Here is a 144,179-nt window from a genome sequence, read left to right on the forward strand (position 1 = left end):
AGCTGGATATTGCTGCCTCTAGATACCACTTTTTGAAAATAGCAAATCCTCTATACACCAACACAAGGGGGCACTAAGCCCCTAATCTAGACTGAAACTAAATAAAAGACAAAAGGGGTTTTAGCCTAAACTTTGGGGCCATGTAAATGCCACAGAATGGCCCACTGTCTAAGAGCTGTGGTGGCTATTGCTAGTTTAATGAAAAAACAAAAACAAAACAAAACAAAACAAAAAACCCAAAACTAACAAGTTAACTCTGGGCCAAGATCTTATAGTCACAGCATCCCAGGACATGCCTGAGGCCCTCTGAGGGTTACCAAAGGCTGGCTGCTAATGGCTGTGTGACACACTACCAGGCCCTATTCCTAGCCCACCCTCGAGGTCAATTTGAGAAACCCACTGCCATTAATTCAGCTACTCTCTTGCCTGGTGACACAGGTGCTCAACTATGACTGTCAGGGGATGAAACCAGGTGTAGCTCGAATAATAAAAACCCAAAGACAGATACTGGGATTAAAGCTAAAGATCAGAGAAGCAAAGCAGCTAGCCACTAGCTTACTTCTAACTCAGATGGAAATCCTGTGTCCACCAATCCTGATTGAATCTGACTGCACCTATCTCCTCCCGCCTTATATTTATGTTCTGGTACTGGGATTAAAGTCGTGTCATCCCAAGTCCTGGAATCAAAGGTATGAGCTCTGTTTCTCTTTTAGACAGATTTATTCTCATGTAGCCCAGGGTGGCCTTGAACTCACAGAGATCCATCTGCCTCTGTCTCCCGAGTGCTGGGATTAAAGGCGTGCATCACCAGCACCCAGCATAAAGTTATTTTTAAGATCATATTCTTCTGCCTCATCGGTGTTGGGAGGTGGGGGGAGGCTGCTGCAAGGTCTCTGGGGCTTCTGTGGGTGGGGGTGGGGCTTGAGGTGTGTCACTTGGGGCTAGGGCCATCCAGTCTGGAGCAAGTAGACAGAGAAACAGATTTAAACAATACCTACCCATCAATCCTTCCCTAAAGAAAGTACTAGAAAGAAAACAAGGAAGGTAGCTACACCCACAAAAACACAGGCAATAGATAATCCCACACCAGCAAAACCCAAAGAAGGGAAACACACACACACACACACACACACACACTATCATCACCACCACCAACAAAAATAACAGTGAAAGATTTTAGTTTGCTGAGAGAAAAAGTTTTAAAAGATTTTAGTTCACAGAGAGAAAAAGCTTCCCACAGGCCTTGGCCCATTACAAGGGGGTTGGCCCCAACCCCGGGCACGTCCTATGGTTTAGACGGGGGCAATCGCCAAGACAACCCTCTTTGGGTCACACCTGGCTGGCCAACAGACAATCAAGGACCTTCCAGGGTACGTTCTATGGTTTTTCCTTTGTAGAAAAGCAGGTCACACCTGGGTGACCACTCTAACATGAGATCATACTTTGTAATCAATCACTTTGTGCCCATTGCCTGTATGCTGATCTGCGGTTTTTTCCTATATAAGGAGCCTGTAACCCTTGCTGGGGTGTGCAGCTTTCCCGATATTGCTGACACCCGAATGTCAATTCGTTCAATAAACCTTCTTGCTTTTGCAGCTCTTGGTCTGGTTTCTGAGTCTCGGGGGCTCCTCGGGATCCCGAGGCCCTTAGGGGTCTGGGGGGTCTTTCAACAGGAACAAGCAATCACTGGTCATTAGTATCTCTTATTATCAATAGACTCAATTAACTTAAAAAGACACAGGCTAACAGATTGGACATGAAAACAGATCCATCCTTCTGCTGCATACAAGAAACACACCTCAACTTCAAAAAAAGACATTAACTCAGAGTAAAGGGTTAAGAAAAGATTTTCCAGTCAAATGTACCTAAGAAACAAGCAGGTATAGCTATCCTAATATCTAACAAAATAGACTTCAAACTAAAAGCAATCGAAAGAGATGAAGAAGGGCATTTCATACTTGTCCCTAGAAAAAAATCCATCAAGATAAAGTCTCAATTCTGAACATCTATGCCCCAAATACAAGGATACCTTCATTTGTAAAAGAAACATTACTAAAGCTTAAATCACACATAAAACCCCAAACACTAATAGTGGAAGACTTTAACACCCACTTTCATCACTGGACAGGTCTACCAGACAGAAACTTAAAAGGGAAATAAAGGAATTAACAGATGTTATGACTCAAATGGATTTAACAGACATCTATAGAACATTATACCCAAACAAAAGAATATACCTTCTTCTCAGCACCTCATGGAACCATGTCTAAAATCAAATACTGAGTATGTTGTACATACTCAGTAACAAAGCAAACCTCAACAGATACCAAAAAAATGGAATAACCCCCTGTATCTTATCTGATCACCATGGTTTAAAGTTGGAATTCAAGCTCACAAACTCATGAACATTGAACAATGCTCAACTTCACCACCACTAGGTCAAGGAAAAAATAAAGAAAGAAATTAAAGACTTCCTAGAATCCAGTGAAAATGAAGACACAACATACCCAAACTTATGTAACACTTTGAAAGCAGTGCTAAAAGTAAAGTTCATAGCACTAAGTACCTACATAAAGAACATGGAGAAACTTCACACTAGCAACAGCACATCTGAATGCTCTAAAACAAAAAAGAAGCAAACTCACACAGGATTAGTAGAGGAGATAAAATAATTAAAATTTGGGCTGAAATAAATAAGATAGAAACAAAGAAAACAATACAAAGAATAAATGACACAAAGAGTTGGTTCTTTGAGGAAATCAACAAGATAGACAAACCTTTCTCCAAACTAATCAAAAGGCAGTGAGAAAATATCCAAATTAACAAAATCAGAAATCAAAAGGGGGATATAACAACAAGCACTGGGGAAATCCAGAGAATCCTCAGGTCATACTTCAAAAACCTGTACTCCACAAAATTAAAAAATTAAAAGGAAATGGACAATTTTCTAGATAGGGACCACATACCAAAATTAAATCAAGACTAGATAAACTATTTAAATAGACCTACAACCCCTAAGGAAATAGAAACAGTCATCAAAAATCTCCCAACCAAAGATAAGGTCCTGGGACAGATGGTTTCAGGGCAGAATCCTATGAGAATTTAAAAGAAGAGTTAATATCAGTACTCCTCAAATTGTTTCACACAATAAAACTGTGGTGATATATATTTATTATTAAAGCTTGCCTGAGAATTCAAAAAGCAAAGTCAGCCACAAGCTATAGAGTTCAGTAGGTGGTGGCACATACCTTTAATCCCAGGATTCAAAAGATAAAGGCAGATGGATTTCTCTGAGTTCAAGTCCACCCAGGAGTACATTAGAGTGAATCAGTCTAAAAAAGAATTAGAGTTCACACATTTAATTCCAGGACTCATGAGAGGAATATAAGACAGGAGCAAGGTCTCAGTATCAGTCATTCATTCTCTAGCCACACTGAGGATAGGAAGACATTCAGTCTCAGGATTCTCCAGCCATGCTTCGGAAAGGCAGCAGGATCAGGCCTTTCAACCTGAGGTAATGGTAAGAGCTAGTGCCTGGCTACTTTGCTTTCCTAATCTTCAGTTTGAAGCTTGATTCCCAATATCTATCTCTGGGTCATTTATTTATTATGTTACAAGAAAAAGAAGGAACACTGCCAAACTGTTTTTCAAGACCACAATTACACTCATACCCAAACCACACACAGACACAACTAAGAAAGAAAATTATAGACCAATCTCCATCATGAATGTTGACGCAAAAATACTCAATAAAATACAGGCAAACTGCATACAAAAACATATCAGAAAAAGCATCCACCATGATCAAGTAGGCTTCATCCAAGAGATGCAGGGATGGTTCAACATATGAAAATTTGTCAGTGTAATCCACCATATAAACAAACTAAAAGAAAGAAACACACGATCATCTCATTAGATGCTGAAAAAGGCTTCCACAAATTTAACACCCCTTCATGATAAAGGTCTTGGAGAGATCAGGTATAACAGAAACATACCTAAATATAATAAAGGCAATATACAGCAAGCCAACGGTCAACATCAAAATAAATGGAGAATAAACTCAAAGGGATTCCACTAAAATTAGGAACAAGACAAGGCTGTCCACGCTCTCCATATCTATTTAATATAGTACTTGAAGTTCTAGGTAGAGCAATAAGACAACAAAAGGAGATCAAAGGGATCCAAATTGTAAAGAAATCATTCAAACTTTTGCTATTTACAAATGATATGATAGGTAGGATCAACATAGTAAAAATGGCAATCTTACCAAAAGCAATCTACAGATTCAATGCAATTCGCATCAAAATCCCAGCACAATTCTTCATAGACCTTGAGAGAACAATACTTAACATTATATGGAAGAACACAAAACCCAGCCAAAACAACACTGTGCAATAAAGGAACTTGCAGAGGCATCACCATCCCTGACTCCAGACTTTATTATAGAGCTATAGTCCTGAATACAGCTTGTTATTGGCACAAAAATAGACACGTAGACCAATGGGATCAGACTGAAAACCCTGAAATTAATTCACACACCTATGAACACCTGATGTTTTTACAAAGAAGCTACAATTATACAATGGAGAAAAGAAAGCATCTTCAACAAATGGTGCTGGCATAACAGGATGTTGACATGTAGAAGATTGCAGATAGATCCATATCTATTGCCATGCACAAAACTTAAGTCCAAATGGATCAAAGACCTCATAAATTCAGTCACACTGAATCTCTTAGAAAAGTGGGAAGTAGCCGTCAATGAATTGACACAGGAGATCGCTTCCTGAACATAATATCAGTAGCACAGACACTGAGATCAACAATTAATAAATGGGACCTCTTGAAACTGAGAAGCTTCTGTAAGGCAAAGGACACAGTCAACAAGACAAAACAGCAGCCTAAAGAATGGGAAAAGATCTTCACCAACCCCACATCTGACAGAGGGCTGATCTCCAAAATATACAAACTCAAGAACCTAGTCTCCAAAACACCAAGTAATCCAATTAAAATATGGGGTACAGAACTAAATAGACAATTCTCAATAGAGGGGTCTAAAGTGGCTGAAAGACACATAAGAAAGTGTTCAACACCCTTAGCCATCAGGGAAATGCAAATCAAAACAACATTGAGATACCATCTTACTCCTGTCAGAATGGCTAGAATTAAAAACAAAAACAAAAACAAAAACAAAAAAAACACCATCGACAGTTTATGCTGGAGAGGATGCGGAGAAAGGGGAAACCTGCACTGCTGGTGGGAGTGTAAACTTGTATAGTCACTTTGGAAATCAGTATGGTAGTTTCTCAGGAAAATGGGAATCAGTCTACCTCAAGTTCCAGCAATTCCATTCTTGCTCATATACCCAAAAGATGCACATTCATACCACAAGGACAGCTTATAACTATGTTCATATCGGCACTATTTGTAATAGCCAGACCCTGGAAGTGACCTAGATGCTCCTCAACTGAAGAATGGATGGAATCCAGTTGCAGAGAGAGAAAGAGGAGTGATGAGCAAAGGGGTCAAGACTAGACTGGAGAAACCCACAGAAAAAGCTGGCCTGAACAAGCGGGAGCTCATGGACCTCAGACCGATAGCTGGGAAACCAGCATAGAACTGATCCAGACCCCCTGAATGAGGATGTCAGTTTGGAGGTCTGGACAATCTATGGGGTCACTGGTAGTGGATCAGTATTTACGACTAGTACACAAATGGACTTTCGGAGCCCTCTCCACATAGAGGGATACTTTCTCAGCCTAGACACAATGTGGAGAGCCTAGGCTCTGCTCCAAATGACGACAGACTTTGAAGATCCCCCATGGAAGGCCTCACCCTCCCTGGGGAGCAGAAAGGGGATGAGGTAGGGGGTTAATAGGGATGGGGAGGAGGGGAGGGAAACTGAGATTGACATGTAAAAGAAGCTTGTTTCTAATTTAAATTTTTAAAAAAGGGAAAAAAGAAAATGTGGTACATTTGTACAATGGAGTACTACTACTCAGCAGAAAAAAAAATGTAATCTTGAAATTTGCAGGCAAATGGATGGAACTAGAAGAAACCATCCTGAGTGAGGTAACCCAGTCACAAAAAGACAAGCATGGTATGTTCTCACTCATATATGGATTTTAGACATAGATCAAAGGATTACCAGCCTACAACCCACACCACCAGAGAAAGTGGGAAACAAGGAGGACTCTAAGAGAGACATATGTGGTCCCCAGAGAAGGTTAAAGGGACAAGATCTCCTGAGCAAATTGGGAGCACGGCAGGAGGGGGGAAGGAGGTAGGAGAAAGAGGAGGAGGAGGAGGGGGGATCAGGAAGGTTGAGTTGAGGGAAGAACAGAGAAGGAGAGCAAAAAAAAAAAAGATACCTTAATAGAGGGAGCTGTTATGGGCTTAACAAGAAATCTGGCACTATGGAAATCTCCAGGGATCCATAACGATGACCCCAACTAAAAAACTAAGCAATAGTGGAGAGGCTACCTTAAATGTCCTTCCTTCCCCTATAATGAGACTGATGACTACCTAAAATGCCATCCTAGAGCCTTCATCCAGTAGCTGATGGAAGCAGAAGCAGAGATCCACAGCTAAGCACTGAGCTGAACTCCTGGAATCCAGATGCAGAGGGGGAGGAGTGATGAGCAAAAGGGCCAAGACCATGCAGGGGAAACCCACAGAAACAGGTGACCTGGACAAAGGGGAACTCATGGATCTCAGTCTGACAGTTGGGGAACCCACATAGGACCGAATCAGGCCCCCTGAATGTGTGTGTCAGTTGTGGGGCTTTGGCACCTAAGGCCTAGGGAGCATTTGGAAAGGGGGATGGAAAGATTCTAAGAGCCAGAGGATCAGGGAGTTTGCTGTGAGATTGTGTCTCCTAGAAATGTCAGAAGCTACACCCATAAAGCCCCCCCCCCCCCCCCGACAGGTTTGTCTCTGTAGCTTTGAATCCTGTCCTAGAACTAGCTGTGTAGCCCAGGCTGTCCTCATACTCACAGAGATCCGCCTGCCTCTGCCTCCTGAGTGCTGGGACTAAAGGTGTGCACCACCACGGCTTAGTTCACCCATGAAGTCTTACCAACATGACTATCCAAATATAAGCCAAACAAGGATATTGCCAATAGACATGCCAATGTAGATGGGGGAAAGCCACGAGGCCTCAACCCTACACAAGAACTACAGGCAACCAAGGAATGCTGAGAGGGGTTACCCAAGACCAAGTAGTAATCCTTAAAACACACATACAAGTAACATTGTACAGACTAAGCCTGTTATATTTAGAAATACATGCATGCATGTAACAATAATTAGTGAAACAAAGAGGCCATGAATTTGAAAGAGAGCAAGGAAGGGTTTCAAAATATATATTGGTTGGATTATTCCAGCAGCGTTTGCAATCAAATGTCTGTTAGCAGCTGGGCTATTTCCTCAGCAGTCAATTCAAAGACAACACAATAACATACAGTATCCAGGCTTTCTGTATATTTTCTATCTTTATGTGGCTTTTTTATTATTCTATTTCTTTTTCTTTTTTTCTTTCTTTTTTTTTTTTTTGCTTTTTGAGACAGGGTTTCTCTGTGTATTTTTTGTCTGTCCTGGAACTCACTCTGTAGACCAGGCTAGCCTTGAAATCACAGAGATCTGTCTGATTCTCCCTCCTGAGTGCAGGGATTAAAGGCGTGCACCACCACCTTCCAGCTATTCTATTTCTTTTCTAAGTACTATATCTTTTTTTTTCTCTCCCAAGCATACATATATTTTTAAATACACTGTAAACCCTTGAGAGGTTTTTCTTCAACTGAATCAGTCTTTAACATATATCTCTATCTTTTCCTGACCACCTGAGTCTTATCTGCTAAACAGCATGGCCAAAATTAAAGTATCGGCTTACCCTAACCTATTCCTTGGCTTTCTGAGAGTAGCTTCATGGTGGAGTACCAGTGGGAGCCATGCTTATTGTCACAATTCTGTAGAATTTCTAGGTCCCTGTCACCACTAAGAAGCATGCTGCCGGCTGCTTATAAACACCATTTAATTGTTTGGTGCTTTTTGCTGTTAACGTTGAGTCAGGAAGCCTCTCTTAAAGGAGCTGAGCCTCTGCTTGCCTCTAGCATACAGAGTCCACACAGGAAAATGCTGCTACTAAGAAGCTGTGCTTGTCTGTGTTCTTCTGTTTAGAATCACTTTCTAAGCTTTTTCGTCAGGTTGTATAGATTCCAGGAGTTCAGTTCAGTGTTTAGCTGTGGGTGTCTGCCTCTGCTTCCATTAGCTACTGGATGAAGGCTCTAGGATGGCATGTAAGTTAGTCATCAATTTCATTATTGGGGAAGGGCATTTAAGGTAACCTCTCACTATTGCTTAGATTCTTAGTTGGGGTCATCCTTGTAGATTTTTGGACATTTCCCTGTGCCAGATTTCTCTTTAAACCTATAATGTCTCCCTCTATTATGGTATCTCTTATCTTGCTCTCCTCTATTCTTCCCCCAACTCAACCTTCCTGCCCCCTCATGTCTTCCCCTGACCTCCTCTTCTCCCCTTTTCTTTCTCCCAGCTTCCTCTCCACTCCCCCCATTCTCCCAATTTGCTAAGGAGATCTTGTCCCTTTGCCCTTCTCCAGGGGGCCATGTATGTCTCTCTTAGGGTCCTCGTTTCCTAGCTTCTTTGGCAGTGTGTATTGTAGGCTGGTAATCCTTTGTTCTATATCTAAAATCCATATATGAGTGAGTACATACCATGTTTGTCTTTTAGTGACTGGGTTACCTCACTCAGGATGGTTTCTTCTAGTTCCATCCATTTGCCTGAGAATTTCAAGATGTCATTGCTTTTTTTTTCTGCTGAGTAGTACTCCATTGTGTAAATGTACCACAATGTACCATTTTCTCTATCCATTCTTCAGTTGAGGAGCATCTAGTTTGCTTCCAGGTTCTGGCTATTACAAATAATGCTGTTATGAACATAGTTGAACAGATGTCCTTGTTGTATGAATGTGCATCTTTTGGGTATATACCCAAGAGTTGAATTGCTGGATCAGAAGGTAGACTGGTTCCCAATTTCCTGAGGAATCGCCATACTGATTTCCAAAGTGGCTGTATGAGTTGGCACTCCCACAAGCAGTTGAGGAGTGTTCCCCTTTCTCCACATCCTCTCCAGTACAAACTGTCATTGGTGTTTTTTATTTTAGCCATTCTGACAGGAGTAAGATATGTCTGAGTTGTTTTGATTTGCACTTCCATGATGGCTAAGGATGTTGAGCACTTTCTTAAGTGTCTGTCAGCCACTTTAGACTCCTCTATTGAGAATTCTCTATTTAGTTCTGTACCCCACTTTTTAATTAGATTGTTTGGTGTTTTGGTGACTAGATTCTTGAGTTCACTGTAAATCTTGGAGATCAGCCCTCTGTCAGATGTTGGGTTGGTGAATATCTTTTCCCATTCCATGAGCTAACGTTTTGTCTTGTTGACTGTTCTTTGCCTTACAGAACCTTCTCAGTTTCAGGATATCCCATTTATTAATTGTTGATCTCAGTGTCTGTGTTACTGGTGCTATGTTCAGGAAGCCATCTCCTGTACCAATTCGTTTGAGAATACCTCCCACTTTCTCTTCTAATAGGTTCAGTGTGGCTGGATTTTTGTTGAGGTCTTTGATCCATTGGGACTTAAGTTTTGTGCATGGTGATAGATATGGATCTATCTGCAGTCTTTTACATGTCAGCATCTAGTTATGCTAGCACCATTTGCTGAAGATGCTTTCTTTATTCCATTGTATAACTTTAGCTTCTTTGTCAAAAATCAGGTGTTCGTAGGTGTGTGGGTTAATATCAGGTTTTTCAATTAGATTCCATTGGTCTATGTGTCTATTTTTGTGTCAATACCAAGCTGGTTTCAGGACTATAGCTCTATAATAGAGCCTGAAGTCAAGGATGAAAATTAAATGTTAAACATTCAATTGCATCTATTATTTTTTCTGTTTTGGATTAGCTATTTGGTAATTATTTTGACCTACTAAAGAACTACTACTACTAAAGAACTGAGCCAGGCAGTTCTTTCTTCATCCCTGGCCAGCTCTGGCTTCTGTTGCTTCCAGCAAAGGGCTCCATTTAGAGAGCCTTGGAGTTAATGCATGCATATGTTAAGACTGAGTTATTCTAGATCTATTAAGACAGGATCTGTGTTTGATTCAGTTTGTATTTCATTTTGGATGCTTTAGACTCATATCCTTGTGGGGAAAAGGAGAGAATAGCTACGAATGTAATACTACTTGATAGGAAAGGACTAATTGTAGGAGTAGGTTTTGTTTATATGAAAATCAGCAATAAACGGAAGAGTTTTGTCAAGATGGACAAAACTCATGTTGGCCAGAAGAGGAAGAAAGCATTCTAAACAGTAGTACATTTTAGAAAATCCCCTATCAAATGTGATTGTCAGGCCTTGGTCTTTTGTCATAGGTACATTAACAAGATTTATAAAAACCTGATATTAGGGCTAGTGAGATGGTTCCAAAAGACTGGGGTTCAATTTCCAGGACCTGGGTTCAGTTCCCAGCACCCATGTGGCAGCTCATGACTCTGTAACTCAAGTTCCAGGGAATCCAACTCTCCCACACAGACATACATGCATGCAAGTCAAATACCAACATACATAATAGATAAATAAATATATAGATCCCTGATATTTGACCATATTCTACAGGCCTTGTTTATCCATAAATCCACAGGTGAAGATCTCACTTGCTGGGTGGCAGTGGCCCATGCCTTTAATACCAGGCAGAGGCAGGCAGATCTGTAAGTTTAATGCCAGCCTGGTCTACGGAGTGAGTTCCAGGGCAAGCTCCCAAGCTACACAGAGAAACCCTGCCTCGAACTCCACTCCCTAAAGAAAATGTAATGAGTCACTAAAAGGCAGCAGACAGGTTAATGAAAGCACAGCACTTATCTGATCTAGTGATAAGTGGGTTCCACCTGTGGCAGGACGAGGACCACGAGGCCAGCAGGGGACAGGCGGTAGATGCGGGGTTGAACTGCTCCCAAACTGTGCTCTCCCACCCCCGCCAGTGTCCACCTTTGCTCCCACTGCCCCTTCAACACCTCCAGACTCCTCCTACTCCCGCCCGAAGCCCTTCTGCTCACCCTCAGGTTCCAACCACCCCTCTATGGCTTCCTTTGCTTCCCTAATCCAGGGCTCCAGCCACAGTTCCTCAATCTGCTCGTTTGCCTCCTCAACTCCAGGAGCAGCGGGCTCCTTAGGTCCTCCCTTCCTTCCTTGACCTCCAGGCCCCGCCTCCTGCCCCTTAACCCTCCCGAGGCCCTGCCCCTCTCCCTAGCCCCCCCTCTTCCGCCCTTGCTTCCCCCCAGGCCCCGCCTCTTCTCTCTCAGCCTGCCCTGCCCACCCGTCCTCCTCCCAGGCCCCGCCCCCACAGCTTCAGCCCGCCCTCATCCCCAGGCCCCGCCCCCTCCTGGCCCGCCCCTCTGCCCTGGTCGCGCTTCCCCAGGCCCCGCCTCTGCCCCGTGCTGCGCCCGCCCTCGGCCGCGGCTCCCAGGGCGAACGGCGTGCTGCTGCGTCATCTCCAGTGGCCGGTTTGAATGAGGCTCGTCGCACCGGAGGAGCTGCCGCCACCACCACCACCACCACCACCACCATCGCGCTTCCTCCCCGCCGGCCCCACGAGCTGCTGCCTAGCTCTCTGCCGTCCTCGTCAGACCCAGCCTTCCGCGCCGGCCTCTCCCGCCTGCCCCGCCATGCCTCTCTACTCGGGTGAGCTCCGGCCTCTGTGTGGCCGCCCTGGCCGTGGGCGCTAGGCCTCCGCCTAGGCCCAGCCTGCAGGGGCCCGCGCAGGCCACCGCCGCGGAGGGCCACGGTGGGCAGTGCCGACTGGCGGGCGGCCCCGCGGGCCGAGCCCAGCCACGCGCGGGAGCTCGTCCGCCAGGCTCCGAGTGGGTGGGGTGCGAGCGGGAGTGGGGCCCGGGAGGATCCCAGGAGTCGTGACGCTGCACAACAGTTTGTGGCGCTGTCCTAGGGTGCCGGGAAAGGTGAGGGTGTGTCCCGGGAGTCAGGTGACGCGTCTGGTGGCGAGTGATTGCCGTGAGGTCCCAGACGGAGGTGGAACGAGCCTGGGAGGAAGTGCTGGGATGGAAGGGCTCGGTGATTGCTCACCCTTTGGGTTCTACCGCCCGCTTTGTGCCATTTTCAGGGCTGTCTGGAAGCCGACTGCAAATCATCTTTTTCATGCTTCCTCTTAACTTGTGCATACATTATTTTGGACTTCGAAGATGAAACACAGTGTTAGCTTCAAAGGGTAGATGAATACAAATACTGGCGAGTGCTTCTTTTTTCATTTTGGTATTTGGCAGGAGTCTCTTCTTGCTAGCGTTCCAAGGTATGACTGAGGATCACATTTTCCTTAATGGACTTCACTGTTCCTACTTTTGGTCAAAATGGCCTCCAAAAATGTGTACGGCAACTCCAAATGGCTGTGGATGTGATTTATTGACTCCCCACTTTGGCATACATAATCCTTTGTAAGAGAGTAATTGCGTTTAAAGAATGATATGAACCAGAATAATAGTTAATTTTAGGGTGGATTCTTTTATTCTTTTTTTTTTTTTTAATTTGGAAACAGGAGACAAGGTCTGCTGTGTAGGCCTAGCTGGCCTGGAACTCACTCTGTAGACCATGATGGCCTTGAACTCAGAGATCCACCTGCCTCTGTCTCCCAAGTGCTAGAATTAAAGGCATGAACCACCATATACTACCTTTCCCCCTTGACTCTTATAGATTCCAATTTCCTATGCTACTTTGTAATTCAGCTCTGAGGATTATTGCTATCTCAGAAGTCATGCTAAGTATTTTTCTTGTCTGTTTTAGGAATACTTCTATTCTCTGGCTAATACCTTTGTTTTGAGATTCAACTCAAGTTAGCAGTGATAATTCAAAAATTAATAGTTCCTTCAAAAAATCTTTTCTGGTTGTGTTATGGTGGTTTGTATCTCTAATCTGAACACCTGAAGCACTGACACAGAAGGATCACACATTTTGGTACAGTGTAGGCTACACAGGGAGACCCTGTCCCAAAAAGGAAGACCAAACAAAAAATAAATAAAAATACTTCCTTACTCAAAGACTCTTGTTTAGCTATGTGTGTGGTAGTATACACTTTTAATCCCAGCACTTGGCAGGCAGGGTCTTCTGTGAATTCAAGGCCAAGCTACTCTACACAGTGAGCCCATGTCTTAAAAAAAAAAAAAAAAGAAAAAGTTGTTGCTCTTTGAGCCTTTAGTCTTTATAATAAACGTCATTATAACTACCACATCCTCTTTATTAATTATATTAGACTCTCTAAATATGGGTAATATACTTATTAAATCGATGTTTATTTTTTGTATATGAGGCAGGTATGCATGGAGAATGTGTTGGTGGTCAGAGGAATTGGTTTCTTCCACCATGTGCGTGATTGAACCCAGGTTGTCAGGCTTAGCAACAAGAGCTGTTACCTGCTGAGCCATCTCTCTGGATCCATTAAATCAGTTTTTAGCATCCTCAGCAGACTGTTGATGGAGTTTCGATGTGGAGTCTGGAACTTTGTTTTGAAATTCCCATTTTTGAAAAGACACAGTTTTCAATGTATGTGCTTTAGTTTTATTATTTACATATTTCAAAAGTTAGCTATTTGAAGTTGAGCAAGGCTTTTTTTGTTTTTGTTTTTTGAGACAGAGCTTCTCTGTGTAGGCTGTCCTGGAACTCACATTGTATACCAAGCTGGCCTCTAACACAGAGATCCGTCTGCCTCTGCCTCCTGAGTGCTGGGATTAAAGGTGTGGACCACCACTGCGTGCCTTGAGCAAGGCTTTTTAATTGTGGTAAACTACCTTCGTGACCATTTTTGTTTTTCTCTTTTTCCTTTGGTGTGGCCTAGCTCTACATTCTGGGCACAAAGCATTCTTTTGCCTCTGTTTCTTGATTAGCTGAAATTACTGACACATGTTACATCTTAGATGTTTTTGCGTTAAGTTCTCTGTCACCTAAATTCTTTGACATTTTTGCACAACCGTCATTATTTCCAGAATCTATTCATTCTCAATGGCTAGAGACTCTAGCCATTAAAAACATCTCCCCATGTCTTCTTGCCCAATTAGCCCCTGCCAACCAGCATTCTCTTAAAGATTTTTTACTTCCTTGAGTACCTTGTATAAAATAGAATTGCATCAAATTTGCCCTTTTATGATTTGTTTGTCTCACCTCACATCCTGTCTCCACGATTCATGTGTTGTGATTTATGTAAGAATTTTTGTATTTAAAATGGAATATTTTAGAATGAGCTTTTCCCAGTATGTCCCCTTCCCTCTCTTATCCCCTCCCCTTTCCATTTTAATTCTTCTGCCCTTTGCTATAGAGATCAAACCTAGAGCCTTATACTTGATAGGCCAGTGCTCTGCTACTTCCCTGCCCCTTTCTCAAAATTTGTCTGAATGACGCTGCTCTGAAGTACACATGTAGCTGTTTTGAGTCCTTGTTTCTATATTTCTAGGAAGAGATTAATATGGTTATTATGTGCTTAAACTTTTTTTTTTTTTTTTTTTTTTTTTTTTTTTGAGACTGGGTTTTTCTGGTTTCCCTGCTGTCCTGGAATTTACTCTGTAGAGCAGGCTGTCCTCAAAGAGACCGCCTGCCACTGCCTTCTTAGTGCTGGTGTGTGCCACCACAGAACAGCTAGAAATTTTTTTCTTTTATGTACATTGGTGTTTTGCAACAGAACTGGAATTACAGATAGTTGTGAGCTGCCATGTGGGTGCTGGCAATGGAACCTAGGTCTTCTGGAAGAGCATTCAGTGCTCTTAACCACTGAGCCATCTCTCCAGCCCGGATTCTAGTTTTTCTACATCCTCACTACCCTTTATTATTTTCCGTTATAAGAAATATTTGGGGAGGGGGAGCAGCAAAGTAAAAGTGCTTGTTGTGTAATCTGAGTTCTGTCCCCAGTACCCACCCACATAGTGGAGGAAGGAGAGACAACTCAAGCAAGTTGTCCTCTGACCTCAGCATGCTTGCAATAGTATATGCACCCCCATACACATACATGTATATCCACTCAGTAATAACTAAAAAATGTAATAAAAAAGTAAAAGATACTTTTTATGCTGTGCTTGCAGGCATGTGCACTCAGAAAGCTGAGGCAGGAGAATTGCCAGTTTGAGCCCAGTCTCAGCTATATACTAAGACTAAATCTCAAAACCCCAAGTAATTGGGAAAGAAAAAGACCATAGCTGTTACATGTAGCCAACATACCTTTGGATTTTTGTATACTTGAGTATCTCTTTACTTGGGAAACAACCTTTCATTTCTTGTACACCTTTTTTATGATTTAGATTTCTAATACTTTCTCAAAAAATGGTGTCAGTGAGTGCACAAATGCCAGTTCATGCATGTTCAGGCACATGCTTGGAGGTCAGAAAACAGTTACTTTTGGGAGTTGGTTCTGTCTTTCCCCTCTGAGATTGGGGACTTGAATTCTGGTCATTAGGCTTGTAAGCCAAGCATCAAGCTTTTATTTACTGAACCGTCTCATGGGCCCCAAAACTGTTACCACTTTTTTTATCTTCCTTCCTTCCTTCCTTCCTTCCTTCCTTCCTTCCTTCCTTCCTTCCTACCTTCCTTCCTTCCTTCCTTCCTTCCATTCATCCATCCCCTATTGAGGCAGGTCTCCTGTAGTTCTTGCTGGCCTGAACTCTGTAGAGAGGCTGGCCATGAACTCAGGGTTTGACCTTCCTCTTCCTCCTGAGTGCTAGGATTGAAAGTGTGCAAGCACATACCCAGCCTGAATTATAGTAACTTAACCTGTTCTAAATGCTCTCTTATTCCTCAAGATTTTTCTTTTCTTATTTTTAAGAGAGGGTTTCTCTGCATACCCCTGGCTGTCGTGGAACTAGCTCTGGCAGGCCAGGCTGGCCTTGAACTCACAGAGATCCACCTGCCTCTGCCTCCCAAGTACTGGGATTAGAGGTCTGTACCACCACCACCCCACTGAGTTTTTTTTTTTTTTTTGTCATAAACTCTCTTTCTATCTCTCTGTTTCAACAGTATATATTGCTTTAAAAAGTGGTTCTCAACCTGTAAAACGTGTACATTATGATTCGTAACAGTAGCAAAATTACAGTTATGAAGTAGCAATGAAAATAATTTTATGGTTGGATGGGTCAAAACAACATGAGGAAATGTACTAAAAGGTCACAGCATTAGGGAGGCTGAGAACACTGCTTTAAGTGGTTCTTAGGCTAACCACATCATGAAGGCCAGGAACTGTATTCTGGGAAATAGTTCAGTGTGATCAGAGGTTCACCTTAATTTACAGAGATGGTTGGAGTATGGTTTAGAATACTTGGGTAGTATTTATTAACCAATTTTGTGACATTAATGGATCAGTCAGCTTCTCCAGTCTGTCTCTCCCTTCTCTGCTCCCTGTCCCATTTGCTCTTTTCCCCTTTTCCCTTTCCTTCCCTCCCCTCCTTTATCCTGCAGTGCTGGGAATTTAGCTCATGTTATCTGTATGCTAGGCAGATGCCTTACCACTGAGTTTATAATTAATAAAATGCTTGTATTTATATAATGAGAACCTGAATTAGATCCAGTAAAGTTTTGTTTTAGATTCATTGCATGTATATTACTTATTTGGGGAATAAAAAAATGAAGGACTTTCTTCTGTTTGGAGGGTGGAATTGAGATAGGATCTCTGTGTAGTCTTGGCTGGCCTGCAATTCACCGAGACAGTTATTTCAGCCTCGCAGTGGTAGGGCCTGGAATATTTTTATTCCCTAAGGGATTTTCTAAATTTGAGGTCAATCAGTTAAAAAAGTATGTAGGTGAAAAATAATTATGTTTTTGTTTACAGTTACAGTAAAATGGGGAAAGGAGAAATTTGAAGGTGTAGAATTGAATACTGATGAATCTCCAATGGTGTTCAAGGCCCAGCTTTTTGCACTGACTGGAGTCCAGCCAGCCAGACAAAAAGTTATGGTGAAAGGAGGTACACTGAAGGTAAAAGTGATCTAAAATTTCATTAATCCTGCTTATGTAATTATTGCTAGAAAATATGATTATTGCTAATGTAGATATTTTGGAGACACAGTCTTTTCGGGGAGGGCGGTTTTTGAGACAGGGTTTCTCTGTGGCTTTGGAGGCTGTCCTGGAACTAGCTCTTGTAGACCAGGCTGGTCTCGAACTCACAGAGATCTGCCTGCCTCCTGTTTAAACTGTTCTATTGATGTTGTGTGTGTGAAGAACATCATGTCTATTTCAAAAATGCAATATTACAAAGTGTCATTTACAATTTTATTCAGTAGATACCTCAAGTGATCAGGACTATATATAGCATCTTACAATTATCTGTAGTGTTAGATTTTTTTCTGTGATGTTAAGTTTATTTTCGTTTGGACTAGTACAAAATGGATTTGTATATCTTTAGTAATTTCATGTACAGGGATGGACAATTTTATCTGTTAAAAATATACAACCAGGGCTACAGAGGTGGAGCCATAGCTAGGAACATTTGTTACTCAGGTTCAATTCCCAGCACCCACCTGGAGGCCACAACTGTCTGTAATTAGAGTCCCAGGGGATCTGATGCCCTCTTCTGGTTTTCCAAGGTGCAAGGCATGCAAAACACTCATTATACACACAAACTATAGATTAATAAAAATGCAACAGTAGGGATAATTTGCATTTTAAAAACATTGTAATATATATTTTTGTAGTGTATTTGAATGTTGAAATTGAGTTTAACATCTTCATCAAATCCCTGGTTTTCAAATGATGGGACACTTTTATCCATTCCCCCACCCTTCTCAGTCTACATTTTAAAGAAGAATCTTTTTCTCTTAAGAGTAATTACTTTAATACCAGCACTCAGGAGGCAGAGACAGGTTAATCTCTGAGGTCAATTCCAGCCTGGTGTACAGAGTGAGTTTCAGGACAGCCATGGCTACACAGAGAAACCCTGTCTTAAACTTGCCCCCCCTCCCAAAAAAAGGGAATTAATTTCTGTCAGGCCTGGAGAGATGGCTCAGTGGTTAAGATTACTGGCTTTTCCCCCGGAGGACCGGGTTCAATTTTCAGCACCTACATGGCAGTTTACAATTGTAACTCCAGGGGTTCTGGTACCCCTCACACAGATGTAATGCAGGCAAAAACACTTATGCACATAAAAAAATTTAAAAAGTAATTGCTGTATAACTTCAATCTAGATATGGGAGGAAAAACATTAAAAGGAGATAAAAGCTATTTTCACCTTTAGTTCCTTTGGAATGGTCACACAGAACTTACTATAAAGTTCCAGCTTTTATTATGGCCTTTGTTAAAGGCCATAAAAATGATAGTTTCTGGGCTGGAGATGTGGCTCATTGGTTAAGAGCACTGACTGTACTTCCAGAGGTCATGAGTTCAGTTCCCAGCAACCACATGGTGGCTCACAACCACCTTGAATGAGATCTGGTGCCCTCTGCTGGCATGCGGGCAGAAGACATAATAAATAAATAAATAAATTTCTAAAAAAAAAAAAATGATAGTTTCCTCTCCCCCTTACTGTTTATAATACCACACAAGGCTAGCAGAAACATATTTTTGTCTGGTTGATGTGACATTCTGAAAGATATGTCCAGGCTGTTTGTTGGGTATAGATAGAGGAGTTGATGGAAACTTTTTTACTTCCCAAATTCTTTGAACCTTTGGCTTTCAGGGACTTGGATAACTAGTTTGTGCTGTGATGTGTCCTGTTAGTATACTTTGGATGATAGCAGAAAATACTAAAGAAAAATAAAACCTAATAATAATTAACATTTACTGCCTATATCTTCTATATTAGGCTATATTATATTAATGATTTTTCATTACTTTCCAACTGTAGTTTTATTTTAAAACTAAGGGAGCAGAGTGTGAGAGAGGTTTAAGTTTAATGGGCATCAAAGTATGATGTATACAACAAGTCTGGATTAAATTTCTAGTTTTGGGGCAGGCATGTAAATTTATTTTGAGGTAGTTTCAAAATTTAATAATTGTTCAGAGGTGGTTAAACATTTTTGTTTGTCTTTGAAATAGGATGATGACTGGGGAAACATCAAAATGAAAAATGTAAGTATTAAGAACACTCATTACAAAGAAATGATCCAATTATTTCACCAAAATAAATCCCAAGAGTTCCTTTTAAATGTGTATTTCCAGTTATTCATCACCATTTATTTATAATTCTTTTCCCCCACCAACTTGTTTTAGTCTTTCTTGAAAATCGGCTACATGTCTATCCGTGAGCTCTTGTCTCATTGATCTAGTTGATTAAAGTTATACTAGTATCATGTGATCTTGATAACCAAAGCAGATAACTATGAAATAAGATACTGTGGGTTCTCTATACTTTTGCTCTTTTCAAAAATGTTTTTTAATTCAGTATTAATTTTAGAAGTCAAGAACCTACATTCGAGTATGGCATGTTTCCGATTTTGTTTAGGTCTTTATTTGTCATAGCAGAGTGGTGTTTTAGTATAGAGATTTGCCTGGCTTTTTTTTTTAGATTCTTAGAATTTCTTAAATGATTTATTTTATGTACCTTGGTGTTTTGTTTGAATGTATGTCTGTGTGAGGGTGTTGGACCCCATGGAACCAGAGTTACTGACAGTTGTGAGCTGCCATGTGGGTGCTGGGAATTGAACCTGGGTCCTCTGAAAGAGCAGTCAAGTATTCTTAACTGCTAAGCCATCTCTCCAGCCCCAGATTCTAAGAATCTAATGTTCTGTTGCTGTCGACAACAATAGTTTTAAAAATTGTTTCATAATGTTCTTGGCTAGCATTTAAAAATACAATTGATTTTTTTCTATGTTTATGTTTATTCTGTGATCTTAATTCACTTAATTGTTCTGGTAATGTTCTTAGAGATTGCTTTGAGGTCTTTACATACACAGGGATAGTATCTGCAAATAATATTTACTCTTCCCCTTTTTGTTATCATGACTTTTTTTGAGTTGTAATTAATAAACAAATGACTTCTGGTTTTTTGTTTTGTTCTTTGTTTTCCCCTAAATTCTTGTTGGAATTTATAGTATACTGTTAAGTAGAAAATAGTGAGAGTGGACATTTTAATGCACTAAGATTTAAATTTATAAATGACTGTTAAATGTGTTAAGTCCTTTTTCTTTTTGTTAAAACGATCATCTGACTTTCTTTTTATGGTTTGTTCAATTTCACTGTTGCCTGTCATCCATCCTCTGTCCTTGGTTCTTGGGATGGAGCCTTGGGTCTAGTGCATGCTAGGCAAGCTTTTTACCATTGAGGGTCACGCCATTTGTACCCACCCCCACCTCCCAATATTTCTAAATGTTCTCCCAGGGTGATTCTGAACTCCTGAGCTCTGGCAGTCTTGCTTCAGCCTCAAAAAAGGAATTAATATTGTGTGTGTGTGTGTGTGTGCAGGGTATAGTATACATCCTTTAATCCCAGCACTCTGGAGGCAGATATAGATAGATCTCTGCAAAGTCCAGGTCAGCCAGGGCTATTGTGTCAAAGATAAAAAACGTGCAGTTAACCCTAAAGGGTTGTTGTGGACTTTATTCATTGATATTTACCATATTGAGATACTAAAATTGAAATATTCAAAGGTATTATTCTTGTAACAATAATTGCAAAGGGAGTTGGCAGTTGGCTCTGCAAGTAATGGTGCTTGCAGCCAAACCTGGGGACCTTAGTTCAATCCCTGGAACCTATATGGTAGAAGGAGAGAAGTGACTTCTGCAAATTGTCCTCTGGCCTTCACATGTGGTACACACAGACATACAAACTCACACATTCTCACTCATTCATACAAATACAAATAATTGAAAATCATAAGTAAAAGTTTGAGAAAAGTGTCTAACCCAGATTCTGACTGAGCATTTGCAGGAGTGATTGTCTTCAGAACTGGCATCCTCAGTGGATTGTAACAATTAGCTCTTCTCATTATAATGCAGTGTATCAGGCATATTCAGAGGTGCAGATTTAAGAAAGCAGCTTACTGTATAGTCCTGGCTGGCCTGGAATTCTCTTTGTAGACCTTGAACTCACAGATTTGTCTTCTGGGCTTGTAGGCATGTGACACCAGGCCTGGCTGTGAAAATATTTGTGAGTTGATAATTTTGAAAGAATCACAGGGACCAGTGAAGATTGATGGACAGCACCTAAAATACTGTGACTGTTTGAGAGAACATATTTACCTCCTTAATGTATTGTGGGTTCTATTTCTTAATTAGGATGCTAGCATGTGTGATTGTGAGGCATGTTAGCCTTCATTTTATATTGATTTATTTACTTGAGACAGTGTCAAATAGCTCAGGTTGGCCTTGAACTCTTTATTCTTTTTGTTTGTTTGTTTTTCGAGACAGGGTTTCTCTGTGTAGCTTTGGAGCCTATCCTGGAACTTTATAGACCAGGCTGGCCTTGAACTCCTCACAGAGATCCTCCTGCCTCTGCCTCCCGAGTGCTGGGATCAAAGGCGTGTGCCACCATACCTGGCTAGTCTATATTTTTATTTTACTATGTATTTCATTTTATTGTCAATTATGCTTAACTCATTAAGAGAGTTGGAGAAATATTTCTCCCTTCTGAATGAGTTAAAGATTATATGTTTTTTACATATATGAAATAATTTGCCAATGAGCTTTTTTGGACTAGGAAAACCTTGTGGGAATTTGTGTGGTTGATTTTAATTTCTTTAACAGACTTATATTGGTTTTTGCTTTTTTTAAACATTAGTTTCGGTGAGGATATTTTCATGGGGTAGGGAAAACATTGAACATCAGTCCTTGCCTTCCACTGTGTTTGAGCCTGGGTCTCTTTGTTTGCTACTGTATATGCCAGGCTAGTTTGTCCCTTTAGCTTCTGGAAATTTTCCGGTGTCTCTCTCCCTTCTTGCCTAGGAACACTGGGATTAAAAATGTGTGCTACTGTGTATGGTTTTACATGGGCTCTGGTGATTCGATCTTGGGTCCACTTGCTTGCATGGCAAGTGCTTTGCCTTTGAGTTACTTATCTTCCCAGTCCTAGAGGATAACTTTTTGGTTTTTTGAGACATGGTTTCTCTGTGGCTTTGGAGGCTGTCCTGGAACTAGCTCTTGCAGACTAGGCTGGTCTGGAATTCACAGAGATCCACCTGCCTCTGCCTCCCGAATGCTGGGAATAAAGGCGTGCACCACCAACGCCCGCCAGAGGATAACTTTTAAAGACCTCCTATGCCATAGATTTGCAGATTATCCTGCTTCTGTCTCCCAAGTTCTAGGGTTAGAACCTATAGGTGTGTGCCATCATGCCTAGCTTAATACTCTTTCCTGTTTTCTTACTGATTATTAATGGTGTATTTAAATATTTGCTTGCTTAGACAGCTTTGAAAAAAATTTCATTAGTGATGGTTTAGTATTGCTTTACTATTATAAAAAGTCTATGGAGATCCCCCAGAGCCACTCTTCCTTTTCCCTACAGAAAAGAGCAGGCCTCAGAGATATCAACCAAACACACCATAGGAAGTTACAATAAGATTAGGCACATACCCTCATACAGAGATTGGATGAGGCAACCCAGTAGGAGGAAAAGGGTTCAAGAGCAGGCAAAAGAGTCAGAGACAACCACACCAAGCTACACAAACATAACATATATGCAGAGGACCTAGCTTAGACCCATACAGGCTGGCTGATTGTTGCTTCAGTCTCTATGAGCCCCGCTTTGATTCTGTGGGCTGTGTTCTTGTGGTGTCCTTGACCTTTCTGGCTCTTACAATTCTTTCTTGGGGTTACCTGAGGCCCACTTAAAAGTTTGGCTGTGGGTCTTTGTATCTGCTCCCATCAGTTGCTGGATGAAGCCTCTGTTGACACTTGGGCTAGGTAGTGATCGTGATCTATGAGTATAGCAGAATATCATTAGGAATTATTTCATTGACTTTTTTCATGTTTGGTTCTATCCTGGATCTCTGGGCTATCTATCTTGCCTCTGGTTCCTGGCCATCCAGGAAGTGTCAGGTGTGGGCTCCCTCTCATGGTGTGGGTCTCAAGTTGGACCAGTCATTGGTTTTTGTTGTTTTGAGACAGGACATAGCTGTCCTGGAACTTGCTATGGAGACCAAACTGGACTAGATGTCAGCACTTGGCCTCCTTTAAGGTTATAATGCTGCTCTTCTTACTAAAGAAACAGAGGCCCATTTAAAGTCACTCTCTCCAGCTACCACCAGGGCTAGAATGCCATGAATCTATTCTGTGTAGATTTCCCTTTTTTTTGGCTACTAGAACCATGCTGTAGTATGAGTTCTTTTGAATTTCCCTTTATTGAACATAACATTGTCAACTTTTAAGTATTTTCATGAACTTATTTCTTTTGTAACAGGGAATGACTATACTAATGATGGGGTCAGCAGATGCTCTTCCAGAAGAACCCTCAGCTAAAACTGTCTTCGTAGAAGACATGACAGAAGAACAGTTAGCAACGGCTGTAAGATTTTATGTTGGGTCACTGCTTTTTGAAGGACAGTTACTAAGATGTCTTCCAGAAAGTAGTATCTAAAGGGCTTGATTTAATTATTAACATTGATATATGTTAGCAATGAGCAGAATTTTAATATTTTTGAAACTAGCTTTAATTTGTCCCATGACAGGTCATCATAAAACTCAGGAGTTCTGTGATATTGTATACTTTGATTTTATAGTTTTTCTTTATTTACAAATGGTTTTAACTTGAGCTTATTTATATTTAGCATTAAATATAATATTCCTAATTCAGAGCTTATGCTTTTACACCTCAAAGCTATGAGATATTAAAGACTATTTTACAGATGAAGATATTATATAATGCACACATAAATGTATAAATATGAATTGATATACAGTATTTATTGCGAAGATAATTCTATTGAAACAGTTGCTACTTATGAGAAAACAGGATCAAAGAGAAGTTTAAATGGTAGGATATTTAAATTATTAAAACTTCCTGAGTTAAATACAGTTTATCCTTTTTTTTTTTTAATGGTACTGAGGATCAAACTAAAGCAAATACTCTCCCACCCAGCTATGGCCCAGCTCCTATTCCAAAAGTAAATGCAAAATCAATATAGAAGATGGTCAAGACTTGTCAAATTAAAATAAATACACATCTAGTACTATATACATTTTTTGGAAGTGAAGGGATCTTTGAGACTGAGACTCACTATGATACCCAGACAATCTTGAATTCATGATGTGCCTTTCTTCGGACTATTGAGATTGCGGGCATGCACTATCAAGCCCAGTTCATTTGTATGTTTGTTTTTGTATATTTGTTCTGAAGTCTATCTATTGCATGTTTTCCTACCTGTTTTCTTGCCAAGCCTGTCAAAGATGTAGAGCTGACAGGCTTGTGCTCCTATTTTCTAGAAGAGAGTTAAAACAGAGTTGTTGCCAGCATGATGCAAGTAAACTTTTCTGTTAGGGGAAATGAAAGAATACTGTTTTAGTGTGAAGTTAGAATATTAGTTGTCAGGACTGACTGGTAAATGATTCTTCTGTGATTTGTGTTTATGTATGCCATGTCTTTTTATAAATGTGTTAATCCTACTCCATCCCCTTTTATCAGATGGAGTTACCATGTGGATTGACAAACCTTGGTAACACTTGTTACATGAATGCTACAGTTCAATGTATTCGTTCTGTGCCTGAACTCAAAGATGCCCTTAAAAGGTAAGACTGAAAAGCTGTTTAAGTCTCTGGGTAAAGGAAGTTCTCTTCTGGACCAGTGGCATTACTTTCTTTCATAGCATCTTCATTGCTCTTAATGCATTCAATGGTTTTTATTCACAGAATTGTACGACTGCTACCGTGCTAAGTTTTGAAAACCTCCCCTCTCTTAAGAAAGCAAATGTGGCCAGCGTGGTAGTGCACACCTTTAATTCCAGCACTAAGGAGGAAGAGGCAGGTGGAACTCTGGGTTCAAGACTAGCCTGGTTGACATCTGAGTTCTGGGCCAGCCAGAGCTACATAGTGAGACCCTGTCTCAGAGAGAGAGAGAGAGAGAGAGAGAGAGAGAGAGAGAGAGAGAGAGAGAGACAGACAGACAGACAGACAGACAGACAGACAGACAGGTATACACACACACACACACAGAGAGAGAGAGAGAGAGAGAGAGAGAGAGAGAGAGAGAGAGAGAGCCAGAGAGACACACAGAGAGAAAGGACATGCGTATGACTGTGGTAACATTTTTCTACCCACCTTGAGCAATTAATTTGCTTTCTACTTTATAAATTTGCTTGCTTGGGGGCATTTCATATACATATAACCTTATACTATGTGGTTTTCCGTAGGCTTTATTCATTTTGCATAATAGTTTCAAAGGTTCATTCATGCAGAACATGTATTACTCTGTTACTGCTTCATGGTATAAAATTTTATTTATTCATTCTTTTGATAGGCATTTGGATTGTGTCCACTGTTATGAGTAATGCTGGCATGGACATTGTGTTCCCCAATGCTGTGATACGATACCATGACTAAACTAGCATCTTAAGGAAGAGAAAGAAAGGGTTTATATGTAGGAGGCACAGCTTACAGAAAACATTGAGGAACCAGATTTGTTAAACACACAGACCTATTTTCTTCAAAGGAAGAAAATGCTTTGAGTGGATGTTGTCTAACAACCTGGTGATCTTTTTGCTATTCTATGAGCCAGCCTTCAGAGTCTCCCAATACTCTGAGCATTGTTTAGACCCTAATCCTGAGCTTAGTCTCTCAGTGAAGGGAACCCATCTTTATGAAAGGTCCCATGTACTTTGCATCTTCCATCAATAGACTGGATCCTTTATGCTTATCACAAACCCTCCCTAGGCCCTTGAGCTCTGTTTATCAGCCAGTAGAACTTATTCTTACTGTAAAGGCCACAGGTGCTTTGCTACTTTGCAAGGAGTTTCTATGTAGCTATGCCTAAAGCTTTGTTGTGATAATTGTCGCTTGGAAATCTTTTCGAAAAGTTTTACTGTGCTTAACTGTGGCCAGACTCTGGATGTTCTGACCCAGTTCCTGCTAAAGTGCTGACCCTAAGTTTCATTCTTCTCTCATTTCCCTGCTGGCCATGAGCCCTGCAGTGTCCCCTCCATACTTATCTTGGCTTACAGTTCCAAAGGGTTGATACAGTTCCAAAGGGGTGGTAGTCATCCCATGGTGGTGTAATGGTGGGAGAGTGTGGCCGCAGGAGGTGTGGCTGCAGGAGCAGGAAGCTGGTTGATCACCTTTATTGTACACTAGAAGCAGAAGGGGAAACAGGAAGTGGTAAAGGGTATAAACTGGTGAAGTCCACCCCTAATGATGTACTTACACCAGCAAGTCCATAACTTCCCCAACAGCTCCATGAGCTGGGGACTCTTGTCTCCAAATAAATGAGCCTGTGGAAGATACTTCTCATTCAAACCACCTTGGGTGTTCATATACAAACATTTGGAAAGTTTGTTTCCATTTCTCTTGCTTATGTACCTAGGAATGTGTTGTTTAGTCATAGATTAACTGCTTAAGATTTTGTGAAACAGGAAATTTTCAAAAGAGGCTGCACCATTTTACATTTTACCAGCAGTGTTAAGTGCTTGTTACAGTTTGAACTTGATTGCGGTCATCCTGCAGGTGTGAAGTGGTGACTAACTGATACTATTATTTGTGTTTGTAATGTCTAATGAAGTTGAACATCTTTTCAGGTCTACATTGGACATTTGTATATGTTTTGAAAATGTCTATGTCCTTGGCCTGTTTTTGAGTTATTCGCCTTAAAAAAAATTCAGTTGTGGTTTTTAAAATATATTGTAAATTGACTTACCGAATAATTTGCAAGTACTTTTTTCTGTATTCTGAGTTGTTTAACTTTGTGGATAGTATGTGTATAGCACATTAAAAATATTTTAATGTAGGAGCTAGGGAGATAGATGGCTTAGTAGCTGAATAAGGTTGGTATGTAAGCCTGGTAACCTGAGTTTGGTCAGGTTGTAAATAGCCAGATACAGTGGCATGCATCTGTAATCCAGTCCTCATAGGCCAGATGGGAAGCAAGAGACAGGCAAAGTGCTTGGAAGCTTATAAGCTAGCTAGCTGGAGTATGCTGTAAGACTTTCTTAAGCAAAGGGAAGGAGAGGGGACTCCTCACATGTGCGTTGCAGCATGAGCATACACAGAGTAAGTTTAAAAACATTGTAATGGACTTTGTCGTTAGAAATTAACTCTGCGATAAACATTTATACTATGTTTTTGTTTGTGTTGTTTTGTTTTATTTAAGACTGGGTCTCTGGCTTTCCTGAATCTTACTATATAGATCAGTTTGGTCTTGAAACATAAAGAAATCCGCCTCTGCTGGGAGTAAAGGTGTGAGCTAAATGAATGCCTGGCCACATTACCTTTTTTAGGAGAGAGAAGTTTTTCATTGAGGAATATTTCCTGTTAAATTTTATGCATGGTAGGAGGTAGATGTCTGACTTCATCTTTTTTTTTTTTTTTTTGCATACAAATAACACAATTCTTCCAGCACTGTTTGTCAAACTTTTCTAACTCATTCACTTGTCTTACTCACTTTGTTAACACTAGTTTATATCTGGACTATTAATTTTGTTTCCTTAACCTGTAGGTTTAACTATGTTATTTGAATGGTAGTTTAAAAAAAATATGAAAACTTCGTTTTTATATGCCATCACAAATGAATAAAAGTCATACGTCTTGAGAACCTATGAATTAGTCTGTAAATCTCTTTTCAGTGAGTATAAATTAAAAAATTGTAGGAGCTAGAGAGATGGCTCAGCAATTAAGAGCACTTAACTGCTCTTGCAGATCTGCATTCATTTCCCAGCAACCTTAGGGCAACTCGTCACTGTATGTATGTAACTCCAGTTCTAGAAGGTCTGACACCCTCTTCTACTTCTGAAGGCACCAGACACACATGTGTGTGGTGTACATACATACATGAAGAAAAGTACTTCTGCCCATAAAATAAAATAAATGAATCCTTAAAAATATGCCATAGGGGGCTAGTGAGATTTCTCAGTTGGTAAAGATGCTTGCTTCGGGACCTGAGTTCAATACCTCAGATCCACATGTGGAAGGAGAAAATTGATGTCTGACAGTTATCCTTCCTCAGCTGTGATTGTGCACACACACACACACTGTAATAGTAATAATGAGTTGTTTATATGATGGCAATTGGAGTCTTTATTGCAAAATTTTAAGGAGAATACGAGCATTCTAATTATTCAGTTCTTGATACTGGTAGTTATTTTATTCTTTAGTACTTTTTTCACTTTGATTGTATCAGGCCATATTTCTAAGTAAAAATAATAGTAAGCATTTTGCAATTTTTCAAAATTTTTTAACCCATTTCTCTTGGTGTAGAAATCCTAGGTCAAAATTGTTTCTTTAGTGGTTAATAGTTATTTCTCAAAAGTTTCCTATGCCTCACTGGTCTGAGAGTGGTTGATATTGTATTTTTGTTTGTTTTTTTCTTTATTTTTGTCCTCCTAAATGTTCTTAGAATCTAAGTGTTCATAATTTTTAATCTGTGGTGCTCAATTAACCACTTTAAGTTTGAGTAAGTTAGAATTTTCAGGTCAGACATATGATTTTTAAAGTAATTTATGTGTGTGAGTGTTTTGCCTGCATGTATGCTTGCACCACAGGTGTTCCTGATTTCCTTGGAGGCCAGAAAAGCGCATTGGATCCCCTGAAACTAAGTTACGGTTTGAGCTGCCATGTGGATGCTGGGAACTGACCCTGGGTTCTGTGCAAAAGAACCTCTATACCTCTGAGCCATCTCTCTAGTCCAAAATGTTTAGATCAATTTTTTCAAACTTTGTAATGTTTTAATCTGCATTTTGCTTTGTAAAAAGTTATATGGTTAGCCGGGCGTTGGTGGCGCACGCCTTTAATCCCAGCACTCGGGAGGCAGAGACAGGCAGATCTCTGTGAGTTTGAGGCCAGCCTGGTCTCCAGAGCGAGTGCCAGCATAGGCTCCAAAGCTACACAGAGAAACCCTGTCTTGAAAACAAACAAACAAACAAAAAGTTATATGGTATAGTTTGGGACAGACTTCATTGTGCCACTAATCTGTCTGTCACTGTCTGGTTCACTGCTTGTTTATTATGGCCTTTCCAAACAATGCTCTACTCCCAAGTTATATATATTAGTCTTGTTTTGATTTCTTTGAGAATCTGAAGTAATCTGAAAGATGTTGCCTGCCCTCCACTTGTTTGAACCTGTAAATTAAAAAAAAAAAAAAAAAGTTTCACACCATAGTTAGAAACATGTGACAGTTCAAAGTTAGAAACAGATGATAGGAAAGCAAAGCCCTTGTGTTGGAGGTAATTTAATGTCTTTTCTGTGCCCTCTTTCATCCTGTGTATGTAATCACACACTTTGCATCTACGGGGGTACATAGCATACATTTGGTTTGATTTTTTATTCTTATGATTTGATTGGTTTTGACGGATGTTAATTCTCTGTAATCTGTTTTCCTGCCAAATTAGAGCATATTCCAGAAGTGTTAGCTTTTTCTCCAGTTAATCATGCTCACTCACTCTAAGTGTCTCCAGCAGCTTTGCAGTTCTGGAATGCAAACAGATCATACAGGCATTCCTTAGTTGTTTTTACTCAACCTGAAGTTGAGACTTGTCATGGTTGATTGTACTTGTAGTTCTGGTTGGTCTCTTATTAGTTACTCTAGTGGTGTGTAGTAGGAAAGCCATTGTACTATAGCGAATTTGTCATGAATGGAGATTGAGATTCTTCATAATGAGGTAATGTGTGAGCAATAACCATGGTTGGAATTTTCCCTTTATTATTCAGCATAATAAAGCTGGAAGAGAAAGCAGAAATTTTACTAGAGCCTTGACCTGCCAACGATTTAGTGCGTTAGATGAGTTAATGCTGAAAGGAGGTGTGCGGCTTCTACTCTAAGCAGTATTATATAGGAAGTTAGTGCAGAGTCTCGGTGTGTGGCTTTTACATTTAAATAGGCTTTTAAGGTCCATTGTGTTTATGTGAGACCAGAAGGGAACAATTACTTTGAGAAATTTGAATTTAAGAATATCATAATAATTTCTTTTAACTAATTTCTTCTCATTTTAATTTCAGAATGAATTAATTATGTTGTTATACTTAACGTTCCTAGGTATGCAGGTGCCTTGAGAGCTTCAGGGGAAATGGCTTCAGCACAGTATATCACTGCAGGTTAGTGTGTGTGCTGAGAGACTTGTCTTTCTCATTCAATAAATGTTACGTGTGTGTGTGTGTGTGTGTGTGTGTGTGCGCGCGCGCGCGCGCGCGCGCATGTGTGTGCGCGTGCGCGTGCACGTGCACAAGCCAGAAGGGCAACTTTTGTGAGTGGGGTCTCTCCATGGACCATGTGGATCCTGGGGTAATTGAACTTGGATTTGTTAGGCTTGGCAGTAGGCACCTTTACCACTGAACCATCTCTCCAGGTAAAGCCTTGCCACCTTTTTTATAAAAAATAAAAAATGGTGGTGGTGGTGGTGGTGAGTCTGGTGCCCCAAACCTTTAATCCCATCACTTAGGAGGCAGAGGCAGGTGTTCCATCCAGAACAGCCAGGGCTACATAAAGAGACCACGTCTCAAAATAAATGATCAAACAAATAGCAACAAATTTCGTTTTGGAGTGTTGCTTCATTCATATGGAATATCTTTACCCTTGCATAAAATAACTTGAAATGTATCCGGATTACAAACCAATGATTTTTTTTTTTTTTAAATAAACTTTTGAAGTGGAGCCTGAGGCCAGAAGATTATAAGGCCAAGGCTAAGGTGGAGTATAAGCAATAGAAAGACCCTGTCTTTAAAAGAAGTAAAATAACCCTTTGGGGTTTTTGTCTGTTTAGTGTATGTTCATGTAGGTGCATTTTTATGTATTGTGTGTATTTGTACATGTGGAGCCAGAGGTCAGCCTCAGGTGTTGTTCTTCAGCCTTGTTTGAGATGAGGCCTTTAATTGGCCTGGAGCTTGCCAGTTAGGCAAGTCTTGGTGGTCATCGGGCCCAGGGATCTTTGTGTTCCCATCTCTCTACTGTCTCCAGCTTTTTATTAGATTCTGGGAATTGAACTGAAGCTCCTGTGCTTTCATGATACACAGTATTGGCTGGGTCGTCTCCCCAGTCCAGACCTTTGGATTTTTTTGTGTTGTAATTTTGTTTGCAGGTTCTATTAGATAAATCTCTGGGAATGACATTAGGAGATGATAGAAATAAGTTTTAGTAGTTTGATGTGATTGTTGTAAAAAAAAAAAACTTAAGTTGATGATAATAAAGAAGTAATATTTATAAGAATAAATCGTAACTACTGTGTTTGTGGTGCTAAGGATTGAACCTAGGGCCTCATGCAAGCCAAGTGTGCTCCTTCCTGCTAAGCTATTTGACATTCTTTAAAGGACCAATATCATGAGCTGCGTCACTGTGCCAGAGGCATTTGACACTGTAGTTATTGCAGAGCCTCCGCTTTATTATTGAGAGAGGATGTCATGAAGTCCAGTATGGCCTTCAGCTCAAGATCTTATTGCCATTCCCTCTTGAGAAATGGGATTATAGGTGCATACCACCATGCCTGACTAGAAAAGAGTTATCTCTTCAGTAATTGGATTAGATAAGCTTTTGTTTTTTTGTTTTGTTTTTTGTTTTTTGTTTTTCGAGACAGGGTTTCTCTGTGGCTTTTGGAGGCTGTCCTGGAACTAACTCTTGTAGCCCAGACTGGTCTCAAACTCACAGAGATCCGCCTCCTGAGTGCTGGGATTAAAGGCATGCCCACCAACGCCCGATAATAAAAGCTTAGATAAGCTTTTATAGCAGGCTTTTCCTCAGAAGTTTTATTTAAATGTAAGTCACATATCATACAGGTCACCCATGAATTGTGTCTGTCATTGTTCATAGTGTTGTATAATGTTAGAACATTTTCATCACTACAGAACAACCATATATTAAATATGTTACTGTTTTTCTAAATCAGTATTTGTTTTCTTTTTAAGCCCTTAGAGATTTGTTTGATTCCATGGATAAAACTTCTTCTAGTATACCACCTATTATTCTACTGCAGTTTTTGCATATGGCTTTCCCACAGTTTGCGGAGAAGGGTGAACAAGGACAATATCTTCAGCAGGTAACCCGTGATAGGTTTCTCTCATTTTGTAAATGAAAAAACTTAGATTATCTTTTCCTGTTTGTATGTGTAATTGTGGGTGCACGATTGTCACACTGTGTGTGTGGTTGTCAGAGTACAACCCCTGGTGTTGGTCCTTGCCTTCTTTTCAACTTAAGACAGAGCCACTCTTGATTTTCTACTGTGTACTCCAGGCTAGCTAGCCTACAGGCTTCTGGGGATTCTCCTCTCTACTGGTAGAAGCACTAGGATTACAAATGCTCAAGCTACATGTCTGGCTTTGACATGGGTTCTAGGGATTGAAACTCAGGTCCTTATGCTTGGACAGTAAACACTTTCCCCACTTAGCCATCTCTTTAACCAAAACTTAGGTTTTTGTACTTATTATATAATTGGAATATAGTTAGAAACACAGGTATGTATCTGCTCTTGTTCACATCATTATCTCTTGCCTAGGGTGTGGCTATCATTTTAGCTGGTCATCTTGATGTTTTATCCCTGTATATTTTGTCGCACAGGCCCTGGTGTCCTTTTAAAAATTCAAATAAGGGGAGGGATAGGAGGAAATGATTAAGTACTGCCTTAGCATAATCAAAGCTCTGGGTTTGATTGCTAGCTCCCAAAATAGATAAATTAAAAATAAGTGGGGTTTGGGGCTGGAGAGATTACTCTCCTTGTATTTCATTTTTTTCATATTTTTTCATATATATATATTTTTTAATTATGAGCATTTGTTGCTTTTCCAGATCTAAATTCTGTTCCCAGCATCCATGTTGGGTAGCTCACAACTACTCTTGAAGTACAGTCTCAGGGGCGTATGCTCTTGTGTTCTTTCTCTCTGTGGTACTCCCCATATGTGGCATACATTCAAACATGCACACATACACAGTAAAAAAAAAAATGACTATTAAAAAATGGTACTGTATTAGTTTTTTGTTTGTTAACTTACAGTGGTTTTGTGCCCCAGTCTAAATCCCCTTGCTTCTCTGAATTTATCATGTTCTGATTTTATCATGTCCTTTTCATTGCTCACTTTTCTCCGGCCTTATGCTCTTTTCTCTTGCTAAAATACGAGTGCCTTCTTTGTTCATTTATGTGCATGGTTATGGCTGGTTCTTTTAGGCCTCAGCACTTTCTACTTCCTCCCCAAATCTTCTTCAGTTCTCACCTGGCTGTCTCTAGCTCCATCCCTACATGTATTCTTATAGATTCACTATTGGGACCTTTTCCATTTCTTCACTGAAAATTTGAAATATCTGCAGTAGTATAGCTCAACTAGGAGCACAAAATCTGCTGGATAAATTTTCTGAAATTTTTTACTTTTTGAAAGATCTTATACCAGTTTAGTTAAAGTAGTTATTTTTGCATGATTAAAAAAACAAGGGATTGAAGGTATAGTTCAGTGGTTAAGAGTGCTTGTTCTTCCAGAGGACCCAGGTTCAGTTCTCAGCAGTCAGATTAGGTGGCTCTCAATTGCCTATAATTCCAGTTCCAGGAATCTAACACGCTCTTTAAGGTGTTTGTGGGACCCACACACATGTGATGCACATATGTACTCAGGAACATGTACACAGATATATGAATACTTTAAACATTTTAGAAAAATTTAATTTCTAGTTATTTTGTATGAAGTGTGTGTATGCATTTGTGAGCTGGGATGTGTATGGCATAGTACATAGATGGAGGTAAAAGGATTATGTTCAGAGGTAATCTTACCTGTTGAGCTATCTTCCCAGCCTCTGTGTGTGTACATGGGTGGGGAGGGGGGTTGAGACAGTCTTGCTGTGTAACCCATGCAGGCCTCCAACTTAGATGTTTGTACCCTAACCTGGCCTCAAATTGGTGGCCATCTTCCTGCCTGTTTTTTTTCTGAGTGCTGAGAAGAAGATGTGCACTGCAGTGTCCAGGTAACAAGTTCTGTTTATTTTGAGACAGGATTTTGCTGTGTAACCCAGACTGGTCTGGAACTATGTGTAGATCAGGCAGCCTTCAATTTGTGGCAATTCTCTTACCTCTGCCTCCCAAGTGTGGGATTGTAGGTGTGCATCATCATGCCCAGCTCTGCATGAACATTTTTAAAAAGAAAATACTTTTCTTCCTTAAGGAAACTATTACTACTTTGGAAGAATTTTATAGCTTAAACAGTGTTACAACCAGGACAGACGTATTTCATTTTAAATCACAGGATGCTAACGAGTGCTGGGTACAAATGATGCGAGTGTTGCAACAGAAACTAGAAGCCATAGAGGATGACTCTGCGACAGAGGTGAGCGAGGTGTGTTTGTGTTCAGACACTCACAGGCTACTTTGTGTTTTATTTTCATTTTCTTTTTGTCTTTTTTTTTTTTTTTGGAATGGCTTTAATAAATACATCTTAATAGGTAGATATCTGCTGGAATACTTCCCATGCTCAGCCTGTACTTAGAATTGAAGGACTTGCATTTTGGTCTTATTTGTAAGCATAACCTATAGATATTTATTGAATATGTTTAGTCTTTTGGTAATGCTTTTGAATCATAGGTTGAAATACACAAAAGGCCTACATTTATGGATTAGTGAACTGGGTTGTGTTGAAATCTACAAAAAGTAAAACTAGAATTTTCTTTTTAATTTTCAGACAGATTCTTCTGCATCAGCAGTGACACCTTCTAAAAAGAAAAGCTTAATTGATCAGTTTTTTGGTGTTGAGTTTGAAACTACGTATCCTTATTGAGTCAAGATTTGTATAGACTGTATTCATAATTTATAGGAAGTAAATTGTCACTAAAGAGCATAGTTGGCTGATTGGCATTGGAGGGTAAAAAGATTCATCAGGGTTCCATGCCTAAAAAATCTGTAATTTGAATGGGGAATTAATAAAATAGTCATTCAGTAATTTTGAACTTGAGATAACCTTAGCAATATTATTTCTCTTTTTTTTTCCTTAAATATTTATGCGTATATGTGTGTTGGGGGGGATATGCAATGGGTGTAGGTGTTTAAGAAGTCCAGGGGCATCAGATTCCCTGAAGCTAGAGTTACAGGTAGTTGTGAGCACCTGACATGGGTGCTGGGAATCAAATTCAGGTCCTCTGGAAGACCTCGGGGCTGGAGAGATGGCTCAGAGGTTAAGAGCACTGGCTACTCTTCTAGAGGTCCCAAGTTCAATTCCCAGCAACCACATGGTGCCTCACAACCATCTATTATGAGATCTGGTGCCCCTTTCTAGCCTGCAAGCGCATATGCAGGCAGAACACTGTGTACATAGTAAATAGATAAACCGTTAAAAAAAACACCTTTATCAGTGTGTCTCATTAATTCACTAGTATGGGATTTCTCCAGCTTCTTTAGGCATTTAGTGCTATGAACTTTCTTCTTAGCACTGCTTTCATTGTGTCCTATAAGTTTAGGTAGGTTGTGTGGTCATTGTCATTGAATTTTAGAAAGTCTTTAATTTTTTTCTTTATTTCTTCTTTGACCCAGTGGTGATTTAGTTGAGCATTGTTCAATTTCTGTGAGTTTGTGGGCTTTCTGCAATTAGTGTTGTTATTGAATTCTAAATTTAAGTCATGGTGATCCCATAAGATACAGGGGGGTTATCCCTTTTTTTTTTTTTTTTTTTTTTGTTATTTGTTGAGTTTTGCTTTGTTACCGAGTATATGATCTACTTTAGAGAAGATTCCGTGGGTGGTGAGAAGAAGGTATATTTTTTGGTGTTTGGGTGGAATGTTCTGTAGATGTCTATTAAGCTCATTTGAGTCATAACATATGTTAGTTCCTTTATTTCTCTCTTAAATTTCTGTCTGGTAGACCTGTCTAGTGATGAGAGTGGAGTGTTGAAGTCTCCCCACTATTAGTGTGTGGGCTTGATGTGTGATTTAAACTTTAGTAGTGTTTCTTTTACAAATGAGAGTGTCCTTATATTTGGGGCATAGATGTTCAGAATCAAGACTTGTTGGATTTTTCCTGCAATGAATATGAAATATCCTTCATTTCTTTTGATTACTTTTAGTTTGACGTCTATTTTGTTAGATATTAGGATAGCTATATCTGCTTGTTTCTTAGGTCCATTGATTGGAAAATCTTTCCCCAGCCCTTTACTCTGAGTTATTGTCTGTCTTTGAAGTTGAGGTTTGTTTTGGATTCTGTCTTCATATCCATTCTGTAAGCCTGTGTCTTTTTATAGGTGAATTGAGTTCATTGATATTAAGGGATATTAATGTCCAGTGATTGCTAGTTCCTGTTAGTTTTGTTTTTATTGTTGATGGTATTGTGTGTGCATTTCCCTTCTTTGGGTTTTGCTGCTGTGAGACTTATCTATTGCCTATGTTTTTTTGGTTGTAGCTAACTTCCTTGGGTTGGAGTTTTCCTTCTAGTACTTTCTGTAGGACTGGATTTGTGGATAGGTATTGTTTAAGTCTGGTTTTGTCATGGAATATTGTTTTCTCTGTCTATGGTGATTGAAAGCTTTGCTTGGATTAGTAGTCTGGGCTGGCACTGTCTGCATAATGCCTGTCTAGGATGTTCTGGCTTTCATGTTTCCATTGAGAAGTCAGATATAAATCTGATAGGTCTGCCTTTGTATGTATGTTACTTGGCCTTTTTCCTTTGCAGCTCTTAATATTCTTTCTTTATTCTGTATGTTTAGTATTTGATTATTATGAGGTGAGGGGACTTTTTTTCTTTTCTTTTTGGTCCAATCCATTTGGTGTTTTGTATTTTCATAGGCATGTCCTTCTTTAGGTTGGGAAGGTTTTCTTCTGTGATTTTGTTAAATACATTTTCTGTGCCTTTGAGCTGGTATTCTCCTTTCTGTATCCCTATTAGAGATATGATCTGAGGACCAAAAGGAAATAAACTGGCTCACACATGTGTTCCTCTCATAGCTCTTTATTTTTCAAGAATGAAGGCTTTTTATTCTTTTTATTCTTCTAAAAATATTCTTGCCAAAAGCTCTCTTTAAGATTTCTCTCTAAAAATTCTGTCCTCAAAAGTTCTTTCTCTAAAAGCTTGCTTAAAGTTCTTTTAAGATTTAAAAGTTGCTTCTAAAAATTCTTCCTATTTCACAAGGCTTCTAGTTTTTATATCCATAGGTATATGTAACAACTCTGACAGTAGGACATGCATATCTCTCAGAGCCAGGAAGTCCAGTAAGATTATGAGAAATGTGGGCGCCTCGGGGAGACATGACTTGCAATACATGCTGTCAGCTGATTAAAGGGGGTTTCTCAGCACTGTATCAGAGGGAAAAACTAAGGCTATGTAGTGAGAGATCCTGAGGTTGCAGCTTTTACTGTTGACTGCCTGGTGAGGAGGAATTCCTTTCTCTGGGGCCTATTTGAGAATACGAAGCACCCAATATGTATTCTACATACAGCCAAATTCATAGAAACAAATCTTCTGGAGCTGATAACCTAGAATGTTAATTGCTACTTCTGTAATAAATGATAAAGGCTTCTAGCATATTTTCTGTTAAGAATTTGTTGGCTTTAACATTCTCTTTGACCAATGTATCTGTTTCCTCTAGTGTATCTTCAGTACCTGAGATTCTGTCTTCCATCTCTTGTATTCTGTTGTTTATGCTTGCATCATTAGTTCCTGAAAATTTACTCAGATTTTTCCCTTTCCAGAATTTCCTTGGTTTGTGTTTTATTATTATATTTATTATTATTATTATTATTATTATTATTATTATTATTATTATTTGCCTCTATTTCAATTTTAAGTCTTGAACCGTTTCTTTCACCTGTTTGATTGGTTTCCTTTAAGGAATTTGTTGATTTCTTCCAATTTTTTGTCTTTTCCTCCATCTCTTTAAGGGAATTTTTCATTTCCTCTTTAAGTGTCTCAGTCATCTTGATAAACTTATTTTTTAGTTTTCTTCTGCTTCATCTGCTTTGGCATGTTCAGGTCTTGTTGCTGTAGAGCCACTAGTTTCTCATGGTGCCATATTGCTCTTTGTGTTGTTGAGTGTATTCTTATACTGTTGTCTACCCCTCCCTTCCTCCAGTCCGTACAGTTGGTGCCTGTGCTTCAGGGGTTCTCTCTCCCTCCAATTGGTGTTGTTGGGGAGTGTGGCCCTGTTGATTGATTCTCCAAGTGTTGGGAGGACTAAGGCTCCTCCAGATGCAGGTGAGGCCATAACTCCAATGGTCACTGCAGCTGCAGGTGGGACCACTGCTCTGGAGATCACTCCTCTACGTGCAGGCAGGTCTGAGGCTCTTTTGGTCACTAATGTGGCTGGGTATCTCACACAGAGGATTTTACTGGATCCTGGCTGGAACACAGGTGCTTTTTCCCAGAGGTACTTATTAAGATAATTTCTGGAAGCTGCTGCTGTGATGCTTCCAGGCTGCTCAGCCACTGATGCTCTCTCCACAGTAATTTATCTCATAGAAAAGTTTCACTCACATGAAATTAGTGTATTAATAATGTAATGAATTCAAGGAACTGCTGTTTTCTGAGTTATGAGTAGAAATCTGAAGAGCATGGTTTCTCATCTTTTGATTGTTAAGATCTTACCAGAATGACAGCTTATCTTGTTGTGGTCTGATAATAGCTGCTGGTATGCAAATGAGTATTCTTAGAGCATTTTTCAGTGAATCTTTTTTTTCCTTGTTTTGTTATTAGTTCAAATTAGAAACAAGCTTGCTTCACATGTCAATCCCTTCTCCTCTCCCTCCCCTTCCCCCAGCCTCCCACCTGCCCCCCACCCTGTCCACCCTCACTCCCCAGGCAGGGTAGGGCCCTTGATGGGGGCTCCCCAAAGTGTCCACCACATCATCCTGGGCCGGGACTAGGCCATCCCCGCCCTGTGTCCAAGCCAAGAGTGCATCCCTTCACGTGGGATGGGCTCTCAAAGTCCCTTCTTACACCAGGGAAAAATACTAATCCACTACTAGGGCCCCCCTAGAGTGCAGAGGCCTCCTCGTTGACATCCATGTTCAGGGGTCTGGATCAGTCCTGTGATGGCCTCCCAGACAGCAGTCTGGGGTCCATGTGCTCCCCCTTGTTCAGGCCATTTGATTCTGTGGGTTTCACCAGCCTGGTACCGACCCCTTTTGTTCTTCATTCCTCCCTCTCTGCAACTGGGCTCCAGAGTTCAGGTCAGTGTGTATCTGTGGGTGTCTGCCTCTGCTTCCATCAGCCCCTGGATGAGGACTCTAGGATGCCATAAAAAGTAGTCATCAGTCTCATTATAGGGGAAGGGCATTTAGGTTATCTTCTCCACCATTGCCTAGATTGTCAGTTTGTGTCACCCTTGTAGATCTCTGGAAATCTCACTAGATCTCTCCTCAGACTTTTAATGGCTCCCTCTGATATGGTATCTCTCATCCTGCTCTCCTTTATTCTTCCCCCAACTCAACATTTCTGCTCCTCCATTTCCTCCTCTCCCCTCCTCTTTTCCTCCTCTCATTCTGGCAGCTCCCTCTCCCCTACCCTCATGCTCCCAATTAGCTTAGGGGTTCCTGCCCCTCCATGCATTTTTCCCTTAGAGTCTTTCTTGTTTCCTAGTTTCTTTGGTGAAGAAGATTGTAGGCTGGTAATCTTTTGCTCTATGTCTAAAATTCATATATGAGTGAGTACATACCATGTTTGTCTTTTTGTGACTGGGTTACCTCACTCAGGATGGTTTCTTCTAGTTCCATCCATTTGCCTGTGAATTTCAAGATTCCATTGCTTTTTCTGCTGAGTAGTACTCCATTGTATAAATGTACCATATTTTCTCTATCCATTCTTCAGTTGAGGGGCATCTATGTTGCTTCCAGGTTCTGGCTATTACAAACAATGCTGCTATGAACATGGTTGAACATGGTCCCTGTTGTATGGACATGCATTATTTGGGTATATGCCCAAGAGAGGAATTGCGGTATCTTGGGGTAGACTGATTCCCATTTTTCTGAGCAACGGCCATACTGATTTCCAGAGTGGTCTTACAAGTTTGCATTCCCACCAGCAATGGAGGAGTGTTCCTTTTTCTCCATATCCTCTCTAGCATAGATTGTCATTGGGGTTTTTGATTTTAACCATTTTGGTCAGTGTAAGATGGTATCTCAGAGTTGCATTTTTCAGTGAAACTTTATTGGAGACTATTGTTTAAAATAATTCAATGAATGGGTATTGGTAACTATAGGATAATTTATTCTTTTCAAGATTAATTAACAAATTGGATAGCTTGTTGCCATTCCTTAATTTGCAAAGCATGAAATGTACGGAATCTGAAGAAGAGGAGGTCACCAAAGGAAAGGAAAATCAACTTCAGCTTAGTTGTTTCATCAACCAAGAAGTTAAATATCTTTTCACAGGGCTTAAATTGGTAAGGAAACCATGGCTGAGCGTCATGTGGGTTCTGTATTTGTGAATATGCTTGTTGGTAAAAGTTTATTAACTCAAAGGTGCTCCTTGCTGTGCTTTGCTGGTTATTTGCAGAGGAGTTGTGCATGCACAGATTGTGGGGTTTTGTGGTATGTGTGAGGAGTTCAGAGGGCAATCTTGAGGTGTGTTCCTCTGAAGGTGGGGTTTAAGTGAGTCCACAAGACCCAAGATAACATGCATTAGGATTGATCTGAGTGTGAGTTAGGGTGCTATTGGTTATAAGTTAAGCACTGTAAGTGAAATAAGATGTCTTTAAATGGTTTCCACATAAGGTTATCTGTTAATGGAAAGGTGACTAGAAGTTTGCAAGAACCTACCCAGTGTTTCTCCTAATTCAGTGCTCATGGTGCCATCAATAAAACATAGCTAGTCTGAGTACCAAAAATTAACTGTGTAGTTGAAAGTCACATTTGAATTGGTCTTTTAACTAATAAAGCATTATTAACATAGTTTCATAGATTACTGAATACAAGTTATCATAAAAATGAAATGTGAATGTTAATTGGAGTTAGAATGGAATGCCCTGACAAGGGACTCTGCAGGTAGTTTTCTTAATTTTGTAAAACTTTAAGAAAACTATACTTCAGAGTCCTAGATGCAACTTGATAACATTGCATTATGTTACGTATAACTTGCTGGTGAATACTTCAACACAGATGTGTATGTACATGTGTATACACTGTGTAGTTGGGGAACACTGTCTACCAGCACACTGACTTCCAGCTATACTTTCTTGAAAAAAAAAATTGCTGAATTGGGTGGGCTTCTTCTTCTTTTTCTTTTATAATTTTAAAGATTGTGTTTGGAGTTTTTTGGTTTTTTTTTTTTTTTTGAGAAACAGTTTCTCTGTGTATCCCTTGAATTTTCTCTGAGGAGCAGGCTGGCCTTGAACTCAGAGATCCACCTGCTTCTGTTTCCTAATTGCTAGGAATAAAGACATGTGCCACCACCACTCAGCTATTTGTATGGGTTTTCTGAAGACATTTTACTTCATTTTTCACCTTTGCATGCTTTGTTTTAAAGCAGTGATTCATTTTATAATGTGATTGGTAATTTTTAAAAAATCAGAGTTACACAATTGTACGATACTGTAACTATAAGCCGTAAGTTCTTTTAGTTCATGTTTAGTTTTGCATATATATACATATATATTTATATATATGTGTGTGTATATATATATGCATGTAGATATATATTGGTAATAATAGAATATTTATTACATGTCGACTATATGCTAGACTGTGTCCCAAGTTTTAAGCCTGCCCTAACTTGTGTCATTTTTAAATTACTCTGAAATGGAGACTTTAACAAATGTGACCAGAGGAGATAAATTGTAGCTAAAGACTTCTTCTCATCCCTTTGACCAGTGGTTCTCAACCTTCCTAATGCTGTGACCCTTTAATACAGTTCTTCATGTTGTGGTGATCCCCAGCTAAAAATTAGTATTTGTAGCTACTCTGTAACTAATTTTGCTACTGTTTTGAATCATAGTGTAAATAGTGATGTGCAGGATATCTGATGTCTGATCTGTGTGAAAGGGTCAGTTGACATCCCCAAAGAGGTTGCAACCCACAGGTTGAGAACCACTGCCTCTGATTAACAAGTTTTCTTTGTTAATTCTTCTCAGATTTAAAATTAACCTAATTGATGTTGGCAGGCTTTTATATATAATGATGAAGAATAGGGGTTTTCCTACATTCTCTTTATTTCTAGTATGAGTATTCTGATTATTCAATGTTACAGGGTGACAGGAAGCTTTAGTATTAATAAAATAACAATAACAATATCCTTTCTTTGACTTTGAGCAACATTGTATCTGAGGCTTTTGTGTGTGTGTGTGTGTGTGTGTGTGTGTGTGTGTGTGTGTGTGTGTGTCTGTTTTAGTTTGTTGTTTTTCAAGACAGGGTTTCTCTGTTTAATAACTCTGGCTTGCCTTGAAGTCACAGAGATCTGCCTGCCTTTGCCTCCTGAGTTTTGGGATTAAAGTGTCGGTCACCACCACCTGGTAGGAAGAATTCTTAATAGTATATATGATTTCTTATAAATACTGAGTAAAGTCTTAAAAAAATACCTTTCCATGTCATGTTTATTCTGATTTTCACTGGGAGAAATTCACTGATATATTATTAATTAAATAGTGCTGCTTTTAAAAATTAGACTGTCATTTTGTTTTGCAGAAAATAGTTGTAAAATCTGATGTTTGGTTGTCTATAATGTCCCTTTTTAGCGACTTCAGGAAGAAATTACTAAACAGTCTCCAACATTGCAGAGAAATGCTTTGTACATCAAATCTGTAAGTTATATATTTCCTTTTGAAATTGAATTCCATTTTATTGAAAGGGTTTGGGGCAGGGAGGTGGCTCAGCAGGCAAACTGTTGTCAAAGCTGGGTAGGCATGGCTTCCTGCTTTTAATCCCAGGGTGCTGCAGGTGGAGCTGGCTCGTTGGACTAGTCAGAACAGTGAATTCTGAGTTCACACAAGATAGAAAAGGTGAGGAGTGATTGAGAAAGACACCTGCTGTCAATCTTAGCATGCACATTCACACATTTGCACTAGCACACATACATGTGCCCATGTGCCTACACACTTATAAACATGCATGAAAGTACACATGCAGATACTCATCCCCACTATGCACATGCAGAGAAGAGAAAGGGTTCCAGTTAACTTAAAAAAAAAAAAAAACTAAAAAACTTGTTTGACCTTAGATATAAAATATTTCTTCCCATTTCTCTTTTTAGTCTAAGATCAGCCGGCTACCTGCTTACTTAACTATTCAGATGGTTCGATTTTTTTATAAAGAGAAAGAATCTGTGAATGCCAAAGTTCTCAAGGTCAGTAATGAATTTTAATGTATGTATGTTAAATATAATCCTTTGAAGGCAATTCCTAATCTATCATAGATTTGTTATCCTACTAAGAATAGAGTTCAGCTGGCAGTGGTGGCACACACTTTTAATCCCTTTAAGCACTTAGGAGGCAAAGACAGGAAGGTCTCTGAGTTCATGGCTAGTCTGCTCTACAGAGTGAGTTCCAGAACAGTCAGAACTACACAGAGAAACCCTGTCTTGAAAAAACAACAACTAAAAACAAAGAATAGCTTTGAGATAGTTTGGGGTGAATAATATTAGACAGGTGATCCTTAGCCCACAGTGTTTATTGGAATTATGTATTATCCCTTTTGTTTTACACATGCCTGGCTTCTTCCTCCAGCCTCAAACATCTAAGTCTCAGAGTCAGCATTTTATATTTTTCAAAGGATTTTACAGATAATTGTATTATTTCTTGTATACCCCAGAAATACTGCCTTAAATTAGATCCTTCACTTCATAGATCAGATTTGAGGAGATTTGTTGGAAATGAGGACAGAGGTAGTAAGCACACTGCATTGCATTGAAGCACTGCAGAGCTTAAGTAGTGATCCCTTGAACTGTGTTGAATTGGGTGGTCTGTAGTATAGACTTCCCTTGGGAAGAGTTATATGAATGAATCTAGCCTCTGGAGCTGAAATTCATAATATTTTCTGATAGAGTTGTATGTGGAGTTTAAATGTAGCTTGGGTCTCTACTAGTTCTAACATGAATAATAAAAACTCAGGGGCCGATACTGGGGTTCAAGCTGAAGATCAGAGAAGCGAAGTAGCGGAGCCAGTACCTCTTACCTCTACCAAGCTGAAATGGCTATCCTGTCTCCTTCTGCCTTCTAGTCAGTCCTTTCTCACTCCAGCCATTTCACTCCTGTCTCTACCTCCCTAGTGCCTCAGACACCCCAACTTAAGATCGACTCTGCACTTAATGGTGTTGTCATTGTCCTGGAGAAATTGTCACTGTGAGGCCCATTCTCCATTAGGAAACTTCAAAGGTTACTCACTGTTAGGCGTGGTCATGGTTCAATGTAGAAAACTGGTAGAGACTCCAATCTGAAGATATGTAAGGAAGGTAGATAAAACCTTTTTCTAGAATTAGTACTCCATGTAGCCATTAACATCATGACAAAAACTTTAAAATAGTATATATAATAAATATTTAGATAATATTATAAAGCCAAAGAATTATGACATTAGTGGCAATAACATAGTCCTTCAATATTTATTTTTCTTCTGTTCCATATGAGGTGCTCTTCTGACATGAGACAGATTTTGAATTTTCCTTTAACAAGCATGCTTGGGTTTAGAGAAGGAGAGATTCACCCCCAACTCCAAAGCCAGCTTTAATCTTTAATAGGAGTGAGACTACAAAAGAACCATTGCACCATATGTCTATAGAGAAAAGCAGAAACAAACATGTGGGAGGATTTATGAAATTTTATCCTGTTGGAAATATGATAGACTAATAGACCAATTTACTACTTTTCTTGGGACAGTTTTTCTGGATTATTTGTCCCTTTTCTTCAGATGTCTCAATTGTCCAGTGGTCTCTGGATTCCTTAGCTTGATACCTTTATTCTCCTAAAAAGACAAAAATAAAACTCTTCCCCAGCCCTAATTTTGGGGAAGTTCTCCTTTGGCAAGATGTAGCTGATCAAATGAAAAATACTTGTAAGTTAGTTTTGATAAAACGGCCATGTTGCTCGATGAACTATCATCTCTTCTAATTAAGAGCTATCTTGTTCAAATACCATCAAATATTTATTAATTTTGATGGTATCCAGAGCTTCTCTTCACCCGTGGAAACAAAAGCAAAGGCTCTTCCCCAACATGACACATGTTTTGGCTTCCATTCAGAGATCAAGACATCTTTAAAGTATATAGACTAATTTAATTCCATAGTTCTTTCTATTCTGTGTCTCTCTTAGGCTGTTGTTCCTTTCTCATTAGCATTCAGAACATTCAAAGTTAATAAAGCACTATGCCATCTATTTCTGGGATTCTTTATCATCCCTTTCTGTTTATTTAGTATGTCCTTTCGAATTCAATTTGATCTTTCTATAACTGCCTGCCCTATAGGATTGTGTAGTATACCTGTAATATGCTTTATATTTTAATAAGCAGAAAACCATTTCCTTTTATTAAAGACATATGCTGGAGCATTGTCTGTCTTTATTTGTACAGGTATCCCCATGTTGGCCATAATGTCTAGCAAATATGTAATTACTGAATCAGCCTTTTCAGAACTCAAAGCAGTTGCCCATTGAAAATCCGAATATGTTTCAATGGTGTGGTGTACATATTTTGATTTTCCAAATTCTACACAATGGAACATATCCATCTGCCAGATTTCATTCCTTTGTGTACCCTTGTTCATGTAGGTAGTGGAGTTTGGTTGTACAAACAACAAATAGGACATTTCCTTATAATTTTCTTGGCTTGCTGCCATGCGATGGAAGAGTCTTTTTCAAACCTTTACTATTGAAATGGTGATTTTTATGAAATTCTGAGGCCTTTAGCACATTTCCTATCAATAGTTGGTCAATTTCATGACCTGGCAAACCTGTATGGGATCAGATGTGTGTTATATATGGGATGATTCCTGTCCCCAAGTATGTCTTTTAACTGAATAAACAATGAAGTCAATTCCATATCATTGCTATAAATTCAGTGGTTCTAATATATAAAACAACTCTTTCTGCATATTATAAATCACTATGTTGAGAGGTTCTTTGTGATCCATTAGCACCATGAGGATAACATATAATTCTGACTTTTGGACAGAACTATAGGGACTTAGATCCACTTTACTTAAATTTTCTGATTTGTATCCTGCCTTTCCTGATTTATTTGCATCAGTATATAGGGGCTCCAGTTACTGGTATTTGCCTTACAATTCGAGGAAGGATCCAGCTAGTTCTCTTTATAAGTTGAATTCTCTTGCTTTTGGAATAATTGTTGCTAATCTCTCCCCAAAATTACCACAAGCTCTTTGCCAGAGTTCACTTTCTATCCATAATTTGTCAATTTCATCATTAGTAAAAGGTACTATAATTTCTATTGGGTCTATTCCTGCTAATTGTTGAAGTCTCAATTTTCCTTTTAGAATCAACTCGGAGATCTTTTCCACATGAGTTTTAAATTTTTTACTCAGTTGATGTGGTAAAAATATCCATTCTATGATAATACCTTCCCCATGTATTAAAATCCTGTAAGGGAATGCTTACAGAGGGCGATATGAACAGAATGCAGTTAAGCTTTGGGGCCCTGTGACCCACATAGACAACCTGTATTTTCTGGTCCTCCAAAGCCAGCTCTCTCTCAGCTTCAGCTGTAAGTCCCTGGGACTATTTAAGTCCTTGGTACCAGCTAAGGTTTTTTTTTTTTTTTTTTTTTTTTTTTTTTTTGTGTGTGTGTGTGTGTGTGTGTGTGTGTGTGTTTTGTTTTGCTTTTATTAAATAATTGATCAGGTTTTTTAAATAAATTTTATTTAAATTAGAAACAATCTTATTTTACATATCAATCCCAGTTCCCTGTCCCTCCCATCCTCCCATGCCCCCCACCAACCCGCCATCCACTTCCCTGGGGGTGGGGTAGGGATGGGTGAGGCCTTCCATGAGGGATTATCAAAAATCTGTCATGTCATTTGGGGCAGGGCCTAGGCCCTCCCCCACTTATCTAGGCTAAGTATCCCTCCATGGGAAATGGGCCCCCCAAAGTCTGTTTGTACAGTTAGGGATACATTCTGGTTCCACTGCCAGAGGCCTAGTGTTCCTAGTTGACACCCACTAGCTGACACCCACGGTTAGGGGGCCTGCTTTGGTCCTATGTTGGTTCCCCAGCTGTTAGCCTGGGGTCCATGAGCTCCCACTTGGTCTGGTCACCTGTTTCTGCGGGTTTTCCCAACATGGTCTTGACCCCTTTGTTTGTCACTCCTCCCTCTCTGAAACTGGATTCCAGGAGTTTGGCTCAGTTCTTAGCTGTGGATCTCTGCTTCTGCTTCCATCAGTTACTGGATGAAGGTTCTAGAATGGCATTTAAGGTTGTTATCAATCTTATTATAGGGGAAGGCCACTTAAGGTAGCTTCTCTACTATTGCTTAGGGTTCTAGTTGGGGTCATTCCTGTGGATCTCTGTACAATTCCCTAGTGCCTGATTTCTCTTTAAACCTACAGTGGCTCCCTCTATTGCTGTCTCTTTTCTTGCAGCTCTCCTCTATTCCTCTCCCCACTCAATCTTCCTGATCCCTCATGTTCTCCTCTTCCTTCTCCTCCCCCCTTCCCCCGTGCTGTCTATGGGAGGGTCGACGGGCAAGTCAGGAATGGTGGCTGATGATGCTGGCTGCTTTGTTCTGCCTTCAGGTCGCTCTCTTGATCAGATTTTATCCCATTATTGTGCCATAGATAGGAAATCTTGACTAGTAATTTTTTAAAGTTATTAAGGGTCTGCAATTGATCTCTACTAATTTGTACCTTTGGGGGTTTAATTTTTTGTAAGCCTATTTTATAGCCTAAATAATGAATCGAATCCTCACTTTGTATTTTTTCAGGAGCAATTTTTAAACTCCATCAGGGCAAAACTTTCTTCAAAAATTCTTAAGTTATCTATATTTGAATTATGTCATCCATGTAATGGTATAGTATAAATTGAGGAAATTGATTATGTATTATTTCCAGTGGCTGCCATATGAAATACTGGCACAGGGTTGGGCACATTCCCTATGGGAGAACCTTCCATTGAAGGCTAAGATTATTATAAGTAGGCACTGTGAGTGCAAAGTTCTGTCTTTTCTCATGATGGTATACTAAAGAAATCTTTTAAATCAGTAGCTATGAGAAGTCATCCTTTAGGCAATAGAGAAAGCAAAGGAATTCCAGACTGTAAAGAACCCATTGGCTGTGTCACCTTATTATCAGCTCTTAAATCTGTTACCATTCTCCATTTTCCAGATTTCTTTTTAGTAACAAATACAAGAGAATGCCACGGGCTAGTTGATTCCTCAGTATGCTGAGCATTTAGTTGTTCCTGCACTGGTTCTTCTAAAACCTGCAGTTTCTCTGTTGTTAAGGCCATTGTGCAACCTCTACAGGTTTGTCTATCAGTCCTTTTAACAGTAGGGCTGTTGGTGTCTTGGAAGATTAGCAGTTGTTGTGTCCTGTTCTTGTACAACCTGATTCTTCTTTATAATGCCTTCTTATAAGTTTTCCTGAACCTTATGTTAACTTATGGTTTGTTTCTGAGATTTGGGGAATGTTTATCTGCGTTTTCTATTGCTGTAACAAATCATCCCCCCACAAATTCATTGCAATGTTAGCAACATATGGCTTTAATATTCCTCTCTATTCTTCTGGCCTTATACATTTGAGCCATCCACTCTCTGTTTTACCTGAAATAAATTTCCAGTTCCTAAAATGGTCAATTTGGTTGCCAAGTCTTGTGATATAAATGTTATGTCCACACCTCTGTCTACTAGACCTTCAATGATAACATAATTTATTCATACTTTTAATTTTGGTCTCTGCTTATTTATAGAAGTTTGCCAATATACTCGCTTTGTGATTTTTTCCTGACTTAATTTGTTCTCTGTTTTTAGCTCTATCATCTAGCACAGTATGATTTCTTACAGTAGCTATTAGGCTCTTTAATTGTTCTGGGAAGGAGTTTCCATGGTGACAAGAAAGGATTGAGTTGGGCCTGGTAAAGGGATCTGCCAGAGACCACTCAGAGAGTTTCCCAATGGCAAAAGATTGCCTTGATAATCTCTTGTTCACCTACATTGTTTTGTCCAGTGCCTGCCTTTGCCACACCTTCTGTTTAATCCAGCAGGGAAGATTTTCTGTTTGGATTATGTTCATAAAAAGTATTGTTTCTGTTTACAATCTCTTTGAAAGTGACCTTGTTTGACAATTTAAAACATTTGACATTTCAGTTTAAGCTGGGCGGTGGTGGCTCAGCACTCGGGAGGCAAAGGCAGGAGGATCTCTGTGAGTTTGAGACCACCTGGTCTATAGAGCGAGTTCTAGGACAGCCTCTAAAGCTACAGAGAAACCCTGTCTTGAAAAACAAAAAAAACAAAGAAAAAACAACAAATTTTTTTTTTCTTTAAAGCTCCTGAAATCATCTCTGCTCTGTATTTATCATGCTCATCAGCTTCACTATTAATGTATCTCGGATCCAAACCTCCAAAGGTGCTGTCATGTCAAAGGCCTAATTATCCTTTTGCATTGAGAACTAGCATTTTCAAAAGCCATAGGTTCGATTATTATTTTTCTAGCTTCTGTGTCTGATACTGAGGTCAGTCTTTGTAAGATATCTATGAAGGCTTCATTTGGGCCCTGTATATCTTTTGTAAATGACTCAGTTTTCTTTCCTACTTCTCCAATTCTGTCCCAAGCATTCAAAGCTGCTGCATGGCATAAACCCAAGAGTAATCATCATGTAGACATTGCCTTTCTAAAGTAGCATGATATACTTCCCCCAAGATTTGATTTAGGGAGATACCCATACTTCTTGCTTTAGCATTTTGTTCCATAGTCTTAGCCTCTTCTCTGAACCTGGAAGCCCATTGTAGTCCAGGCTCCAAAACATCTTTAGTCAAGTCTATTGAGTAGATAGGGATAACGCTATTACAAACTGACCACTTGTTTACCATCTGCTTCACCAATGGTGAATACATGCCATCTGAGACTGCACTTCCTTGAATTTCCCTAAATCTAACATTGTCACAGGCTTCCAAGTAGCTCTTATAGAACCTCTATCATTTAGTACTTCCTGTAAGGTTACTGGCTATATTAAGGTTGGTTCTTTTAAGACCTTAGTTTTCCCTTTAACCTCAAAATGCAATGTTGAATTTGATTCTCCATTAAATTCCTTTGTCTGCTTTAATAAGTTTCTAAGGCCTGCTTCTTGATACTCATATGAACCAGCTTTTTTACAGATAAACCAAGAATTATCAAACCAACAAGAAAGGTTATCAAAATCCCAGTTAAGTTGATTATCCCTTCATTTAATTTTTTCAGTTTTAAATCCTCCATTATGTAACCATACAGAGACTTAATTCTATCTATTGTAATTGTGTTTCTCATGTTTAATGTGGGAAAAACTATGGTTACCCTTCATATCGTATAAATCTTTTTTGCCTTTTACAAAAACTATCTTTTTAAAACTAATTTCATCCTTTTAAGAATTCCTAATAGACTTACCAAATCTGTCGACAATGTCAGTGAACTGTGTTGTTTAGCACATCTGATCCAAGAACTAGCATGAGGCTGTGAGCTGAGAGTAGCAGCCCTAGCAGAGGGGCTCTAGGAAAAGCCCGAAACCTGGGAAGGGTGGGGCAGGTTGTGGGCCTGGGCTGGTGGCCTCAAAGCTGTTTTTTTTTTTTTGTGAATTCATACCTTAATGTAGGGTACCAATTATGTAACACAAAAAAATAAAAGGCCCAGATATTGATCAGTTGGTAGAGCGTGAGACTCTTAATCTCAGGGTTGTGGGTTTGAGTCCCACATTGTGCAGGAGTGATATGGCTGGGCAGAGAAAGGAATATAAAGCAGGAGGGAGAGGAACTCAGAGTTATTGCCTCTGAGGAATCGTGGAGACAGTGTGACCATTTCACCTGGGTAGAGGTAAGACCTACTGGCTTGGCTGCTTTGCTTCTCTGATCCTCAGCTTGAAGCTTGAACCCCAATATCAGTCTCTGGGTTTTTATTGTTATTATTCGTAACAAATTGGCCCCCAATGTGGGGCACGAACCCCTGACCCTGAGATTAAGAGTCTTAATGCTCTACCGACTGACCAATCTTTATTTTTTGTGTTACAAGTAGTATTTGCTGTAACTATTTTAATATGCTCTTTAAATGTTTCTATATAAAATTGTTTCACAGCAAAGCACTGGCAGTTGAAACAGCACATTGAGATCCATTACTTTCACAGCATCTCACCTACTATTTCTGAATCATTACTCTGCTATACAACTGTGGCTTCTGTGGTCATGTGTATAGGCTTGATTAGAATCAGATCATTATTTTTAAGTGTTTGAGAATTTTGGATATACATATAATTTGTTTGATCATATCCACTCCTCATTCCTTTCCCTCCATTTCCCCACAACCCTAAACCACTATGCCTCCCAGTGTCGTGTGTTCATTTTGTAAACACGAAGCCTGTTAGTGCAGGTCAGCCTTGAGAATAAGTCTCAAGAGTTTTTTTCAGCTGCAGTCCTCCACTGTGATGCCACAGATTTCATTTTCAACTTTTATTTGAATTATGAATGTATTACTTTGAATGTGTTATGTAGTTTAATAATTGTCCTCTTGTACCTGTTTTCTTTTTATAGGATGTTAAATTTCCTCTTATGTTGGATGTGTATGAACTCTGCACACCAGAACTTCAAGAGAAAATGGTCTCTTTTCGGTCAAAATTCAAGGATCTAGAAGATAAAAAAGTGAATCAGCAACCAAATGCAGTAGGTTTCTTTTTGCTGTATTTTTACTGCAGCCATTTCAATCCTCATTTAGTTCCTAGCAGTAGCAGTTACTGTAATGAAAATGATCAGCCTGCGTTTCAGTTAGGAGGTGCATACATCTTGCATATTTTGATGCCAGGCTCCTTCTACCTGTAGATGAACTAATGTAGTGCAAGAAGGAAGTCTCTGCTGTGTAGGCCCTTGATCATCTTAGCCCTGGAGTCTACAGCATATATGCATTTAACATGATGTCTTCATTTTCCATGGGTAATGATTTTCCATGAGGTATTTTAATTCTCTTTATAATAGAATTGGATGAGTAGAATTACCATTTTAGTCTCATCCTCTGTGTTTCTGAGCCTTTGAAATTAATGAAAATGAACATAAATGAAATTTGTAGGCTCCCATTTGTAAAACATCAACTGTTTGAATTGATTCATCATTTATAATTAATTAGAAGTCATTCAGGTTGTGTATGTTAGTAGGTATGTTTTTACCACTGAATAGTATTTCCTTGTGTGGGTATTCTGTAGTTTAACTATTCCTCTATTAAAGGATATTTAATATTGTTTTCAGTTTTTGTCTATTATGAGTAAACCTGGTAAAAATGTTCATTTGCAGATATTAGTGTCAGCCAGAGTTTCATTTTCCTAGAATGAATGTCCAAAAGTATAATTGCTGTGTTGCATGGAGGTTGCATGCTCAGTTTTTCAAGAAAGTACCAAAAGCTTCTTTCTTTATATTCCTGACAGCAAAGCATGACTGGCCCTCTTTCTGATCAGTATTTGATGTTGTCACTAGTCTTCATTTGAGCTGATGGATAGGTTTGTCTTGTGTTTTCTTCTGCATTTCCCAAGTTTTAATGATGTTGACTACTTTTTATGCTTTGGTTGTTGTATGTATGTGTTCTGTTGAACTATGTTATTCTCTTGTAATTCTTAACTTTTCTCTAAGTCTGTAGTTTATCTTTTCATCTTCTTAATGCAGAGAAAAAGTTGAAAAGTGTTATAGTTTTTCTATTTTGATATTTGATTCATTCTAGTTTAACTTCTATGTGATAAGATTCATTCTTTTTGATATGACCCACTAGCATCTTAAGAAGAAAAAAAAAGTAAAAGTATTTGCCAATTGAATGATCCTGCCCTCTTTGTAGATAATGGGTTGACAATAGATAAGAATGTGTTTCTGGAGTCTTCAATTTTATTCCATTGGTTTGATTATCTGTTCTTTGGCCATAATACAGTGTTTGTTTTTGTTTTTGTTTTGCCATGGGGCTCAGGCTGGTCACAGATTTGCTAGATAGTTGAGGCTAGCCTTTAACTCCTAATCTTCCTGCTTCTAGACCTCCAAAGTGCTGGGATTACAGGCATTTGCCACAAAGTTACTAATGAATTTCCTGGATTTTGTGATCTCCCGCTTTGTTCTTTTTAATGCTTCTGCAAATGGTATTGCTTGCTTTGTTGAAACTTTGTATGTTTATTTTACATCCTGAAGTACTTTTTTGTTGTTTTTTGTTATTGTTCATACTGTATGGAATATTTTTGTAGTTGATGTAATTATGGAAATAACCAATGTCTGGATACTTCTTCAATTTTTCAAAGTTTTGACTCAGTTCCTTCAAACTTCAGGGTCAAGTCCAGGATTACTCAAGTGATGTACTTCATGTTATATTTGGTTTTGTTCTCACAGAATTGACTAATTTCATTTAGCAGGTCACATTTGTCTGTATAATTGATCATGGTGTTTTTATTAGCTCTTTCATGTCTATAGGGCAAACCTAGCCCATTTCTTTACTGATAATTGTAATTTGTCTCTTCTTGAAGGTTCTCAGTTTTATTGTCATTTCAAAGTCTGGCCCTGTTTTGTTGAGTTTCCTGTTTTCTGTTATTTTTATTTGAGGCCTATTTAATTTTTTCTTATTAGTAAGATGAGTTGAGGCAGTGAGTTCCCACTAAAATCTCTCGTCCATGTAGTTGATCATACTACTTCTAGTGTTGACCTTTGTTCATTTCAGCTAAAACGGAAGGGCATGGCTTTGATTGCAGAAACTTGACTCAGAAACTTGTTTTGTTTTTGAGGTAGCTCCTGCAGGTTCACGGACACAACATTAAATCCTTTGATATGTTAAAATTTTAGTTAGTGGCTTAACATTAGCAAAATATTCAGGGAGATTATGTACTGTGATAATATTGTGTATTATTAAAGAGTAGAGCCTTTGGCTTTGCGGTTTTTATGGTAAGTGTAGTTTATCATTAAAGTATTTTGCAAGGCACACTGTCATTTCAGTGATTTGTAGACTGTATAAATATTTATATAGTTAAATACTAGTAAGAATGTATTCATTTCCAATATCACAATTGAAAATTAAATCTTTTTTCCTCTTAGAATGACAAGAAGAGTAGTCCCCCAAAAGAGGTTAAGTATGAACCCTTTTCATTTGCTGATGGTAAGTGGATGTCTCATTTTTACTGTATACACATTTAAATCAGGTGGCATGTTCTGCCATTTATCTGTTTATTCAGATACCATGTTTTTTCTTTTAAAAACTTAAGATTTTGTTTTTGAGAAAGCCTCTCTCTGTAGTCCAGAATCACTTGGAATTCACCATGTAGCTAAGGGTGGTCCTCAAAGTTAGCTATTCACTTGTCTTAGCTTCCCAAGTATTAGCGTGGCATGAGCCTCCATTACCTGGCCTAAATTCAGGCTTCTTGAAAAGTAATTTTCCTTAATGTAACTTAAGTGGTGCATTTGGATATATAGTTATGGGTAATAAACTTAATTGTAGCTCTGCACAGCAATATTTATGGAGTCTAGTAGAACAGTATTTCTCCAATCCTAACTTGATGATTGTTACTCTGAGAGAGCACTTGTATGTTTGTTGCCTGTTTTAAATTCATTTCCCTTCTCTTTAAGATATTGGCTCCAATAATTGTGGATACTATGACTTACAAGCAGTGCTAACTCACCAGGGAAGATCTAGTTCTTCAGGTCATTATGTATCATGGGTGAAAAGGAAACAAGGTAAAGAGTATTGTTATAGTTAACTACTACTTTATTATTGCAAACTTCATAGCATTGTGGGTGCTTTTGTCTATGAATTTCTTCATGCCTTTTAAAAATTAAAATGAAAAATAATTGCCTATAGTTTGTGTGCCGGTTTGTTGGGTATTTGTGTATAGGCCAGAGGTCTATGTTGGGTGTCTTCTTTACCACTATCTGGACAGTTTCTCATTGAGCTAGAGCTAGATTCAGCTAGACTCAGCACTAGGGCTATAGAGAGGAGCTGCTATGCACAGCTCTTGCCTGGGGATCAAAACTCAGGCTCTAGTCTGCGTGTCATGTTCTTCAGAGTAAATCCCTTCCTTCTCTGTGTTCTCAAGCCCCCCTACCCCAGGCTTTACATATCTTTTATTTTCAAATTTATAACACCAGAAGATGTAGCTGAGAATGTTAGCTTAAAAACTATTGCCCAAGCAAAAATATCACAAGTATTTGGATTTACATTTACATTTTGTTTTCCTCTTGTCCAGATTGATATGGCTAGATTCTTGTTTTGATATTGGCATCAAACAACAAAGATACCTTGCATATGCTGAGCAAGTGCTCTGCTACAAGCTACAACCCTAGTCCCTTTCTTAGTCTGTTTGTGCTCAGAGTTGCATTGGCACATATTATATAGCTTTTGGAGAACTGCAGAGTGCACTGCAGAGTGGAGGCAATGAGGGTAGAAAGACAGCATGCATTAGAAGTAGTGTTTAAATAGCTGGGATGTCATTGGAACTCGTGACATCATCTTGAACCTGTGTAGTTCCTAGGCTACACTTGGAGAGCTGTTGGTAGTCGGGTAGAGTACTGCTGCACATCAAGTTAGTTTCTTTTGTACTAGAACTCTGAAAATAATTGTTTCCTATCCTCTTAATTTAGATGAATGGATCAAGTTTGATGATGATAAGGTCAGCATTGTAACACCAGAAGATATCTTGCGGCTGTCTGGTGGTGGAGACTGGCACATTGCTTATGTTTTACTTTATGGGCCTCGAAGAGTTGAAATAATGGAAGAAGAAAGTGAACAGTAATCTTCAATTTAGCTATTTATGCAGAGGTGTGAAATAAATGTTTTTTTGTTGTTATTGTTGATCATTTTTATAATCTTGAGCTCTAAGGGGAACAAAGGAGAACAGAACCAGGCCACTTGTGCATCAGCCTAAAGAAAATTACGTTTGGGTGCTACCCTGTATAAAGGTAGATGGAAGACATTCTTTAAAAGCTTATTTCTTGCATTAATTCTTACAAATTCCTAGCTGAAGTCCATTTATTCCCCTTGCCCTTCCAGCTCAAGATTTAGCAATGATGTTTATTGCACACCTACTTGTTGGTCTTGCATGGTTAACATCACCATTCAGTAGCTGCCCGTCCTTTACCTTATCTAACGAATATTTTTCTAGGAAGATGGAAAAGGAAGTGTTGCTCTCATCGTGTAACTCAGTGCTGCTGTCCACATCCCATCAACTGGGTACAATCAAGTATTTGTCCAGACTGACTGTTGCTGGCCTTTCATGACTTTACAATAAATTGTGATCAATAAGAATACATTTGATTATCCACTTATTATTGTGTCTCTGATATACTATACTTTGCATTGGTTTTGTAGTAATCATATGTCAACAAGCCCTGGTTGTTTATTTTTAGAAAATGAAGATATTTAATAATAAAAAAAGAAGGAAAAAGAGGGATTAACAAATTTTGACCTCCTGTCTTTAGTTTTAGAGGTTGGCTGACGAGTCCGATTAATCCAATACTATGCAATTTCTGCAGATTGCTGATAATCTTAAACTGTTAAGCATCCATTTAAAACACAGTGTTTCTTCTTAGCTTGAGTAATGTTATTTCAAAAGAAATACAAAGTTGTAACAGTGAATTCTGTGATCAGTTTTATTCCCTTACTCATTATTTCTGTTTTCTTTCCCAATGTCTGTATGTCCATCTCTAAATTTAGTATTTGTGGTTTTTAAAATTAAGGTATATATTATCAAGAGTATTTGAGTAAGATTGTTCTAATCTATTCTGATTAGTCAGTTACCTTGATTGATTGCTAAGGAAAGGATGAAGGATTGGATATTACCCAATTGATATGATTTTGAGTTGGGTATTGATTAATAAAGTTGGGGAATATCATGACATCTTAGACCATATGTTTTAATGCTCTGTAAAGTATGTTGCTACCTAAGATTCCTATAGATTAAAAAAATATGTAACACTGGGGGATAAGTCAGCATGTCAGGGATACTCCTGTAAATAGTTTGCTCATTTAAATGCTATTAGCAATCGAGACTCCACACAGTGGGGGAATGAAACATGGAATGAGGATTAATAACACCGCGGACTGGAATGGCTTGTGTCATGACCCCTGGGATGCAGAGGTCTTATTTGCTACAACAGTTGTAGAAGAAATGAATTTATCACCTAAGTTTTCCTTGTCAACCAAGTGAAGAAGGTTTAGAATAAATATGTAAAAAACTGTGTCATTATAAAAAGCTTGGTTATAGTTTATTTGCTCTAAATAGGCATCCCAAAGCAGAAATTGAATTTCTACTAGTGTCTTTAGCCTTGAATATAAGGCTAAAACAATCCCCTCCCTTCTAATTCCGGAATGGGCCTTGATTTGCTTAATGTACACAGAGGACCTTGGAAGCTAGAGCTGTGCTTGATCATTGCTTCTCTAGCTAGTGGAGTGAGTCCAAGCAAGAGTGCCCTTACCAGTTACCTAATCTTAGCACCTTAGCCAGTACTGCACATGCTCTGCTAGCTACGGGGCATTTTCACATACATTTCATTTCAACTAACAAGATTCCCTGGGTGTTTAAGGACTTGAGGGGTCAAGTGATTTTTGTAAAGCTAACGGAGTAGTTCATTTAAAGTTAGAGGCTGGCAAACATTTTCTGTATTGGCCATGGGTTGTCAGTTTGTACTCTTGGTACTGTAGTGTGAGCATGGCAGAGTGCCAACAAAACACTTCAACTGACTATTGTTTGCCGATCCTCTGCTTTATACTTGAGAACAGCCCTAAGGTTTCAGAAACTAATTTGGGATAGGAATGTAACATAATCATAAAGAATGCTTATTTAACTTCATTATAAACATACTTACAAAATGTGGTCTGTGATAGTCATTTTACTTGGGCCATTTTCCCACCTCACCTTCCTATACTCCAAACTAAGGTTTAGACAGTGCCTGTTTTGTAGTTCTTGAAGCACTAACCAACTGTGCAACAGCTGTTATAAAACTGTTTATTGTTTACCAAAACCACTGGACCTCTTATCAAATGCCGCTTGGTAACAAAATCTTATCACAGTTTAATAAAAAAGAAAGAAAAGAAAGCAAGCTAACTATTTGTCTCGGAGTCATTAGTTAGGCTTTCAGCAAGGTCACTTAATCCAGACTTGTTTAGTGCGCTGATCAGGTTATCTGTTGTTGCATGAGCTCCTTCTTGATCTTGCCAGGCAACAAGGAGCTGCTTGGCCCTCATCTTCACGTCTTCACTGTCACACTCAATCTGCCTAATTTCAGAGTCTTTAATTTCTAAGTACGGAGCCAAAATCTTCCATTGCTCACCAAGTTTGTTGGCAAATAACTCTATCTGTTCCCCTGTTACAGGTTTATCTCGCCGAACATCAGGGCCTAGAAGACAAGAGGATATAAATTATCTGAAAGACCTGCAAAGCTTAAAGAACAACAACAAAAAACTGGGTTACTAGTCACATTAAGCTTTACTTTAAAACTTAATTCTACATAGGTTACATACCTTCTTAGGAAAAAAAAAAATCACAATTCAGGCAATTATTTTTTATTTTTTGGTTTTTCGAGACAGGGTTTTTCTCTGTGTAGCTTTGGAGCCTATCCTGGCACTCGCTCTGAAGACCAGGCTGGCCTGGAACTCACAGAGATCCGCCTGCCTCTGCCTTCCGAGTACTGGGATTAAAGGCGTGCACCACCAACGCCCAGCTCAAAGCTATATTAATTAGGAAGATTTTCCCATAGAGATGTTCCTTCTAGCCCCAATTAAATTAGCAGAGTTCAAGGCTCTGCCTTAAAACACCCATCTTTTTTATCTTTAAAATTATTTCCAAATTTCCCTATATAAAATGTATTTTAAGTGACTAATGGCTTTAATCTCACTGTAAACTGAGATAAAATGGTAGAAGTTGAGAAGTAGACCAAATTATACAATGTACCTCTCAACAAAGAACCCTAATCTTTTTCAGTTTTGTGAAATAGCCAAAAAATTCAATTTCAATTCAAAAATTCAATTCTTACTTTCATTTTCCTTCAGTAAAGCATCATTATCTTCCTCATCTTCATCTTCACCTGTTTTTATTTCTTCAGAAGGAGGCTATAGTAAATGAGAAACAATGGTGTTTAAAAAAACACTAGTTTCTGAAGATAACAGGAAATAGTTTAGATAGGTAATTAATGGACCTCAGACCCTCTCAACCTGTAGGTCCTGTCATTTTGGGCAGAAGGAAGACAGAGAAGCATGAACAAGCAGGTTGGTAAACACCTAGGCTTTAGTCAGTATTGTCTAAGGGGCAATAGAGATTAACCATGTCTATGGTTACCGTACTATAAGAAAACACTGCCAGGTACCCTACTGCTACTCCTAGACCCTGCTCTTGACAAAATATAGTAAAATACATTTGGTAAGAGCAAAAACTGATCCAATTTACTGCAGGCAGTAGCTTTTTCCAACATGTTGATAAATTGGGTGTTGCACAGAAAATTATACCACTCTTGGTTCACATTTTCTCCCTAAGTGAATGTTCAACAACAACCTCTGCCTCAAGTTGTGTGTGTCCTCCCCCGCCCCCACTACTACTGTTGTGTGATACACTAAAATTTGAGTTCTGCTCAAATACTGATAGCAGTTTTAAAGCAGATAATGTCTACTAAAGGAAATGGGAAAAATGAAGTATGTCACTTACTGGTAGTTCCTTGGCTAGCTTTATTACCATGTTCTCCAGGTACTCTGGCAGACTCTTAAATTGCTGGTTGGTTGGCTGGAAGAAGTGAGGGCTTCTTCGTGCTAAGAGCCTGAGAGCTCTCCACCCATAATTTGAATTGTTCACAGCTCTGTAAGAGGAGTTGTTAGCCTTGGATTTATAATTATCCACTTCCATAGTTGTTTCCATGTCACATGACATTTTGTACCATCCTTTAGTTTGAAAGTTTATATATTTTGCTTATTTTAGCAAGTCAGTGGTCTATGTCTCAACCCCTGGCTACATAGAAACTATTCATCCAGTTATACAGAAGAAAAGGAAAGATAGGAAAAATGATATTTGGTGAGTTGGTTGGTATCTGTATCTGCATTGCTACCTACAGATATGTGAGTTTAGAGTATTTCATAAATTCGAGTTTATCATGTTAATGTAACTAATACAAGTTGGAGATCTCTAACCTAAAACCTTAAGTGTTTAACTTTTCTTAAAATGCTTACCTGCTAGGGTCTAAAATGTTCCAAATATGGGGGGGAAAATCTGAAAACACAGCCGCAAGTATTTTCAATAAGGGACCTGTATTTAGAGTTGTGTTTATGTAACAGCTAATCTTTAGTTCACTTAATTTCAATGTCAATGATTAAAAATGGCTCAAAATGTCAAAAGAGCAAATATCCAGTACCCACAGTAGTGACACACTGATGTCAAGAAAAGAATCAGAAGGTGAGGAAAAAGAACCTATGAGAAATCCTAAGGACTCCCGCCCCCAATAAACGGATTCTATCTTGGGCTTTGTTATGTTCTTTGTATTTAGCACAGATCTGCAATCTGGTTTATTTGGTGGCCTCTTATTAACTCTGATATACACTCTTCATTTTAAGCACGAGATGAGACTTGTGCGTATTTTACTAATAGGATCTTACTCTATAAGCCACACTAACCTCAAACTTAATCCTCCTGCTTTAGCCTCCAGAGTGCTGGGATTATAAGTATGTGCTCCCATGTCCACTCTTTCTGTGTGTGTGCTACTACCTTGCCTGCCCTTTGTGTCTGTCTGTCTGTATGTATGTATTTATTATTAGGCAAGGTCTTACCATGTAGACTTGTGGCCTCAAACTCAGAATCCACGTGCCTCTGTGTCTGAGTGCTGGGATGAAAGGTGTGTATAACCATGCCCAACATAATTTCTTGTATACTTTAGACTTTTATTATGTATATGGGTGTTTTGCCTGCATGATTATCTGTGTATGCCAAAGGCGGCCAGAAGATGTCATTTCAGACTCTGGAAAGAACAGCCAGCACCCTTAATCTCTGATACATTTTTCTTCCCTGTATATATTCAAAAGATCACTCTCTGGTGCATGGAGAATAGAACACACTGGTTAAGAGGTTGGAGCATGTAAAAACGTATCATGGGGTCAAAACTAGTCATTTATATCATGTGTCAGCAACATGCTGTATATGGATCAAAACGAACCATTTAATCTTCAGAATAACTCTGTGAAATGAGTGGCTATTATTTAGCAAATGAGAAAAGGCACAAGGATGGGAACTTACACATTCTGACGAGAGCCCCTGCCTTTAAATCACAACTCCAAAACACCTACCTAAAAATACTGTCACATGAAACTCTTTAGATAAAAGATGGTGAGTCTTAAAAGTTACCCCAGAAATCTAGGGTGGAGGGGACAGCAAAGCAAAAGGCAAACAGTGTGAGTGGTTCCATAGCTGCCATGACAGGTCTGTTTCCTGGCAGATGCTGTTAAGAGCTCAAGAGAAGAGTCCTGTGAGAACTACTAAGAGAAGAGCTACTTCAATGGAACAACAGGGAACACAGCCTCAAGTGGATGGGCTGCCAAGAATGGGAGGTGGGTGAGGAAGGAAGGACAAAAACTAAACTGGCTGGCAGCAGAGACTGCTGTGAATAAACACTAGAGATTATGGAGGTAGGTGTGGGATGAGACTTCTTCAGTTTGAAGCAAGTCATGTTAGAGAGTCATAAGGCTGTAACAGTCATGTGAATGTGTGCATGAACTAAAAGCACTATTCTGCTAACTTACAGAGGACTCCTAAGGAAACATGTTGAAAATTAACATCATTTCCTTAAAGCATGACTTACTTATATTCACTTTCAACCATGTTTTCAGGGTCTGCTTGTTCAATGGCTTCTTCAAAGAACTCCTCCAAGGTTGGCATGTATTCTCTGGTCATTAAAGAAGACAGTGAGGTTCATCTGTAATACTCTAAAATGGTGGCAATATGAACTTTAACAGTATCCATATGTGTTAATTACAGCTAGGACCAGGATGTAGGGCCTCTTTAAGGAGATAACGACTCAAAGCTAAATTCTAAAATGGAGCAATAAACAAGGTATAGGTCTGAAAACTATTCACTCCATACATTATGATAGACTACTTATTCTATTCATTGACACAAATATGCTGCCATATGAGGGTGAGCAAAAGTTGCACAGCATTTGAAATTCACCTATCTACTAGTATTATTTTTATTTATAGAACTAACTGAACCTAAACTAATAAGCCATGCCAGAATTCTTCTATGACCCTGCACTGGTCAAGTTCTCATTCTAAAATCTGTCAGAAGTTTTGAGATTGTTAGGAAATAAAGCTTAGGTAAATATGTGTTTCTGATGTATTTTTCCCTCTTATGTAATGACTGCATTTAAACAATACTTTCTTCTTTGAAGACTTTCTAAGCTCTGCCTATCACACCTTTGTTCTTCTAGTTTCAATATTCTCATCTTTGTTTTATAATGTAGATAAATTTTTAAAGTTCACCGTCAATCTGTTCATTTGAATTTACATTATATTGTGATTTTTAATACTTGATGCTTCTTTGCCTTTTTCTTCTGTAACTGTTTCTGTTTTTTCCCGTTTACCTTTGTATCCCTCATTTAGTTTAGACATTATATATATCTGTTATTCAACATACTTAATTCTGTCTCAGCTCTTTGAGGATGTCATTCCACTGTCTTCTGAATTTCTTTTGTTTTTCAAGTTTGCTGTTAGTTTAATTTTACTCTTTTGTAGGCTCCTTTTTCTTTTTACATGTTTCCTTTTTCACATCATATATTTGGTGCTAGAAATGTCAGCTGAATGAGAAAAGCCTGTTCTTGTTTCTCAGGAAATCCCTTTTGCATCCACAAATACCCTAGACAGCAGAAATAGACACTCTCTGGTTTCCAATGCCAAGGAATTATGTCCTGTTCTTGTCTCCCACCTGCTTCCCTTCCTTTGCAGGCAGTGTCTCTGCTTATGTCAGGGACATCATGCTCAGGCTCAGGTTATTTCTGCATTTCTGTGAGGACAAACACCCAGAGTTCCCTCGGGGCTCAGACCTCACTGCTTGCTGTTAGCTTGGAATACCAAATCAATCCAAAGTTAACTCTCTCCTCTCCTCTTCCTCCCTCCCCCTTCTCTGTGAAACTTTTCTTTTGAGTGCTAAAATTTTACCTGCATATTCTACTATGTCCAAGGTCAACCACAATAAACTTTTAAACTTTTCAGCTGCGATATCACACAGCTAAGAAAAGGTTCCATTTTACTTTACTGAACACTGAGAAAACTAACAAAAGTTTTTACACTTGCCTTGTTTCTGATTTACAGGCTTCCATATTATCAGGACAGAGATTCCAAAGCCTTGTTAGCTCCTCACTACAAAATAAGGCAGACATAATTTCATATGCATGACATTCACAGTATGTTGTAAAACTGCATATATAACATAAGTAGTAGATTTGGGGGTGGTGATAGTACTGAAAGATTAGTGTCCTCCCAGTAACTAGAAGTTGAGCTACACTGGCGTAAACAGTTGTACTGTACGTGACATGGAAAAGATGGCAGAGCCTCGAGCCAAGTGCTTTGGAAGTGGGAGACAAAAAGGACAGCCTAAGTGGTTGCATGAATTCACATGACAGTTTTGAGTAATGGGTATGGTTAGCTTTAGTCACCCATTTGAATACTAATTCATGATATCTGTACATGTGAAAAACTGGAGAGTTCTTGTCCTTTTGGTTGTGAGCCCATCCCACCTGGAGAGTCCTTATAGTATCAAAATATAAAAACAGCAAGAACATAGGAAGATGAATGAACATACTTTCCAATCAGGATTTTCTTGTTGGGCCCTTTGCCTAAGAAGTCTTCTGGGGCTGCTCTTTTCCGTACCACTCTTGTGGGCTTGGTGTCTGATGCTCTGTGAACAAAACACACACATTCTGGGACTATATGGAATATGTATCTGTTGTAAGCACTTGCACAAGCCCAGCAAAACAAATAAAATCTCAGAAAAACCAAGGGAGCTACTTACTGGTTTTGCCCTAAACTATGAAAGTTTCATAGTATGGCAGAACACTTACCAGACAGAAGACAAAAATATCACATTATAGAGTAATAGATGCCATATTCAATAATACCATCAAACTGTACTTTGAAATGTCCTTTTCATGTTTCTTGTGATGACTATCATTTACCTTTCTTTCACAAAACTTGGGCAGCCTTCATTTTTCCATGAGTTCCAATTTTCTTCAGTGTTTAATATATGCTAGGATAAACAAAAGACATTTCATCTGTATAAAAGAGTACTTTCAAATTATGTTTAGTATTAAGAAAATTAGTGATTAAATACATACCTCTACCATCTTTGAAAATCTTTCTCCATCGGGGGGGTTTTCAGATAGCAGCTGTGATTAGAAAGAATATACTAAGCTTTCAACAACTTTCTGCATCATAGGAGTGGTTTGTAGGCAGAGAACCAAGAAGTGTTTGTGTTCTTGTACCTGAGCTTAACTTTATCCTTATTTTCCTATTTGGGGCTGAAACAAAGAAAATTCTAAATTTCCATTTTTTCAATCATGGGTTTGTTGCATGTTGGACTTACTTGGTAGACTGATTTTGTAGTATCTTCAATCCAGAGTGATTGCTCATCAGTTAAAACATAGTTTGAACTAGGGAAAGAAAACAAAAGCGTGTGTGAGTTAAAAGTATTCATGCTGAGGGTTATTTATGGCACCAAAAACTAACCATATTTGTTAAAACTACCATAAAAGATCCATCACAAATGTGAGGATGCCAAGAAAATTCTTATACTTCGTCAAGTGTTAGAATTGAAATTATAAAGTATAGAATTGAAGTATAAAGGCACATAAAACATTCAATTAACTGATCTGACTATAGAGTAATATTTCATAAATTTAACAGGATAAAAATCTGAGAAAATATTAACATAATACTATATATGACACATATTCAGATAGGCATGCTATATTTCCTTTAAAACTCATTCAAAATACAAACCCTAGAAAAGGGTTATGCTCCAAAGCCATCAACAATACAACTAGATTGTCATCTGCCAGGTTCTGACCACAGGCTCAAAATCTGCAGAACCATTTCATGCACATATTAAAGAGAGTACAGTGACTTAATGGCTTTTCCAAAGCTCAAAGCTTGAATTCAAACCTAGGTTTGATTCCAAGCCCATCTTCCTATGTGGCATGACACCAAATAAACATTAATGACAATTCTGAAGGAACTGCAGTAGTTGCTGACACTGGAATATGGATTCGGCAGGCAAGAAAGCAATGTCCTTTATGTAACTCACTAATTTGTATACAAGCAACTGGGTTCTGGCTTTAGCTATGGACAGGATAAGAAGAAATGGTATGGCTTTTCGTGGAGGCTTTTTAGACACAATAGAGATCCTGATAAGGTTATATGAAAACCCAAAACAACAAGGTGTGTGAAGGGGTGTGGGGGTCAGAGGTGACCCCTGAGTGTTACTCCTCACCTTGCCATTCATCTTGTTTAGGGAGAAAGGGTATCTTACTTGCTGATTAGGCTTGGCACCTGGCCAAGAAGACTCAGGGATTTCCTGTCCATATCTGCATGGCTGGGGTTACACAGTGTGCCCCACACCTGGCTATTTATGTAGGTGCTGGAGAATGAACTTGAATTCTCATGCTTGCTCCATAATTACTTCACCAACTGAGCTATCTCCCTAGTGCCTGGAACTCACCCTTATTTCAAGATTTCTTTGCTTCTTTCAGTTCTAATATCCTAAATGACCTATACTATGTAAGAATATTATTTCTTTATCATTTAGCATGAGGCAGATGATTGGGTGAGGTCACAGAGACTACCATACACGGAACCCAATGCTCCTGGACAAGCCTGGTACTCTGGAGGAGACGAACACTAGCAGATGTATGTTTTGACACTTTTCCTAAAACAAATGTCCTACATCTAAAAGTTCCCAACTGGCTGGCTGGTTGCTGCAGTAAAAGTACTTAAGGCATGTAGCCCTTATTCTCAAAATGAGTCTAAGACCAGTGGGTTCCTGTACAATTCTGACAACTTGAATTCCATACCCAGATCCCATGGTGGAAAGAGAACTGATTTCTGAAAGCTGTCCTTTCACCTGCACAAATGTACCATGGCATATGCCCTAACCCACAATGATAATTTTTAATTAAAAACTAAATTATGTGTATTTTAAAGGTCTAAAACATGAAAAATTCTATGCAAAAATTCTATTTTTCCATTGTCACTTTTATGAATCACTACACATTAGCTTACCTTTTGAATTTAACCTGTCCCTTGAGATATTGAAATAAAATGAGATACTGCAACAGGATGTGTCGCCGAAAGTTACTGTCACTCAGCTGTAAATCCATCAACTACTCAAAATATAAGCACACACAAAAGAGCACATTAAAACCAAGTAAGACTAAAAGTACAAATTATACAATTATGAAATGGAAGATTCAGTTTCCAGTAAGACAAATATTTGCTGTGAGCTCACTCCCTGCACAAGCCCAAGAACAGAACATCAAACGTTTTATTTTGACGTCTTGGCCATTTTATGATGGTGAATAAAAATATATTCTCTTTGGTCCTGACACCAGGACAACACAAGGCAACAGTTTCCCAAATGCAAAGAACACTGGCTACAGGAATGCTCCACAGAAACAGTACAACAGCAAAGACACCACTCATTTTGTAACCCTGCAAAGTGCCTGCATCAGGGATGGTGCTGAATAATCTGCAGAAATGAGAAGAACACAACATAGAGCAGAATGGGCTTGAGGAACATGAATTGCTCTCCAGCAATCCTACCACTGGTGGCCAAAAGGAACATCATGTTGATAATGCCCCTACAGAGCTCAAGGGTAGTTGAAGACGTTCCACACACTTTTATCTGCCCTTTTGACCTAGAGGAACAGTGGGAAGTGTCTTCATCTAAATGAATGTTCAGCACAATATCAGAAAGTCCTACTGATTGGTTTCAAGTTCAAAGTCCCAAGTTCTACTGACTCAGCTTCATCGGATGTTTCTAAGATAGCCTGCCACAACTAGGCTGTTCTTACCAGCATCTTCTTTCACACTGATGGCTCATGCTTAAGCTATACATTGTGGTTTTAATATAACTTGGCTTGACCTCAGCTCTGGGGATGAATATTTGATGTTACTCTCCCACAGGAGAATGGCACATTAGTAGTCTTCCTCTCCTGTAGATCCCAACTGACTTGACTGGCATTACAAAGGCTCTCAGAAGCTTCTGGCCTTCAACTCCATTGACAGGCACACGCTCTCTCTACTTTGATGCTTGTTGCATGGTCACAAGTTAGGACTAGTAGTGACCACCCAGTCTCTTCAGCTCTGGAGTCTTCCTCTTACAGTCCTGTCCAGGAGGAGCAATGACAACCTCCTATTGTTTTCAGGGCTCACTATGAGCAGCTCCCAGTGTGCCCTGTCTTGGTCCCAGTCTTAGTCCCTTGAGCTCTTCATTCTCTGCTTATCTGTAAATCCCACCCTTTTTTATTATAATTAAATTATGGTTTAGTTGTCAGAAAGTTTTTCCTTAAGGCTTTGTAGGCCAAGAAGTACATTATGAGTATTGTGTAGTTCTTACACAAGCACTTAAAACGTAGTAACAAAATGGAAAAAGCAACTAGTGGATCAGATTTAGCCAAAACTTTCACTTTTCAACCATTTTCTTGCCAACTTACTAAACACTCTTTTGTACCTGTCTGTCACATCCACCAAGCACACATCTTGATTACAGTAACTGTAGTCATATTCTCTATATCAACACTATGGTTCTACCCAGAATGAAAGTGAAAGTGTCTGAAAACAAATGACAAATTTGGCTGGGCAAAGGGTGTCAATACTCAGATGCCCCAAGGGGAATATCGTTGTTTTACTGAGCAATCTTTCTTTATTCTTTAAGGATATTTCTCCTATTCCCTGTTGCTCTCATTGGTTGATTATAAAAGCTAAACTGGCCTATAGCCAGGCAGGAATGCCAAACCAGAGATACAGGGAGCAAGAAGGGTGGTATCTATAGAGGCTCCAGCCAGCCACCCGAAGCAAAATGCAAGAGGACTGGCAAAGCCATGGCCATGTGGCAATACATAGATTAAATAGAAATGGGTTAATTTAAATGTAAGAGCTAGTTAATAAGTCTGAGCTATAAGTCAAATATCGTAATTAATATTAAGCCTCTGAGTGATTATTTACAAGTGGCTGTGAGACAGGATGGGGCAGACAAGCCTCCCTTTACAGTTCCCCACAGCCACTATTTAAATATTTCCACTTTCCAAAAACACTACTTACCACCCTTCCTCAATTTCTAATTGCCTTCATTGGGAAAAAACAAAACAAAACATCAAATTGGAAGCCATTTGTTTCCTCCCCAAAGTAAAACGTAGCTGTACCTAGACCTGTTTTCTCAACTGCTTCTTTTGCATGTTCCTGGTCACAGAAAACGCCGTTCATCTGAACAAAGCCCTATCTGTGTGTCCCAGTCTAACTGAGCCCCGTTGGTTACCCCTGCTTCCTGACCTCTCTAACTTCCCAAGATCCACTTAAAATTAATTTCAAATGTTTAAAAGGCATAAACCATATCACCACCTACTTACTTGTTTGACATTTGTTTAAAAAATTACACTCTGAAACTGCTGAGTCCCTGTCACCACCATCCATATTCCTATTCCCTTCTCCTGCTATGGTAACCATTCCCATGTATTTGGTGATTAGGATTCTTATGCATATTTCATAGTATTAACACATACAAAGGCAGCTCTAAACACTGCAGATGTATTCAATCAGTATCACATTCAATCTTTTGTAATTCACAATACTGGGTTTGAAATGTACCCACATTAATACATGGAGCTTTCAGGGACTAGCAATTTTTTTCTGTTTGCAGTAGAGTACTTTAGGGTAGGTGAACTGTAGGATCTCTGTCCACAACTATTGATCTCTACACTCATACAAAAGCAGCCAGACAGTATGTCTATGAAGGAATATGGGCACATACAGTAAAGCTTAATTTACAAATGAGCCATATTTGCAGACCATTGTTCCAGGGCATTCACTGTGACTTTAAAATACAGCATTTTAAAGTCAATACAGCAAGTCTCCTAACTTCTCTGAGTGGGTGTATGATTCTCTAGGACAGTGGTTCTCAACCTTCCTAATGTTGCAACCTTTATTACACTTCCTCATGTTGTAGTAAGTTACCCCCAACCATAAAATTATTTTTGTTGCTACTTCGTAACTGTAATTTTGCTACTGTTATGAATTGTAATATAAATGTTTGTGTTTTCTGGTGGTCTTAGGCAACGCCTGTGAAAGCTGCATCCCACACCCAAAGGGGTGAAGAACCACTGCTCTAGGAACTACAATTACTAATAGAATTTTACAGCTGCAAATAAATTGTTATTTAAAGTGGTTTATTTAGTTTTCTAACAAATTATAATTTCACATTTAGTTATACATTTGTTAAAATAATTTATCTTGGGCCTTCTTTTCTTTCTTCCTTTCCTTCCTTCTTTCAGAAACCCATGTTTGGGATACTCACAAATTTAACTATATGCAAAAAGAATGCATTGCCTCTGCTTTGTACAGATTTTCAGATCTGTACATCAAGCTTAGTGCTTTTTTTTTTTCCTTTTTTTCTTTTTTTGGTTTTTCGAGACAAGGTTTCTCTATGTTGCTTTGGAGGCTGTCCTGGAGCTCGCTCTGTAGACCAGGCTAGCCTCGAACTCACAGAGATATGCCTGCTGAGTGCTGGAGTTAAAGGTGTGTGCCTGTGGTGATATATTTCTTATGATTTATTAAAGTGTGCCTGAGGATTCACAAAGCAAAGTCAGCCACAAACTATAGAAGCCAGGCAGTGGTGGTACACACCTTTAATTCTGCCACTTGTGAGGTGGAGGTAGCCGGATCTCTGCTAGTTCAAGGCCACACTGAGCTAAGAGAAATATATCCAGTCCTAAAGAGAAACAGCTAACACAAAGATGATCTCAGTACTTGGAACCACATGCATTTAATCCTAGGATTCCTGAGAGGCATTTAAGATAGGAACAGGATCTCAGAGCTGGTATTCATCCTCCAGCCACACTGAAGACAGGAAAACACTGAGTCTCAGGATTCTGCAGCCACGTTGAGGAGAGCACAGCAGTCTGGGATTGCAGTCTGAGGTTTGGTGGAGCCAGTCTGAGGTAGAGGTGAGAGCTAGTGGCTGTCTGCTTTGCTGTTCTAATCTTCAGCTTGAAGCTTGAACCCCAATATTTGTCATGCTACATGTGCCACCACAACCCAGCACCACTAAGCCATCCTGCTGGCCCCATGTAGTAGTAATAGCAGCAGTTGCTTCGGCTACTTCTTCTAATTATTATTATTGTTTGGAGACATAATCAGGCAGGCCCTGAGCTCATGGCAATCATCCTGCATCATCTTCAGTGCTATAATTATAGGTACAAAGCACTTTTCCCTGTATGAATGTAGTTTTCTTTTTAATTGGCATGTCTATTTCCATTCCAGTAATTCCATCTAAATTTTCCTTGTATTCTGCCCTGCCCACATAAAAAAATTTAAGGATCTTTGATACAACCAATAGAATTACAGAGCTTAGCTACACACATTGCAAATGAACTAGAATGGAGAAAGATTCTTCAAGTAAAACTCATTATTAAGAAACTTTTCTGGAGGACAAATATACCAATGAAAATGTGGTCTATCTCAGGGCATCTCTGTACATGAGAATCTGCCCTTAGTGAGGTAGAGAAGATAGAGGGCTGCTTTTGTACGCTCTGAGCTACCACAGAATGTTTCTCTCTCTCTGAGATGTGTTGAGTGCAACAGTGACAAGGTTATCCCCATAAACAGTAAGCAATACAAGCTGCTCCTGCAAAGGACCTGAGTTTGGTTCCCAGCACCTAGGTTGCATAGCTTACAACTTGGAACTCCAACTCAAGAGGATCTGACACTTCTGGCTCTCTCCCTCTCTGTCTCTCCTCCTCCTTCTTCCCCATTCCCACATGGAATTAAAAAACAAAAGTATAAAAGTTATTGAGTACCATCAAGTGCTTATATTTTGATAAATTGTTAACAATCTCTTCAAAGTGTGAATGCTTCTGATGTGGCCACTTTCTCCATAGGGATCACAGCCATATGTTTATAGAGTAGTATATAGTAAAGAATATGCAAATGGAGGGTTTAAGAGAACTGAACTATAAAATGGTTTTCAACTAGGAATAGGCAACTTTAATATACTTCACTTAATTGAGTTATAAAACATTTGCTAAAAAGAATAATTTTTATATAAAAATGAAATTATAGATTTTATTAGTATCTCCTCTTTTTTTTTTTAAGTTAAACTGCTTTGAGAAGCAAGGACAGCTGAGTCCTGTAGTCCAGGCAGCATCAGCCTTCAGTTCTGGTAGAACCTGAGACAGACAATAGGACTATGCACTCGAGGACACCCACAAGTATTCCCACATTCGAATACTTGTAACCCTTTTTTCCTTTTCCTTTTCCAAGTTAGGGTTTCTCTGTGTGGCTGTCCTGGAACTCACTTTGCAGGCCAGGCTGGCCTAGAATTTGGAGATTTGCCTACTACTGCCTGGCAATGTTTTGTTTTTTAATAAAAAAAATTATCACGTTAAGCCAGGGTTTCATGTATCACATGGTGGCCGACAAGCTGCTATATGGGTTGAACTCCTGAGCTTTCTGCTCTCATTCACGAGAGCTGGGATTACAGGCTGTTGCAGATCAAACCCAACACTTTCTGTGTGAGAGCAAGGACTTTACTAACTGAACTATATCTCCAGCCCAAATGAACTTTAAAAAAAAAAGCTTTTTTTTTTTTTCAAGGTTTCAGTGTCTCTACTGAGTTAAGACAAATGTCTGTTGAAGGCAACAGTTGTCAAATCTCAACCACTTTAATAAAAAGTCAACTTAAGAATATAGTAACAACAACAACAAAATGGTGAAACATGTCTGTAAGACCAGAACATCGGAGGCAGAGGCAGGAGGATTAGAATATCCTTGGCTATGGAGCAAGTTTGAGGATAGACTGTGATACATGAAATCCTGATTTTAAAAAGGGGAGAGTGGAATCCATATTCTTCAGTACAATAAACAGAAAAAATTAATTTCATTTCTCTTAAGACTTTGAAGCAATATAAAAGATTTTAAAAAAAGAAATAAAATAGAAAACAGAGATGTCAGTACTACATTGAGCAATTAATGTTCCTGGATTATTTTGCTTCACTAGCAAGAGAAATAGACTTAGTGTTTGGACATATAGCCTGAGCAACACAAACTGTAGAGATCATGCTTATGGGTGTTAAAAGTCAGACTCAGACTGGCCTGACTCTTCACTACAAAGATTGTAGTAGCATCCTTGCCAGGTATCAGCTTCTGACTCCCCTAAAGTACAGAGCTTTGGGGTAATATTCCCATCAAACTGGGTCACAGGTATCTTGTAAGTGATAAATATCACCAAACTATTTTTCTAAACCCACTCATTAATGAAACGACAAGCAGTGTTTGATTTTACTGACTAGAATTTTCTGGCAAAGATGAAGGTAACTATATCCCTGAAAAAAAATCTTATCTTTCCTATGATTTATCAAATCTATCCTCTATCAGCAGAAACTCTCAGGCTGCAGGCTGCCATGTACTTAGCTGGGGTGACTTTCTGGAGAATGAATGATATTTTAAAGTATAGAGACGCTGTAGGGCTTCCTTCAGTGGAACAGAAAAGCCCGTAAAACACTGCATTCCACAGATAATGCACTACTAGTGATTTCACTGGATATTTGTAGTGATTTATTATTATTATTATTATTATTATTATTATTATATTTGGTTTTTCAAGACAGGGTTTCTCTGTGTAGCTTTGGAGCCTATCCTGACACTCACTCTGGAGACCAGGCTGGCCTCGAACTCATAGAGATCCACCTGCCTCTGCCTCCCGAATGCTGGGATTAAAGGGATGCGCCACCAACGCCCGGCAGTGATTTATTATTTATGATTTATTAAAGCTTAACTGAGGATTCAAAAAGCAAAGTCAGCCTCAAGCTATAGAGATCAGACAGTGGTGATACACACCTTTAATCACAGCAGCTAGAAGCTAGGAGGTAGTGGTACACACCATTAGTCCTAGGACTCAGGATTAAGAGGTAGAGGGATCTGTGAGTCAAAGGCCACCCAGATCTACACAAGACTGAATCAGTCTAAAAGAGAATTATAGCTCACACCTTTAATCCCAGCACTAAAGGAGTATAAAAGACAGGAGAGCAAGTAGTCATTATGAGACATTCATTTTCCAGTCATACTGAGGAAAGGTTACAGACTGAGGCTTGGTGAGAGCTCGTGGAGACAGGATCTGTCTGAGACCATTCAGCCTGAGGTAGAGGTAAGAAGCTAGTGGCCAGCTGCTTTGCTTTTCTGATATTCAGCTTGAAGTTTGAACCCCAGTATCAGTCTATGGGTCTTATTTTTCCTGTTACACATACTAAGTAAATACTACAGTATGTAAAAAATACGATGAACGCAGAAGGTTCTAAATTTATGATCAGGTTGTTTATGAGGCAGAAAAGAAGAAAATGCAAATAAATAAAATTTAAAAACACCTAAGACACAAATAAATAAGTAAAAAAAAAAACCCAAGACTCACTCTTTTCCGAGTGTGCGCACACACATACACGTGATCAGTGTGGGGTGCTCTCGGAGGCCAGAAAACAAAGTACTACACATCTCCAGGAGCTGGAGTTACAGGTGGTGGTGAACTGCCCACCTTGGGTGCTAAGAACCAAATTCTGGTTCTCTAGAAGAGCAGCAAACAGTCTTAACTTCTGAGCTGTCCCTGAAGCCCCTCACATTGTTTCAGACTGTAAGTTTGAAGCTTCTCAAAGCTGCTTTTTACCTACTTCATGCTATTAGATAGTTCCTAACACTGGAGTTTAGCTTCCCTAATTGCTGATGAAAGAAATCCTTGCAAGACAATAGAAAATGAGACACATTTAGAAAGCTCGGACTGATATAGTGAAGAAAGGATTAAAAAAAGAAAACCCTGTAGAAATGTCTGAAATGCTTAATCCTATTAATTTCTATTACTAAAACGTCCTTGGAAATGTTATTTATGCCCTTCTCACCAGAAAAACAACTTTTAAGACACACAACTTACTATCATTTCCTGAGAAATGAACTTTTAATTCCTAAAAGGACATAATTCTTTGATAATCTCTTTTTTTGGTGCTGATTAATATTAAGTTGACACCTGAGATATTTATTTATTTATTTATTTATTTATTTATTTATTTATTTTTGAGGCATGGTTTCTCTATATAAGAGACTTGACAGTCCTGGAACTCACTCTGTATACCAGGCCGGCCTTGAACTCAGCGATCTGCCTGCCTCTGCCTCTTGGGATTAAAGGTGTGCACTATCACTGCCTAGCATTACATGCTGATTTTAATACAAATATATTCTAAAGTTATTTGTTACTCCACCTTTTTCCTATTACAAGGTTTGCACTGAGCTTAAATTGTTCACTGAACACTTATGCTTTCCCTTTCCATACTACATTGTCATTATACAGTGCTAGTTTAAAAATCAGCTGTTACATTATGTTTTTAGTCAACAATAAATTGTCATGTTGAGTCTTGGCTACCCCTATACCCTCTGCCCACTGCTTAAGGTGAGTGTTTGAGTGTGACAAACTTCCCCCACTCCCCCCACCGCCTTGGAACATCCTGGGCCTGCAACAAGTATAAAGGAACTGCCCAGGCAGGACTGACCACCCAGAGTCTGGCCACACCTCAGTCTTAGCCTGCTCCTCTGCCTTCGACTTGAGACTTGGACCGCCTACGACCTTCGCTTGAGTGAGGAAAACACCAGGAGAAGCTGGACTACACAGGCCAGCAGACACTGAAGTCTTGACCCACCTACCCCAGCAGGAGACAAGAGGAGAGGGAAAGGATGGGAAGAACACACTCAACAACAGAAAGACCAATATGACACCACCAGGATCCAGGGACTCTACACCAAAAAGACCTGAACATCCCAAAACAGATGAAACAGATGATAAGGACCTTAAAAACAACTTTACAGAGATGTTAGAGACCCTCAAAGAGGAAAGGAGAAACTCCCTTAAAGAAATGGGAGAAAAAACAAAACATTACAGGAAATGGAGGAAAAGACAAACCAAAAAATTCAAGAAATAAACAAATCTCTTAAAGAATGCAAAGAAAGTCAAGAAAACAGCCAAATAAGTGAAGGAAACAATTTAAACAGTTCAGTGCTTGAAAGCTGAAATAGAAACAATAAAGAAAACACAGAATGAGGGGATGCTGGAAATAGAAAGGCTGGATAAGCAATCAGGAACTAAGGATGTGAGTATGACCAATAGAATACAAGAGACAGAAAAGAGAATCTCAGTTGTTGAAGACTCCCAAGAGGATATATAGTAATCGACCAAAGAAAATCTCAAGTCCAACAAATCCCTAACACAAAATATCCAGGAAATATGGGACACCATGAAGAGGCCAAACCTAAGAATAATAGCTATAGAAGAAGGTGAAGAAATACAGCTCAAAGGTACAGAAAACATATTCAACAAAATCAAAGAAAACTTTCCCAACCTAAAGAAGGATATGCCTATGAAATTACAAGAAGCTTACAGAACACCAAATAGACTGAACCAAAAAAAAAAAAAAAAAAGGGTCCCCTCGCCACATGATAATCAAACACCAAACATACAGAATAAAGATAAAATATTAAGAGCAACAAAGGAAAAAGGTCAAGGAACATATAAAGACAGACCTATCAAAATTACACCAGATTTCTCAATGGAAACTTTGAAAGCCAGAAGGTCCTGGATAGATGTCCTACAAACACTAAGGGACCATGGACACCAACCCAGACTACTGTACCCAGCAAAGCTTTCAATCATTATAGATGGAGAAAACAAGATATTCCATGACAAAACCAGATTTAAGCAATACATATCCACAAATCCAGCCCTACAGAAAGTTCTGGAAGGAAAACTCCAACCCAAGGAAGATAAATACACTCACAAAAACATAGGCAATAGATAACCCAACATTACCAAACACGAAAAGAAACAGGAAGGCGAAATCCACACACAATGACACAATCAACAATAAATCCAAAACAAACAAGAACCAACAATCAATGGACATTAATATCCCTCAATGTCAATGGTCTTAACCTGCCTATAAAAAGATACAGGCTAACAGAATGGACACAAAGACAATACATCCTTCTGTTGCATACCTCAATTCAAAGACAGAAATTACCTCAGAGTAAAGGGTTGGGAAAAGATTTTCCAATCAAATAGACCCAAGAAGCAAGCTGGTGCACCAATCCTAATATCTAACAAATTCGATTTCAAACTAAAATCAAAAGAGATGAAGAAGGTCATTTCATATTCATCAAGATGAAGTCTCAATCCTGAACATCTATGCCCCAAATACAAAGGCACCCACATTCATAAAAGAAACACTACTAAAGCTCAAATCACACGTAAAACCTTACAGATTTACAGTGGGAGACACAACACCCCACTTTCACCACTAGACAGGACCACCAAACAGAAAATTAACTAACAGAAGTTATGACCCAATTGAGATTAACAGACATCTATAGAACATTCCATCCAAACACAAAAGAATATATCTTCTTCTCAGTGCCACATGGGACCTTCTCTAAAATTGACCACATACTTGGCAACATAGCAAACCTCAACAGGTACAAAAAAATTGGAATAACTCCCGGTATCTAACTTTAAAGTTAGAATTCAACAACAACACAAATTGCAAAAACCCTACAAAGTCTTGGAAATTGAACAATGCACAACTGCACCATTCCTGGGTCAAGGAAGAAATAAAAAAGAAATTAAAGACTTCCTAGAATTCAATGAGAATGAAGACACAATATACCCAAAGTTATGGGACACTTTGACAGCAGTGCTAAGAGGAAAGTTCATAGCACGAAGTGCCCACACAACGAAACTGGAGGATAGTCACACTAGAGAGTCAGCATCACAACTGAAAGCTCTAGAACAAAAATAAGCCAGGAGTAAATGCCAGGAAATAATCAAATTGAGAACTGAGATCAATAAAGTAGAAAGAGAGAAAACAATACAAAGAATCAATGAAACAAAGAGTTGGTTCTTTGAGAAAATCAACAAGATAGGCAACCCTTTATCCAAACTAACCAAAAGGCAGACAGAAAGCATGTTAATTAACAAAATCAGAAATGAAAAGTGGGACATAACAACAGACACTGAGAAAATCCAGGGAATCAGCAGGTCATACTTTGAAAACCTGTACTCCTCAAAATTCGAAGATCTAAAGGAAATTGACAATTTTCTTGGCTAGATATCACTTACCAAAACTGAATCAAGAACAGATAAGCAATTTAAATAGATCTAAAAACATCCCAGGGCCAGATGGTTTCAGTGCAGAATTCTACCAGAAATTCAAAGAACAGCTAATATCAATTCTCCTCAAAGTGTTCCACACAATAGAAGCAGAAGGTTCATTGCCAAACTCTTTTTATGGGGCTACAATTACCTTGGTACACAAACCACACAAAGACACAACTAAGAAAGAGAACTACAGAGCAGTCTCCGTCATGAACATTGATACAAAAAAATACTCAACAAAATACTGGCAAATCGAATCCAAGAACACATCAGAAAAATCATCCACCATGATCAATTAGGCTTCATCCAGGGATGCAGGGATGGTTCAACGTATGAAAATCCACCAATGTAATCCACCATATAAACAAACTGAAAAAGAAAAACCACATGATCATTTCACAAGACGCTGAAAAAGCCTTTGACAAAATCAAACACTCCTTCATCATAAAGGTCTTGGAGAGATCAGGAATAACAGGAACATACCTAAACATGATAAAAGCAATATACAACAAACCAACAGCCAACATCAAACTAAATGCAGAGAAACTCAAAGCAATTCCTCTAAAATCAGGAATAAGACAAGGCTGTCCACTCTCTCCATTCCTCTTCGATATTGTACTGGAAGTTCTAGCTAGAGCAATAAGACAACAAAAGGAGATCAAGGGGGATACAATTGGAAAGGAAGAAGTCAAACTCTCACTATTTGCAGATGATATGATAGTCTACATAAGTGACCCGAAAAACTCTACCAGGGAACTACTATAGCTGATAAATACCTTCAGCAAAGTGGCAGGATACAAGATTAACTCCCCCAAAATCAGTAGCCCTACTATATACAGATAATTAATGGTCTGAGAAAGAAATCAGAGAAACATCACCCTTTACAATAGCCACAAACAACATAAAATATCTTAGGGTAATACTAACCAAACAAGTCGAAGACCTGTATAGCAAAACCTTTGAATTTTTGAAGAAAGAAATTAAAGAAGATACCAGAAAATGGAAAGATCTCCCATACTCTTGGATACCATAGTAAAAATGGCAATCTTAACAAAAGCAATCTGCAGATTCAATGCAATCCCCATCAAAATCCCAGCACTATTCTTCACAAACCTTGAAAGAACACTACTCAACTTTATATGGAAAAACAAAAAAAAAAAAAAAAAAACAAGGATAGCCAAAACAAGGAACTTCCGAAGGCATCACCATCCTGACTTCAAGCTATACTATAGAGCTATAGTAATGAAAACAGCTTGGTATTGGCACAAACATAGACACACAGACCAATGGAATCTAATTGAAAAACCTGATATTAACCCACACACCTACGAACACCTGACTCCTGATTTTTGACAAAGAAGCTAAAGTTATACAATGGAATAAAGAAAGCATCTTCAACAAATAGTGCTGGCATAACTGGATGCTAACATGTAGAAGATTGCAGATAGATCCATATTCATCGCCCTGCACAAAACTTAAATCCAAATGGATCAAAGTCCTCAACATAAATCTAGCCACACTGAACCTCTTAAAAGAGAAAGAGGGAGGCATCCTTGACAGGAGACCGCTTCCTGAACATAGAGCCAGTAGCACAGACACTGAGATCACAATTAATAAATGGGACCTCCGGAAACTGAGAAGTTTATGTAAGGCAAAGGACACAGTCAACAAGACAAAATGGCAACCCACAGAATGGGAAAAGATATTCACCAACCCCACATCTGACAGAGGGCTGATCTCCAAAATATACAAAGAACTCAAGAAACTAGTCACCAAAACACCAAATAATCCAATTAAATAGTGGGGTACAGAACTAAATAGAGAATTTTCAATAGAGGAATCTAAAATGGCTGAAAGACACTTAAAGTGTTCAACATCCTTAGCCATCAGGGAAATGCAAATCAAAACAACTCTGAGATACCACCTTACTCCTGTCAGAATGGCTAAAATCAAAAATGCCAATGACAGTCTATGATGGAGAGGACATGGAGAAAGAGGAACACTCCTCCATTGCTGGTGGGAGTGCAAACTTGTATGACCACTTTGGAAAACAGTATGGCAGTTTCTCAGGAAAACAGGAATCAGTCTACCTCAAGATCCAGCAATTCCACTCTTGGGCATATACCCAAAAAATGCACATTCATACAACAAGGACATATGTTCAACTATGTCCATAGCAGCACTGTTCATAATAGCCAGAACCTAGAAGCAACCTAGATGTCCCCCAACTGAAGAATGGATGGAGACAATGTGGTACATTTACACAATGGAGTATTCAGTGGGAAAAAAACAATGAAATCTTGAAATTCACAGGCAAATGGATGGTACTAGAAGAAAACATCCTGAGTGAGGTGACCCAATCACAGAAGGACAAGCAGGGTATCTACTCACTCATATATGGATATGAGACACACAGCAAAGGATTATGAGTGTATAATCCAAATCACCAGAGAAACTATGTAACAAGGAGAACCTCAAGAAAAGAAAATATGGTCCCCCAAAGAAGGGGAGGGGATCAAGAACACATGAGCAAAAATGGGGAGCATGGGGGGTGGGTAGAAAGTGGGGGGAGGGGTGGTGATGGGGGTAGGTGGAGTGGGAAGGGTAGAAGGGGAGGGGGTAGAGAACAGAAGAGATCAGGAGGACTGAGGGGAGGAATAGAGGACAGCAAGAAATGAGATGCCTTGATAGAGAGCCAGTATACGTTTGGAGAGAGGTCTGGCACAGGGGAAATGTTCAGGCATCCACAGGGATGACCCCAACTAAGAATCTAGGCATGGTGGAGAGGCTGCCTTTGATGCCCTTCCCCAATAATGAGATTGGTGTACCTTGGTTGCCATTCCCAGAGCAGCTAAGCACTGAGCCATACTCCTAGAATCCAGTTGCAGAGAGGGAGGAGGGATGACCCAAGGACCCAAGACTGAGCTGGAGAAACCCGCAGAAAGAGTCCATCTAACCTAGTGAGAGCAGATAGACCCTAGTCGTAAAGCTGGGGAACTAGCATTGGACTCAACCAAGCCCTCTGAATGTGGATGCCAGCTAGTCTATGGGACCGCTGACAGTGGAGCCAGTCTTTAACCCTGAAGCACAAATGAACTTTGGGAGCCCATTCCCTATGGAGGGAAACTATTGTAGCCCAGATACAGGAAAGAGGGCTTAGGCCCTCCCCCAAATAATGTGATGGACTTTGATGGTCCACCATGGAGGGTCTCACTATCCTTGAAGAGTGGGTGGGGGTGGGTGGCTTGGGAGGTCAGTGAGGGCATGGGAGGGCAAGGGAAAGGGGGGACTGATATGTAAAATAAGATTGTTTCTAAAAGAAAGCAAAAAAAAAAAAAGAATTCTAATAAAGAAAGGTGAGGAAAGGAAAAAAAATGTCATGTTTTCAACTTTTGTGCTCACTGTTGTTTTTTGTGTCCCACTCCTCTCTTCCTGCATCCCAGCCTCCTTCTTCCCGAGGTCCCTGTTTCATTAGTTTTTCAAATGAGGATCTTTAAGTGGGAAGCTTTCGGTCTTTGAGTGAAAGTAAGTGTCTTTTAGTTGTTAGTCTTGAATGTATTTAGCTGGGTTTAGAATTTGACAATTGAGCTGTGTTTTTGTTTTGTTTTTACTCAGTACTTCAATATTTCTTTACTGTTTCAGGTAGGGATGGTTGGTCAGTCTACAATAGCTGTTCTTTCTCGTGTGAGTGTCTTCCTTATGTTTGGTGGCTTTTAGAGGTTTGCTTTACCATACTGAAGTGTACATTTGTCTTTTTCTGCTTGGTAGCAGTAGTATAGTTTGATCCTGTAGATTTGGACTATCTACAATTCTTTTCAACACAGTTTCTATGCTATTCCCTCCATTTTGTTCTTTAGAAATCAATTCAGATGTTAGGTGTTCTCAATATATTCCATGACTTCTAGCTGTTCTTTCACTTAGTGCTGACTTGCATTCTGGACGAAGTTCTCATCACTGTCTTCAGCATTAGGTTTTCTTTTAATCCTCGATTCCATCTATAAATTAATCCTGTGTCTTATATTCTGGTTTCAATAATCATATTTTTTATTTCCACAACTCACAATTATTTGTCAAGTCCGATTGTTCTATTGCCTTTATTTCTATTTTCCAATTTCTTGTCTTTTTTGATGGCTACTATCTCATCAATTACCTCTGGGTATAATAAACATATATATGAATGATACATGTTGATATAGTTGAATATTACCTGTAATAAATATGTATGCTTGAATAGTTGATTTTGCTGGTGATCTTTTACTACATTTCCTTAGACTTCAGAGTTTTAACTAATCAGAGGGTTTGAATAGTAAATGTTTCTCTTGAGGTCCTTGCTTACTTCATTTTATTTCAGCCAGGCATTGGTGGCGCACACCTTTAATCCCAGCACTCAGGAGGCAGAGGCAGGCAGATCTCTGTGAGGTCGAGGCCAGCCTGGTCTACAGATGAGTTCCAGGACAGGCTCCAGAGCTACACAGAGAAAGCCTGTCTCAAAAACAAAAAACAAACAAACAAACAAACAAACAACAACAACACAAAAACCTTAAGTTTCTTTCTTCTCTGTTGTCCACCCATCTCTATCTAGTAGTTCTGCATTTACGTCTATCAGGGCAGAAAGTATGAAGACGTGTTCTGATTTCCAGGCAGTTTCTTGTAGGTGGCATCATGTCTGTATCACTGAGTAAGCACACAGTCACAAAGCTGTGGCTTTGTTATTCCTGGGTTGGTGACGTCCTATAAAACAATGGCTCTTGGCAGAAGTTGGCGGTATAGGTAAACTACACCAGTCCCCAGCTATCAGTACATGGCTCTGCCCTGGTCCAACAGGGAGCACACTTGGCCTCTGTTACTTACAGTCAAACGTGTGCGACTCCATCTGGTTTGGGTAGAGTCCATCAGGCCACGGCTTCAGTTTCACTACCATAACTTGCTATTTGCTTTATTTAATTATTTGTTGTCCTGTCCCCCTGCCCCCCAAATAGGGTTTTTCTGTGTAACCCTGGATACCATTGAACTCATTCTGCAGACCACACTAGCTTGGAGATCAAAGTTCTACCTGCCTCTATCTCCCAAGTGCAGGGACTTAAAGGTGTGTACTACCACCACCCTGCATAACTTGCAATTTCTGATCTACGGAAATATTTTTTTCTGGGAACTCAGCTTTATCTTTTTGGTGTTCTCTTTTTATATTACTTATCATTGCTATATGCTTACAGCAAAAAGAGTCAAACATAAATTCAATGTGACACTTGGAACAAAACTCACTAAAATGCATATAAATCAACAGGAAACTTTAAAGCTATATGAAAAATAAACTGCAAAATATTTTTATACAAAATAAATTCTACACTTGATCTTAGCCAAAAGGCCGAGAAGCGATGTACAAAATAAATTCTAACTTAAAATTTAAAATATATATACTTCCAAGTCATTCGGTCTATTTATTCTAAGTAAGTACACTAAGTGACTTTGAAGAGAGCAGCTTTGTAATCAAATTAGTCCTATTCAAGTAAGAATGGAAGTCTCAAACTAAGTAAAAAACAATTCTACTGAACATGAACAAACTACACACTTTTAGAACAAAATCCCTCGTACTTAGTGCAAAAGAAGACTTTTACCTTTTCACTTGTTAAAAACTTTGCAAAGTATACATGTTCTCCTCCTGTTTTCAATTCTTCCATCTTTTTCCTGGAGGCTTGAGTATCATCTAATTTATAACTCTTAAAAACAGCTAACACTTCTTCAGAATACTGCAAAGAAAAAAAAAATAGTTTTCTTTGACATTGTTTAAAAAAATTCATTTAGCGATTTTCTGTATCAAATACTTAGAATTTACTCCCAGTTAACCAATGTAGAATGTAAGGCATATTTTTTCTTAAAGGCATAAAAAAATTCTAACAGCAATATGGGGGAAAATGCTTTTTATGAGATTTCATAATACTGCAAAAGAGGGAATAAACACTATTCCTTAAGAGAACTGCAAGATTTGTATAGCATTTTGAAAAGTGTCAAGCAGCAAAGAAAAAGAAAGGCTTTTGCTAGAACCCCTGGGGGTCAACTGTCTTTGAGACATAAATCTTAAGCACTGAAATGTCTTATTTATGGCATAGTTCCTATGTATTACCTCCTGTATAGCTGTATAAACTATCTCACACAAATAGTACCTAACACAATGTAAATGCGATGGAAATATTAGTTACAAGAAAACAGTCTGCATGTATTCACTACAGATACAAATGTTCCAAATATTTTCAATCTGTGGATGACTGATGCAATAGGTGCAGAACCTACTGATATGAGGAGCTGATTATTTGTAAAAATTTACCAATGAATGTTTTTTGCTAAGTGACTATGATGTTACTGCATTCTAAAGACTCACATTTATATAAAAAGGCCTTCAGTATAGGACACAGCTGTTGTACCCAAGACCTCATTACCATTGTGGTTATCTCCACAAGAACCGAAGACCTGTCAGCATTTGATCTTGTACTGGGCAAGAACCCTTAAGGCCCCATGCCTGTCTGATGGTCTAATGGTTGTTGGGGGAGGGGAGAGGAAGAGGAATCATTTTCTTCAGGGGTACAGCCACTGATTTCACTGCCATACTCCAGTAAAGAATTCCTCCCATATGCATGCAAGCAAATAAACTTAGGTCAGATGCCAAAAGAAGACAGGAAAGCAGGCAGAAACTTGCAGGAAGAGAGAAAGAGAGAGAGTGTGGGGAGGGGTGTAAGGGAGGGTGATAAAAAGGATTGGGAGTAAAAATGCTTAAAATTCATGTATGAAAACTGTAAGAGAACTTTTAAAAAGTTAGCAGTAAAACCAATTGTTTAACCAGCTATGGAAACCTCAAAAATCATTTATGTGCTGATTAACAAAACAATGAGAAAACAATTCCTCACCATTCTGAACTCAATATGGATGGTGCCATTCTTCTAAACTGCATAAAAGTTAACCTAGAACACTTACCATGATACTTTAAAAACTATTTATCTGTATTTTCTTATTTGGATCACGATCTGCATTTCTAAAAAACAAATATAAAGATTCTTCTAAAATGGGTTTGGAATGTTTTGTAAAGGAGCAGACAGCAAGTATTTTGGGCTTTGTGGCACATATGGTGTCAGTTCCAACTATTCAATTCTGCTACACTGCAGAAAAATTACAGGTAAATAAATCAGCATGGCTGTAGTCCAACAAACCTCTTCACAAAGCATACTGACTTGGCATGGGACTATATTTTTATGAAGTCTATTTTAATAGGACAACTTAGCCGGGCGTTGGTGGCGCATGCCTTTAATCCCAGCACTCGAGAGTCAGAGGCAGGTGGTTCTCTGTGAGTTCGAGACCAGCCTGGTCTACAAGAGCTAGTTCCAGGACAGCCTTCAAAGCCACAGAGAAACCCTGTCTCAAAAAACCAAAAAAACCAAAAAACCAAAAAAAAAAAAAAAAAAAAACAATTGGGCAACTCCTTTCCTGCCATCTTCCTGTTGCCTCCCAATAAACCCTGCTCTGTGCCCTTCAAAAGAGACTTCAAAGATAGAAGACATCCTGAAAAAAAAAAAAAAATCACCAATTTATGTTGACAGCAATTACTATTAAAAACAAACCCTCAGGGCTTTAATTAAGCCACGTAAAGCTATACTACAAAATCAGTGGTTAAGAATCATTCATAATTTAGTTTCTATATATTATACAATGTGTACAAAGCCATCAGAGACAGAGTTCTATAGTGAAAACTATTTGGGCAAGATAACTAGCTCGACCATTATCTGTGAGGTATCAGCTTTTGAAGTCGGACTGGTAACTCACCTTGAGAAAAGTTTTCCAAGAAATCTTCTCATAGCATTGTACTGGGTTCCTGAAGTAATCCTGAAGCGACCAGAATTTTCTATATAGGTTGTAATCAATTGGAATAGAGCTATAAAATAAATATTATATTAAATCACTTAAATAGTTTATAGCTATACAAATGTTCTTTTCCTGGGCCACAAAACCTTTTCAGACGCTCAGAAAAGGCTTCTATCTCCTAAAAAAGCATACATTCAAAAATAATTACAGACTTTGATAAACAATCTGAAGGGACTCGAAGCTTCAATCGACCCTCTGTATACTGGTAGAACTCCTGAATTTTGACTAAACAGAAGACTATTTAGAATGAAAAACTAATGATTCTTAATCTTTCTTGCTGCTAGGACTGCCCATGTGAAATGAGTTGGAGGAAGTCATATGTGCAATATTTGGGCCTTGTTTTACCAACTGTCTTGTCCTTTCCCATTGGTGCCAATGTAGAAGTGGCGGTACGCTATATTACACTACAGGAAAAGGGGCAAATGTGTGCTGGAGACAGAAGTTAGACGAAATATGGGTTCCTAGACTTCCCTGTAAAAGTACTATCCTACTAGCCCTGGTGTGCCTCTTTCAAACTTAACACAATTTGAATGGATAACTATCCCGCTATTCTAAACAATGCTAGTATGAGACAAATATGTGAGGAACAAATCGAGTTAGTATCACAAAAATATGCCTTTTCTCTAGTGACTTCATTACGGCATTACTAATTCAAGTTCCAATACAGCTACTATACTATGTGGGACCAGGGGATTTATCATAAGAAAAACAGAAAGTTAGCTCTAGGGGAGAGAATCATGCAACCATTTAGATGTTCATTTTTGTCTCAGTCCCTAGAAGATCCAAATATAATTTAATGCTTGACATCAATAGGAGTCTTTTGTTTATGTAAGGGCTAGAGAGATGATTCAGCGGTTAAGAACCCTTACTGTTTTGCAGAGGACCTGAGACCTCTGTAGCCTCCAGAGGCACTTGCACTCATGTGCACATACCTACAGACAGACAAACACACATACCATAACCAAAAATAAATCCTTTTTTAAAAGGGATCTTTTGTTCTTAGCTACATTTCTCTGTGTGTGCAGGTGTATTTGTGCTCACAACGTGTGTGTCTATGTGTGAGTACAGGTGCATGTGTGACATGAAGGACAACCTTGGGTGTGGGTCCTTGCCTTCCACCTTCTTCCAGGCAGGGTCTCTGTTGTTATTTGCAGCATACACTAGGTTAGCTGGTCTGTGGACTTCTGGGTATTCTCTGTAGGAGCTCTGGGGGTACAGGTGTGTGCTATACTTCTTGGTTCTACATGGGTTCTGAGGATTCAAACTCAAGTCCTCAGAATTCCATCTCTGAAGAAGAATTTTATTCAATTTGCTGATTATCATTTTCAACCTCCTTTAATTGGCTTGGTGGTGAGGTGCCTTACAGAATCAATTACACCTGTTTTCTGTGGTGCTGGGGATCAAACTCACACCCTATAGTATAGGGCACTACATTGCCTTTGAGATACACTCCAATTTCAGAGTAAATTTTGAAGCAGTATCAACATACTGAGAAACTTTTATAGCTCAGGCACTAAAACATCTACTTGTCAGTTATATTCCCCACTCCTAGATGTGATGTTTTTTTTAAGATTTATTTATTATGTATACAGTGTTCTGTCTGCATGTATGTCTGCAGGTCAGAAGAGGGAGCCAGACCTCATTACAGATGGTTGTGAGCCACCATGTGGTTGCTGGGAATTGAACTCAGGAACTTTGGAAGAACAGTCAGAGCTCTAAACCTCTGAACCATCTCTTTAGCCCAAGTTTAGCTACATCCTTTGCCTCATTTTTCTTTTCTTTTCTTTTTTTTTTGGTTTTTCATAACAGGGTTTCTCTGTAGCTTTGGAGGCTGTCCTGGAACTAGCTCTTGTAGACCAGGCTGGTCTCAAACTCACAGAGATCCACCTGCCTCTGCCTCCCAAGTGCTGAGATTTAAGTTGTGCACCACCACCGCCTAGCTCAAATCAGGAAATCTTAAGCTCTAAAAACTCACCAAGTTGTTGGGGCTTCATCATCTCCCATTTCACCTTCTTCTACATCCATCCCTTCCTCTCTATCTTCAGCATGCTAAATAAAACAAAACAAAAACCACTCTGTCATGAAGTAGTCATTAAGCAAAAGATGACACACTATATAATTAGATAATTTACATACTTATACACAATTATTATTAGGGAAGTCTAGTTATAATAATTGTTCAAACAATGGGAATTTTGAATGACAGGAAACCAAGACTAGCATGACAATATCATAATATGGCCTGGTGTAAAGATACAAAATCTTCAAATTTTCCAAATATTTTTCATCACTGAAACAAAGATTAAAGTAATAATAATAAATAAAAGCTAGCAAGGGTGTAAGGCTGTAGGAGATGGACAGGCAGTCTTTACTTGTCACTGGCAGCAGTACATATGGATGTACCTTTTCTGTGAAGTAACAGTAGCTATCAAAATGAAATGCCACATACTTTGACTAAGGAGATACTTACTACATGGGTTAGCAATCATACATACATACAGTTCACTGTAATGTGAACAAGTTCTATTAGAAGTTATTTGAGCTGTACATGGTGACACAAGCCAGAATTTGGGAAGTGAGCCCAAGGTCATCCTCAGCTACACAGAGAGTTCAAGATCAGCCTGGGCTATGTGAGACCCTGACTTAAAATTAAAGATAATGTCTACTGACAAGGAATTATTGTACATCCATCCTGGAATTTAATCTGTAATTAAACTGACATATCAGTTTAAAGAAGATGAACTTAAGATCTTATTTGGGAAAAAAATACGTTTGTATAAGTACTCAAAGTCTTGTAATAATGTTCAAAGTGGAAAATACTTCCCCTCTATAATGTATGTTCCTTATGATTATGACCATAAAAGAAATGAGCACAGCTTCTCTAATACCCACTTCAACAGAGGACAAGCTACTCAATAACTCAACACCATCTAACTTTGATTACAGTCACTACACTTTGTATTTTAATACTGTTTGAAATTTTTACACAGAATGCATATTACTTCCATATATAAAAATGAAGGGCCAAATGATATTGCTCAAAAGGTAAATTCATCTGTTGTGCAAGCCTAGATGCCAAATCTAATCCTGGAATTCACACAGAGGAGGAAGAATAGAACCAGTTCCACACATGTTCCACCCCAACATGTGCATGTATATACATTTTTAAAAATGAAGCTAAAGGTCTTCAAATTTTTATGATTTAAGGGCCCTATTTATATCAACCATCTTAAAAATGTCTAAGAATGTTCTGTGAGAAGATTTCTCATTAACCTTACCTTCTGACCCAGGGTGCTTTCCTGCTCATTTGTATTGAAAACAGTGATGTTTTCCAGGTTAAACTGACTTTGTAAGTTAAGACCTATGGAAAAAAAAAGATTGTCATGCAAATGCATTGCCACTTAAAAAGTGCCTAAGACTATGACTTTCGTCACATTAACAAAACATAAAGTACCAAATCCACAAACAAGCAAATAATGAAATCAGAAATAAATACCACACTTGATTTTCAATATTTATTTTTTGTGGTATTGAGACAAGGTCTTCTTTACATAGCTCTGACTGTCCTGGAACTTTCTCATGTAGCCCAGGCTGGCCTTGAATGAATAGAGAGATCTGTCTGTCACTGCCTCTCAAATGCTGGGGTTGAAGGCGTGCACCACCAGGCCTGGCTAAAATGTACTTCTTAGGGTGTCTCTAGAGTACTCAAAACTCTATAGAAATTATAGTAACAAATAGCTTAGCTATTTTTCTGAGATAGGTTTACCATGAAGCTCATACTCCCTGCCCCCTGAGTGCTAGAAATAGGTGTGTGCTACCATACTAGGCTGAGGTAGTCCTTTTTATTCACAACTTTCAGAATAAATCTACAGATTATAGAGTTTTTAGAATTTTGCCAAACTAATTCAGTCTGAGAGAATATAATGAATAAGTAAAAATATTATAAAGATGGCCAGATTATTTAACTGTCAGTAAGAGGTTAAAAATAAGCAGGTCTATTAATGTTGGTTTTACCTGTGTAATCTCAGTTTTTCTGTTGCTATTTCATACAGGTATGTATTTACATGTAAATTAGTATATCCATATACCTTTCCTTGCTCTGCCTGCTGAGATGGTCTAGGCACAACAAGTATATATTAGGAGCAGATCCTGTTTTTAACTACCATTCTTAAATAAAAGGAACTAGGATCTTTGGTAAAATGGGCAACTATAAGGTTGGCAAAGGAAAAAATAGAGGAGCCTGGGTAACAATATATACCAAGAAAAATCTGGAAGAGGTCTCAGTGGCAGAAGCAAAAGTAAGTAAATAATAATCTATGACATTATAACCCAAGGAATAAAATACCCGCAGTTCATTTGGAAAGAGGTAGCTAAACTAGAAACAAGCCTTCGGAATGACAACTTTCCCTTTGAAGGATCACCATTAATAAATGTAGAAAAGATGAGAAAATCATCACAATACCCTAATAATATTCACATCAGGCAGGATCCACCAACAGATATTAGTAGGCAAAAATTAGGGAGAAAAGAAGTATCTATATACAGTCTCAAAAGCATTTTAAATTACAAAGGAAAAAACTAGCCCTACTAAATAGAGGCAAATAGAAGATTCCATCTTCACTCAGCAGTGAGTATAACATTGCCAGTACAAGGCATGTCCACATCAATTTCAACATGATGCTTTGAGAAGGCACATCAGTTCCTTCTATGTTCTTCAAAAGCCTAAGTTCAATTTTTATGTGTTAGCTATAAAAGATAAGCAGAAACTAAGGGACTTTTATTGGCGAGACTATGTAACATGAAAATTAAATGTAATATGGATCCTGGGATAGGAAAGGGAAAGTAGTGATAAGTTGATGAAACTCAAATGTCTCTGGTTGACAATGAGGACTGACTGTGTCAATGTTGACTTCTTAGTGTTAATAACTGTATTACACACTATTAATAATAAGAATGGTATTCAGATATCTATACTACCTTTATAATTTCTGTCAGAAAGAATCAGATATGATTAATCTGTTATTTTTTCAGTAGCTTTTTAGGCCAAAGGAAGAAGAAAAAAAAAGTAATAAATGGAGAAATCTCATATCAAGCCATCTTCAGGGAATAGTTAAAATAATTGTAGGCTAGTGTCAAATTTTCTGGATGATGAAGAGAGTAATAGGCTCTGAATTAAGCTAGATTAAAGTGACCCTCACTGGCAGCAATCCCTTTTTAAGGTACCACATATAAGCAATGAAAACCCTCTCTTGGATGGTGATGATGGTGCACGCATGCCTTTAATCCCAGCAGCCAGGAGGCAGAGGTGGTGGATCTCTGTGATTCGGGGCCAGTCTGGTCTACAAAGCAAGTTCCAAGACAGCCAGGGCTGTTACACGGAGAAACCCTGTCTCAAAAAGCCAACAACCCACCCACACCCACACACACCCACACACACACACACACACACCAGCTACCAGACACACAGAAACAAGACACTCTGAGCAAAAAAAACCCAAAATAGATAGCTGAAACAGACTCACAAAAGCGTAAGGTGCTGAAATGATCAGATATAAACAACAAGAAATGCTTTAATGTTTTAAAACTAAAGAACAACTTCAAAGTATCAACAGGGAGTAAAAAGCTAAAAAGTGAAAACACCTTCTAGAAATGAGAACTCCATCAGACTACTCAGAGTATAATGCAGGGACAGGTTAATAATCACTTAGGGACGAAGGTAGGTAGTGTAAAAGACAGAAGGTACAGTGAGAAAGTAGATGGTATTTAACTGGAGATGCAAAAGTAGAAAAAGGCATTTTTAAAATGTGAAAGCATATAAAAACAGTGAAGGTAATCACTAAAAGTTTTAGAAAGTGGTGAAAGACATTAATCCAAATTTAAGATGTCAATAAATTCCAAGAATAGGTAAAAAAAAGCAATCCACACATAAGAAACATTGTAATAAAACCAAAGAAAATATTAAAACCAGAGGAAAATGTAGGGAGACACCATAACCACACCTCAGCTACTCCGGATCCAACTTGCTCCATTTCAACTGACACTCCAGCCAGAGCTTTGGGTACTGATTTCAATCAACACAAGAACTTCAATCAAGTTGAGGACTTCAACCTAGATCTTCAATCAAGCAAATCACACCTAACATGGATTGATACAATCCATTCGAGACTTTCACTATACTAACATTTTCTTCCTACAGGACCCCACGAGGCTATCGCCATGCCATTTCAGCAGGAAGTAACTTGAAGGATGTTACGCCCCCGTCCCCCCATCATTGTCACTAAGGATAATGTACACCGAGTTAGGGATAGTTTCCTAATTTTTATGGCTGGGATTAGAGGGAGGTGTTCAGGCTTAGACACCTCTTTCAGATGACTTTACGGTTTAGTTAAAATAGACATAGTTAGGATGTGACATAGCAGATTATTGTATCTTCTTGTATTTCACCTTTATGATTGTTAATTTTGGATACTTTACACTGTTAAGTTTTAATCCTCTTTTAGACTAAAAGGGGAATTGTAGGGAGACACTGTAACCACGCCTCCTAAGGGCTGGCTACAGGTGTGCCTGACTACAACCATCAGGGTGTGGTCAAGATGATGTCAGGATGATGTGTGAAAGGTTTAAAGGGATAGCAAGGCACATGGTAGGTAGCTCTCTTCTCCTGGTTGCTTCGGGTTGCTTCGACTTGCTTTGCTTTCCTGCCGGTTGGCTAGGTGCACCATAAGTAAGGCATATTTCCCTAATAAGATATCTGAATCCTATATGCTTATGTATTGGTGAATCACCGTTTATATCGGAAAACAATTAGGTTATCTTCCAAAGGTTAGACATCGATTATTCTATAGAACACAAGACCAGGTCTATGAATTGGCTTAACCTGATGACATGAGCTCAATAACCAGGGACTACCTGGTAAGAGAACTGACTCCCACAAATTGTTCTTTGACACACACACACACACACACACACACACACACACACACACACACACACACACACACACACAGAGTTTAAAAAGAATAACAAAGAATGAGAGACTAGAAGATAAAGATTACCATAAATGAAATCTATCTAACTAGCAGTTTTTTAGGGGGGCGGGTGGTGTGTTTCAAGACATGGTTTCTCTGCATGGTCTTCGCTGTTCTCCAACTTGCTCTGTAATCCAGGCTGGCCTTTAACTCACAGAGATTTACCTGCCTCTGTCTCCCTAGTGCTGGATTAAAGGTGTGCACCACCTTGACTGGCCCAACCGAAAGATGCTGAACTCTTACAAGAATTAAAGAGAAACAAACATTTCATGAAAAAGATGCATGACAACATCAGGTTTGCTGTGTGTGTGTGTGTGTGTGTGTATGTGTGTGTATGTATTTGTCATCATGACATCAGCTAAAGTCATCTGAAAAGAGGGAACCAGAATTGAGAAAATGTCCACAACAAAGGCCTGTAGGCAAACCTGTATGACATTTTCTTAGTGACTAATGGGGGAGGAGGGCCCAGCCCATTGTGGGCTATGCTACTCCAATCCCAGAGCATGTAAGAAAGCAAACTGATGAGCAAGGAAATAGTAGTGCATGCCTTTAATCCCAGCACTCAGGATTCAAAGGCAGGTGGATTTCTGTGAGTTTGAGGACAGCCTGGTCTATAGAGCTAGCTTCATAACAGCCAAGACTACACAAAGAAACCCAGTATTAAAAAAACAAAACAGACAAAAAATAGTAAAATTCATTAAATATGACTAAACAGCAACTAATGAAATAGAAAATGTAAACAGACAGACTTATATTATGAGATGACATACAGACAGGATAGTTCATACCTGCATATATTACTATGATTCAACAGCACACTGATAATAAACTTTAAATTTAAGATTATGTATATCATAGCTAGGACTGGTATAGTTACAAGAAAATAAAGCAATTTGTCTGTTTTCAATTTATTATGTTAATTTTTCTTATTATGATAGATTTTACTCCAATAAAAACTGGAAGAGATTTCCTTGCAAAGAATTTAATGTATAAAATCTTACCTGATTTCTCAGATAGAGGAAAAAGCCTGGCCAAAAAGAGTTGAATTCGTCCACAGAAAACTGTATTTTGAGATTTAGATAATCTTCTGAGGAGATCTAGCAATTTAGAAATGAACAATACAGAAGAGATCATTCTATGTTTTGTAGTGAGATAAGACCTACAACGTTTATTACAATCATGCCTGAATTTTTAATTATTTGTTAAGTATCTTTCTAAAGCAAGGGTTCCCAAAATAGAAATATAGAAATAGAAATCATTGTCACAGAAAATACTGTAAGTTAACAATAAAGTTCTGTGGACAAGATCAATGTAAGTGAAAGTTCACTTTAATAAATAAGACTGTTAACTTAAAAACAAAGATCCTAACCTACTTTTAAGGCATTTTCACTGGTATTTAATAAACCACCTATTTTTCTGGTCACACTCACAGTTTAAAAGCAATAATTTAATACTGAATTACTTACCATTGCACATACGTAGTAAATAATTTTTGCCAGCAGAATAGAATGTATTCTGAAATTAAGACCAAAATTATTACTACACTTTGGAAGTTGTCCGTTCCCTTCAGTAAATCACAGGAATTAAAATATTAATGAGTACTAGTATGTTAGAAATTTTACAATTTTCACTTATTTCAAAGCATTTTCAGTGAAATGATTTTGGATATGCAAGACAGCATGACACTGAATAACTTGTAAACATCTAAAAGTGTGTGTTTGCTTTATCTTTAAAAATTTGTTTGACATTTATGCATTTCATTTTTTATGTACGAGTGTTTTGCCTGCATGTATGTATGTGTGTGTGTGCACTACATGTGTGCCTGGTGTCTGTGAAGTCGGAAGAGGGCATCAGATCCCCTTGAACTAGAGTTATGGATGATTGTGTGGGTGCCGGGAGTTTTAAATCCAGGTTCCCAAGGAGCAACAAGTGCTCTAAACCGGTGAGCCATTCCCTAGCCTCCTTTATTTGTTTGAGATAGGTTCTCCCTGTGTAGACCAGGCTAGCTTGGAGCACAGCTTTCCTGACTATGCCTTATAAGTTTTCAACACTATGCCTTATTGAATGTACTTTCAAGTAATTTTTATTAATTAAGTCTTGTACTTCAAATTTTTCTCTACATCTGATTCTTATTTGGTTTTTCCAAGAAAACACAGTATATAATTCTTTCACAGGAAAAATTTTTTGCAGCCACCAATATTAGAATTATTAACAAACCAAACAAAACTATCTTTTGGATTCTATCTCTATAGACAGAGTATTAGTATGAAAGGAAACCAAGGCACTTACTGATTTCCAAGTAGAAACATTTTTTTCAACAAAAGTGAATATTGTGTCACACTGATCCAAAGGAAGGCAGTCCAAAACATCTCCCAACAGCACAAATGGTGTGGACGCAGTACAGACACCTGCAAGTGAGGCACAAGCCAACAGCGAGCTTTTGACACTATCAACCATCCCCAAAAGAAATCTGTGGACAGGTTAAATCACAAAGTAGTGATAAAGTAAAAGTTACTATGTGTCTCTAAAATCAGTATCAGTAAACAGAAATAAGGATTTTTCCTTAAGAAAAGGCTATTTAGACTGGTTAAAAGTACTCATTTTTCCTACTGTTTAAGGTCATGGGTACTTAGTAACACTTTTTTAAAAGTAGCCAACTGCAAATGGTATGTGGAGAAAGAAAAACCAACGGTGGATGTAAGCATGAAACACTGGGTAAATAAAGTAGGCCCAGAAAAGAGAAGCTATTTCCAGCTGCACTCAGCACTGATATGATCACACCTGGATTGTTATGTGAAAAATACTGCCTGGAACCAGGGTAGCAAAAGGGAGCCAATTTCAAATCAATATAAGGTTGATGTCATCTTAACTGCTGGACAGGACCTAATGAACTCCATCAACAGGCTTTGTCTGGCACAACAACTGATCAGGGTCACTATAGCAGGAAGTCAGGCTAGACTTAAATCCCCATGACACTTGACTATGATCTTACATTCTGTGCATTCAAGAAATTTAAAACGCCTATATTCTGTCACTAACTGCAGTAGAGTATGGTATGTTAACTCATTTAATATTTATAAAACCTGAAAAAAATGTTTAGTTTACTGCCACAGATTCTGAATCAGTAGAACTAAGTGAGGGCCTGATACTCACTTAAAGATAGAAGTTGGCTGATGACTCTAAAGGGCTGACAGGTATGGGAACGAGTGGGTGCTGGTAGCCATGTCAGAGCAGCAGGTGGCAACTGACTTCAGGGGAAGGGCCCACCAGGAAGCAAAGCTCTGATGAGTGAATCTCAGATAGGCAAGAGCCTTGGCCCCAGAATGTCCCTTGCTATTGCTGTGTCTTTACATGTCTGCCACTGCCATTTTCTCTGGTGTCTGGCGTGGTGTGAATGAGCATGGAGAGATCTCCAGTGCCTTTAGTATAGTGTGATTATCTCATGGAAATATTGTGCTCTCCTGGGCATTTTTACTTGTGGAACATTACAAAGATGATTTCCTCCTAAGTTGTTCTGTTTAATTGAAGCAATTATTTTATACAATAATAGTTGAAATAGGCTTTTGATAATTAAAGGTTTTGAATAAATACAGTAAGGGATTATGACAGAGGTTAGCTTAGTGGGAAAACTAATACAGGTAAAAGCAAGATAATGGTGTTACCCCACCCCTTGATAGATAAAGCAGGGGCTACAGAGGATAGAAAAAAAGAACGAGGAAATGTCACTCAGCTAGTTTCTTTTGAAGAGCTATATACACTGTATACTAGGTTAATGATTCAGAAAAACAAATTGAGTCCTAGAAGCTAAGTTAGCTCTTTTAATCTTGATGTTGAGAGATGCGCTCTCAGGTTTTGGTGTGCATCATAGCTGAAACAAAGCTTTAAAATATAACTTAAGGTTAGGTTAAGCAAGGACATCTGTTCAACTATGTTCATAGCAGCACTATTTGTAATAGCCAGAAACTGGAAGCAGCCTAGATGCCCCTCAACCGAAGAATGGATAGAAAAAATTTACACAATGGAGTACTACTCAGCGGAAAAAACAATGGAATCTTGGAAATTTGCAGGAAAATGGACGGAACTAGAAGAAACCATTCTGATCGAGGTAACCCAAACACAAAAAGACAAACATGATATGACTCACTCATATGTGGATTTTAGACATAAAGGATTACCAGCCTACAATCCACACTGCCAGAGAAACTAGCAAACAAGGAGGACCCTAAAAGAGACAAACATTGTCCCCTAGAAAGGGGAAAGGGTCAAGATCTGCTGAGCAAATTGAGAGCATGGGAAGAGGGGGGAGGGAGCTACGAGAATGAGAAGGGAAGAAAAGGAAGGATGCAGAGGCCATGAGGGAGCAGAAAGGTTGAGTCAGGTGAAGAATAGAAGAAAGGGTATGTGATAGGTAGAGTTTTAGTTGGGGGGGTGTGGTAGGGGAGGAAGGGAGGGAGAAGGGAACTGGGATTGTCATGTAATTCAATCTTGTTTCTAATTCAGATAAAAAAATGATAAAAAAAGAAAATTAAAAAAAAAAGGTTAGGTTAAGTTAGGTTAATGGCTTTGAGGTAAAATATCTTGGAAAACAATTTAAAGGTATACTTTTAATAGTTGAGCGAGGGACTTGTTGAGGTCAGGGAACAAGAACAATGACAGCCCGGCTATTGCTGGCTGACATAGCTTTCTTACTAGGATGGGCTGGTGATCAAGGGTGATGATTAATGCCTCGTACCCATTTCTGCCCTCACTTCCTGATATAAAAAACTGTTGCTAAGAGAGTATATACCCTGAGGATTTAAAATACAGCCAACTATTTTTCTTATATAAAAGTTTAGATTTCTAATTCTTTTAAGATTTTTTTGTAAGATTACCTTTTGAGATAAATAATAAAGTGACTGATCCTTTCTTTGTAACCACAAAAATGCAGTCTGCCAGTAAAAGAACTGGCTGAGAAAAATACCTTGCCTACTTACACTCTGTTAATCTATAACCAGTTGCTTGGGTATAAAAGTATGTGGGTTCTTGAGACAACTTGTTTATCACCTGCAATACTTAAAATGTTTAATCATATAAGTGATATGGAAAACATGTTGTTTTTTTACTTGTATTCATTGTAATCATTTCCTTAAAAAATAAGTTGTAACCACATTGTAATTTTTATATTGCTTAAAAGATTTTGCTGGGGTATATATAAGGGGAAAAAAATAAAGTTAGTTAGAAGGAAGACATCAATATAGACAGATATATCTGGGTAGAGGCAAAAAAAAAAAAAGAGAGAGAGAACAGAGAAAGACCCAAAGAGAGAGGCAGAGTGCATGTGTATATTTTCCCTTTTTTTCCAGCCCCAGAGAGTTAAGTTTTACTCCCTCAGATGGAAAAGTCAAGTTGACTGATTAGTATGCAGACTCCGTTGGATCCCCCTCAAGCCTTGAGTTGCTAGAGCCTGGTCTTCATGGCAGTGTTAAGTGGGGGTGATACAGTACCCCAGAACCTTCAGGCTATATTCCAGCTTTTGCAACAGGCCGTATATCTTAGCCTTGGTTATAAACATCTCTCTCCAGTTCCCAAATCCCAAGCTATGCACATACTTTCATGGCTTCATTAATAGTATTCTTTTTTATTTTATGCCTAAATACTTCTCTTTATTACATGGCAAATTTCTTTCAAAACAGAGTAAAAGACAGCTCATCCAAAAAACCAAAACAAAATAAACCCTGATATTTTTGGGCAGATCACCTTATCCATGTTTCCTAAACACAGTATATCAATCTACTGAATAATTTAGTATATTGATTAAATCACTATGGTAGTATAGAACATAAGCTTATTTATTACCATATTTATTTCTTTTATTGTATGTGTACTATATATGTGTAGGTGAGCATGTGTGGAGTTCAGAGAACAACTTGTGGAAGTTGGTTCTTCCTTTCCACCATGTGGACTGAACTCAGATGTCAAGCTTTGGTAGTGAGTGCCTTTATGTGCTGAGTCATCTTGCCAGCCCATAGCTTTTAAAAAGTAGGATTGTTTTCTTTTACTATTTCAGCCATTTAATGTCTGACATTGAATACAAGTTCAAAAAGTATTTTTCAAATTGAATTAAATATATTTATGGGCAATTTGAAAACATGAAACATAAAGTACCAATAATAATCTCTCTCAAAAATAAACTTTCCCCGCAGAAAACTGTATTTAAGCCTTTTTAAGTTGACAAGTCCTCATTTTTGTCAACTGAAGTTCTAGGCATAGGCTTCCCACTGAGTCTCTGAATCTTAACTTAGCACTAGGTATATAATAGATGCTCAGTAAGTATTTATGATTAAAACACTTGAAAAACAAAGAAATTGCTAATGTACATGACATAACAGAGATGAGAAGCAAGTATGAACTAAGTTAAGATGAGTATGAACAAATTCTTGGCAATGGCAGGAGTCAAACAATGAAAAGCTGCTGAGAATGTAGGTCAGTGGTAGAACAGCATGCATTAGGTCCTATGTTTGTTCTCTAGCACCACACTAAAAGAATGAACAAAACCAGATAGGAATAGAGATATGTCGAGAGGCTTTAAATAAAACAGGTCATAACCAAGGCAACTTTAAAAAACAGACAGAACAATACTTACTTTCAGTTACTCCCCCAATAGCAAGAGAAATAATAGCTAAAACATTCTCACATGCCGAATGATTTATCTACCAACAGAGAAACAAATAAAAATTTAAGAGCAAGAATTCAGTCTAATCTGTTTACAATAAAAACAAGTTCTCTGAATGAAAGCAATCATACAGAAATAAAATTATCTTATACAAAGTTATTTTCTAAGATGAGAAAATATGAACAGTAATATACAGACTACAGAAGTGTGTCAGTAGTAAAGAGTGATTCAATCAAAATCCAATGGTCTTGGAAAAATGCTAATTATTACATAATTAAGATTTACTAGGTATAGAAGTACTGAGGTTGTGACTAAAAATCAACAGCACAGGACAAAAGCAGGACCTGGATTTAGTCCATAGGCTGAGATCTTTTGCCGGGGTGGGGGGGGGGGGGGGGGTGGGGGTGGGTGGGGGGGTGTTAGTGCTTAGTTGCTAAAACACTACAACAGTGAGCATCACTGAGTGAGTACTGTATTGTGTTACACAACACTGACAGAATGGTGCTACTCTTCTTACAAATGAAGCTGAGACTCTGAAAGGAAAGCGATTGTCTAAGCACTTCACAGCACAGAAGTGATTACATCTAAAAAATCAACTGGTCTGACCCAGAAGATCTACCACTATGGGAGAGCCCTGCTTGACCAAAAATAAACTGTTTTTCTTGCATTCAGGATCCCTGCTAAAAGCAATATTTAGATTCCTCATGGTGAGATTAAATTTCTCTACCAGGGCTAAAGAAGCCTGAGTTTTTATGTATGCTTATGGCTGAGGAAGATCTCACAAGAAAATAAGGGCATAGAATCCAAGTTCTATTCCTAACATACTTAGACTAGACTGCTTATGCCATGAAACAGTGTGTCACCATTTACATAGTAAAGTGACAATCTACTTTTAAAACTACATTTGAAAAATGTAATTTGTGTACGTGTGTGTTTCTATATGTGTATGGAGGTCAGGGAACAACTTGCAGTTGTCTTTTTCCAACATCTCTGTTCTACAGATCAAAGTTAAGCCACTAAGTTCTGTAGCAGGTGCTTTGAACCTGCTGAGCCATCTTCCTGGGTTAGTCTTTACTTCTTGCTCTTTAAGACTGCATGTCAAACTGTTATTATCAGACCCTTAAATTGTACCTGAGCTATCAAGACTCTTCATTAGGATGCTCAGAAAACAGATGTCATGTTTAAATATTCATTCTAATATAAAGCAATTTCCTAATAACTAGCCAACAAATTTTAACAACAAATAAAGGGAACAAAATACTTACAATTTCTTCTTCCAGAACACCTCTGAAAGCTTGGTCAAGGGTACATTTTTTTTCATTTTCACTATTAAAAACAAAAATGAAAAAAAAAAACCACTTCATTTCACAAATAGTTCACTATTAATATAAACATTTACGAAGTCCTTTTCCATAGACAATGATGTTTTACCTCCCAGGTAACTGACTGAAGGCATTCAACAATGGCTTGATATTTCTGTTATTCAAGGCCTCTCTGGTAGATTTCTATAAAAATAAAAATGACAAATAAGTAGAAAGCTTTTGCTTGCTGTTTATGAAAATTTACCATTCATCAACTAGTTGTCTTGCTAAATTAAAAAATGTTTTTAACGGAAATATTTCCTGCCAGTTATTTTTACTAACCTTTATTTCTAATGCCACTTAATGATCCTCATCCTCATTGCTGGAAACCTGGCAAGAGCTCCTAGATAGACATTTGCATCACAGGTGTCCTTTTCTTATACAGTATTACATCCATGCAAGTTTTTTTTTTTAAAAAAGCTAAGTATGGCACAGCGCTCTATAGCCAGCACTGGGGAAGCAGATGCCAGTGAATCATCGTTTAAGGTCGTTCTGTATCCTCTGAGTTCCAAGTCTAGCCTGGGCTTCATAAAAAAAAAAAAAAAACCTGTCTAAACAACAAACCAAATCCCCAATCCTTTACATGGTTCTTTAATTGCATGTTTTGGTTTTGAAATTTTGTAGTTCCCTCAAGACCTAGTGACATTACAGTTACCAGACTTATCCCCCACCTTCTAACAACACATGCAATGAAGTGTGGCAGCATTTAAATGCCAATTCCTATGAACCCTCATTTCAGCATGTTCACACACTTGTGCTGTTCCTTATGTCTGTTCATTCCAAGTCTATACATTCTTTCAGACTCAGCTCAATGCTCAACTCTTCCAGCCATTTTGCTCATCCATCACAGTACCAGGAAAATCTAAGCAATGAATAAATGATTGTCTAATGATTGTCTTTTTTTTTTTTTTTTTTCGAGACAGGGTTTCTCTGTGGCTTTGGAGGCTGTCCTGGAACTAGCTCTTGTAGACCAGGCTGGTCTCGAACTCACAGAGATCCGCCTGCCTCTGCCTCCCGAATACTGGGATTAAAGGCGTGTGCCACCAACGCCCGGCTTTTTTTTTTTTTTTTTAATGATTGGTTTTAAACGATTGTCTTAAACTGGCCATTTATCACACACACACACTTTATTTTATAGAGGACAAAAAAACTGCAGTCATTGTACATATTTGGAAAGCTGTCTTATTACCCCATAAAGGCTTCTACCTGTACAATGAGTGTCCATTCCTGGCTCTATCACCGGGTAAACAGAGTCGCTTAGGGATCATTCCTTTCTTTTGTTTCTCCACCATCACCAGTTAAAGATGAGTGGTGTTGTATTTGAGTCCTTACTATTATCAGTGACAGTGATATTTCATGGGAACTTGTTAAAAATGCAGAATCTCTGGCCTCCACTTTAGGCTTGATAAGTATCTTCATTTCATAAGCTCTCCAGGTAATAACACACAGCAAAGCTTGAGAACCACGGGTCTAAGTGATCTACAATTAAACGGTGCTATCTATCGTTCAGTGGTAGTTTTTTGTTTGTTTGTTTGTTTGTTTCTAATGACATAAGCAAGGAATAATCCCTCAAAAGCAAACAAAACGCGTGGCAAAGCAGAAAAGGACTTAAGACAACTACTGATTATGAAGAATCTTTTTCCTCTCATATAATTTTCCTTCTGGTATCATTGCAACCACCTAAACACATTTAAACATCTAAGTCGAACCCTGCATGAAGTCTTAGAACAAATGGTAGATATTATGGGCCAAATAGCTTGGAAAAGTGTTCTTCGTGCATATACTGCTATGGTGGGCAACACAAAAAGGACCGTGGGTTTAAAGTCAGAAAAACGAGAAGAGCCAGTCAATTCAATTTTGCTTTTTAATGTCTAGCTCACGTACCAGAGACAAGAAAGCAACCTATTTTAGTGCTACTCTAGCACTAAACCATCATCAAAGGTTTCATACAGGCTCACCCCCCCACCCTTTCCCCAACAGCAAGGAGGAAAAGCAGCTGGACCCTCCAGCTAGGAACCCTCCACGGTGATCAGTCTGCCTCGTCCCGCTGAGGAGCTGCCCGGCCATCTCTGGTGCAATGAGCAAGGCCCGGGAGGTGCAGGCAGCCGGGCGGCGGCACGGGGCTAGCAGCGGCGCCGGGGCTGACGGAGCCCGTCCGCGGGCGAGCGCTCCCCGAGGGCCGGCACGGGGCCGCCGGAGGCGGGGCAGGGGCGAACCCGCGGAGGTGCGCACCCCTGGCCGGCCCGGAAGGGGCCAGGAGCCGACCCAGCGGCCTAAATCGTGCGGTCTTTGGGACACTGTCAGCGAGAGAGAGAGGAAGAGTAGCGCCGGGTCAGACTCAAGGCCTCCATCCACCTCCCCAGCTCACCGTGAACCGCGTCCGCGCCTCGGGCAAACTGAAAAGCGCCGGCGTCGGAGACATCTTCTTGGTTGCGCGTGCCCACCACGGCCCCGCGGCGCTGAGTGATGACGTCGGGCGAGGAGCAACGAGACGGCCGGCGGAGGGCGGCTAGAGCGGCCACTGAGCGGAGCCGGGCGGGGCGGGCGGGGCGGGGCGGCTCCCGTGTGGCCTGGCGCAGGGACGTGGCTCGTACCCCGGGCTCTGGGGCGACTCTTAGGGCGGGGCGGCCTTGGGTGGTTGCGGCTGTCAGCTCCGCTCAGACCAGGCCGGGGGCTCTCCCGGCGGCTCGCCTGAGGAAGCCTTGGCCCTGACGCCCCCTCCCGGAAGTCTGAGAGCCCAAGGACAAAGCAGTGGCTGGTTTGGGGTTGGTCGGACAGCGCGGTGTTGCGTGGATTCCGTAGCTCTGGGAAGTAAGAGTAACACCCACCTCATGGAGGTGGTGTGAATTTGTGAGGTGGTTGGAAGGAAGTGTGGGTCATAGACTCGGACGTAGTTACTTTATTTTCACTGTTCTTTTACGGCAGGGTCTCCCTGTGTTTCTCTGCCAGTCCTGGAACTCCAGGCTGCCTTTTAACTCACAGACCCACCTGTCTGTCTCCTAAGGGGTAAGTTTGGAATCCCTGGTTATCCGCTGCCAATCAAAGTGAATTAATAAATCCAGGCTTAATTAACAGAGCAAAGCACTCTCTCGGAGCAAATGTGGCGGTCAGATCCTAAGAAGCCCTGGGGAAGGGCTCACCCTTGGCAGGCTTTCTGAGGGGATAGTGTCTGAGGGCAGAGAGAGATGGGGCTTCCACCTACTCATCCTAGACTCTTTGGGTATATGGGTGCCAGAAGCCCAGGTGGAGTCATACTGTGTTAGGAGTATGACTCGCGATGAATACAGCGGGAGAGACAGAAACCTATAGACATGACTAATGTGGATAGTTTATTGCGGGGTGGGGGTAAGAAAATAAGGGAAGGAAGGACAGAAGAGAGAGAGACAGAGCTGCCTCCTCAGAGAACACAACAAAAGAAGAGAGAGGGAACAGATGGGTGACAGACACCTGTAGAGCTGACTTATATTGAAAGCTTATTGATGGGACCTGACAGAACAAGAAAAAAACCACAGCAAGGTATATAAGACAAAAAACAAGGTGTCAGAAAGGATTCATTCTCCAGCCACACTTGAAGATAGGAACAATTGTTCTACAGCTACAATGAGACAGCAGTTTGAGACTTGGTGACGAGTTCTGTGCATGGATCAGCCCTTTCAGACTGAGTTAGAGGTGAGAGCTAGTGGCCAGCTGCTTTGCTTTTCTGATATTCAATGTGAAGCTTGAATTGAAATGTCAGCCTCTGGGTCTTTATTTTTCATGTTACAGCAAAGTCCCAGGAGCTGGCATATCTGGAGGGCCCTCTGTGGGTTGGCCTTGGTCTAGGCAGGAGGATTGAACCTGCAAAACACACTTGAAAATCGGTGGGGGTCAAAACAGTCTCTGGAAACTGTTAAGTTTTCATCAGGCCATATTTCTTGACACAGTGACAGAACTTCTCCCAGGAACCTGCAGGGGTGTGTAAAACAACTGAACAGGTTTACATCTTGGTGTCATTAAAAAAAAAAAAAAAAAAAAAAAAAAAAGCCGTGGCCTTGGGTTAAAAGGCATGAACACTTTCAGAAGACAACCAGAGGTAATTTAAAACTCTGAAGTTACATCTAAAACCTATTCATTTTGGACTATGAAGCCTATGAACAAGGCAGACTTGTCTGTACTTTTAACAGGAAACTTAACTGATGAGTTACCAGGGTGCTTGAAGCCTTGGGGGTTGGGGGAGAGCTGTTAAATTGTCAAATCTGTCACCAAGTAGTGGAGTACAGGGTTGGGTCACCATGTCCAGCTTACTTATTACTACTATCTTTACTTAGAACTGAATTTACTCTACTGGAAAAAGACATATGAGGAATACAGTATCCCTTGCTGCTTGAAAATGAGTGGCACTGTATCCAGGTTGTAGGTGTACCTTGCAAAACTAGTGGTCATTATCTCCAGTGCCTCTCTCTTCCCCAATGAAAAGCTCAATGACAATAAATCTCAATTGTAGTTAAATGCAGAATCAGAAGTACTGACTAAAAGGCAGAATTCTCACAGCCAGTAAGAATACAGGGAATTTAGGAAAATTTAATTGCAGGATCTTGCCCCTACATGGAAAGTGGGAACAATGATGATTACCTAGATGGTTGCAGTCTTTTTGTTTTAGCCAGCAGACCATTGAAGTTTGGTTTTTAGAAAGGCAAAATTGGGAAAACTATATTTAGTTTGGAAATACACTTTATTGATTGATGATAACTGATACATCATAGGTGATTAATAGCCATCTAAAAGACAAGAACTAAGTTATATATACAAAAGTCTGAACAGAAGAGATGGAGTTTATTGACCTATCCATAATCACTCAAGAGTTCCATTTGTTTATCCAATTGGTATTTCGTGGATTCTTTGTATACAGCCTTGGTTGAGTAAATTAGTTCCCAGCACACGAATTGGGCAACTCAGGGTTGCTTATGCCTCCTGCTCCAAGGGTATCTGACACCTCTGGCCTCAGGGCACCCATGTATACACCACCCACAAATAGACACTCATAATTTAAAAATAAATCTTAAAAAGACTGGTGCTTTTTCATTATGTACACATGTTTATCATAATTTAAAAATAAATCTTAAAAAGACTGGTGCTTTTTCATTATGTATTCATGTTTATTAGTGAAAGCCAAGATAGTTCAGCTCTCATAGCCATTGCAGGGGCTGTATAGCTCTACCCTTCACTTGTCAGCCTTGTCCTCCTTGCACCCTCCCCGGGCTTATATTGTAATCAGGCAAATAAATGGAAGTGTATGACCAGAGCTGGTCTCAGAAAGTTTTATTCTGGGAATTAGGACTGGGAATGTAACTGTGATAAGAACACTTGTTTCCATGCAGGCTCCCTAGCTGTTGGTCCAGAGTCCATGTGCTCCCATGAGCTCAGGTCTGCTGTCTCTGTGGGTTCCTCCTTGATCTAGATCCCCTGGTTCATACAATTACTTCTTCCTTTTTTTCAGGAAGACTCCCAGAGCTCAGTGTAGTGCTTGGCTATAGATCTCTGCATTTGCTTTCATCAGTTACTGAGTAATGGCTCTCTGATGACAATTAGGGTAGTCACCAATCTGATTACAGTAGATGGCCAGCTCAGGCACCCTCTCCACTATTGCTAGGAGTCCTTGCTAGGAGTCTTAGTTGGGGTGATCCTTGAACATTCCTGGGAGTTTCCTTGGCACCAGGTTTCTTCCTAACCCCCAACTGTCCTCCCCCGTCAAGATGTTTCATTGCTCTTCCCCTTGTCCTGCCCCCAACCTGGCTCCCATGCATAGTCCAGCCAACCAGCTCCCTCAAGTTCCCATTCCCCCACCCCAGTTTACCTAGGAGATATCTTCTATTTCCCCTTCCTAGGGAAATCCATGCATCCCTCTTTGGGCCCTTTTTGTTATCTAGTCTCTGAGACTGTGGATTGCATGTTGGTTATTCTATACTTTACTTCTAATATCCGCTTATGAATGAGTACATACCATACCACGTTTGTCTTTCTGGGTCTGGGTTACCTCACTCAGGAGAATCTTTTCTAGTTCCATGCATTTGCCTGCAAATTTCACGAGGTCATTGTCTTCTACAGCTGTATTCTGACAGGTGTAAGAGTCATTTTGATTTTATTCCTTCGATGACTAGGGATGTTGAACATTTCTTTGTTTTTCAACCACTTTGTTTCATCTTTGAGGATTCTTTGTTTAGATATATACCCTATTTTCAAATTGGGTTATCTGTTTTCTTAATGTCTAGTTGTTTTAATTGTTTGGCTCTTTATCAGATTGTAGTTATAGCATGATAAATAAAAGACCCAGAGACTGATATTGGGGTTTAAGCTTCTAGCTGAAGATCAGAAAAGCAAAGCAGCCAGCAACTAGCTCTTACCTTTACCTCAGACTGTAAGGCAATCTTGGCTCCACTAATCCTCAGACTGAAATCCCAGACTGTTATGCTCTCCTCAATGTGACTGGAGAATCCTGAGACTGAATACCAGCTGTAAGACCTTGCTCCTGTCTTAAATACCTTCATAATGCTGGGATTAAAGGCGTGTGGTCCCAGATGTGAGATCAAAGGCATGAGCTCTTGTGTAGGCCATGGTGGCCTTGAATTAACAGAGATCTGTCTAACTCTTAATCCTGAGCCCTGGGATTAAAGGTATGTACTACCACTGCCTGATCTCTATAGCTTGAGGTTGACTTTGCCTTCTGAATCCTCAGGCAAGCTTTAATAAATCATAAATAATATATCACCACATATAGTTTCCTACAAAAGTAGGCTTGTTAGACTACCCTTTTGTTCAAATGATATTGTCCTTTGCCATGCAAAAGCTTTTCAGATCCCATTATTGATCTTAGTGCCTGTGCTATTGGTGTTCCATTCGGAAAGTCTTTTCCTGTGCCAATGAGTTTAAGACTATTCCCCACTTTTTCTTCTATTAGGTTCAGTATATCTGACCTTATTTTGAGGTCTTTGTTCCATTTGGAGTTGAGGTTTTGTTTTTGTTTTTTCTTTCTTTTTTTTTTTTTTTGCAGGGTGATAAGTATAAATGTACTTGCATTCTTCTACATGCAGCCATCTGGTTTGACTGACACCATTTATTGAAGATGCTGTCTTTTTTTTCCAGTGTGGACTTCTGGCATCTTTATAAAAATTCAGATGTCCATAGGTGAGTGGATTTATGTCTGTGCCTTCAATTCGATTCTGTTGACCAGCTTGTCTGTTTTTATACCAATAACACATTTTTATTATTATAGTTCTGTAGTACAGCTTAAGATTGGTGTTAGTGATGCCTCCGATAGTTCTTTTATCTTTAAGGATTGTTTTAGCTATCCTAGGTTTTTTTGTGTTTCTGAAACTGAAAGCTGGGTTTCTGAAGCTGGATTTCTTAGGAAGCTAAAAGTTATCCTTTCAAGTTCTGTGAAGAATGTGTTGAAATTTTGATGGGATTTGCATTAGATTGCTTTTGATAGGATGGCCATTTTTACTATATTAATCCTACTGCTCCATAAGCCTGAGAGATATTTCCATCTTCTGGTACTTTTTAAATTTCTTTCTTCAATGTTTTAATGTTTTTTATTACACAAGTCTTTAACTTGCTTGATTATAGTTATTTCAAGATACTTATTTTATTTTTGAGGCTGTTGTTTCCCTGATGTCTTTCTCTGTCTATTGTCATTTGTATATAGGAAGGATACTGACTTTGTATGTTAATTTTATATGCTGCTACATTTTGAAAGTGTTTATTATCTGTCAGAATTTCCTAGTGGGATTTCTAGGGTCATTTATATATACAGTCGTGTTATCTGAAAATAAAGACACTTGGACTTCTTCCCTTCCTCATCTTACCCACTTGATCTTCTTCAGCAGTCTTGTTGTTCTAGCTAAGACTTCAAGTACTATATTGGCTAGGTATGGAGAGAATGGACAACCTTGTCTTGTTTCTAATTTTAGTGGACATGCTTTGAATTTCTCTCAATTTAGGTTGATGTTGACTGTGGCCTTGCTGTAAACTGCCTTTATTGTGTTGAGGTATGTCTCTTGTATCCCTAGACTCTCCAGGACTTGTTTTGTTTTGGTTTTCATTCTCTTTATTGTCAAGTCTTCCAAACAGAATGTTCATTGCAGTTGCCCTAAATGTGTTCTTTTGTTGTTGTTGTAGTTAAAAAAAAAACCAAATTCCTATTGATTCTTTCATGATCTCACTCATCTCCCCCTCTCCCACCCCTACACTCACCCTCTTCCCTTGTAACCTCTCCCCAAAACAAAACAAAATTTAAAAGAAAAATTAAAAAACCAAGCCAACTAACAAGCAAACAAGCAAAACAAAGCAAAACAAAAAAGGAGAAGAGACTCATTGTGGAAGCTGTGTCCAGTGAATCACATTTTACCCTTTAGTCCTTTCATCCTCACTAGCAAATGCTCATTGCCATAAGTCATTGGTCTAGTTTGAGGTCTCTGGCTTCTGCTACACCATCAAAAATGGGCTTTCACTGGGGCTCCTTTTGTCCTGTGTCATGGAGATCCTGCTGTTTTGGATCAGTAGGTTCATCCCCTTCTCATTCTTTAATAGTTCAGAGATGAGGTGGATGTTTGGGTGGGCCAGGTCATAGAACTGGTCTGGGCCTGGGTGGTAGCTGGGTTGGTCAGCCTGCCAGCTTTTCCCATCATCACCACCCAGGTGAGCTCTCCAGCACTGCCTTGGCCAGCCCACCCAATGCAGCCTGCAGCAAGGAGCTGAACCAGTTATCCTGTTCCCAGGCCTCTGCATCTGGCTCACTCATACTCACACCGAGGACCAGCTCCACTGTCTTGCCCAAGTGAAGTGCAGGGCCTCCTCTCTTATTTGCTGTAGGGGGGCATAAAAAGGGGCGTGGCTCAGCTCTTCTGCTCTCATGCTCAACAACAGTTTTAGCTCTAGTGGTAGGGTACAGGGCCTCCTCTCCTGTATGCTGCAGCCAATGAGGGACAGGGCTAGTTCTCCAACTCTTGTGATCCCAGGGCCAGCTCTCTCACCCACTGTGGGCAACAGGGGGTATGGGGGTGGTGGAGAAGGGCATCTCTCCCTTGCCCATGCCACCATATGGCAGACAAGGTGTGGGGTGGTGTCACCTCTGCTGCTCTCAAGCCCCCAGGGCCTGCTCACTTGTGTCAGTTCTAGTGATGTGAATGCCTGTGGTTCTGGGTGGTGCCATTGTTCCAGAATAGGGGGTAGGAGAAGCAGCCCTCCTACTGTAGTATCCACTGAGGGGCAGGACCAGATAGGGCCAGTGGGGGCCATGACCAGCCCAACACAATCTTTGGATTTCAAAACATGTGGTTTCAATGGCCCATTGTGGTAACATGGGCCATTGATATCAGCACAGACCCCAGCTGCAGCCAGATCATGGATCCAGACACAGCCCTCAGCAGCAGCTTGGGTCCATATGTCACCATGGCCCCAGTAGCAGGATAGGCCACTTAGATCAGTATGGCCCTGGTGGCAGCATGGCCCTGGAACACCAACATGGACTCAGAGTCATCACATGGCCCTTGGTGGTAACAGGAGCCATGGACATCAACTCAAACCCTGGCTGTTGGGGTGGTCAGGCACACCTGTAGCCAGCCCCTAAGTAGGCGTGGCTACAGCTTCCCCTACACTGTTTTATGACCACAGACCCAGAAATGGCCCTCAGATCATACCATGGTTCAAGTGACAGCTCAGGCCATTCAGATCAGCAAGGCCTTGGTGGCAGCATGGCTCTCAGACACCCACATGGCCACAAGTTGTAGCCCAGACCCCTGGCATCAGTTTGGCCTTTGGTGGCAACATGGGCCGTATAAATCAATACAGACCCTGGCTGTGGTTCTACCACAGATGTGGTCATAGGAAGCAGCCAGGATTTGGGTGTCACCATCCATCTGACATCCATGTCACCTGACTTTTCTGAATCCTCAATCTTTATATATCACTACAATTCCCTGTTTTTGTCTAATATGTAATATGAAAAATAAATGGCCCAGAGATTCCCCAAAATCCACCTGATGTTTGGCTGTGAGTCTCTGATTTTTTTTTCATTCATTGCTAGATGAAGCCTCTTTGATGACAATTTGGCTAGGAACAAATCTATGAGAATAGCAGAATATTATTAGGAATCATTTCATTGACATTTTCCCCCATTGTGTTTGGTTCTATCCTAGCTCTCTGGGCTATCTCACCTCTAGATCCTTCTCATGACATGCTTCTCTAGCTGGACAGACATTGGTTGGCCACTCTCACAATTTTTGTACCACCTTTACCCCAATACATTTTTTTGGTTTTGTTTTTTGAGACAGGGTTTCTCTGTAGCTTTGGAGCCTCTTTTGGCTTTCACTCTGTAGACCAGGTTGGCCTCAAACTCACATAGATCCACCTACCTCTGCCTCCCAAGTTCTGAGATTAAAGGCCTGCACCACCATCATCGGTCTCCCCAGCACATCTTGTAGGCAGGACAAATTGTAGTTTGAAGGTTTTGTGGCTGGGTTTGTGTCTCAATCCCTCCACTGGAAGTCTTGTGTGGTTACAGGAGATGGCTGGTTCAGGCCCTTTATCTCCATTGTGAGGAGTCTTAGCTGGGGTCACCCTCACAGATTCCATTGCACCTGTTTTCTAGCTCATCCCAGAGATGCTTCCCCAATTCCAGTTGTCTCTCCCAGTACTCTCTCCCTCTATACTCCCCTCAACTTATCCCTCCTGTTCCCATCCCCACCCCCATTCAGACACTGCCTACATCTGCCAGCTGTGTCTTCTATTTCCCCTTCACAGTGAAATTCATGAGTTCCTCCCTGAGCACTCCTTGTTACTTAGCTTCTCTGGGTCTGTGGATTGTAGCATGGCTATCCTTTACTTTACTACTAATATTCACTTATGAGTGAGTACATACCATGGTTGTCTCCCTGGGTCTGGGTTACCTCACTCAGGGTTTCTTTTCTAGTTTCATCCATTTGCCAGCAAGTTTCATGATGTCATTGTTTTTAACAGCTGAGTAATACTCCATTTTGTAAATGTACCACATTTTCTTTATCAATTCTTCTGTTGAGGGACATCTAGATTGTTTCCAGTTTCTGGCTATTATGAATAAATCTGCAATGAACATAGTTGTGAAAGTATCCTTATGATAGAATGGAGCATCCTTTGGGTTTATGCCCAAGAGTGGTCTAGCTGGGTCTTGATGTGGATCAGTTCTCAATTTTCCGAGGAACCACCATACTGATTTCCAAAGTGGCTGTATCAGTTTGCACTCCCACCAGCAGTGAGGATTTTCCCATCCTCTCCAGCATGAGCTGTCACTTGTGTTTTTGATCTTAGCCATTCTGACAGGTGTAAGATGGAATCCCAAAGAAGTGTTCATTTGCATTCTGTGATGGCTAAGGATGTTGAACATTTCTTTAAGTGCCTCTTGGCTATTTGAAATTCCTTTGTTTAGATTCTTGGTTTAGATCTGTACCCCATTTTTTAAATTGGATTGTTTGGCTTGTTGATGATTAGTTTCATGAGTTCTTTGTATATTTTGGAAATCATCTGTGGGATTGGTGAACATCTTTTCCAATTCTGTAGGCTGTCCTTTTGATAGTGTTCTTTGCTTTACAGAAGCTTTATTAATTGCCAATTTTAGTGCCTGTGAGATTGGTGTTCTGTTCAGTAAGTTGTCTTCTCTACTAATATGTTCAAAGCTATTCCCCACTTTCTCTTCTATCAAGGTCAGTGTATCTAGTTTTATGTTGAGGTTTTTGGACTTGAGTTTTGTGCAGGGTGATAGATGTTGATCTATTTGCATTTTTCTACATGTTAAAATCCAGTTATACTGGCATCATATGTTGGGGATGCTTTCTTTTTTCCATTGTATAGTTTTGACTTCTTTGTCAAAAAATCAAGTGTCCATAGGTGTGTAAGATTTACTTCTGAGTCTTTGATTTTTATTCTATTGATCAACTTGTATGGGTTTTTTTTTTTTGCAAATTTCATGTGGCTTTACTGTTGCTTTGTAGTACATCTTGAGATCAGGGATGGTGATACATCCAGAAGTTCTTTTATTGTACAGTTTTTTTTAGCTATCCTGGGTTTTTTTTTCCATATGAAGTTGAGACTTGTCCTTTCAAGGGCTGTGAAGAATTGTGTTGGAACTTTGGTAGGATTATATTTAATCTGTAGATTGCTTGTGTTAGGATGGCTATTTTTACTATGTTAATCCTATTGATTCATGAGAATAGAGATCATTCCATCTTCTGATATGTTCTTCAATTTCTTTTTCCAAAGGCTTGAAGTTCTTGTCATACAGGTCTTTCACTTGCTTGGTTGGAGTTGTGCCAAGTTGGAGTAACAAATTATTTGTGACTTTTGTAAAGCATGTTCTTTCCCTGACTTCTTTATTATCCTGCTTATCATTTGTATATAAGAGAGTTACTATTTTTTTTATTAGTTCAAGTTAGGGAACAAGCTTGTTTCACATGTAAGTCCCTTCTCCCTCTCCCTCCTCACCCCCATCCCTCCTCCCTCACCCCCAACCTATCCCCCACCCCATCCACCCACCACTCCCTAGGCAGGGTAGGGCCCTCAACAGGGGCTCTGCAAAGTCCACCAAATCTTCCTGTGCTGGGCCTAGGCCCTTCCCCATGTGTCCAGGGCCAGAGTGTATCCCTTCACATGGGATGGGCTCTCAGAGTCCCTTCTTACACCAGGGAAAAATACTAATCCACCACCAGAGGCTCCCTGGAGTGCAGAGGCCGCCTTATTGACATCCATGTTCAGGGGTCTGGATCAGTCTTGTACTAGCCTCCCAGAAAGCATCTGGGGTCAATGTGCTCTCCTTTGTTCAGGTCAACTGTTTCTGTGTGTTTCTCCACAGGGGTACAGACCCCTTTGCTCTTCATTCCTCCCTCTCTTCAAGTAAATTCCAGATTTCAGCTCAGTGTATATCTGTGGATGTCTGTCTCTGCTTCCATCAGCCACTGGATGAGGGCTCTAGGATGGCATAAAGAGTAGTCATCAATCTCATTTTAGGGGAAGGGTTTTTAGGTTATCCTCTCCACCATTGCCTGGATTGTCAGATCGTGTCATCCTTGTAGGCCTCTGGAGATCTCCCTGGTTCCAGATCTCTTCTCGGACCTATAGTGGCTCCCTCTAATATGGTATCTCTCATCTTGCTCTCTCTCTTCTACTCTTCCCCCAACTCAATGTTTTTGCTACTCCATTTCCTCTCCTCTACTCCTCTTCTCCTGCTCTTATTGTGGCAGCTACCTCTCCCCTACCCTCATGCTCCCAATTAGCTCAGGAGTTCATGCCACTTCCCATTCCTGGGGTCCATTTATCCCTTAGAGTCCTTCATGTTTCCTAGTTTCTTTGGTGAAGAGGATTATAGGCTGGTAATCCTTTGCTCTATGTCTAAAATTCATATATGAGTGAGTACATACCATGTTTGTCTTTTTGTGACTGGGTTACCTCACTCAGGATGGTTTCTTCTAGTTCATCCATTTGCCTGCGAATTTCAAGATTCCATTGCTTTTTTCTGCTGAGTAGTACTCCATTGTATAAATGTACCACATTTTCTCAATCTATTCTTCAGTTGAGGGGCATCTAGGTTGCTTCCAGGTTCTGGCTATTACAAACAATGCTGCTATGAACATCGTTGAACATGTGTCCTTGTTGTATGAACATATACTATATGGGTATATACCCAAGAGAGGAATGGCTGGATCTTGAGGTAGACTGATTCCCTTTTTTCTGAGCAACCACCATACTGATTTCTAGAGTGGTCTTACAAGTTCACACTCCCACCAGCAATGGAGGAGTATTCCTTTTTCTCCACATCCTCTCCAGCTTAGATTGTCATTGGTATTTTTTATTTTAGCAATTCTGACAGGTGTGAGGTAGTATCTCAGAGTTGGTTTTTATTATTTTTTTATTTTTTACTTTTTTCTCTCTCTTTTTTTATCTCAGAGTTGTTTTGAGTTGCATTTCTCTGACGGCCAAGGATTTTGAGCACTTAAGTGTCTTTCAGCCATTTCAGATTCCTCTGTTGACAATTCTCTATTTAGTTCTGCACCCCACTTTTTAATGTCATTGTTTGGTGTTTTGGTGGCTAGCTTTTTGAGCTCCTTATATATTTTGGAAATCAGTCCTCTGTCAGATGTGGGATCAGTGAAGATCTTTTCCCATTCTGTGGGTGGTCGTTTTGTTTTACTGACTGTCCTTTGCCTTGAAGAAGCTTCTCAGTTTCAGGAGGTCCCATTTATTAATTGCAGACCTCAATGTCTGTGCTACTGGCGTAATGTTCAGGAAGCCGTCTCCTGTGCCAATTTGTTCAAGGGTAATTCCCACTTTCTCTTCTAGAAGATTCAGTGTGGCTGGATTTATGGTGAGATCTTTGATCCATTTGCACTTAAGGTTTGTGCATGGTGACAGGTATGGATCTATCTGCAATCTTCTGCATGTCCAAATCCAATTGTGCCAGCACCATTTGTTGAAGATGCTATCTATTTTCCATTGTATAGATTTAGCACCTTTGTCAAAAATAAGGTGTTCGTAGGTGCTTGGGTTAATATCAGGGTTTTCAATTCAATTCCATTGGTCTATCTGTCTATTTTTGTACCAATACCAAGCTGTTTTCAGAACTATGGCTCTAGAGTAGAGCTTGAAGTCAGAGATGGTAATGCCTCCAGAAGATCCTTTATTGTAAAGAGTTGTTTCGGCTATCCTGGGTCTTTTGTTTTTCCATATAAAGTTGAGTATTGTTCTTTAAATGTCTGTGAAAAACTGTGTTGGGATTTTGATGGGGATTGCATTGAATCTGTAGATTGCTTTGGGCAGGATTGCCATTTTTACTATGTTAATTCTACTTATCCACGAGCATGTTTGTATTTGTATTTGTATCTTCTTTAATTTCTTTCTTTAAAGTCTCAAAGTTCTTATTGTACAGGTCTTTCACTTTTCTGGTTAGTGTTACCCCCAGATATTTTATGTTGCTTGTGGATATTGTGAAAGGTGATGCTTCCCTGATTTCTTTCTCTTTGGATTTATCATCTGTATATAGTAGGGCTACTGATTTTTTTGAGTTAATTTTGTCTCCTGCTACCTTGCTGAAGATGTTTATCAGCCGTAGGAGTTCCCTGGTAGAGGTTTTCAGGTCACTAATGTAGACTATCATGTCGTCTGCAAATAGTGAAAGTTTGACTTCTTCCTTTCCAATTTGTATCCTTTTGATCCCCTTTTCTTGTCTTATTGCTCTAGCTAGAACTTCAAGTACAATATTGAAGAGGAATGGAGAGAGTGGACTGCCTTATCTTGTTCCTGATTTTAGAAGAAATGCTTTGAGTTTCTCTCCATTTAGTTTGATGTTGGCAATTGGTTTGGTGTATATTGCGTTTATCATGTTTAGAAATGTTCATGTTATTCCTGTTCTCTCCAAGACGTTTATCATGAAGGCATGTTGGATTTTGTCAAAGGCTTTTTCATCATCCAGTGAGATGATCATGTTGTTTTTCTTTTTCAGTTTGTTTCTATGGTGGATTACATTGATGGATTTTCGTATGTTGAACCATCCATGCATCCCTGGGATGAAGCCTACTTGATCATGGTGGATGATTTTTCTGATATGTTCTTGGATTCGATTCGTCAATATTTTATTGAGTATTTTAGCATCAATGTTCATGAGAGATATCGGTCTGTAGATCTCTTTCTTAGTCATATCTTTGTGTGGCTTGGGTATCAAAGTGATTGTAGCCTCGTAGAAAGAGTTTGGCAATATCCCATCTGCTTCTATTGTACGGAACAGTTTGAGGCGTACTGGAATTAACGTTGTTTGAATTTCTGGTAGAGTCCTGCAGTGACGCCATCTGGCCCTGGGCTTTTTTTTGGTTGGGAGGCTTTGATGACTGCTTCTATTTCATTAGAGGTTATAGGTTGATTTAAACTGCTTATCTGTTCTTGGTTTAATTTGGTAAGTGATATATGTCTATAAAACTGTCCTTTAGATTTTCAAATTTTTGTTTCATTGATTCTTTGTACTGATTTCCTAGTTTCTACTTTATTGATTTCGGCTCTCAGGTTGATTATTTCCTGGCGTCTACTACTCCTTGCTGAGTTTGCTTCTTTTTGCTCTAAAGCTTTCAGTTGTTCTGTCAATACTCTAATGTGACTTTCCTCCAGTTTCTTCATGCGGGCACTGAGTGCTATGAACTTCCCTCTTAGCACTGCTTTCAGAGTGTCCCATAAGTTTGGGTATGTTGTGCTACATTCTCATTAAATTCTAGGAAGTCTTTAATTTCTTTTTTATTTCTTCCTCAACCCAGGAATGGTGCAATTGGGTGTTATTCATTTTCCATGAGTATGTAGGTTTTCTGCAATTTGTAATTGCTGTTGAATTCTAGCTTTAATGCATGGTGATCTGGTAAGATACAGGGGATTATTTCAATTCTTTTGTAACTGTGGAGGTTTGCTTTGCTGCCAACTATGTGGTCAATTTTAGAGAAGGTTCCAAGTGCCACTGAGAATACTCTTTTGTGTTTGGATGGAATGTTCTATAGATATCCGTTAAACCCAGTTGGGTCATAACTTCTGTCAGATCCTTTGTTTCTTTGTTAAGTTTCTGTCTGGCAGTCCTGTCTAGTGGTGTAAGGGGGGTGTTGAAGTCTCCTACTATAAGTGTGTGTGGTTTTATGTGTGGTTTGAGCTTTAGTAATGTTTCTTTTACAAATGTAGGTGCCTTCGTATTTGGGACATAGATGTTCAGGATTGAGACTTCATCTTGATGGACTTTTCCTGTGATGAGTATGAAATGCCCTTCTTCATCTTTTGATTGATTTTAGTTTGAAGTCTAATTTGTTAGATATTAGGATCGCTACACCAGCTTGTTTCTTGGGCCCATTTGATTGGAAAATCTTTTCCCATCCTTTTACTCTGAGGTATCGCCGGTCTTTGAAGTTGAGGTGTGTTTCTTGTAAACAGCAGAAGGATGGATTCTGTCTTCGAATCCATTCTGTTAGCCTATATCTTTTTATGAGCAAGTTAAGACCATTGACATTTAGGGATATTAATGTCCATTGTTTGTTGGTTCTTGTTTGTTTTGGATTTATTGTTGGTAGTGTTATTGTGTGTGGATTTTGCCTTCCTGTTTCTTTTTGTGTTTGGTAAAATTAGATTATCTATTGCCTGTGTTTTTGTGAGTGAAGTTATGTTCGTTGGATTGGAGTTTTCCTTCCAGAACCTTCTGTAGTGCTGGATTTGTGGATATGTATTGTTTAAATCTGTTTTTGTCATGGAATAGCTTGTTTTCTCCATGTATATTGATTGAAAGTTTTGCTGGGTACAGTAGTCTGGGTTGACATCCATGCTCCCTTAGTGCTTGTAGGGTACCTATCCAAGACCTTCTGGCTTTCAGAGTTTCCACTGAGAAATTGGGTGTGATTCTGATTGGTTTGCCTTTATATGTTACTTGGCCTTTTTCCTTTGCTCTTAATATTTTCTCTTTATTCTGTAGATTTGGTATTTTGATTATTATGTGTCGGGGGGACTTCTTTTTGTTGTCCAGTCTGTTTGGTGTCCTGTAAGCTTCTTGTACTTTCATAGGCATATCCTTCTGTAGGTTGGGGATGTTTTCTTCTATGATTTTGTTGAATATGTTGAATATGTTTTCTGTACCTTTGAGCAGTGTTTCTTCGCCTTCTTCTATACCTATTATTCTTAGGTTTGGTATTTTCACGGTGTACCATATTTCCTGTATATTTTGTGTTAGGGATTTGTTGGACTTGAGGTTTTCTTTGGTTGAAGAATGTATATCCTCTAGCGAGTCTTCAATAGCTGAGATTCTCTCTTCCATCTCTTGAATTCTATTAGTTATACTCACATCTTTAGTTCCTGATCGTTTATCCAGCCTTTCCATTTCCAGCATCGCCTCATTCTGTATTTTCTTTATTTTGTCTATTTCAGCTTTCAAGCTTTGAACTGTTTCAAGAGATTCCTTCACTTGTTAAGAGATTTGTTTATTTCTTGAATTTTTTGGTTTGTCTTTTCCTCCATTTCGTGTAATTTTTTGCTTGCTTTTTCTTCTATTTCTTTAAGGGATTTTCTTGTTTCCTCTTTAAAGGTCTCTATCATCTTGCTGAGATAATTTTTGAGGTCCATCTCTTCTTCATGCACTGTGTTGGGCTTTTCAGATCTTGCTGGAGTGGAGTCCCTAGATTCTGGTGGTGTCATATTGGTCTTTCTATTGTTGAGCGAGATCTTATTCTGTCTTCTTCCCATATGTTTTTCCAGTGAGTGCAGGAGTGTGAATAATGGTTTGGACTGGGGTTGGGTAAGGGCAGAGGCTCACTCACCTCCTTTGTGGTCGGTTGGCAGAAAGGCGAAAATATCTTTTCTTACACTAAAGTAACTCATATTTATGTCGAATGCTTATGTATTCAGTTTGTGATTAATTCCTTTGATTATATTTGAAATCAAAAGTTCTGGGCAGTGTATCTGTTTTGATTACTATGTGTTTTAAAAGGCACAAAAATACTGCAATGATTCATAGTAGAAATGTGCCATACTTAAGCTTCATATGACATGAAATTCTGGTAAAGGAGCTTGTGACTCATGGTGAATTTTAACTTCTAAAAATAATTGCACTAGTTTATTTGATATATGAACATACAAGATTTACAAGGATGGAAATTCTTTCTCTAAAACTATTCTTCTGTCAGTCTTTCAGAATGCTGTTATTCTGAAAACTGTCATTCTTGTATATGATGTTCAGTTTATTGTTGTTCTTTAATTTTAATTTTTTAATGTTTTGAGACAGGGTTTCTCTGTGTAGCCCTGGCTGTCCTAGAACTTAGTCTGTAGACCAGGCTGACCTTGAACTCACAGAGATCCACTTGCCTCTGTCTCCTGAGTGCTGGGATTAAAGTAGTGCACTACCACCACCACCACCACATGGCAATGCTCAGTGTATCTGGGGGATTCTTCGTTGCTTCCTAAGGCATATCGCAATTTCTACAGAAATCAGAAAATGTAATTTTGTCCATTCAGGGTAACTCAGTCACTTCAGGATTTAAATATAGTTAGTATAGTTTCAAGCACCCATTAGAAGATTCTTCTCTAAACCTTTCTCTGATTCTGAGCTCTGGGATGGTTATTCTCAGTTATCAACTTGGTGAGTGTGGGAATCACCTGGGATGAAGGGTTATTTTGATTAGGTTAATCGAAGGTGGAAGACCCACTCACTGTTGGTGGCACCATTCTCTGGGCCTAGATACTGGGCGGCATAAAATGGAGAAAGTGAACTGAGTACAAGCATTTCTTGGTTTCTTCTTCCTGACTGTGGACACAATGCCACCAGCTCCTTAAAGATCCTGCTGCCAGCTCCAATGCAACATAGAGAAACCCTGTCTCGAAAAACAAAACAAAACAAAACAAACAAACAAACAAACAAAAGATCCTGCTGCCACACTTCCTTGCCATGAGTGTGAGCCAAAGTAAATCCTTTCTCCTTTAAATTACTTTTGTCAGGATATTTTATAAGCCCCTGAGGACCTGTTCTACCAACAGAACACTCTTAAGTGGCCTAAGGGCTAGACCCAGCCCTTGCCCTACAGAGTCAAAAGTCCAAGCTTAGGACTTGAAATCCCACCAGTCCCTGAGCTCACCCCTAGCTGTGCACTTGAAATCTCACTAATTCCTGCCCTGCAAAGCCCCACCCTCCAAAATGCTATATAAACCCTATCTTCTGCTCATTTCTCTGCAGCTTCTCATCTGAGCAGAGGCAGCCATCCTCCTATGTTCTTCCCTCCCAGTGAATGTCTTGTGTGAAGTTTGTTGTGAGGTGTGACTGCCATAGTACCTTTCCCTTCAGAGCTGTAATGCTTGCGTTAGTGCCACTATCACATAGGCTCTCCTGGCGCCTTTGCTCTCCCTTGGGAGCTAAACTTCCTTGGGACCCTATCCTTCATCTCCATGGATGAATCTGTAAGTTTGCTGCAAAGTGGGGACCCAGAGTGACCTAGCAGGAGAGGGAGAAAACAAAGGAGTAGGCCAGCTTCAGCATGCACACACTTGGCACCACTATTTCCGGCTGGTTTCTTCCTCAGCTCCTTCCTGCAGCATCCTCTGTCTATAGCCAGGCCTCAAAAATTTCCTACCTATATATAAGCTTTCCTTGTTCTCAGCGTACTGGAATCAGTTTTACAGGGATTTAGGCATCTTTTAGTTATGAGTGGCATTAGATTGTTGTATTATGCTATCTTACTTCAGTTAAAAGCTGGCTCTGGAGTTGGAATATGGCTCCCATCCTCTAGACCCAAGCATGCTTGTTTAAAGGTTTCCTCCAAAATATCTGTGTATCAGGTGAGGCACCTGACTATATGACAGAGAAAGGAGAGCAAAATAAAATAAAGGGATAGACTTTTCCCAATGGGGACTATTGATACTCATTTCATATTCTTTTGGTTTTGATTTAACTCTAAAACTTTTACTGAGGTATAAATCTTACCTGAAGATTTCTAAGCATATTGAAAAAAAAATCTATAACAAAATGGTTAACCTAAATTTTGTTGCACTGGAGTTGATAGTTAAAAACCTATACATAGGCAATATTTATTTATTCATTTATTATGTATTTCTTTTTTCCAACTTAAAACATTTTTTTCAGATTATATTTTCTTTTTATTTAAATTAGAAACAAGCTTCATTTACATGTCAATCCCAGTTCTCTCGCCCTCCCCTCCTCCCATCCCCTTTCTGCTCCACAGGGAGGGTACGGCCTTCCATGGGGGATCTTCAAAGTCATATCATTTGGAGCAGGGCCTAGGACACCCAATGTGTCTAGGCTAAGAGAGTATCCCTCTATATGGAATGTGTTCCTAGAGTCCATTCGTGTACTAGTGATATATACTGATCCACTGAGGCCCCCATAGATTAACCAAACCTCCAAACTGACATCCTCATTCAGGGGGTCTGAAACAGTCCTATGCTGGTTTCCTAGCTATCAGTCTGGGGTCCACAAGCAACCCCTTGCTCAGGCGGGCTGTTTCTATGGGTTTCTCCAGCCTGGTCTTCACCCCCTTGCTCATCACTCCGCCCTCTCTGCAACTGGGTTCCAGGGTTCAGCTCAGTGTTTAGCTGTGAGTGTCTGCTTCTGCTTCCATCAGCTACTGGATGAAGGCTCTAGGATGGCATATAAGGTAGTCACCAATCATTTTCAGAGAAGGGCATTTAAGATAGCCTCTCCACTATTGCTTAGATTGTTAGTTGAGGTCAACATGTAGATCTCTGGACATTTCCCTAGTACCAGACTTCTCTGAAGTCTATAATGGCTCCCCCTATTATGGTTCTCTTTTCTTGCTCTCCTCTATTCTTTCCCTGACTCCATCTTCCTACTCTCTTGTCCTCTTCTCCTCTCTTCTTCTCCCCTCCTCTTTCTTCTAACTCCCTCTCCCCTCCCCCATGCTCCCAATTAGTTCAGAGGATCTTGTCCCTTTCCCCTTCTCCAGGGGACCATGTATGTCTCTCTTAGGGTCCTTGTTTCTTAGCTTCTCAGGCAGTGTGGATTGTAGGCTGCTACTTCTTTGCTCTAGGTTTAAAATCCATATATGAGTGAGTAGTGTTTGTCTTTTTGTGACTGGGTTACCTCACTCAGGATAGTTTCTTTTAGTTCCATCCATTTGTCTGCAAATTTCAAGATCCATTGTTTTTTTTTCTGCTGAGTAGTAAGTACTCCATTGTGTTAATGTACAACATTTTCTCCATCCATTCTTCAGTTGAGGGGCATCTAGGTTGCTTCCAGGTTCTGGCTATTACAAATAATATTGCTATGAACAAGGTTGACAGATGTCCTTGTTGTATGAATGTGCATCTTTTGGGTATATGCCTAAGAGTGGAATTGCTGGATCTTGTGGTAGACTGATTCCCATTTTCCTGAGGAATAACCATATTGATTTCCAAAGTGGCTGTATGAGTTTGCACCCCTACCAGCAGTGGAGGAGTGTTCCCCTTTCTCCACATCCTCTCCAGCATAAACTGTCTTTGGTGTTTTTGATTTTAGCCATTCTGACTTAAGTAAGATGGTGTCTCAGCTTTGTTTTGACTTGCACTTCCCTGATGGCTAAGGATGTTGAGCACTTTCTTAAGTGTCTTTCAGTCATTTCAGATTCCTCTATTGAGAATTCTCTATTTAGTTCTGTACACCACTTTTAATTGGATTATTTGGTGTTTTGGTGACTAGCTTCTTGAATTCTTTGTATATTTTGGAAAACAGCCCTCTGTCAGATGTGGGGTTGGTGAATATCTTTTCCTATTCTGTGGGCTGCCATTTTGTCTTGTTGACTGTGTCCTTTGCCTTACAGAAACTTCTCAGTTTCCAGAGGTCAAATTTATTAATTGTCATTTCAGTGTCTGTGTTACTGGTGCTGTGTTCAGGAAGCAGTCTCCTGTACAAGTTTGTTCAAGGGTGCCTCCCACTTTCTCTTTTAAGAGGTTCAGTGTGGCTGGATTTATGTTGAGTTCTTTGATCCATTTGGACTTAAGATAGATATGGATCTATCTGTAGTCTTCTACATGCCAGCATCATTATGCCAGCACCATTTGTTGAAGATGCTTTCTTTTTTCCATTGTAATTATTGCTTCTTTTTAAAAAATCAGTTGTTCATAGGTATGTGGGTCAATATCACAGTTTTCAATTCTATTCCATTGGTCTACCTGTCTATTTCTGTGTCAATATGAAGCCATTTTCAGGACTGTAGCTCTATAATACAGCTTGATGTCGGGGATGGTGATGCCTCCAGACATTCCTTTATTGTACAGGGTTGGTTTGGCTATCCTGGGTCTTTTGTTTTTCTATATAAAGTGAGAATTGTTCTTTCAAGGTCTGTGAAGAATTGTACTGGGATTTTGATGGGGATTGCATTGAATCTGTAGATTGCTTTTGGCAAGATTGCCATTTTTACTATGTTGATCCTACCTATCCAAGAGCATGGGAGATCTTGCAATTTTCTGGTATAGAAAGTATATTCTTTTCTGTTTAGATTGAATGTTCTATAGATGTCTGTTAAACCTCATTAGGTCATAACTTCTATTAGTTCCTTTCTTTGTGAAGTTTCTGTCTGGTGGTACTGTCTAGTGGTGAGAGTAGGGTGTTGAAGTCTCCCACTATAAGTGTGTGAGGTTTTATTGTGATTTGAGTTTTAGGAATGTTTCTTTTACAAATGTGGGTGCCTTTGTATTTGGGGCATAAATGTTCAGAATGATGGATTTCTCCTCTGATGAGTTAGATATTAGGATTGCTACCCCTGCTTGTTTCTTGGGTCCATTTGATTAGAAAATCTTTTCCCAACCCTTGACTCTTAGGTACCGTCTATCTTTGAAATTGAGGTGTGTTTCCTGTATGCAGCAAGAGGGTGGATTCTGTCTTCATATCCATTCTGCTAGCTTGTGTCTTTTTATAGGGGAGTTAAGACCATTAATTAATGAGGGATATTAATGACCACTGACTGTTCATTCCTGTTTGTTTTGGATTAGTTGTTGGTGTGATTGTGTGTGGATTTCCACCCTTTTATCTTTTGGCTGTTGGTAAGATAAATCTATTTTTTATGTTTTTCTGGTTGTAGTTAACTTCCTTGGGTTGGAGTTTTACTTCCAGAACTTTCTGTAGGGCTGGATTTGTGGATACATATTGTTTAAATCTGGTTTTGTCATAGAATATCTTGTTTTCTCCATCTATAGTGATAGAAAGAATTGCTGGGTATAATAGTCTGGGCTGGCATCCATGTTCTCTTAGTATTGGTATAATATCTATCCAGGACCCTGTGGCTTTCAGAGTTTCCATGGAAAAGTCAGGTGTAATTCTGATAGGTTTGCTTTTATATGTTACTTGACCTTTTTACTTAGCTGCTCTTAATATTCTTTCTTTATTATGTATGTTTCGGGTTTTGATTATTATGTGATGCGGGGACTTTTTGTGGTCCACTCTATTTGGTGCTCTGTAGGCTTCTTATACTTTCATTGGCATGTCTTTCTTTAAAGTTTTCTTCTATGATTTTGTTGAATATGTTTTCTGCACCTTTGAGGTGGGTTTCTTCACCTTCTTCTATACCTATTATTCTTAGGTTTAGTCTTTCATGGTGTCCCATATTTTCTGGATATTTTGTGTTAGGGATTTGTTGGACTTAGGATTTTCTTTGGCCTATGATATTTCTTCTAGTGTATCTTCAACGCATGAGATTCTGTCTTCCATCTCTTGTATTCTGTTGGTTAAGCTTGCATCTGTAGTTCCTGATTTACCAGGTTTTCTATTTCCAGCATTCCCTCAGTTTGTGTATTCTTTTATTGTCTCTATTTCACTTTTCAGGTCTTGAACTGTTTGAATTGTTTCCTTTATCTGTTTGATTGTTTTTTCTTGGCTTTCCATGCTTTCTTTAAGGGGTTTGTTGATTTTTTTTGTATTTTTTGGTTTGTTTTTTCTTCCAGTTCTTTAAGCGATTTTCTCACATCGTCTTTGAGGGCCTCTATCATTTTCATGAAGTTGTTTTTAAGCTCATTCTCTTCCGGTTCATCTGCCTTGGGATGTTCAGGTCTTGCTGGGGTGTCTGGTGGTGTCATATTTTTTGTTGTTTTTTGTTGTTGTTGTTGAATGCGTTTTTATATTGTCTTCTTCCCATCCCTTCTTTTGTTGGGTGTAGAAGGAATCTCTTCCTCTCCTGGTGGGTACGGGATTCAGGTTTCCTTCTGGTGGGTGCAAAAAGGTCCAATACTCTGATGGCTCTCCTCTTCCCTCAGATGGAGGCGGGACTGGTACTGGGGCCTTGGATGGGATCTGCAGTGTGCAGTTCTCAGGCCTCAGGTGTCTCCGAGTAGGGCAGAGGAAGACAGGCTGGAAAAAGGCCCAAGCCTACCTAGTCCCTTGGCCTTGGTCCAGTTCACACAGGGAGTATAGCAAGATGCACAGACAGGTACTGAGGAAGTTTTCCCAGACCATAACATTGCGATTTCAGACATACAACATTAGTTCATGGGGCCATGGTTATGAAATTATACTCTGTGTATGTTCTACCATTTTACCTGGGTTTGGTAGGAATACCACCCAGGAAGACCCTCAGGAGGTGAGAATAACAGTTGTGGATGGAATTTCAGGTCCTCACTTGAGCACTTCCACAATAGACTCTTGAGTGGAAAGACAAGGAATTCAATGAAGCTTTAGGCTCACAGAGGAAGGTTTCTTACCAGGTTCAACAAATGGCCAGAAGCTTAATTTTGCATTTCATTCAACATGTTATATTTTTGGAATCTGACATAAGAAAAACAGACTTTTCAAGTGGCATATAGCTGTTTCTATCTTGCATGTACCACTTGCTATCTTTGACTGAGGTGATGCTATAACCTCATGTCTGCTCTGACACTAAGCCTGTTCACACATCAGCCATAAATCAGGGCTTTCCAGACATTCAGATTCAGGTACTCTGTCTTTCCTGACAGATGTTTCTCCATCACCCTTGCTCCACAAAAATAGAAGAAGAGCACATCCCTAGTCAACACTTCCTTTTACATCATGGGCAGTGACTGGTGCTGAGCTCACAGCACAGCCTACTTGTTCTCAGTCTTGAGCTTCACCACCAAAATATGCAAGGGTATTTCTAGATTGTTCATGTGGTTCACTGTTCTGAAGAAATCACACACACACACATACACACCTGGAAAGATTAGATCTGAAGAGAGAAACTCCATGAAATTTTATTAGTACCATTATTGTTTTCTTTGGCTTTATGTATTATATAGGTAAAATTAAAAAAGGAAAATGATTGTAAAAGGCAAATATTTTGTACAAAAATATGTTTTAAAAGCTCTTTAAGTATATATTTCATACTGTTACTAAAAAGTGGCCTATATATCTGTATGCCTGCATATTTTTCCCACAGTTGGGATTTTAGAAATGCACCGTAACTCAACAACCAATAATAGTCTTTTTCTGGTTGGAGCATCCACATTCAGGAAGGTATAATTTTCATAAAATGTATAGTTAATGGCTGAGAAAAATCTATGTGATTCAGTCCATTTGCACACTGGAAATCAATACATGAACTTTGGGGAGCACTTTAACTCCCTAGTCCTTGTGTTATGGTGCAGTAGTATGTCCATTTGTTTTCAATAACTGCTGATTGGTGCTTTCCTCACCCAATCTGGTGAGAAAGTAATGGAGTTAGAAAGGAGTGTCCGGCCTCTCAGAGGCGTCTGAAAACACGTTCCTGCTGTTAGAACACACTGTGTTATAATGTGGGTGCTGGCACTAGAAGAGAAAATAAGGATAAGCATTAGTTTTGCTTGAGGAATATTTTTTTTATAACTTAAAACAGGAGGAATCTTTAAAAAAGAGTATTAAAGACATCATTTAAAGAATGCTGGGAAGTTTTTCTTCAGATTAAGTAAAAGTTACATTTCATTTTAAGGGCCAATTCTAGGGAATCCTGCTCCCTACTCAACTCCTTCATGAGCCAACAAGGCAAGCATATGATACTTGGTTGTTATAATCAACTGTAATCCCATGTTTAGTGATCTATGCTTTTGCCCTCAGCTAACCAGACTGTGTGCTCCTTATTGTATTGAGATCCTTAGCATTCACATTCCTATTTGACACATCAAATGTCCTCAGCAACTGCCTTCAATGTGTACATGAGTAATTTGTTTTCCAGTACTTCCAAAAATAATGTGAGCAAAGTACAGTTAGGTTTTTTTGAACTACTAATTTACAAACCATTCTGATTACCTCTGAAAATTTTTCCTTCAGTGCATCTTAGTATATTTCTTTTTAATTATAATTTTATTTATATAAAGAGCATGAGTGTTTTGCCAGCATATATGTCTGTGCACCACAGGCCTGGTTCCTGCTGAAGCCAGAAGAGGGTGTCAGATCCACTGCAACTGGAGTTACAGGTGGTTATGAGCCTCCATGTGTGTGTGTGTGTGGCACTCAAACTAGCTTCCTATGCAAGAGCAGCCAGTGCTTTTAACTGCTGAGTCATCTCTACAGTCCCTTAGTATATTTCCAAAGTTGTTGAATAGGTCTAAAGATTGCCATCATCTCCAAAAGAAACCCCACACTCTCAGCATTCCTCCCCATGCCTTCCATCTGCCACCACAAACTTAGTTAAAAGGAAGATACCCTATTCTAAAGAGGGCCATGTAGTAAATGAAGCTTTAGATAAACCCAAAAGAATCTTTATAGAATTCTTTGACACAAGCATGTTTAAGATATACAGAGTGTAACCTTCAACTATACTAGCACAAAACTTGGCCTATACTAAATGCTCAGTTAAGTACACGAGGATTGACTGTTAGGCTGGATTGGAAGTATACAGCTAGCTATCCACATGCTCCCAAAACATCACAGTAGAGCCATATGTTAAGAAGAGTTAATTGACAATATCATAAACAGTGTTTTCTCACTTAGACTGATAACCTAACCTGCTGATAAGCAGAAGTGGGTTGGAAACTCAGACCTGAGAGCCTACATTCGAGCCCTTCTTGCCACCTCACCCCTTTAACAAGATCAGAGCCCTCCAGCTTCATTGTAAGCCTGAGGCTGCTTACCTGCCTCCCTCTCTTTCTCACAAATGAAGTTATTGATTTCATCACACTGGAAGTCATTCCACTGCCCGGCATAAATCAGTCCAGCACAGTCTTCTCCTGGCCCCTGGCTGCTGCCCCAGTTATCTGGCTGCCCAGCTTTCCAGTTCCTTTTAACAAAACAGAAAAGGAGTGTTATCTGCACAGTATACAGAGGTTTTCTTTGCTCAAGAACACAAGAGGATTGTAAAAACACAAAACCAAGGCATAGCATTTGCTGCACACTTTCATTTAGCTGTTTGCAGAGTAACATGAAAATCAGTTTGTCCTTGCAGGCTCATTATCTCTGCCATAATGAGATCAACCCAGTGAGCTTCATTAGTACATTGCATTAGACAGAGTTGGATGAATGGCTTTCAACTGTGTCCAGCAATGTGGACTTCTGGGCATGTGTCTATAGCTGTGCATGGGTAATATGCACTCTTGGGTTGTCTCACACAAATGTATATACACGTATGCTCTTGTGAGAATACACGGGGATCCATGGACATTGGCATGTCTGATGTGTATCATGTCCAAAAGTCAGAAGAGAAAGTGAGAGGCCTTGATGTACCTCACCCACAGTCACAAATGACTGGCTATGCTTCCAGCCCAGTTGCACTTGGCTGACAGCCTCAGAAAACAGTAATTTAATATTACTGAAAATAACTCAAACATTTCTCTACTTCTTTTGGGAAAGAGCTTTTATTTTTAATTTAATAGATAGATAGATAGATAGACAGACAGACAGACAGACAGACAGATAAATAGAGAGCATATATGTGTGTTATAGTATGTGTGGAGGTCAGAAATAACTTGAGATAATCAATTCTCTCCTTCCACCATGTGAGTCCCAGAATGAAACTCAGTTAATGAGGCTTGGTGGCAGACGCCTTTACTCACTGAGCTATCTCTCTAGCACAGGAAAAGGAATTTTATTTATGTTTACTTATTTTGAGACAGTGACTAGCCCCGGGTTTCCTCCCAAATGCTGGGATTAAAGGTGTGCACTACCATGTCTGCCTAGAAGAGGATATTTATTTTATTTTATTTAAAGACAGGGTTTCTCTATGTAGTCCTGGCTATCCTAGAGCTCACTATGTAGAACAGGCTGTCCTCAAACTCAAAGAGATACACCTGCCTCTGCCATCTAAGAGTGCCACCATGTCCAGCTAGACACTGAGGATTTTTTATTTATATAATTTGATATCTGATTCCTGAGTGTACAATGATTTGATTTTGCAGCTAATTGTAAAAACCATGTGTGTACACAACATACACCACACCCACACATATATGTCTGTGGGTCATTTGGATCAGAGGACCTGCTTAATACAGTTCTCTTGTATTTTCTTTAGCATCATATAAAGTCATATAGGCAAGAAGGAGTTACTAATTAAACAGAAATAGAACCTTTCTCAGTTGGGTTCCTCAGACCACCAGAATTCTTTATTTAGAGTTCTCAAGGATTTCCTTATGACTATAGGCAGCACAAATTCTGTGGTGTAGAGGCACCTGAGATAGCCGGCATAGGTGGGAGACAGGCCTGCAGAATGAGAACCTGGAGTCTCAAAGCATCTCTGGAAAAGCTAAAATCCCACGGAGCAACCTGTGTCAAAACCCTCAGTTTGTATGCTTGTAACAGAGAATAGAGCATGTCAGATAATCAGAATGCATATGTAATATTCTGGAATGTTAGTTTAAACAATGCCTTGGTTGCATTCACGGGTAGACTTGGAAGGAATAACTTGAGCTTTGCCATATTATAACACATATGTCACATTAACACTAATGCTTCCAAGAACCCTGGGAATCTTGGTAACACTCGTGCGTGCAGATAGATGTAGTGATTTGCAAGCAAATCACTGGGGGAAGTGGAGCACCCTGGGATGTGGGGCTTGTTTTAATTACTGCAGAGCATATTCTCTATCTTGGGAATAACTCCCTCCAACTTCACAATTTAATATTTTTTCTTCAACCACAAGATTAACCAAGACTGTGGTGATATATTATTAATGATTTAATAAAGCTTGCCTAAAGGATCAGAATGCAAAGCCAGCCACACTAGACAGCCATAGAAGATGGGCAGTGGTGGCACACACCTTAAATCCCAGTATTCAGGAAACAGAGCAGATGGATGTCTGCATGTTCAAGGCACTCAGGGCTACAAGAGAGTGAATTAGTCTAAAGGATTAACATAGTTCACACCTTTAATCCCGGCACTAGAGAGGTAAACAAGGAAGAAGCAAAGGGTCTCCTGGGGTAATTAGTCTCCAGCCACATTGAGGAGAGCATGGCAGTCTAGGATTCTGAGGCTTGGTGGAGAGCAGTGCAGTCTGGAGATGTAATCTAAGGTTCAGTGGTCCACCCCTTCTGTCTGAGCATTGGTAGAGGTGAGACTCTAGTGGCTGGCTCCTTTGCTTCTCTGATCTTCAGCGTGAACTCCATTATCTATGTCTGGGATTTTATTATTTGTGCTACAAAAGATTACAGACAAGAAGTGTCTGTTGGTAAGGGCCCAGCTTCCAAACAGGAAAAGGTTACTGGCAAGAAATGTCGCTTGCAGCAAGATGTTCTCCTGCTACAAGGGCCCCTATTGTGGAAGATTCCTCTCTTGTGGCCTGGGCCAGTGCCACACTGGCAGGAACATGAAGTGTTGACTAGCATGGGCTGTTGCTGAAGTAGTAGACACTGAAGAGTCCCTTATGGCTCCCACTGCTCTATGGCTTACTACTATAAAACTACAACACGGAGGTACGAAACTGGACAGGACAGCAGCCCATTTTATCTGTGTAACATAAAAATAAAAGCAATTACTTGAAAATGTTATCTTATTTCCACCAAATGGTATCTTGTGGAGACAAAAAAAGATATGAGTTTTGGGCAAACTCCGGAGGCATCTGTGAGCAGAGTGGCCGTGACAGCTTACTGTTCTAAGGTGGGCAGAGCCTCGGCTTGTTAACAGTGACCATTGGCCAAGTGATATATCTGTAATCATTCCATTAAGAATTACTATGCCCCTGGTTTCACCAATCATTTCTGTTGGTTCCTATGTTGCTGCTTTCGGATGTTTTCTACTCGTTGACTTCGACTTAGTCATGTGGGGAGCCAGAGACTCCACCCAGGGCTTTGCACACACTATGTTACTTATTTTGAGATTCATTTCTTCCTTTTCTACCCCCATCAAGTGAAAGCTTAGGTCACTGCTTTCCAATCCTTAAGGAAACATAAGGTCAAGCATGGTGGCACACACCTTTAATCCCAGGTACTTAGGAGGCAGGTAGATCTCTGTGAGTTTGGGGCCAGTCTGGTCTACATATCAAGCTCTGGAACAGACAGAGCTACATTGAGAGACACTATCTCAAAACAAAACAACAACAAAAAGCAAGTGTTTCAGGGCTGTTGATATGTTTGTATTGTTTTAAAATATCGTTAGATTTTCTTTGTAATTTTCTCTTTGGTTTACGGACAAGATCAGGTATGGTCAGAGTGGTATGGTAATAGTCTGTCATTGGTCTATGTCATTTAATTTCCAAATACTTTATAGACCTTCTGCTATCTACTTGTTTGGGGCTACAGAACATAGTCTCTACAATCCCAGTTCTCCTGAATTTATTGAGATTGTTTTGTGGCCCACTGTTCAGTTTATCTCTGTTCCTCCCAATGATAACATCTCTCATTCATACTCTATGCTCCAGTCACTGTAGGAAGCCGTTTTCCTGCATTATAATGGTGCCTAAAGACACCAAGATGTAAATTACTTCACAGGCGCTGGGTAATTTCCATTCCTTTGATCTCTGCCTATCCCGTGGCTCATTTTTGCCTGAGGAGCTGAAGCCATTCATAGGGTAACACGTCCCAGGCGGCTGGTCAGCCTTTATAAGGGATGGTTTTCTTGGTTTTAGTGTCTCCGCTCAGTCTCCACTCTGGTAAAATGCATTAAAGCTTGTCTGCAGAAGGATCCGAGTGTCCCGTGTATGATTTCTTGCTGGCGAGAAATACAGAGAGCGCGCGGGACATATGGTGCCGAAACCCGGGAACATGTGAACATCTCTGGCACCTCGGAGACCCCTCTAACGAGGCGGATTCAGAACTGCAGGGTGGTAAATTCGGAGAGGTATGATTTTTTCTGGACTTTGGCTTGGGAATGTTGCTATTGTGGGAGGTTAATATAGAGGCTTCTATGCTTTTACTAGGAGCTATTCTGACCTTTCTCACTGTTGTAGCAATCTTAAAGAAGTCCAGAATTAGATATCAGAAACCGAATGTAGTGAGAGATGGGGCGCGCCTAACAATAAAATATAAGAAAAAAGGACCTTCCGGGATGTCTAGTGACAAGGGAGTGAATAATTTGTTAAGAGAGACAACAATAAATAAGAAAAAAGGACCTCCCGGGATGTCTAGTGACAAGGGAGTGAATAATTTGTTAAGAACAACAACAAATAAGAAAAAAGGACCTCCTGGGATGTCTACTGACAAGGGAGTGAATAATTTGTTAGATGATTCTGTAAATAAGTTTAAAGCTTTAAATCTTGATAGCTCTGATGACTCTAAAGGCTCAAGAGATAAAGTTTTAGAGGAAACAGCTCAGCTAGATGACTCAAAACCTAGCCTCTGCCCTGCAACGAAACTGGAAGCCTTGGAGCTGAGCAGCTCAGACTCTGAGATTTTAGACTCTAGCAAGGAAGCAGAGCTAGAGAAAGAAGCAGCACAATACCACCCCGATAGATATCGGCTGCCAAAAATGCCAGCGGGTGTGCTTCCATCAGCACCCCCACTATTTGGTACCGACTCCTTCTTACCATCAGAGGAGCGGAGAAAATTGCAGATGGCTTTCCCAGCCTTTGATAGGGGAAAAGGCCATGCCTGCTATTCAACACTTCTTAAAGGCCTGGAATGCCTGGGGCTTTAAAGCCTCATAAACATTGACGCTCGGGCCAAGCGTCTCACCTCAAAACCTAAAAGGCCAAAAGGAAAGATATCTTAACTGATCTTTGGAGAGGCCCAGATCCTATTCTCATAAGATCCAGGGGAGCGATATTGTGTTTTCTCACAGGATGAAGAAAATCCCCTGTGGATCCCAGAAAGACTCACCCGAAGAGCCCCTTCAGACCTTCAAAAGTCGAAACTCCACCCTCTCCCCCGGGAGTTGAGAGCCGCTATTGTTATCCAGATTAACTCCTGTCCTTGGTGGAGAGATGGCCACTGCTTAAGGGGTGTGGGTGTAATTGTTTGATGCAGCCGCTTGCGGATTGCTGATACTTTGGCTGGTCTGTAAGCTCCAGGGCTCAAACCAAGAGATCACCCAAGCGCTTATATTTTGGCTAAGCAATAGGCCGCCGGCCAGACAGCTCTTGCACACCCGGAGCCTAGGCTCATTGCACAGGGTAGAGTGTCTGGTCTGGGCAGCCCAAAGAGGGATGCTGAGCAAAGGCATCGCACAGAGTTGCCTATTATGCAGGCTTCTCTGGGAGGTACGTTGACCTGCATAAGGGTTACCTGCCCCGAGACTTCCCTTTCCCAGAAAAACGGCAGAGGACAGGTCGAGAGTACTTCGGGTCAAGCTAACAGCCTGATGGTGACTCCCGTACACAGTCTTAATGTTTGATTTTGGGAAGGTACAACCTCTGCCTCTATCCCTCAACATATGGGTGACCTATTTGCTTGTAATAATATAAAGCCTTTTCATTAATTAATAAAAAAAGGGGGATATGTAGGAAGCCGTTTTCCTGCATTATAATGGTGCCTAAAGACACCAAGATGTAAATTACTTCACAGGCGCTGGGTAATTTCCATTCCTTTGATCTCTGCCTATCCCGTGGCTCATTTTTGCCTGAGGAGCTGAAGCCATTCATAGGGTAACACGTCCCAGGCGGCTGGTCAGCCTTTATAAGGGATGGTTTTCTTGGTTTTAGTGTCTCCGCTCAGTCTCCACTCTGGTAAAATGCATTAAAGCTTGTCTGCAGAAGGATCCGAGTGTCCCATGTATGATTTCTTGCTGGCGAGAAATACAGAGCACGCGAGGGACAAGTCACCATTTACCTGCTGACACCTCAAGATAATTTAGTGACTGTTATGTGAAATCTCAGTGACCTACACTGTCCTCGAGTATTTGTGTTGAAATCACACTGGCATGTAGGTTTATGGCATAAGAGGACCTGGCCATAGCCCATCCTAGGACATTTTGTGTATTCTGTTTCCCTAGCTGGCACTGATCTCCTTCAGCACAGTGATCATGAAAGGCTCCAAGGACAATAGACCCATGTTCAGGTCTGAATGTGCCCTTAGCACCTGGCATTTCTTCTCTGTCACTGCTGCTTTTCATCCATGTATTCCTGCCCTGCCTCCCTGAACAGAGTGGAGCAGAGAGGCAAGGAGAGGTCTCTCCCTGAAAGCTGGTTCTTCTTTTACAGTAATCACATCATCATTAAATAATTTCAAAGGGCATGTGCATGTGCTTTGGAGAAAAGGAAAGCTGTGCACCAAATCCTCTCTGACCTGGCAAGGCCAGGGTAGTTACTAGAGTCACCAGCTTCTGGTACTGGAAATGTTTAAGATAACTGGCAGGAATTCTTCCTGTAATGTTTGGTAGAATTCAGCCATGAAGCCTCTGGTCCTGGGCTGTTCTCTGCTAGGAGGCTTTGGTGGCCTTGTGAACCTCCATTTGTTATAGTTTGCTCATCTTGACTTAAATCTTAGTGACTTGTTTCTAGACATGTGTCCGTTCTTCAGCTTTTAGCTTGTATGTGTATAGTTGCTGACAGTAAGTGCTCACAGTAGTCTCTGATGATGGATCTAGAAACCATTGCTGGTGGGAAGAAGAGGAGGTGGGATGGATGGGTCCATGCTTGAAGGCTTCATCAAAGAGGAGGGCAAAGGGGAATCTGAGGACCTGAGGAAGCACCTAAATGAGGCTGAAGGCCCTGAGGTGCTGAGGCTTGTTTCCATTCCTAAGCCATAACAGGGAATGTTCGTGTAAGATGCTCTGTGTGGATCTATAACTAAGATCCTGCACACTTGACAAATTCTAGGACTAATATTCCCCAATTCAGTAGCATTTTACTGTGGTAACAATCACACAAGTCAACATCAATACTACAGGCGGTATTTCTCTAATGCTTTCCAGGTGGCAAGCTCTATATTAAATTTCTCTCTCTCTGTCTCTCTATGTCTCTGTGTGTGTGTGTCTGTCTGTCTGTCTGTCTGTCTGTCTGTCTGTCTGTCTGTCTGTCTGTCTGTCTGTCTCTCTCTCTCTCCTTTGGTAGAAAGTGAGATACACAGTCTATATGGTGGCCAGAGTACAGGACCCTAACCCTCCAGGAGGCTCCAGTAAGATGTGTGAGATCATCCCTCTCAGGGGGCAGGGACCAATACTAGTGCATTCCTCCCTAATCCCATGATTCTTTCTAGATTCCAGGGAAAGGAGCAAAGCTTCACTTCTGAGAGCTGGAGTGCTGTTCAAACAATCCCACACAAGCCAACAGAGGTGTGTCTCTCCCCCCCCCCCATAGGGTTTTGTTTTGGAGCCTGTCCTGAAACTCGATCTGTAGACCAGGCTGGCCTCAGGCTCACAGAGATCTGCATGCCTCTGCCTCTGCCTCCTGAGTGCTGGGACCAAAGCCTAGGCAGGATGGACTAGGGTGTAAGGTCATTAAGGGAGAAGTTGTAGGAAATCAGGCAAGAGTGAACACAGTCTTGAAATTTCGAGAACTCACTTGTAGGCAACAGGCATCCCGTCCAGCCATTTCCACTCACTTTCATGCTCAGAGTCTGTGAGGCCAATCCAGTAGCTATCTCTCCCCACTGTCTGCTTTTTTATCCATTGCTGAAAAGGAAGCCAGGGAGGTTTGTTCACTATTATCCCACACAAAGAAGGTCTTGTTTGTTTGATAAAATTGACAAAAGACATTTTTCAGAGTTTTTCATGGTCCTTATGGTCCACTTTGTATTGCATTTATGTTGTGGGCACTGTTTCAGGGGCTTTGACTTTTGGGGCCAAGTTTAAAGAGTGACAGCAATGTTCTGCTTGAAGGATGACTGCTGTGTCTCCTGTTTCCCAGGAACTACCCATCTGTGAACCTCCACTAGAACTGATGTCCTGAAGACAAGCTGCTGAGCAGTTGTTTGGGCCCAGGCCCCTGACTGCTTTTCATGTTTCCTCAGTTACTAGAAAATCAGATTTCAGGGTTGTGTCTGATGAAGATGGTTAGTGAGTGACACCAAATGAACACTGTTATCAGTCAGACCTTAGGTCTGCTTTTCCCTTTTTCCCTGTGAGAAGAAATCATTTAAACTTGGTGGGGCCTTAGTGTATCTTATCTGTCAAATGGGGCATCCAAAAGTAGTGACATGTGCCTATATTCCCAGTCCCCGAGAAGTGGATACAGGGAGATAGCCATAGCAAATTTGTTTAAAAAAAAAAAAAATCAAGGGGGAGGATGGCAATTATAAGGTTTATATTGCAGGGTTGCTTATGAGGTTTTAAAAAAGGACCTTGCACACACAGGGCTTAATAAGGGGCCACTCTTCACTGTCACTCATGGGCCTTTACAGACCCCTTTTGAACTAACCAATCTGGTTTGTGGCACCCCACTTCAAACCCACTGTAGTCATGCCTCTGCTCTTTCTACATGCATCCAGTGGCAACCCCCTCACCTCTCTGCTGTGCTGCAATTCTCCAGAAAGCCACCAGGAGGAGCTATGTACCTGTAGGCTAACATATCATTACAATTCATATGCTCTACTCCCTGGATAAAGCTCATGGCTGCAAACTGCAGCCTTCCTTGTTTATGAGACCATGAATTTTTCATCGCTTGACTCCCCAGAAAGCATGCAATTTCCAGGTATAACTGATCTCTAAATTATAGTTTTATCCAACCAAGTGTGCAGCTGACATACCATACCTGTTCCTCTCTTGAGTTTATGAAAACGAGATGTGATGTCTTATCTTCACAGAAAAGCTTAGCATCCTCAAAAATATCTTTCTCCACCGAAAAATAGTAGCATTTGTCTGTGAAGTTCTTCCAGTGAGGTGGACAGCCTAGGAATGCAACACTATTAAATGTTGATTTAAAAAACACAGAAAGCACTCTGTGTTTTCTTTTCTCAGCTGTGTTTAAGATATCAAAGGGACAGTGCCATGCCACCTGCATGCCAGTGGAAGTCTGGTGTCCCTGGGCAGACCCTGGGCAGATGTTCACAGATATGGACTGTAGAGTACACAGTAGTTAAAACCACAAAACCTAGAAAGGTATGACTGGGTCTTTGTTTTTCTGCACCTGGACCAGATTTTACAATGACAGAATGAAGAAAGTATTGTCAGTATTGGATCAGCTGAAGCCTGTAAACTAGTGCACATAAGAGTTCAGAACCAAAACTGAGCTCATGGACAAGCATGGGTAACCCACATGGCTTGGTTCCTAACTAGTACAGAGTTTTGCAAAAGACTTATTGTCAAAGAGCGGCAAAGGTACCACAGCACCTCCGTAGCAAAACCTGAATGTAGACATTGCCACAGAAACATCATCCGCACACTGGGGGGAGTTAAGTGATGGACAGTCTGTCTCTAGGGAAAAAGGAGAAAGATGAGGAAAGATGGTCAGAGAACAGCCAATGCAGGATGTCTGGAAGAAAGTATTTGGGGTGCATGTGTCTTCTGAGGGCCTGGCTCACCTACATGCATAGAGATCTCTAATTTTGGGGTAGAAACACTGACAGTTGTGAGGTGTTAAGAGTACACACAGGGCCCCTGAAGCTAAGTGTAACTAGGGGACTCATGGAGGCTGTTTTAGCCAAGCATACACATTGCCTGTTTCGCTCCAACTCTGGCTGAAAAGCAATTTGGACTTACCATTGGTCTCTGATGCTGGGGTTGGCTCATTCTGCAGAGCCAAGGGCTCCATTGCTCCTGAGGGGCCTGGGGGGCCAGGTGGCCCCTTGGGCCCAGGCATGCCTGGTACCCCTGGCAAGCCTGGTAGTCCCCGAGGTCCAGGTACTCCAGGCTCCCCCATAGTACCCTGCAGTCCCTGGAAGCCAGGAGGGCCCTGAGGGCCGGGGAGTCCATCCTTGCCTGGTGGGCCTGGTGGACCTGGGTCCCCATTAGGCCCTTGAGGGCCAGGCTTCCCTGGGGACCCACGGGATCCTTTGGGGCCCTGTGAGCCTTTGGATCCTTTGCTGCCACGCTCTCCAGGAGGGCCTACTGGTCCAATTGGGCCTCTCTCACCCACAGAGCCAGGTGGACCAGGCTCTCCCTTCTCTCCTTTCTGTCCCTTGTTGCCAGTTGGACCAGGTAGTCCCTGAGATCCTCTGTCACCTTTTGGACCCCTGGGGCCAGGAGGACCTAAAACATAAAAAATATACATAGAGTCTGTTGTGAGGGTATATCTGCTTATATAGCTTACAATTAAAGTCTAACACAAGTCAATAAAAACATTATATATACACACACACACACAAAGTCTGTTGTGAGGATGTATGTGCTTATATTAAAACATCTAACACAGAAACATAAGCATTAAGGAGTGCTTACTATTTACAATGTATTGTTAACTTCAAGGATTAAGACAGTGAAAAGCAGTTCACCCAGCATCTTCCTCTGACCTACATGTGTGTGCATGGCTGCATACTGCTCCCCATGTGACTACACCACACACACATGTACCACCCATATGCCTACAAAAACAAAAAGATTAAGACACAGAGGTAGAACCAGGTGAAGACACAAGGAGGAGACAGCCATCTGCAATCTAAGGAGAGGTCTTGGAAGAAATAAACTTCACCAAGACCTTGACTTCTAAACTCCAGAGCTATGAAGAAAGAAATCTGTTGTTCCAGCCAGTTTAAGTTTATTAAAAGCAATACAATGCTGTGCTGGTTTCTTTTTCTTTTTCTTTTTTCTTTTCTTTTTTTTTTTTTTTTTTTTTTGGTTTTTCGAGACAGGGTTTCTCTGTGTAGCTTTGGAGCCTATCCTGGCACTTGCTCTGGAGACCAGGCTGGCCTTGAACTCACAGAGATCCACCTGCCTCTGCCTCCCGAGTGCTGGGATTAAAGGCGTGCACCACCAACGCCCGGCTTCTTTTTCTTTTTTTTTTTTTTCACCAACAGAAAAGTCATGCATTTCTCCATTTGTTTCTATGCATTTAGTTTGCGGAGCCCACCTAGACCTCACCTTGTCTGGCAGCTTAATTAGGACTGTTTACCAAATGCATGGGCCTTTCTGCCCAGCAGCCTAATATCTACATTCTGTGTCAGGGAACATCAGAAGGAAGAGACTTGTGGGTAACGGTGACTTGTCTGTGTTATCTTATTCCAAGAAGTAATGCTTCCCAACCTATGTGTTAGGTGGACCCTGGATCTATCCATGGAATGGCTGTAGAGACTGCCTTTCCTGACTCTAATGATAGAACAGTATTTATCCCTAGTGTACAAATGGACTTTGGGAGCCCATTCCACATACAGGGATACTCTCTCAGCCTAGATACATAGGGGAGGCCAAGGCCCTGCCCCAAATGATATGACAGACTTTTATGACCCCCCATGAATGGCCTCAACCTCCCTGGGGAGCAGAAGGGGGATGGCATGGGGGGCTGGGAGGGGGTATGGGGGGAGGGAGAGGGAACTGGGATTGATATGTAAATAAGACTGTTTCTAATTTAAATTTTAAAAAATCTAGGAAAAAAAAGAATGGGTCCACTGATCTCTTCTGCAATCTGAGATTTCTTCTGTTTAATCTGAGGGAACACATTATCCAACCTATGTCACTGAGGGACAACTGGGCAGGCCTTTTACTGCTATCCTTAAAGTAAGTTTGTGCCATTCTGTGGAAAATGGTGTCACATAGGCTCATACTGGGGAAGGCGCCAGAGAGTTCCCTTAATGGGTATATTATTATGCAAAGTTCTAATGTAACAGGCACATAATAATACATAACTTCTCAACTGTGTGTTTCATTCAGAGTACATGTTAAACCTCAGGGAAGCCACCAAATGAAGATCTGTTGGAAAATCCAAGCACTTTAGTTACACTTGATCGTTTCTTTCTAAACCTTCAGCCAATGACTAGTTTGTCAACTCCTCACAAACGAGACTGATGCTCTACTGTAAGCTTCAGGGAATGAGTTTATCTGCAAGGATGAACAGTGGCTCTTCGGGGCTTGTCTGTCAGTTCAGTGAGACTTCTTGCAGACCTCCCCAGGTCCAAAGGCACACAGATCTCCCTCTCATCTAAATACAAGATTTCCCTCATGTGGGATGGCAGTAGTTTATAAGGTCTGGAAATGGGTGCATGTCCTTATCCAGTGCACACATAGACACTGTGGCTCCCCCCCACCCAGAGGGCATCAAACATGGGTTCCAGGGTCAGCACAAAACACCAGCAGATGCTGATTTCTAAATCACACAATGTAAAAGAATGGATATGGTTGTGGTGCAAGCTTTTGCCTTTAATAAAAATCTAACTTTCAATGGATTCCCAGCTAGGTTAGTAAAAAACCAGGTCTTTTCTTGGAAAGCACTGCATTTATCCACTTTTCAGTTTTTCAGTAAGATTAAGCTTAATATCCATGATTATGCATAAATTGGCAGGCAATAGTATTAGTGCCCTCACTCACAGCTGTCTTCAGCTGTGAAAACTGCCTAGAAGCAGTTACTCCCCAAGATGCTGCGTTATAAGAACGTATGTGCACTATGGATAAGAGGGTTCATATGATACACTTCACTCACTAGACAAATTAGATGTTTACCTTGCTTGTTATTTTTAAAAATTGATAATAATAATAAAAAAGACCCAACACTATTTTAAAAGCCCAGAATTGACCCAGGAGACGTTTTTCTCTGAGACTGTTAGACTCTGGGTAATCTCAGGGCTTCTGGTCTTACTTGAGGTCTTTTATTGGGTGGCTGTTGAAGTAAAAATAAAATGAAACAAGGGGATGGGGAGATGGTTAAAATGGCTAGCTATGCAAGCCTTACAACCCGAATTTGACCCCTGGAACCCATATAAAAAGGCAGCTGCAGTGGCTTGCATCTTTAAGTCACAGCTTCATGCAGCAAATAAGGTCAGTGGCAGAGAGGCAGGCCCATCACCCAGAGGCTCACAATCACACTAGTCAGACATGACACAGCTGTAGAAAAGAAGAGAACCAGGGGCTGGAGAGATGGCTCAGTGGTTAAGAGCACTGCCTGCTCTTCCAAAGGTCCTGAGTTCAATTCCCAGCAACCACATGGTGGCTCAAACCATCTGTAGTGAAATCTGGTGCCCTCTTCTGGCCTGCAGAACACTGTGTACATAATAAATAAATACATCTTAAAAAAAAAAAAAAGAAAAGAAAAGAAGAGAACCTTCCTCAACAGGATGGAGAGCAAGAACTGACTCCTGACCTCCCATGTGAGCTGTACCACACTTGTATGTTTATGCAGGTGTACATATACAACATAAGTAAATAAAATTAAATGTTACCTATTCCTTCCCCCTATGTAAAATAGGAAAGTATTTATGAGTATGTATTTAACAACTTGAATTTAGAGTCAAGAGAATCATACTGTGTGGAGACATGTGGATGCCCATGCAGAAGTGCAATTTGCTTTCAGACAGACAAGAATGTAATCAAATATCAAGTCTGAGTGGGTAGTTCTCTGACTTGAGGTGTTGAATTGCCAGGGTACCCATGTGCCTAGTAAAGCTGTCACAAGCTCCCCAAATGCACCCAGACAACTAACAACTCTGCATTTGCTGTCACATTGTGGCCCCCAGATGTCAGAGACTTAGGGGCCTTAAGCTACTGAATCCTCAGATGTTAGACTTTCATCACTGTCTCTCTTCTGCTTTGACATGTGAACTGCAGACTTTGAGACACACACACACCCAAGACGGTTTTAAACCATAATTTCCAACCAAATTTCTGTGTTACATAAAGTAGAGACATGGCCTAAGTTTTGTCTGTCATCCAAATTCTTGGAGACAGGATGTTAAGAACCTTGACTGACAGTACTTCGGGAGCTGAAGCAGGGGGGCTGCCATGAATGTGAGGACTGCCTAGGCTACACCTTTACCCTCGTTCATCCTGGGATACAGTATAAGATTCTGTAATAACAACAAAGAACTCTAGTGTAAGACTGGAAGACAGACTAGGTAGAAATAAAAGATACAAAACAATACAGCTTTCTTCTTGTTAAAAAAACCTACTTTGATTGCAATGAACTAAACTTATTAATCACCTATGTGTTAACTTTCTGTTACTATAGCTAAATGCCTGAGATAATCAACTTAAAAAGAGGAGACATTTATGTTAGCTTATAGTTTTGGAGGGTTTGGTCCATGACTGACTGGGTATCTTGCTTTTGGGCCTGTGACAAGGCAGCACATCAAGTCCAGGAGGACCTGGTGGAGCTAACTATTTACCTTATGGCTAAGACTCAAAGATAACTGGCATCTCACAACACAACCCCATCAAGGTGAAGGGTAAGTCCCCAGTGAACCAAACATTTCCTGCAAGGCCCTACCTCTTTATTGTTCTACCATTTCCCAATAACAAACTGAGGACTAAACCTTCAAAACACAGACCATTGAGGAAAATTCTAGATCTCAACTACAGTACCTGTAATAAGTAACTGTTAGCTTAGATTAAGCAAGGTGAAAAGAAATGTGCAAATTAAAAACAAAACTAAACAATAGATAGTTTGGCACATGCCTTTAATCCCAGTGCTTGCATTTAGGAGGCAAAGGCAGGCAGGTCTCTTTTGAGTTCAAGGCCAGCTTGGTCTATATAATGAGTTCTAGTACATCCAGGGCTATGCAGCAAGGTCCTGTGACAAAACAAAACAAAACAAAACAAAACAAAACAAAACAAAACAAAAGACTACAATGACAATCCCAAAAATAAAATGATAAGAAAGCAATAGATAGTATTTGACAATCATTATGAATATTTTCATTCTTGATCCTGAACTTGAGAGTTGACTTCTAGTTCATGTTAACTCCTTGTTCATAGAGATGGGTATATTTAACTCACTGTTTCTCACCTAGTGACCACATCTGCTTTATGGACTTCTGGCTGCCCACAAGGATGCCCAAAGACATGTTCTGGCTTGGGGCAGTGTAGCATGAGGGAGAGAAAAGGTAGGCCATGAGAGAACCTAAGGCCTCATATTCTATCTGCCCTATACTTGGCATTGTTCCTTGATCTTCCAGGCTTGCCTATACATCCTGCAGAGGATAGTTCAATGGTCAACCTCCTACCCAAGAATCAACTCCTGAATGTAAAATTCTTCATCTTTTCAACATTGCCAAACATGCTGTTCTCTGAAATCAGCATAGGTACCAAGGTATCACAGGGGAAGCCTGGGCCTGGGAACCAGCACTGCTGTCACTTGCCAGTTGTTTGAACTTGGAACAGTTACTTGGGCTTTCTATGCTTTAGATCCCTCCCCTGCAAAAGGAGAGTGCTCATGTTTCCCACCTTAAGGAGATATAATGATGAACATGGACCAGGATACTCTGGATGACAGTAAAGTTCATTTTCTATGGCAGTCATGTTTTCCAACTCCTATGAACTCACAGTTACTGTAATGACCAGCTATCCTTTTACTAAAAGTAGGAGTCCCTTAGTTGTAGCCTGAAGACTTAGATGAATTAATCTTGCTTTCACAGGAGCTCAACATACACAAGCACCGAAAACAGCTCAGATATTGAGAAAATCAAAAGCAATGGATCTTTAGTCCAAAAAAACTATGTAATCACACATCTGTACACCACTCTTCCAGATGTGGGGCTTGGTTCTCCTCCTCACGCTGACTTATATGGAACATGGTGGTATGAGGTGACATGTAACCCAGGCTAGCTTCAACCTCTTAATGTGGATAAGAATGACAGACCTTCATTCCTGAACGTTTGCCTCTTTAGTATTGGGATTGCAGGCAACTGGCTAATTTTTTTTTTTTATCATGTAGCCCAGGCTGGCCCTGAATTTAGAATCCTCCTGCCTGAGTCTCTCAAGTACTGGGTGTTGTAATCTAGAAAAACACCATGAAGAAGATAATTCACACTATACATCAGGACTCACATAGGAGGTTTATTGGAAGAGGAG

General features: G+C 39.8%; 3 protein-coding genes, 1 long non-coding RNA gene and 1 pseudogene across 6 annotated transcripts in view; 2 read left to right on the plus strand and 3 right to left on the minus strand.

Moving 5' to 3' along the window:
• Window positions 1–11,555: 11,555 nt before the first annotated feature.
• On the plus strand, window positions 11,556–56,427 carry LOC100770363 (ubiquitin carboxyl-terminal hydrolase 14). Of its 3 annotated transcripts, XM_027403641.2 has the most exons (17): window positions 11,556–11,747; window positions 16,876–17,021; window positions 19,077–19,109; window positions 23,373–23,477; window positions 24,594–24,697; window positions 30,144–30,202; window positions 32,003–32,133; window positions 34,319–34,408; window positions 34,751–34,833; window positions 40,315–40,429; window positions 42,716–42,781; window positions 43,231–43,323; window positions 51,691–51,819; window positions 54,205–54,265; window positions 54,733–54,840; window positions 55,744–55,921; window positions 56,265–56,427. In XM_027403641.2, the coding sequence occupies exons 1-16, from the start codon at window positions 11,576–11,578 to the stop codon at window positions 55,893–55,895; spliced, it is 1,647 nt and encodes a 548-aa protein (XP_027259442.1). In that variant the 5' UTR covers window positions 11,556–11,575; the 3' UTR covers window positions 55,896–55,921; window positions 56,265–56,427. The 3 variants fall into 3 exon arrangements, with proteins under 3 accessions (XP_027259442.1, XP_027259441.1, XP_027259443.1); XM_027403640.2 differs by having other exon boundaries at window positions 55,744–56,411; XM_027403642.2 differs by having other exon boundaries at window positions 11,557–11,747; window positions 34,319–34,399; window positions 55,744–56,411.
• Window positions 56,428–58,090: 1,663 nt separating this feature from the next.
• Thoc1 (THO complex 1) lies at window positions 58,091–103,022 on the minus strand. Its single transcript, XM_027403639.2, has 21 exons — window positions 102,891–103,022; window positions 100,593–100,666; window positions 100,427–100,487; window positions 99,132–99,198; window positions 94,799–94,917; window positions 93,976–94,024; window positions 93,511–93,606; window positions 88,760–88,842; window positions 87,457–87,530; window positions 85,383–85,491; window positions 83,189–83,320; window positions 66,404–66,504; window positions 64,710–64,776; window positions 64,462–64,512; window positions 64,303–64,373; window positions 63,930–64,025; window positions 63,422–63,487; window positions 61,933–62,016; window positions 59,799–59,946; window positions 59,134–59,209; window positions 58,091–58,497 (listed from the first exon to the last, which is right to left on the minus strand). The coding sequence occupies exons 1-21, from the start codon at window positions 102,942–102,944 to the stop codon at window positions 58,202–58,204; spliced, it is 1,974 nt and encodes a 657-aa protein (XP_027259440.1). The 5' UTR covers window positions 102,945–103,022; the 3' UTR covers window positions 58,091–58,201.
• On the minus strand, window positions 82,876–82,950 carry LOC113834490 (annotated as a pseudogene).
• A 70-nt stretch (window positions 103,023–103,092) lies between the features above and the next one.
• Window positions 103,093–105,629, plus strand: LOC113839375. Its single transcript, XR_004768408.1, has 3 exons — window positions 103,093–103,333; window positions 103,448–103,528; window positions 104,016–105,629. It is a non-coding gene; the product is annotated as an uncharacterized LOC113839375 (long non-coding RNA).
• Window positions 105,630–126,640: 21,011 nt separating this feature from the next.
• The window catches only part of Colec12 (collectin subfamily member 12), a 59,582-nt gene continuing 42,043 nt past the window's right edge, over window positions 126,641–144,179 (minus strand). Inside the window, exons 5-9 of the mRNA XM_035438750.1 lie at window positions 137,949–138,437; window positions 137,002–137,138; window positions 135,814–135,923; window positions 128,084–128,229; window positions 126,641–126,675 (exon numbers count right to left, since the gene is read on the minus strand). Of these exons, the coding sequence (XP_035294641.1) occupies window positions 126,641–126,675; window positions 128,084–128,229; window positions 135,814–135,923; window positions 137,002–137,138; window positions 137,949–138,437 (917 nt within the window). The remainder of the gene's footprint in view (window positions 126,676–128,083; window positions 128,230–135,813; window positions 135,924–137,001; window positions 137,139–137,948; window positions 138,438–144,179) is intronic.

The sequence above is a fragment of the Cricetulus griseus genome, chromosome 2 (genome assembly GCF_003668045.3).
Source record: "Cricetulus griseus strain 17A/GY chromosome 2, alternate assembly CriGri-PICRH-1.0, whole genome shotgun sequence".
NCBI classification, from domain to species: Eukaryota; Metazoa; Chordata; class Mammalia; order Rodentia; family Cricetidae; genus Cricetulus; species Cricetulus griseus.

Excerpts from the sequence above, each read along its gene's own strand:
- LOC100770363 (XM_027403641.2), top strand. The coding sequence starts at position 11,576 with ATGAGGCTCGTCGCACCGGAGGAGCTGCCGCCACCACCACCACCACCA. Across the intron at positions 40,430-42,715 it reads TTTTCACAGGGCTTAAATTG|CGACTTCAGGAAGAAATTAC; the intron begins GTAAGGAAACCA and ends GTCCCTTTTTAG. Across the intron at positions 42,782-43,230 it reads ATGCTTTGTACATCAAATCT|TCTAAGATCAGCCGGCTACC; the intron begins GTAAGTTATATA and ends TTCTCTTTTTAG.
- Thoc1 (XM_027403639.2), bottom strand. The coding sequence starts at position 102,944 with ATGTCTCCGACGCCGGCGCTTTTCAGTTTGCCCGAGGCGCGGACGCGG. Across the intron at positions 93,607-93,975 it reads TTTACTACGTATGTGCAATG|ATCTCCTCAGAAGATTATCT; the intron begins GTAAGTAATTCA and ends CTAAATTGCTAG. Across the intron at positions 59,210-59,798 it reads AGCTAGCCAAGGAACTACCA|CCTCCTTCTGAAGAAATAAA; the intron begins GTAAGTGACATA and ends CATTTACTATAG.